We start from the raw sequence: 106718 nt of genomic DNA, 5'->3' as shown, positions 1-106718 counted from the left end.
TCAGCATTTAACACCATCATACCCATAAAACTTTCTACCAAACTCAGGGCTCTAGGTTTAGATACAACCCTCTGCAGCTGGATCCTAGACTTCCTCACCAGCAGACCCCAGACTGTCAGGATTGGCAACCTCACCTCCAACACACTCACCCTTAACACGGTGTTAACGGTGCCCCTCAGGGCTGTGTGCTCAGCCCACTGCTTTACTCCCTGTTCACCCACGACTGTACTGCTAAGTTCAGCACAAACACCATCACCAAGTATGCTGACGATACCACAGTCGTGGGCCTGATCACTGACAACGATGAGACTGCCTACAGGGAGGAGATAAAACAACTCGCAGACTGGTGTCGAACCAACAACCTATGTCTCAACATCAGCAAAACCAAAGAGCTGATTGTTGACTTCAGAAGACAAGGAAAAGTTCACTCCCCCGTCTACATAGAAGGGTCTGCGGTGGAGATGGTGAATAACTTCAAATTCCTAGGCATTCACATCTCTAAGGACCTTACATGGACACTGAACACCTCCAGTCTTATCAAGAAGGCACAACAGCGGCTGTACTTCCTGAGAAGGCTGAAGAAAATACACCTACACCCACTGATCCTCACCAACTTCTACAGATGTACGGTGGAGAGCATACTGACCAGCTGCATCACAGTCTGGTACGGCAACTGCACCGCATCTGACCGTAAAGCACTACAGCGGGTGGTCAAAACTGCCCAACACATCATCGGCAGTGCCTTACCATCCATCCAGGAAATATACAACACGAGGAGTCTGAAAAAAGCCACCAAAATTATGTCTGACCCCACTCACCCCAGTCATAACTTGTTTATTCCCCTACCATCTGGCAGAAGGTTCTGGTCACTCCAGTCGCACACAACTAGACTCCAAAATAGCTTCTTCCCCAGAGCTGTCAAGTTGGTGACGCCCCCACTCCCTTCCACCTTATTATGATCTCTACTAACATCCTCCTGTACCCACAACCACTGTACTCCTACACCACCACACACACATGTAAGCCAAAATTGTAATGTCCCCTCGATAGCCCAGTAAAATTGTAACAGGTATAATAATATTTAATATTTATTAATTAACCATACTACTTTTAACCATACTATTTTTTTGCACTGTTCCAAGAATTACCTTGCACTGTTTTTGTCCTGTTCAATTTTCTCTGTTTGCGGAATTTTGCACAGTTTTGATTACTTGATTACATGTTATTTATGTTATGTTATTACATGTTACTGTTATTGCTATTGTGTAACTGTCTATTGTCTTATCTTCTGTCCTATTTATATACTGCACCTGAGTGACTAATGAGAAACACCTTTCATTATACTATGAACCTGTGTAAGTTTAATGACAATAAAGTTGAATTGAATTGAATTGAATTGAATTCATCTGACAATCCGAGGCAGAACTGGTGAATCAGGGCATCATGATCCCAAGAGCCAGAAAACGGAATTCTGAAGCATAGTCCTGAAAAGAGCTAGATCCTTAAGTGAGGGAAGTGAGATGTGCAGCAATAAGGTGGCAAGGTCGAAATTGCTCAAAGACTAATTGTAGAGCCGTCTGAAAAAGGTTGATGTAAGCAGTCTCAGGAGCGTTTCAAGAGATGAGATGTGCGGCCCAATCCAGATCTTGTCCAGTGAGGTAAGATACCATGAAGGTAATTTTCTCTCTATACGTGGGGAAGCAGTCTGGGTGGATGTTGAAAGCCATCCAACATTGAGTCAGAAAGCCCTAACACTTGGAGGAGTCCCCATCAAACTTTCCGGGGGAGGAGGGGGTAGGTCCAGGCTCCAGGAGTGTTCTTGGAAAACAGAAAATTGATTCTGGTCTGCTGGATCCATTTTAATAGGGCTCATTATTCTGTCAGGAAACCAATTGGTAGAATAGGAGGATCCTTATGTGGAACCGTGAATCCCACAGAATGCACAAAAGAACAAGCACAATCCAAAAGACGAAATCCAGGGGCTTGGTCAATTAGAGAGGCAATGAGTCCGGTAACCAGGGAAATCAGAAAGACAATCCAAAGACAAAATCAAAAAGGCATGGTCAAAAGGCAGGAGCAAAGACTTGGTACCAGGAGATCAATCATAAGGCATAGAAACGCGCACAAGAGAATTCTGCAGGAGGCTTATCAATAGCGAGCATGGGTTGGTGGGTGAGGGAACTTAAAATACTGAAGGAAAAGGGATGTGGTTGGATAATTGGTCTAGGAGTGAGAATGTGGGAATGTGATGGGTTCAATTAGGAATGAGATTGTGAAACAGTGGGAATGCAAGGGCGTTTGCGAGGGAGACTTTGGGGCATGACACTGCGGTTCCATCCCCCTTCCAGGAAGAAGCTTCCATCGTCCAGGACCCCAGAGCTGTCCCTGTGCAGCCATTTTTCCCCACCAGATCTTTTTGTTTCTTCCTGGGGAGCCAGGTATCCTGTTCCCACCCCGATGCCTGGAGACATCACTGCGTTAGTGTTAGCAATTATGGTGAAAATAAGGACCCTGTGCAGGGCTCAAGTAGGCTTATTTCCCAAGTAGCAATAGGAAATCCAAATAGAAAAGGATACCAAAAAAGAAACATGTCCTAATATCCAAAATCCAAAGGGCAGGTGATAGTCAAAACCGGGAGGAGACAATACAGCGAGGCAACCAATCCAAAAACACAAAGGCAGAGACGTGGTCAGAATTGAGCGAGTGTCAGGAAGTAAGGTATAGAACAAGCAATAGAAGGAGGGTACACACTCTAGGGAGCTCCAGGGAGAATCCAAAATAGTGAACAATGCTCAGGGGAAAAAGGAGGGTTAAAGTAGTGACGGGAGTGAAAGGCGATAGGAAGATTAGTTGCGGCGTGAGCATGTGTTTGAGTGGGTGTGTTTGGGAATGCAACGGCATTTGTGAGAGTGTTTGGAGTTGCGTAACAGTTAGCCTGAGCTCCCTGGGGATTCCTAGTTGTCGGGCATTGGCTGGGACCAGGACTCCAAGAATTAAGAGGGGATCAATGATGGGTCCTTTCTGGAGAATTGGTGGTCAATTGTGCCCCCAAAGGTCCCAGATTCTGGTAGGTAGACCAGATGTGTAGTTAACTCGGGGCTGATGCCTTGAGTCTATCTTGTTAGTCACCAGTGATGCAGAGAGCTGGCATCTCCCAGACATTACACCTTACTTGTTCTCTTACTTACTTACTTGTTTTCTTTTCTAACTGACCAGGAAATCCATGCTCTGCCTGCCAGTTCTGCTTTAGTTTTTTTTTTGTAGTTTTCTTTTTTATTTCTAAGCCTGGGCTGATTAAGCCCCTCCAGCCAGTATTCAATTATTCTATTATCGCCTTCTTTTCTTGCTCACATTCACTCTCCCTCTGTCCCAGAATGCTCGAGCCCCAATCAGTCAGGTCTCTTTAAGTTTTCCACCACTACAGTACACAAATTACATTCTATAATTGGAAAAAAGATTGTCCCATAATGCTAAGCATTAAGCAGGTTTTGATCCCAGGCGTTTTGCATGATAGTCCAGAATACTCTGTGAGAATAATAATTTCAATGTACATGTCCACATGGTTATAAACTCCTCTACTCTACTTGCACATGCCATGTTAAGCATTCACTGTGCCACCTGAAGGTTTTACATAGTATTGCAATCCGGCATCAGATTATTTTCAAAAAACGTGCTGCAACAAGTTATGTCTGGAGCATTAAGTCTCATTATTCGTCACACATTCTGAAAGGCAGGATGTGTATCCAAAGTTCCTTTGCATGGCCCAATGTCCTCAATGTACCAGATCTACGTAATGTACCTAAAGTTATCAGATCAATATACCCAGGGTACTCAATTTGCCTGGTGTACTCAATGTAACCCAAGGTATCCAATGAACCCAGAGTTCATAATGTACAGTACCCATCATACGTAATTTATCTGGTTTACCCAATGGACCCAATATGCTAAATGTTGCCCATGTACTCAACATACCTATTGTACCCAAATTACCCAATGTACCCGGTGTAGTCAATGTACTATGAGCTCCATGAAGTTGGTTCCTCTACCAACAGTACAAACTGTCATGCCCTCCACATCTAGAGGGCCCTCCTGCTCTGTCCTGTTCCTAGTTTCCCTGTGCTTTACTTGTTCTTTCGGTGTGTCTTGTTGTCTGGGGCTTTATATTTCGGGGTCTTCCTCTCCTCCTCGTTTGGCACTGGGATTGGTTGTCGAGAGGCTCGCCTCACCAGGCCGCCACACGTCTGCTGCCTGAGGGCTTATGTCTCGTTCTGACTCCGCCCGATACCTTGAGCCCAGACCGAACCCTCTCGTTTGCTCCGTTCCTGTCGCCACACATAGGGTCCTCCTGCCTTGCCGGTCTCTCTCCACGGCCTCTCTTCCGTGACACAAACAATGAAACTGAACACACGCACAGTCTGGGCAGTTCAGGGACTGAATTAATGGATGGATTAGGCAATCAAAGAACATTTAAAGTTTCAACTCGTCTTTCAAGTAAACTATTTAAAAAGGCTAGAATGAGCAACTTTCTGCATTAGGAAAGACTATTGTTGAATTATCTATGTTATGCAAACCAAATATATAAACATGGACAAGTAGAAGGAAATTGGATTAAATGTTTTGTTACAGTCACTAAACTGATTTATTATAAGTAGTTAATATCAAATCTGTAAAACAGCACTGGAAATGCTACCAAATCTCACACACAGACATCAGTGATATTTTAAAATATTTTAATTTGTTAACTAAACAACATTTAAAGATTTCCATATTGTCTTTGGAATGTTTTTACAATTATGCATCTCCCAATCCACCCATAACAATCCATAAATCCATAAATCCATAAATAGTTTTATCCAGAACAGACTCGCAGGGGAGCCAGAGCCTATCCTGGGAAGCAATGGGCACAAGGATGGGATATCCATCACAGAACACATGCAGACACAAACACACACACCAGATCCAATTTTCCTAGAAGCCAATTAACATAACAAATGTTTTTTGAACTGCAAGGGGAAAATTGGAAGAAAACCTATGCATACCGGGGGAGAACATGCAGACACCACACAGATAGCAGCTAGTTTCAACGGCACAAACCAGCATAAATGCAGCACAAAGATATGAGACAGGTTTGGTACTTGTCACAGGGAGGGCAGGGGGGGTACACAAGTAAGTTCTTTTAAAATAAAATGATGTTTCAGCCACAATAACACTCAGGTGCAAAAAGTGGTGGTTTATTTGGACAGTGCTCCCTACAAACCAACAAAACAATTATAAATAGTGCAAAAAACAACAAAATAGAAAAAAAATACACAAACACTTCCTCTGAGGGTTATAAGCCAAGAGACCCACTACATTTAAGTCATATCAGCTAACTCTCCCCTGGGCTTGCTAAGGCGCTTCCTAAATAGACACAGCCCTGCCCCCTTGGAACCTACCATTGTCCCATTACAGTTATCGAGCTGCATTTCACATGATAAACTTATCATTTCCACCAATAACAATCCAATCTTAACAATCATATTTTTTTATAGGAACAAGTAATAGGTTTATTCCATGCTGAAAAAAAGAAGAGAGAAAACACAACGTTTCGGCCGTGGAGCCTTCTTCAGGTGTGAGAGAGACAGGGCAGTAGGCAAAGGTAAAGTAGCGGGAGAACAAAGGCTGGGAGGGAGGAGGAGTGAGAGGTGGGAGCAGGGGACAGAAAGAGAGGCCAATCAAGAGGTGTGAAGTCAGAATAATCCAAATTGCCCCTGGCCTTTATCAGTCATGGCCTCCTAAATGTCCCCATCTCTGAACTGGCTTCGTTACTCTGTTCTCTTTCCCACTAATATGCTGTGTGGGGAGGGTACTGGAGCACTATGGCTGCCATCTCATCATCCAGGTGGGGCTGCACACTGGTGGTGGTGGAGGGGATCCCCATTACCTGTAAAACGCTTGAGTGGAGTGTCCAGAAAAGCACTATATAAGTGTAAGCAATTATTATTATTTACTGTATTTGTAGAAATTGTACTTCCTACACTGGAAGATGTGCGCATGCACCACTCAGCGTTGATGCCACAAAGCTGAACCAAGAACAGGGTCAGGTTTGGACCCCTGAGGTCACTATACCCGGAAGTCACAGTGCCCGGGACGCACAGCGATAAACCACAACAGACAAACAGGGTCAATTTTTTTTTAATTAAATGTATAAAGAATGTACAAATATAACTACAACCAGAGGATCAAAAACAGGTACAAGAGAAAAAAACACAAACAGAAAAACACATTTAACTGCCAGATATAATGAAGTAAATTATGTGATCAAATTGTATTTTTTACTTATACAGTATCATGTTTTCCTTGCTTTATTATTTCTCAAATATTTTATAGAATTTAAATAGTTTCAGCCCCACCTCAAAAGTACTAAAAAGGGGAGCATTATTAGACCATTTTGAGTTATGAATTTAAAATTTACCCAGATCGACTAATACATTTACTACAAATAAATGCTCTTTTTCCAAATTTTCTATTAAACAGTACAATAAAATATCAAAATCCTTAAATCTAAAAAACACCTTTAACTGCCTGCAAACAGAACTTTGCATGTCTGTCCAAAACAACTTCACAAACATACAGTACACCTAACAAATAAATGCACCAAAGATTCTCTTACAGCCTGACAAAAAACACACAGATCACCCTGCTCATACTTAAATTTATAGAGCACAATTTAACTGGATAAAACTTTTGAACAATTTTAAACGATATCTCTTTAACTTTATTTGTAATACAATATCTATCAGGAGTTGTCCAAACTAACTTCCAGTTTATATCTTCAAACATTGCATTCCAAAAAGAAACAAAGAGGGATAAGATGGGGATTCCTTATATGAGTATTGTTACATTTCTTATCCTTTATTTCCACGCCATTCAAGAATAAATCAGTTGTAAGACCAGAAAGGAAGTCAGTCCTACTAGCACTTTGATTTGCTTTTAACAAGTTCGCTACACCTTCCGGAATGGCATCAAAAACTATTGCATATTCCTTAGGGGTAACAGGGAACTGAAAACTCTCTAGGAATTCAGGATAAGTAAACAATCTACTGTCTTCATTCAACAGTTGAGCCACTAAATATATTTTGCTGTTAAACCAAGTCTGTAAAAAAAACGTTAAAAAATGTTTTTTAAAACTTAATGTCGTTATTATTCCAAATATAATATGTATGTGGTGAAAAATTGTTTGTATAATAAAGTCCAGCATAATAATACTTGCTGACATGAAAATTACAGAAGATAACTTAATTGGGATTTTTTTATATCAAAGTTACATTTTAACAAAAAAATCAAGATCCCCAACATTCTGAAAAATTATGTTTGGGATAAAATTCCAAATATTATATTTATTATTAATATATTTCCTAATCCAATAAATTTTAAATGTTATATTTGACATATTAAAGTCTATAACATTCATGCCACCTTGGTTTTTTGGTTTACTCAGAAGGTGTTTTCTAATATAATGAGGTTTATTCTTCCAAATAAAGTTATATAATAGTTTGTCAAACTCATCAATAAGATGCATTCAATGAAAGGAAGGAACATTCAATGAAAGCAAGGCGTACACAAAGCGAGAGAGACCCTCTGCTTTCGACAGCAGAACCCGACCTGCCAACGATAGGTCCCTCATTAACCGACTGGATTCTTTTTTTAGTTTTATCTAAAATAGGTGTAAAGTTCAATTTACATCTTTCATCTTGGACTTTACAGACTATAATACCCAGATAATGAACCACTTCCTTCATAGGTATATTCTCTATTGCATCTGAATTAGAATCCTTAAGAGAAAACAGTTCACACTTGTCAATATTCAAAGACAATCCTGAGACTGATGAGAACACATTTAAAACCTCAATTGCTTTAGAGACCTCTTTACTATTCTTAAGAAAAATAGTAGTATCATCCGCTAGTTGACAAATCTTAATTTCTCTTCCCAAGATACTAATACCATCCATAATGCTATTATTAATATGAAAAGCCAAAGTCTGAGTTACTAATTAAAAAGAAAAGGAGATATTGGACATCCCTGCCTAATACCTCTGCCAATTTTAAATCTCAGAGATGTCCCATTATGCAATCTGACTGAGCTATTACACCCATTATAAAGAGTCTTAACAACATTCTGAAAACATTTGCCAAAACCAAAAAATTCTGAACACAAATGTATGTTCTACTCTATCAAAAGCTTTATAAAAGTCCACAAATACAATTTAACTATCATCTTCTATAATAATAATAATAATAATAATAATAATTGCTTACACTTATATAGCGCTTTTTCTGGACACTCCACTCAAAGCGCTTTACAGGTAATGGGGACTCCCCTCCGCCACCACCAATGTGCAGCATCCACCTGGATGATGCGACGGCAGCCATAGTGCGCCAGAACGCTCACCACACACCAGCTATCAGTGGGGAGGAGAGCAGAGTAATGAAGCCAATTCACAGAGGGGGATTGTTAGGAGGCCATGATTGATAACAGCCGATGGGGAAATTTGGCCAGGATGCCGGGGTTACACCCCTACTCTTTTTTCGAGAAACGCCCTGGGATTTTTAATGACCACAGAGAGTCAGGACCTCGGTTTTACGTCTCATCCGAAGGACGGCACCTGTTTACAGTATAGTGTCCCCGTCACTACACTGGGGCATTAGGACCCACATGAGCCGCAGGGTGAGCGCCCCCTGCTGGCCCCCCTAACGCCTCTTCCAGCAGCAACCTTAGTTTTTCCCAGGAGGTCTCCCATCCAGGTACTGACCAGGCTCACACCTGCTTAGCTTCAGTGGGTTGCCAGTTGTGAGTTGCAGGGTGATATGGCTGCTGGAAAAATCACTATAATCTATCAGATCCAGAATTAAACTTATTTTTCTTCCTGACTGTAATCCGTGATCTGTGTTAATTCAATTATATCTTTAATAAGAGAATCTTCTTTATTTCTTTTCAACATAACTAGGATTTTGCTCCTTTTAAAAACAAACAAACAAACAAACAGGGTCAATTGCAACGAACTTCCTGAGTTAATACGTGCAGAACAAATGTTCTTAATACAGTTCCCAGGGCTCGGCGTTGCTGTACTAATTAGCACAAACTGCAGGGGACTGCGTATCTGAACATTTCAATTAATTTGATTAGTGGGTTAATATGTAGGCCATGTTAATATTGTAACGCTTCGGGGTTCAGGTGGGCACCCTTGTCTGCTGCCTGTACAGGTCAGCCCCCCACCATAGGGGACGCGAACCAGGGCCTTCGGCGTCACTCAACAGGGACCCAGCCTGGTGAGCTGAAGAGAGATCACCCCTCAGCTCAGCGGCTGTGGTCCTGCTATTTCAGGGAAGGGCGGTGATGTCACCGCTCTGGTAAGCCGGCTCTTACACACTCACCGGTGGCCGTAAGCGTTACAATATACAATTATTACTTTGTCTGTTTCTTGTTTATATTTAAACTACATTTCTTGACAGATTATTGTTAGTTTTTAATTTAAGAACTGCATTTAGGCTACAGTTTACCAGATGAGGGTATGTAGCTATAAATGAGATACTTAATTGCTATTAGTCACGAAACAAAGAAGCGCAGCTGCGCGTTTGAAATGGTACTATTGCGGCTTTAATTTCCTTTGTTTAACAAGACAAGCGAACACATCGTTACAAAATGTTGTTTATTGCTAAATTGTTACAAAAGACACCAACTAATGACCAGTAAAGGTAACAGTTCTATTTTTAACAGAACTGGAAATTAAACTTTTTGTAATTATATAACCCTCTGCCTGGTTATTGGGATCTTCTGCACCCCTCTCCACTACACCGGCTTACATGAGTGTCCAGGCCAGGGGGACCTTCGCTGTCAGAGTCAGTCTCGTCTTGTGGCAGCAGAGAATGTCCTTTCTGTTGGGATATTATATCCGAAATGTTTTCTACGTTTGAGGCAGTCGATGATGTTGCAATATGTAAAGAGGAGGGATAATGTTCCGAAGAACTATATCATACTGTAACTAATCACTTTTAAGTTGAGTTCTTTTCTTTAACGTATGCTTGTATTTGCTTACAGATATTACTCTCGGTACCATCCATTTCCTCATTATCCCTGCTTTCCTCTGATAACCACAATAGTGACGATATTATTTCCACTAAATTCGGGAGCCTTCTAATGAGATCTAGCGTTACGCCAAGTATGGTACTAAGTTGCTTAAACCATATGAGGTGGTTTAAGATAGTCCACTACTTTAGTCGCATCTAGAGAGCAGCAGCTGTTACTTTGTGTTCGTTGCAATTGAGAACGGGTTTAGTATGGCGCTGTGGACTAAGTACGGTGGCAAAGGTGGTTGCAATTGGTCTTAAGGTGGAGCACAAGTTTAAACCGCAGCTGCATACAAAGCACGGGTTGAACTCCTGTTAGTACGCTATTTTCAGTTCGTTGCAATTGACCCACAGAGCGCTTTCTCCCACAGATAGAAATAAACAAAAAAATAACATTGTCCTTGAGTGTGTGTGTGATTTCTCTATGAATAACAGGAACTGATTTAGAATTGAAATATGCTTATGTTTTTGTGTGTATAAAATGGGAAACTGCTAGCCGAGCCCCAGGTGTGTGTGTGTACCTTCATACGCTAGCTAGCTGACAGATAAATAGAGGTATGGACGTGTTTTATTTATTTTATTAACTTTTAATTTAAGTGTTATAACGTTGTCATGGTATTTGGTGTAATGTATTATCAGTAGACGGCGACGGAGATCCGTCTGTCACAGTACTCCTCTGCCGTTGTTGGAGGGCTGAGTATTGTTAGCTAGCATCACGCTACTAATGTCACACCCCGAAACAAGACACTATATCATGTAAAGAAAGCTGCGCAAACATTACTTTCAACGGCACAGAGCACCGGAGAATGTGGAGGGATTTAGTGTTTGTGCCGTTTGTAGGGGGTGCAACTTCACGGAGCTCCTCTACCTGTTAAACCTGTTACATCTGATAAGTGGTGAAACACTTTAACATATACTTTTCTGCTACTCATTGCGTTGTATTCCTCTTCAGTAAAGACCTACATTAAATGATTATTTAGTGCATTTGCTGTTTTCCTTTCCTATATGTTGGCCCTTAAAATCAGCAATGCATTTTATTTTGTACTTTGCTATTGTAATACTACAGGACCTTGTACTAGCTTTTTTTGTAATGGTGCTTGAAATTTTAAATTAACTTGATTCTGTTTATATAAGTTCATTCAACATTTTGCTGGCCAAATTTGCTGGCTCATTTGTGCTAGTTTTGTTTTTTGCTAAATGCCAAAAAGTGCTTGATTGGATATATACCTGCTAAATATAGCAAAAAAAAAAGGAATCTTGGTTCAGTATTTTGAGGTTGCACTGCTGAAATGTTTTTTTTTCAAAACTAACCTCCAGAAATTTCAGATTAAGTGCCACACATAACATGCACCTCATGGTCAAATAGAAAATATATCCTTTTTTAACAGACATTAAGAGTGCCATTTTTGTCTGGAAGCTCATTCATTGGGTAGAAATCCAGAGGAAAGTGAAAAAAACTAACCTGCTAAACTCTAAACCTAACCCTCAACCCAAACACCTGTGACGTCCAATACCTAAACACTGGAAAATTAGTTTAAGCAGGCCAAGTAAAAACAATGGATTCTCCGGGCAAAATAAACATATCCCTTAAGGCTTCAGCGGAGCAGTGGTTCTGTGGCTAAGGATCTTTGCCTGTGGCTGGCAGGTTGATTGTTCGTATCCTGCAGCCAGCAGAGGAATCCTACTCTGCCGGGCCCCCGAGCAAGGCCCTTAACCCCAATTGCTCCAGGGCACTCTTCTCTTGTGTGTCTGTCTGTGTGTCTCATGGAGACCAAGCTGGGGTATGTGAAAAGATACATTCCTAAAACTAGAAATTGTATGTAGCCAATAAAGTGATCTGATCTTCTCAGCCTTTTGGGTAAGATCAAGTGTGTGTGAAGAGTGCTTGAGCTGGTATCGCTCTAGGTTTAGCCCAGGGGGTTAAGGCCAAGCAGCAGCTGATCTGGGTGGGAACTAGTGCTTTCCTTTCCTCTCTCCTCTCTTTCTGCCACCTTGGCCTCTAGGCTGGGAGTAGGTGTTCATGGGCTGCCTGCGGCACTTGCTTTCTCCTCGAGACTCGGAAGTGCTATCCACTCCCTCCTCTCTCTGCCTCTCCTGCTTCTTGGATGGGACTGTGTGTGTGGCTTGCCCACAGCACTCACATCCCTCCTCGACACCAGCAAAGGCTTCCTCCTGCGCCTGCACCTAGTTGGGTTTATCCCACAAGGACAAAGGCCAGGGCTCCCTTCCTGCTCTTTCAGCAACTAACACCTCTACCATCCCCCCACTTGGTTTGTCTTTGTTACCTCTCTTTGTTTCAGGTGCAGAGATGGTGGACAAAAGGAACCTTATCATGTTCCACTGGAGTAAGGCAGGAGAAAAAAAGGACAAATCACCGTCTTTTTTTTCATGACCTGCGTGGACTACTGCAGCTTGCAGCCGGGTTCATTTTTTGCATCCAGGAGAACTGGGGAGAAAAGCACACAGAGGTCTACATGGCCTAAGACACCTGCTACCACAAGGCAACGACGAAATGCAGAGAAATGAGTAACAAACCTGTTTTTTTTTATTTCAGGTCTGAACCGATAAGGAAGACGAACCAGAGGACCATCACGGTGCACATGTACAACCCATACATACCAGCGGGCTGGTAACTGCCTTCTTGGGGAGGTACGCGAACGTGGTGGCACAGCCCCGGGACATGAGGGATGAATTCGGCATCTGGATTGACAAGCACCAGTACCGAGTCCTCCTGAGAGGGGATCCAGATGCTGTCAAAGAATTCCAGCACCCACCGGCTCGTTTCACCATCGGAGCAAACAGGGGGTACCTCTACTACCCCAGAATGCCGGATTTCTGCAAGAAATCCGGGAACTCCTGCCATAAGGAGTAGAGCTGTGACATCGTAAGGTGTCACAACCGCGAAAAGGACGGACACATGGCTAACGACTGCAAGGCGGCCAAGAGGTGCGACAGATGTGGTGCTGAGGGACATCTGCTCCGTCAGTGTAAGGTAGATGTGTCCAAACTACGGCCCTTAGGCCAATCGCGAGTTAATTTAGAACTATAGTTAAATTTGGCCCGAGATTAAGTAAAAATGCAGTTCCTATTTTGAACACTAGGTGCCGCCATCACATAAAATTACATCTCGAAACTTAATAGCTCCTGTACCACTTCTCCTCCTCTTTATCCTCTTCAAAACTTTAATTCTGTACATTAACGTTAGCAAACTTTTCAAAATGGCAGAACTAAGGAAATTAAAAATTGACAGTGAATGCAGGAGATTCAAGCCAGGCTGGCAAAATGAATACTTTTTCACAGAGTTCAGAGGCAAGTATGTCTGTTTAATTTGCCAAGAATCAGTTGCTGTAATAAAGGAATATAATGTAAAGAGACATTATGAAACAAAACATCATGAGTCTTTGCTCCCACTGCCAGAGTTCTACAGGAGCTTAGAAAAATCCAGATTTCCACAGATGAGGCGCCATGCCAAAAGAAGGCAGAGTTTGTTCGGCATACATATGCGAGCAAACATTTCTCTTATGATGCTAAACGAGCCGAGTGAGCTCCAAGATAACAGACAGTCGGATGTGCTCTGAATCTTCACAACAACACTAATACTTGACTTGACAGTGATTCTTCAGTCCAAGGCACAGCATCACTGTTCCCATTAGTAGAGTCACTACTAGGTCATCACTAGAGAGTAAAATTTGTGAAATCTTACAGTAGGGCCAGGCGATATGACCTCAAATCGATATCATGATCATTTCACACATTTACCTCGATAACGGTAAATTAACTTTACTTTTTTTGAAACCCTTGAAATTATATGATTACATGATATGCTGAAATATCGTGTTTTAAATATGCAAAACTATTAAAGCGTTGTAAATGTCAGGCACCACAATTTGAGAAAAATATTTTCTTTCTCGAGGGCAGCACGTATCTCTTGTCAAGGGTTTGAACGAGTCTTTTGAAACTACTATGTTCCACTGTAGCAATGGGGACCATGACCTTCGCTATGTAATATGTAATGGCATTAGTTATTTCGTTCCATCTGTGTGAATCTTTTGCATATTGAGTGGCATTAGTAAATGCTTGTGTTAGAGACACCTTGTCAATCTCTCTCTTTTTTTGGCCATGCAGTCTTCGTATTCCACGACATGGTTGTGTTTCAAGTGATTAAACAAGTTGCTAGTGTTATGTTTGGGCACAGAAACAGTTTTTCTGACAGTCAGTTTACATCTGACTTCTCTTTGTTCAGCATCCTGTTTGCTGAAGCCAAAATATGACCAAACGATCGACACTGCATCTTTTTTTAGGTACCAGCTCCATCAGAAGGCCACAAGAAGAAACCTGTCATAGAGAATCGTTTCCAGGTACTCCTGGAAATGGAATCACCTTCTTCTGAGGCCCAGGAACAGCCAGAGGAGGCAGGTACTCCTGGAAACAGAAACGCCGTCCCCCGAAGCTCAGGAAGAGCCCGAAGGGGGCAGGTGAAGTGAAGAGAAGAGCCTTCCCAAGACGGTGGCAGAAAGCATCCTGACGAGGATGACTGCGGGGGCAAACTTTGGGGTATAGATAATAATAATTGCTTATGCTTGTATGCGCCTTTCTGGACACTCCACTCAAAGTGCTTTACAGGTAATGGGGATCCCCTCCACCACCACCAGTGCGCATCCCCACCTGGATGATGCGACGGCAGCCATAGTGCACCAGAACGCTCCCCACACACCAGCTATTAGTGGGGAGGAGAGCAGAGTAATGAAGCCAATTCATAGATGGGCATTATTAGGAGGGCATGATTGGTAAGGGCAAATGGGAAATTTGGCCAGGACGCCGGGGTTATACCCCTACTCTTTTCGAGAAATGCCCTGGGATTTTTAATGACCACAGAGAGTCAGGACCTTGGTTTTACGTCTCATCCGAAGGACGGCGCCTTTTTACAGTATAGTGTCCTCGTCACTATACTGGGGCATTAGGACCCACATAGACCACAGGGTGAGTGCCCCCTGCTGGCCCCACTAACACCTCTTCCAGCAGCAACCTTAGTTTTTCCCAGGAGGTCTCCTATCCAGGCTTAGCTTCAGTGGGTTGCCAGTTGTGAGTTGCAGGGTGATATGGCTGCTGGCATATGATGCAGGCAGAGATGATAAGAGGGCTGGACCTGAGTAGTGTCTTCACCTTTCAGTCCCTGGAAAAGACTCGGAGGGAGCCGGGTGTACTCCCTCCAGGCTCCAAGTAATAGGAGTTACATTTAGGCATGACAGTGCCATAGATGTACAATTCCTATCACGGTAAGTATAAAAAGAGGAAGTTTAAACTTTCACTCAATCCACCATGACAGTGAAGTTTACCTTTCTTACCACTAATGTCAGGGGGCTGAGGGACCCAGTGAAAAGACAGGCAGTCTTTCACTACTAAGCCTCCATATCCTTCTCAGTATGTTTCTTACTGGAAGTCCACTTGAGAGATGAAAGTGACAAACAGATGTTCTCCAGGCAATGGACCAAAGGGGTATCATGCTGCAGCATAGGAGGGGTCCACTCTTCTGGGGTGTAAATCTCAGCGGAGACCAAGAGATGAAGCTGAGTGCCTCCTTCTCCATGGGGCAAGGCCGGATCCTGGCCGCAGATATCGACTGGAGAGAGCAGAAGCTGGGAGCGATCAACATCTACACTCCAACAGAACCGTTGGTCCGGAAGGAAGTGTTCACTGACCTGGTCAGCTACTGCACCACAAACAGACAGGTGGTACTCGGCGGGGACTTCAACATCGACCAGGAGAAGGGGAGCAACGCCAGTTCAGCGGAGCTGGAGTCGCTGCTCAAGCAATTCTCCCTGGTGGATGGCTTCAGACAGGGTTGCCCAAGTAACATGGGAATGACTTGGCAAAACTCCCAGGGAGTGTGCAGCCGTCTAGACTACATCTTCGTGCACACAAGCTGCTCCCTGGAGTCAGCAGCGGTGTCCCTGGTGTCCCGACCACGACTGTGTGATGGTGGTGGCTAACAGCAACCTGCCAGCATTCAGCCGTGGGTACTGGAAGCTGAACTGGGAGATACTGGAGGAAGACGGCTTCAGGGCACTGTTCCGGGAACTCTACGAGAGCTGGGCCGATATGAAGTGCGGCTACAGCTCTGTAGTGGAATGGTGGGAAGCCATGAAGAAGAGGATCAGAACCCTTACACAGACCTACTGCAGACGGAAGGTGGCCAGGGAGAGGAAGGAAGCTGCACAGCTCCAGAGACAACAGGAGAAGGAGTATAGCTCAGTGAACAGGGGAGGAGCCTTCAATTCAGCCCAGGCATGGGACCTGAAGGAGAGGCTCTGCAACCTGTACACCGAGAAAGCCAAGGCTTTCCTGTTCAAGGGACAAAGGGAGCATTATGAAAATAATGAAACCTGTTCCTCTTATTTCTTTAATCAGGTCCATGGAGTCCAGAAGAAGAGGGTCATCCACAGCTTCAGACAGGGAGATGGTGAGGAAGTGCTGGAGGAGGGCAACAAAGTAGAAGTGGCGACCGCTTTCTACAGAGAGCTCTTTTCAGATAGAGGTGGAAGCAGGCGATGCTTTTCTGAAGGTGCTGAAGGCAAGAGTATCGGAGGTGAGGGAGGACTTGGAGGGTCTGATTACAGCGGAGGAGCTGAGGGCGGCACTTTGGTCCATGGAGAATGGCAGGATGCCAGGGCCGGACAGACTCCCTAAAGAATTCTACACCTGATTCTGGGACACCCTGGCCGCAGATCTGGTGGAGGTGGAGCAGGAGGTCATCCGCCAGGGGAAACTTGGAAATACCCTGAGGGAAGGCTTCGGAAGGCTTCGGGAGGCTGGAACGCTTCGGTTTCGGAGAGACAGATTCATTAGCTGGATAAAAATACTGTACTCTGACGTGGGGAGCAGGGTCAATGTAAATGGAAACCTGGGGGATTTTATTCTCCAGGAGTCCAGAGTTAGATAATGGTAGGCCCTGCGGGTCATGGAGCAATACTCCAGGGCATCTGGGTCAAAGCTTAACTGCCCAAAGAGCAAACTGAAGTTCTTCGGACCCTGGAAGGACAGGACGACGACACCAGAAGTTCTAGAGTTCTGCATGGGGCCCCTCAAGATTTTGGGGGTTTCGTTCCATAGCCAGGACAGCGAGACCCTCAACTGGACTGAGAGGCCAGCATGAACGCAAAGCTGGGTCTGTGAGAAACATGGTCGCTGTCCCTAAAGGGGAAAATGATGGTGTTGAAAGCAAACATCCTGCCGGCTTTGGTTTACCTGGCGGTAGTGTTCCTGCTGCCAGCCAGACTGAAACAAGCGCTGCAAAGGATTATCTTCAAGTTCTTCTGAAGCGGCAGGTACGAGTACATCATGAGGAAACTGATGTGCCAGCCAGTCGAGGAAGGCGGGAGACGTGCTGCATTTCCCCCCTCAAACTCGATTGCATCTTCTTCTGCAACCTCTGTCAGGCGCTGCGGGAGCCCATCAGCCACAAGTACCAGTACTTTGTCAGGCTGTGGATCTCCACCCCGATGAGGCACCTGGTCCAGCGGACAAACATTGGGCCCAAAGCAGAGAGGCGACTGGAGTTCTACACCCACGCTGTCAAGTGGAGCAGGAGGTACAAGGCCACAAAACAGCCAGAGCTCTGCACCAACCACAGAGCTTGGCGGAGGTTGAAGGAGGTGAGGGGACAACTGGTCACCAATGAAAGGCTGTGGGTTCCCAGACAAGACTGGGAAAGGACGCAGCCAAAGGAATTGGACAATAACCTAAAAGACCTCAATTGGATGGCCGTGCACGAAAGGCTCGCAATCAGAGAGGTTCTTTACAGACAATTGCTCACCAGGAATCCGCATCGCCCTTGGGACACGTGTTTCATTGAGGAGACTCTGGAGCTGCCCCTTCGCCAAAGCGGTGTGGGGCAGAGGGGACAAAATTATGCAACTCCTGGGAGCGTGAGCAGTGCTCGGTTACCAGAGCCTCCTGCTGGGACTGACACCCACCGGATTGGACAAGAGGACACTGTTCCTGCTGTGGCTGCTGTTGTCCCTAACAAAACAAGGACTGTGGAAAGTCGAGGATCTGGCACAACACAGAGCTGGGGAACGAGGGAGCTGGAGGAGAGGATACTTGCAGACTTTAGGAGGATGAAGCGCGACTTCACCAAATGGGGTTTCCCCACGGTGAGGGAGCACTGGAAAGGACGTTGGGCCCTGTACAGTGACTAATGGACAAAAGCAACTGGTAGGGCTTGGAGGGACTCTTTAATTGTGCACATCTGGCCCAGTCATCCACTTGCAATGATTGGACAATCACCTCGCTTGGAAAGTTTTTTTGTTGCAATGATAGTTTGAAAATGTGTTCGAATGTTTATTAATTGTGAGAATGTTTCCTGGAGTGAGATGTTGTTTTGGAAATAAAGTTTATTTTGATTTTAAAAATCCCTTAGTGCAACATGGTAAATTAATGTAAGTGAATGTCCAAAATGCTTAGTTGTGAGAGCATCTTTCTCTTCTCTGGAAGATCATTAGATAGAAATTAAGAGATTTGAAACCCTCACCTTTCACAATACTTTAAGTTACATAACAAAAGTTTAAATTATTTTGTTCAATATTTGTTTATTTTAAAAATATATGGCAGCATTTTTATTCACCCTGAATTGATATATTCAGTATATTGATATATACCTTGTATATCTTGTTACATCTAGTTTAACAAAATATGCTTCTGTAAAAAATATTGCCAATAAACCAATGAGAGATTGAAAACATTAGCTTTGGTCTCATTATAGAATATTGGAATCTTATGGCATATTCATAAAAAGTTGTCACCATTGTGTTTGTTTACTTGTAATATCCTTATACTTGCAGTATATAGCGGTTTTCTAGTGGGGATCCCCTCCACTACCACTAGCGTGCAGCCTCACCTCCCACCTGAATGATGCGCCAGTACTCTCCCCACACACCAGCTCTCAGTGGGGAGCAGAGCAAAGTGATTAAGCCAATTTAGAGATGGGGATTATTAGGAGGCCATGACTGGTAAAGGCCAGTGGGAAATTTTGCCAGGACACTGTGGTAACACCCCTTCTCTTTTTAAAGAAATACCCTGGGATTTTTAATAACCACAGAGAGTTCGGACCTCAGTTTTGCTTCTCATCCAAAGTGAGGCTCCTTTTTACAGTATAGTGTCCCCCGTCACTATACTGGGGCATTAGGACCCACACAAGCAGCAGGGTGAGCGCCCCGTACTTATCCCTCTAATACCTCTTCCAGCACCCACCTTAGTTTTTCCCAGGAGTCCCATCCAGGTACTGACCAGGCTCACACCTGCTGAGCTCCAGTGGTTTGTGACAGAAGCATAAGACCTAGATGACAGAGTGACTAGACCTGTGAGGCCCATAACAACAACAAAAGCCGAATATGAGGCTGTCTTCTAAAAATTGACGTTAACATGCAAATCTATATTTTCCTGGAGTCCAGGCTAAACTTGTAGTCACTACCCTGCAATTACCGAACATGAATGCGATGTTACGAAATTGTTTTCTTGTGCAATGTTTGCGGATGTCATTTTTTAATCTCACCACAAGATGGAGACAAAGCCCATTAAATATCACTTGCGTTTCCAACGTAATAATCCAGTTTATCCAAAAGGATATTAAATAGCTATACAGAAAAGAAATTACACATTTCTATAAATGCAGCAAACACATGGGTGACGCACAATAGCCGTGTAGCCCTACTACACAAGTTCAGATAATGAAGTAAAAAATTCCTTTTAAAATAAGGTAGGTATGTCTATTTTAAAAGTCCACAGTGGAATTTAGCCATGGCCACAACCCTAACTCCCTATTCTTCTAAATTATACCATGTGATATTAAAATATTGATTTAAATACCTCAGCTTAATGTTTTATCTGAAAGACAAAGCACTGTAGCACAGTCCCTGATTACCATCTTGATGCATTTGTAGTTTATATAATTTCTTTGTGATTATTTTTTATTAAAAGTAATTTGAAATAAGATTTTAGTAAGGGTGGGGTTGTGTAAACTCCATATATGCATGACAAGACAAGGATAATGTTTCTGTCACATACAAAAACCAATCTAAGTCACCACTGTGCTCCAAACCTGGCTCAAATGCTTTCTTGAAAAGCTGTCACAATATATAAGATCATTTTATAAGCCATATACAATTTCTTGCATAAGGAATTTGTCTTTTGATATACCCCAGCTTGCTCTCCATGAGACACACAGGTGGGGAGAGAGAAGCTTGGGGTCAGAGCGCAGGGTCAGTCATTAATACAGCACCCCCAGAGCAGCTGGGGTTAAGGGCCCCGCTCAGGGGCGCAACGGAGTAGGATTCCTCTGCCAGCCACAGGATTCAAACCAGCAACCTTCTAGCCACAGGCATAGATCCTTAGCCACAGAGTCACTGCTCATATTGCTGAATGTCTTATATCTAATCTGTTTTAGATTTTTTTCTCATTTTTATATTAAATTCTACACTTTTTGTATTATAAAAATCTATCAATGTGTCAAGGCCTAACGGGGCGGTGGGTGACTCTGTGGGTCAGGATCTGTGCCTGTGGCTGGAAGGTTGCCGGTTCGTATCCCGCGGCCGGCAGAGGAATCCTACTCCATTGGGCCCCTGAGTGGGGCCCTTAACCCCAACTGCTCCAGGGGCGCCGTATAATTGGCTGACCATGTGCTCTGACCCCCAGCTTCTCTCTTTATCTGTGTGTCTCCTGGAGAGCAAGCTGGGGTATGCGAAAAGACAAATTCCTAATAAAAGAAATTGTATATGGTCAATAAAGTGATCTTCTCTGATCTTTTATTTTTAATCACAGCCAAAGAAACAATATCCATTTTTTTCTGTGCCACAGATTACAACATGTCTGCTGCTTAAACAAACAGGTAAATGAATGCCCATCCATCAGAGTGAATTGAAAATCATTTTCTTCATTCACAAAAAAAAAATGGTGTTGTTCTGAAATTAATTCCAGAGCAGACTGATGATTCATTCCTGGATTTAAACATCCTAGACAGACCCACAAACTGTCTTTTTTAATCTTAAAGAGAGATTGCCACAAAGGGTAAGATTTCTTGAATTCTTATTTTTACTGGAAAGCTAGAAAAACAAATTAAAGTTAATAATACCCAGAAATATTTTCAGGCACAAATATCTCAACAAATATTGTTTATTTTTGCATATTTTTCAAACTTACTGTATCTTTAAAATGCAAGATGATGCACTTCAGTAAGCATCAGATAGTTTACCATTTCCTCTATTGCTACTAGGCACAGTAATATATTGATGCAGTTTCAATTTTGACTTTTTTATTTTCCTTTTTTGTTGTTTTATTTATTAATCAGACTCTTTTTGTTAAATAGAACAGAGAGTCAGCAGCACCTATGCTAAAAATAATATATGCTAAAAATCTATTTCGACTCCCTGGAAAAGGATCAGGAACCATGTCTTCAAAGTGCCAAGTTCTAGTGGTTGCAGACATAATAATATAAGAAATGTTACAAGTGAGGCCTTTTGAGCCCTCTATCTACTTGCATTGCTGATAGCAAATCTAAGGATCTAATCCAGCCATTTCTACAAAATAGCAAGGGCAATTTGTCCAGACTCCCATAATCCTTTGCATTGGGAGGTGCTCCTGCTCTCACTTTTAACAGCACTGCCCCGTAGTTCCCACTCGTGTCCTTTGGCTCTTTTTCCAACGTTGATTCTGAAGATATTCACAGGGTTGTTTTTGTCAGTGACTTTGAAGATTTTGAATCAGGGCCCCTTGTGGTCTTCTCTGTTTCAAAGTAGTTAAAAAGATCCAGTTCGTTTAGCCTCCCAGTGTACGTCATGCCTTTAAACCCAGAATGTATCTGGTTGTTTTGATTCCAATATCTTTATTAACTATTGAATAGAATTCTATTCAACAGTGCACAATATTCTCAATCTAAATCTTTATAGTGCATTATATAATTTCATAATCACATTAAATATTGTAAATTATACACTTTTAACTATATTTCCCAACCTCTGGTTGCCTTTTGTCCCCCCATATTTTCCAGACAATGTAAATGTTGTGTCTTTTTCATTAATAGTCTCTTCAAGTCTCATATTTACAATTGATAGTTTATATTTATGCTTCCTGTATTCAGTACTGTGCTTTTGTCTACACTACATTTTTCTACATCATCTGTCATGTGTTTTTCTAGTCTTGAATTTTATGTCATGTTTTTTAATTTCATTTGCTGCTTCTACAATATTTGCCAATCCACCTAATTTGGTTTAGTTTGTAAACCTGTCTAGTTTAATAACTGTACCAGAATCATGGATGGGAAGGAAGAGCAGTGGTCCTTGTACTGATACTTGTGGTACTTCACTAATTACATCACCACAATCTGTGCATTCTCATCTCAACAGTATCCTCACACTATCCTTACAGCATTCCCATTTGTATCCTCTCTTTTCTATCCCTTAATCAGGTTTCAAACACAAATTTCCACTAAAATTTCCACTGACACTGTATTTCCCTCTGTTGCATGGGTGACATACTGTATGAAGATGTATTTGAAGGCAACACTAAACCTTTAAAATACGTTTGTGTCTTGTGGTCGTTTAAGGATAGAGAATACACACTACAACAGTCTGACAAAAAAAGGCTACACATAAAATCTATTGTATACAAGTGCAGACACACGGGAGCAATGGGGCATAACTTCATGAGAAATTAATTCATGAAAACGTAAGCTGTAACCATGTATATTTTGTAGGTTAGAAATTGGCTTGTCACCAGAATCTAATCTAAACCACACAATTATTGTGCGTCTTTGAATAGCATAGTGGATGTTTTCAGACTGTAACATAAATCGAGCAATATTCATAAATATGGCACAGCAAGGATTCACGGATTCTGGGCCTGTAACCGAAGGGCTGGAGGTTTGAGTCCTGGGAGACACACAGTACAGTCCACAGCTGCATACAGTACATCGACGCAAATCTAAGCTACTCTGTGTAAAAGTATCAGTCAAAATAAAAAGTAAATACTATCATATTGAGATTATGCTTGATCCACCTTAAAAAGAAAAAAACGTAAGGTCTTACATAGGAAACTATTTGAGAACCAATACACACATCATCATAAACTGTACACTTTGTAGCTGCTGGGAAATGTATGAATAACATTCATGCCTTCACAACTCAAGGATGTAAGAGTATCGTGCTTCTATAGTTTAATGTGCTGTAGTATGTCTTTACTATTCAGGTTGAAGAAAAGGTCCGTCCCTTGCCCCAGCTTGGCTGTGGCAGACGGGCGCTTGCGGCTGAGGGAGGGACCGGGGAGGCGCCGGGCGTACGGAGACGTTACGTCCTGACGGAGCTGCGCACGCATTGCTTGTTTCTGTTGAGCCGAGAAAGCCACGGCTGTAATTCTCTTTTTTTATATGCTGTTGGGTCTGGGCCGTCGGGTTCTGGTGTCGTCTGTGAAAGTCTTAGTCCCTGAAACACAGGTTTCGCTTTCCACCCTCATTTTCGTGCGCTCTGCAGCCCGGGTGCCAGTCAGTCCGAGTCACCGCGCCGTCTCCGCCAGCAGCCTCAGCCGAGCTCCAGCCGCAGACACCATGCCCGAGAGGAGGCCCTTCGAGCGGCTGCCCACTGACGTCTACCCCGTCAATTACGGGCTCTGCCTGAAGCCCGACCTCATCGACTTCACCTTCGAGGGCAAGCTGGAGGCCATCGTGCAGGTAAGGGGTTCGCACGCAGCAGACAGCCAGGACGCCGAGCGGGGTACCGGGGGTCCATTACGTAATGTCATTGACTGTATCCAGTGAGTGATATCGTAGCGTGTATCCCGACAGGCTTAATGTTGCTGCTTCGCTGTGCTGTAAAGATAGGTGCAACTGTTACATAATGTTACCTGGTTAGATGGGCAGTGAATTCGGCAGTACCGGCACTCGCGGAGCCTCACCATCACCGCCGGCAGCGAGAGCCTAGTCTGCAGACAGTTGCAGCTTCCGCTTCGCCAGGACCCGTCATCGCTTTGCAGCTCGGTGTGGTTTGGATAGGGGCGCCCAGCTCCTCGCCGTGCTCCTGGGGCTGTTCAATTTTAAATTTTAACGACCACAAGCCGTAGTTATATCTGAGCTATACACCGAATTTCCCCAAAGGTATACGTGTAAGATGCGTTGTCTTTATTTCGTACGTCTTGTAAAAGATGCCTTTTGCGATCATGTTTTGAATGGTTAAATATGCTGCTTAGAAATTAAATTTCACTGAGGTCTGTTAAAGATGTTTTAGTTTTTAAATATTATAAAACGCACTGATATGATTTAGTCGATAAAGTACTCTAGAAATCCTGTTCTCTGTATGTTCCTGAATAGGAATATAAGAAGATTTATTACGTTATCAAGATTTCACATGCATGCACATTTCAGACGGTATTTACCTGTAGTGTTGAAGTACATTTCCCCAGTTGAAGCCTGTAAATTTTGTTGAAATTAAATGACCTTTTGTAACCCTGCTATAATATGTAGGATTCAATGTAGAAAACAATAATTAAAATAATATGGCAGCAAAGGTTTCATGTTATTGGTACAAACATAATCTATACAGAGAAGTGTCAGACAGGAAGCTGTACTGTTATTTAATCCCATTGAACATGTTTTTTGCTTATTAAACGCAAAGGAATCTATAAAGCAAACTATGAGTTCCAATATGTTTTTGATTTTGATTGTCAATCTATGTAGTACCAGTAAATGAAAGGGAAGATTCATCTGAATTAGATAACTTCATAAACCTGCAGTCCACATGGGTCCTAATGCCCCAGTATAGTGACGGGGACACTATAATGTAAACAGGTGCCGTCCTTCGGATGAGACGTAAAATTGAGGTCCTGACTCTTTGTGGTCATTAAAAATCCCAGGGCGTTTCTCGAAAAGAGTAGGGGTGTAACCCTGGTGTCCTGGCCAAATTTCCCATTGGCCCTTACCAGTCATGGCCTCCTAATAATCCCCATCTATGAATTGGCCCCATTACTCTGCTCTCCTCCCCACTGATAGCTGGTGTGTGGCGAGTGTTCTGGTGCACTATGGCTGCCGTCGCATCATTCAGGTGGGGCTGCACACTGGTGGTGGTGGAGGGGAGTCCCCATTACCTGTAAAGCGCTTTGAGTGGAGTGTCCAGAAAAGCGCTATATAACTGTAAGCAATTATTATTATTATTATTATTATTATTATTATTATTATTATTATTATTATTATAAACATTCGGCTGATTTATCTGATCTTGTATGGGATTAATTGTGTTGAGGGTTGAGTTTCCGATTTCATAAAAAATGCTGAATGTTCATTATATTGGCATTTCGCACCTGAGTTTGAGTTGAAAGGAGCAGACTGGCTCTCTGGAGATGTAGCGGCAGGAGACAGCAGGGCTGACTGATGAGAGCACGTTCCACAGCAACACCAGTCACACACGAGAGGACTCCCTTTGGCACACTTCTCCCATCTGGCTCATAGCAGCTTATCGATTCAAGGGGCTCATCCAGTTGTTTCATGAAAGAAAACTTTAGAAACAATTATTAGTGTCGATTCATGAGACATGATTGGTTTGATGGGATGTGGGTGGTTTTCCCAAGTGAAAAACAATTTATTTTTAAATGCGGAACTGGGATTTGAACTGTAGATCTTGTAAACTTAGAGACCTTACAGGAAATGGGAATTTCATTCATTCATTTCCAAGACCAGTTATAGTACAGGGTAATGACAACATTGTGACTGGTCTGATGAAGGTTAACCTCTTTCTTCTTAGTACTGGACTACATACTGCTCATTTTGTCCTGGGAGCTTGACCTTATTTTCACAGTTCACTCAATATACAGTACATTGCTCTTCTATGAGTCCTGCGTTACATCTTAATCACACTCAACTACAGCACTTTCTTATCTTCAGGCCTTCTGAGAAGGTGCATGATTTTGACACTTTTTCAGTAATGGCAACTATTGGAATACTAGTAGAATTTGTAATGATGATATAGGAATCAAATATAATTAACTGATGACGGATGATTAAATGCTGTGTTTAGTAGTTAATGTTCCATGTGTGCCGATGAGGCTGTGATTCCTGACAGCTCCAGTGGAAGATTATATTGATAGCTTATCACACTGACCCATTACCGGGCCTCCAAGCTGTGACACAACCAGCTCTCTGCTGCCAGTTTACATCAGTCAGCACTTCTCAGCAAGGGTCTCGCAGATTTGGCATTGTAGCAGAATTCCCTGTTGGACTGAGCTCGTGGACCAATCCAGCATTCTCTCATTTATTTTCTGAATGTTTGCATTCTTAAATTATCATTTTGTAATTATGAAATCACAAAGTCTTCTGTGGTACATTAAATTTTTGAGGTTATTGAAGCATTTTCTCAATAGGTCTCCAGGGAGCTATAGTGTTTTTGCTCTTCGTGTTGTGTGGATTTATTGTTAAAGCACTCCTTTTTGCAAACTGTTTTCAGACAGAGATGGACTGGTGTTTGAAGTCAGTGCTATATCAGCTCCAAGCAGACTGGTAAAAAAAGAAAGCAAAGGAGACTGATATCATTATTATTACCAATGCAATGCAGTAAATAGTTTTTGGGAGAGAACCTGCTAAGTTGTGGCAGTAATAATACTATTGGTTCCCTATCAATATCAATAATTGACACTCATATAAGTAAAAAAATGTTCCCTTTTTAACACAAAGGACAAATTACATTGTGTAGACTGTATTAATCAAGAAAAGTATTATTGCTTTATCCACTTAATCCTGACTTAGACAGGACTTGAATAGCCACCTCTTTTCCAGTTTGGAGTGGAGCTGAAAACAGTGCACAGAATCCAGCAGGTTTACACCACTCAGCCTGTGCTTCAGGTAGCAATGCAAAGTATATTTAATACTCCTATTGCCATGCAGTTTGCTAGAAAAGAAAATGAGAAGAAAATGTTTTAATAATCAAAATAACCTCCTAAGAGGTGTGATCTTTCATGGCCTACTTAGTAGGGTTTGCATTGGGGTTAAATACAGCGCCCTCAAAAAGTATTGGGAGAGCAAAGTCAAAACTGTCTGTTTTCTGTTTTAGTCAAGCAATCTGAGGTTTCACTCATATCCTACGATTTCGCCTTGAACAACATGACTAGGTCACTTTTGTAGTGTAGACAAGTGCCTCCTGATCTTGCATGCACTCGTCCCTAATTTGCACTCGCCTTCTCATTAGTGTTTCACAGCTTTGCTCAGCATACTGGTTCAAAAATATATTGTATTCTTTTGCCTTATAAAGTTATTTTTCACTATTTGTGAATCGATCATAGTTTGAGGAGTTTGGGAGAGTAAAGGTAGTCAAGGAATTTGGTTGAGGGAGCTGCGAAAGGTTCCAGTTCTACCCCAAACTCCTTTCCCTGACCAGGTGTGCAGAAAGTTACAGTACCTGTCAGAACAGCAGATGTATGATTAGCTTGAGTGAAAGTGACCTGTTTCGATGTACGTTATACATTGCGAGCAGTGCTGTGATTGGGAATCCATGTTATTAACTCCATTTGTGTTTTTTCCATTTGTAGGTGACACAGGCGACAAATCAGATTGTAATGAACTGTGCTGATATTGACATAATCACAGCATCATTCGTGCCCGAGGGAGGAGAAGGTGAGTTATCTACATATAAGTCAGGGGGCACTGGGGCACTGAAGCCCTGCCAGCACCTTGCTGTCTGCACTCGGACAGATAGGAGTAACCACCTGAGCATGTTTCCTCTAGACCATTGGGGCAGATTAACAGTGAAATAGTGCTTTACTTTGCATGCCTGTAGGGGTTTTCCAGAAATGCCTTCAAAACACGAGTAAAGGATTTCAACAGCATGCAACATCATGTAGTTCCTCTTCCCCACACAGAAGAAGCTGAGCAGCACAGACTGAAAGGGTTAGACTGGAGGTACTGCATTTATAGTGTTTCTTTCTGCCTTTGTAAATTCTCTATAAATGTAATAAAAAAACAGTTTTATTGACTTATTTGCACAATTCACGACATGTGAAAAGGCAATGCGGACCCATGATGTAGGAAGGCCAGTCATTTCATTTCACCGTTGCTTGTTTCCGAACGTGGTAGGCAACCTTTGACTGTTGTTATAGTGACCGTGGCAGGCAGTGTGATTGTACCTGGTGTTTCCCAGATCATGACTGATATGTCAACTAAACTGTCCCTTTTTTGTAACCGGTATTTTTTTCCTTTAATTTTCTTAGATTAATTTCAAATAAAGACATGGAAAATTTTTTTTTGTTGTTTAATTAACAGCCACCAACAAGTTAGATTTAGTTTTCATCCTGTGATTTTCTCATAGTTTTCTCAAGTAGCTATTATCGTATTAAATGTACGTTTTACAGAGCTTATGTTATCTGTGCAAAGCATTTTAACTACCATTAATGTTAATGTCTCATGAAAATACATAATGTTTTAAACCCGACAAAAAAAACAGTCCACAAAACACCGCTTTGGGGCTGCTATTATTAGTAAATCTTCATGTACTGTAGTTTCTGTGCTGCTATAGACTTTGAGTTATCCTGCCAAGGGTTTAGTCACTTAGGATCTCTGCACTTTTTCTATTTTCATTGAAGTAATACAGAAATTCCTCTTCAGTAGCTAACTACTGACTTTATCTCAGCCTTACACGCTAAATGAAGTGCAGTGTTTTGCATTTTTGTAACAGTGCATCCTGACTTTGTTCATGTGAGCAGAAACCGTTTGCTTGCGAAAGCATTTCCAGCAAGTAACAACGTGCCACAGTGAACAGCACCACAGACAGGGAGCACAGGCCATGTGTTTCTAAATATAGCAGCTTTTGTATTTTGAGGGTCTGATAATACTGGGGGAAAAAGTTCTTGGTGGCCTTTTCGCAAGTTGCTGACTGAATGCTGCTGGTCCAATATCAATCTTAATTCTTCAGCATTCACACAGCTTCGTGCTCAGTATTTTCTTTAGTCATTTAGGCTTTAGTCAGCTGTGCATTCCTTTCCATGGGCATTAGTCATGGCTTCACTTGTAGATATATTTAAATATATGTTAAGAGAATATTTCCATCATGAAGAAAACCTAGAGGCAGTATATAATCTGAACGTTTGTAAGTAATGCTATATAAATTTGGATTCTTTCTGGTTGTTAAAGAAGAATTTAGCATTATGGTACACGTGTAGCTTGTGTAAGAATAAAATGTATCCAGGCTTTTTGATTGAATCTTAGTAGTTAAGCTGTTTTTTCTCAGACAGGAGATTGGATTCTATTTACAGTTTACCATCAGACCAAATCATGGAGAATTCAGCGCACATTAGATCCTCATCTGAGGATTCCTGTCTGGGGTCCTTTGCACATGAAAACGCTGATATGGTGATGAAAAAAAAAAATTCCTTACTGGTGTCTGACTTTATTAATTTTGAAAGATAAACTTCTCCAGTCAAAACACTGCAATAACTAAACTTGTGAACAGTGTGGCTACCACCATATGGTCCTGTACCATGCTTACTCTAAGAAATCCTAATAACTTTTAAAAAAAAGGAGAAAAGACCTTTCAATACAAGTGAACTCCATGTGACAGTCCTCTTTCTGTGCAGTTGAATTAGAACATTATTGAACTGTTTACATCAGGCATCACTGTCTTCTCTTACCTGAGTCCACTTCACAGAAGCAAATGACAGCTATCTAAAGGGTGTCTGGGACAGGGCTTTTTGCCTCTCTTAAGTGTAGTTCTTTGGGGAGGTGTGTAAGACCTTGTCTTCTGGTTTCAGCTTATAATGCCTTGCTTAAGTATTTAACACGCCCCTTTTCTTCTACTGTTGTTTCTTCATGATGGTGCTTCTTTAACAAACACCAGGGGGTGCTTTCCCTCCCTAACACCATATATGGAAATCCTCCACCTTGCTCCCATTCCAGTTTCACCTTTGGTTAAGTCTCCTGGCACACACTGGCACTCCCATTGTCTCTGCACCCCCCATTCACATCCTCACTGGCAGCTACTGTGTTTCTTCAATGGTTCTGGGAGGGTTTAGTACACCTATTAGTAGAAGAACTGATGGGAAAGAGGAGTGACTGTTATTGTTGTTGTTGGAAAGATCAGTACGGTTGCCTTCTATCGTGTCAGCCAGTCACTGCTCTTTATTAATGCCTCCCTTCTGGGACAGAGTGAATGGTACAATCGCATACCCACCCACACATTCTCACAAGCACAGCGGTAGCTCTGAAAATAAGTCTTCAGCTCTTCTGGTCTCATTGACAGAGACCACAAAAAGGGAATAGTTTTCAAAAGAAGTGAAATTGTTATTTAGGTTATAAACAATAGAAGCTGTGCCATTTAACTGATTCCTATATAGAATTTTAAAGTGTCGAAAAAGTGTATTTTCTGTTTTAAAAGGATATTTTTTAAAAAGCAAGTGCTTTAAAGGCATAGGTTATTTAGTTTCAGCTTTTATTGCTGTCTTAAATGAGTTCAGATGAAAGATTGGGGTGAATCAGAATTCATGCACAAGTCCCAAAGAGAGTGCAACTATGTCAGTCATTTTGTCTTTGTGTAAATTGTTTTATAGAAATATTTACAAAATCTCAATGTCCTGGGAATATTAACTATCCACTATATCTTTTTTTCTCTCAGAGGTTGGATGTCATCGCTGGTTCACTGTTTCCTCTGGCATATAAACTTTAATTATTTCCTTTTTCTGTTAGAAATAAATGCTACAGGATTCAACTATCAAAATGAGGATGAAAAAGTTACTTTGTCATTCCCCAGTGTTTTAAAAAGAGGTATGTTGTGTATATGATGTTTTACACTGATTACACAGCCAGTTTAGTTCCATAATTCATGTTGAAAACACTTTGCTAACTGTTAACATTTTATATAATTAAAACCTTTACTAATTAAAACCTTTACTAAATGTATTCTTCACCTTTGTACAGGAAAAATGTAGCTGAAGTATGTTTGTTTAAGTGTATGCATTGGAAGTGCCATTCTCCCCACAACAAAGCCTTCAGTTACTATAATGTAAAAACCAGACAGCAGAAGTAATTAGAGGCCTTCTGCATTTTTGAATTGCATTCAGTCCATTAATAGGACTGCAGGCATTCATTTAATACACTATGTTTTGTTGAATAATGAAAGTAATTCTGTAAAAGTATAGTATTTCCTCAGCAGGTATGAGCCAAATTGAACTTTTTTTTATTACAGCAGTGGAATTTAACTTTTCTTTGAAGTACATGTTGCCCCAATTTACAGTTTGGGTCTATAGCGTTCTAAGCACTGTAGGTTTGTAACATTGCTTTGGTCAGCACTGTGAAATGGCTCCGTGCAATGGAGACAGATAAACACCAATGTTTGTTTATGTAAGCATTTTTTAACCCTTGAGTTATATTGTCAGCTAAATCTTCTTGCTGGGTTCAGGGTTTTCCTACAATGCACATAATACTGGCTTTTTCAATGTTTGTTGTCTCTCTACATTAAACACAATGCCTTATACTCAAGTACTTTTTCTTGCAATCCTGTGTTTTTATACTGTTTCATAGAAAAATATGGTCACTTAAGGATGTTGTTGCACTTGTTCACCTTTGTGTTGGTGTTAAACAGGGAATCAGGTATTTTACACACTTGGGCAGCAATCAGGTAGACAGCACTGTCCTTACCCCCTGTTCAAACATCCTTTGTTAACAGTTTCAAACTTTCTGCATGTAATGCAGACAGCAGGCAATTTCCCACTGTGAATGCACTGTTAAACTCAGCACGCTGCTGCAGTTCCAGCTGGAGAAAAGCAGCCCCACATAGGCCAGTGCCAGAGCCTCTGTTCTCTGACTGCCTTGCGTCAAGAGCTGCCTTCTGCTTTGTTAGTACAGTAACAATTACTTTTACTCCTTTACTCCTGAGGCTACAGCAGGTGAAAGTGAGGACTGGAATGTTGTAACTTTTAGACCAGGTTATCATAGTAAATGTCAGTTTCCGTAGCTCTTTTAATAATAAGTAATGATCTAATTTAATGTGACAGTCATATGGATAAGAATCCAGTGTACTACATTGTAGACGTGCATTACTGTATATACTGTACTTTGATCAAAGAGCAGCTTTCAGACACGTCTGAAACACCTTGGCTTGTTTGTGATGCTGTGAAAGAAATGTGCTTTTGGTGAGGAAAGTTTAATTTCCAGCAAAAGTATTGGTTTGATATTCAATTCAATTTATTTTTATATAGCGCCTTTCACGACAAGGTTGCCCCAAGGCATTTAACAAAGCAAGTGACCACACATGTTGTGAATACAGAACAGAAAATCTTTCTTTTTTTATATCAAAAAACTGTTTTTTTATAAAAATATAAAACAGTGGGATTGGTTCAGGTTTGTTTTATATGCACATTAAAATGTAAGATTTAGATTAGAGATTTCTGAAGACCTTATGAAATGAAAAAAAGATATTTGTTATGTTGACTGTAGAAAGTTTCTTACGATCTTTTTACCATCTGTTGCAGGTTCTGGTACTCTAAAGATAGATTTTGTTGGAGAACTCAATGACAAAATGAAAGGTTTTTACAGAAGTAAATATGCAATTCCTTCAGGAGAAATACGCTATGCTGCTGTCACACAATTTGAGGTAAATGCTTTTTAAAGTACAGACACAATAAACATTATATCTGCTTTTCTAGAGGGATCAGTATTACTGCAACCATTTTCAAGAAAGTTTTTGTTTTTTTGTCATAGATTTGGAGTGTTTATATAAATTGACTTTGAAAAAATCGGAGAAGATGTTGGTATCTCCCCAACCCATTCTGATTTTTTTACATAATATCTTAATGGTTTTCCTACCAGTTCCAGCAAAAATTTTAATTTGACAGCCTATTGTAATTAATTCAGACTTTTGACTTTTTTGTAATGCCATGTGTAGGCATTGGCGGATTAACTGTAGTGCCTCAGGCTGTGCAGAATGAATCACTGCAATGGCATGTGACAGACTTGCCCGGCACAGGGCTGTAACTCTTGAAAACCTTTGCTTCAGCCTAACATGGTCGCAATTACCAATGAGTAAATCGCTGATTTTTCACTGTATAATGTGATTGTGTTTCAGGCTACCGATGCTCGCAGAGCTTTCCCATGCTGGGATGAGCCAGCGATCAAAGCCACGTTTGACATCATACTGATTGTTCCAAAGGACAGGGTAGCTTTGTCAAATATGGTGAGAAACTGAGCACAGCAGTGGATTCTCCTATAGTAGTTAGAAAATATGTTTTTAAGATATTTTTATATTGTTTTGGCATTTCAAGCTTTTCTATTTCTGTGTCAGAATCATGCTAGAACTTGTGTCCAGTAGTTTTTATTTGCTTAGTAAATGTGCTTAATATGGCACAACCTAGAAACTGTACAATAATATCTCAAGTCCTTACAAAATAAATAATTGGGAAAAGAAGAAAAAAACAGTGAGGCAGGCGCGTGTCAGCAATTCCATAGCATAGCGCAGAGCAGAGTGAAACAGTGAGCAAGTTAAGGCTAATTCCCTGCTGAATATGAAGAAGAAACACAGTGCTTCAGCTGAGCCTTCTTCAGGTGTCAAACAAATTTCCACAGAGGAGTGAACAGTACAGGAATGCAGCCTTAGTTGGTGGTGAAAGTTCTTGTCAGTGTGAGAGACATCAGAAATGCTGTCTAAGCAGATGCGTCTCAATGCAGAGCTGCTGACCAGTGTGTAAGGACTGGGCAATTCCTGTTTCATTGCAGCACCGCGGAGTCGGGGATGGGAAAGAAATGGGCTTGGGGGTGGGGGAACGACCTGGCAGAGGTAGTGGAGGGAGAATGGCAGGGAGTTTTGAGCTCAGAATGGGCGAGAGGGGTTCAGGAAGTGGGAGGCAAGAACAAGTGTTTTGAAACAGTTGTCTACAGCTACAGGGTGCCAGAGGTGGGACGAGAGTAGCTGTGTGACATGAGAGAAACAAGGCAGAGAAAAGATACACAAGTAGTTCTGAATGAATTGGAGAGGACATATGGCACTGGCCTGGAGCTCAGCAGTCATCCAGGCAGGACAGCACCAGGAACTGGACTGGAAATCGTGTAGACAAGTTAGTGAGAAAGGGGTGGGCCCTGTAGACTTCACAGGAAAAAGCAGCTCTTGTACCAACACATTGTTCTGATTCTAGTAATAGAAATTCTTGGAACATTTTCTATCAGGTTTTACACTGAAAGTCCTGGCTGTGCATTTTTTAAGTTTTTTTAAGCAATTGTTTTGTGTAACAAAAGCAGTTTTTCAGTGTTAAACTTCCCTTTTCTCTCTCTTCACTGCAGAATGTTATTGAACGAAAGCCATATCCTGAAGATGATAACCTTTTAGAAATAAAGTTTGCTAGAACACCGATAATGTCCACGTATTTAGTAGCATTTGTTGTAGGGGAGTATGACTTTGTTGAAAGCAAGTCATCTGATGGTGTGATAGTTCGTGTTTATACACCAGTTGGGAAAGCGGAACAAGGGAAATTTGCTTTAGAGGTGAGTTTTTCCTTCAAGTTGGTCTTGATTTATTTGATTTTCAATTTTCTTTACAGTGCTAGAAATATTTTTTTAAACAATTAAATTATTTGTCCCCATCAGTCTTAGAACCTGTTTAAATTGTTTTCACAGTTTAAATGTTTAATATACTTGTGTACTTCCATCTTAATCTTACAATTTCAATTCTAGCTTAGGGCTGTTACCTACTTCTGAACAAAGTGGCGTGACAATCATATTGTCACTTCAATTCTGAGTTTAGCTAGGTGCTTTTTATAATTCATTACATTAACTACTTGCAGCTGGCAAATAGAATAGGCAGTTTATCTATTCCTGGACTGTAGGAGCCTTTCAGACAGAGTAGCATTATTTAAGGATTCCAGCCTCAAGTGCCAGCTTTGTGGTATTAGGAGTCTTACTCCAGGCAGCTAACCAGGCAGAGGTTAATTATTCTGTATTGATAACAGAATCAGGAAATCACTGTTCATCTTTTGTTGGTATATCTGAATTTAATGATGAGAACCGATGTGTCGAGGTAGCTTAATGAGGGGTCATTTGTGCACACAAAACAGTTTTTCGATTTATTTTTTTACATCTTGGTTTCTTTTTTTCTAGGTAGCAACCAAGACCTTACCTTTCTACAAAGATTATTTCAATGTTCCATACCCTCTGCCTAAAATTGATCTTATAGCTATTGCCGATTTTGCTGCTGGTTAGTACACTAATCTTTATTTTTATTTTTTTCTAAATGGAAAAAGACTTTCCATTAATGTGTTTTTGAACTGTTAATAGGTGCCATGGAGAACTGGGGCCTAGTTACATACAGGTATGTACTTGGTATGTCTTGTATTGATACCTGATATGTGTTGATAATTGCAATTCCAGCAGGAACCATCTTTTTGTCCTGTTGCGACTTGTATCTGTATAAATCTGTGTAGTGTTTTGTTTGTTGTGAGTTTGGTTGTTATAATTTTCCAGAGGATTTTGTTTTCCCACAGAGAGACAGCGCTGCTCATTGACCCTAAGAATTCCTGCTCCTCCTCGCGACAGTGGGTGGCCTTAGTGGTTGGCCATGAGCTGGCTCACCAGTGGTTTGGAAACCTGGTCACTATGGTAATCTCTTATTACAAGTTGTCCAGATTCTGTGCTCACATTGCGAGTACCATTTTGGGACATTGATCCAGTATTCTCTGTTTACATCTTTTGTGTTCACTTCCAAATTTATTGCATTATTCATTTGTTTCTTTAAGGATATTGTCTGTTGACATCAGTAACAATTGTTTTTAGTCATGTGAGGCTCAGGGACAAGTCTGGTTCTTGCTTGTGTTCCCATGACTGCTGATGTATAGGAATGGTGGACCCATCTTTGGTTAAATGAAGGCTTTGCCTCCTGGATTGAGTACCTGTGTGTTGACCACTGCTTCCCGGAGTACGACATCTGGACACAGTTTGTCTCGGCTGACTACACACGAGCGCTAGACCTTGATGCCTTGGACAACAGCCATCCCATTGAGGTACACAGTGACCAACAGGAGCTGGAATAACCTGGGGCAAGCTCTCCAGACCCATCTCTCCAAAGCATGAAAGAAACTTATCACATACAACCAAACAAATTCATAAAGTTACTGTCAAGAAATGGTCTTTATCTTTATAACAAGTCCACTGACATTGTAGTTAATAGACATGGCATTATTACTTTTGTAATGCTGATGTACAACAGATGGTCTAGTGTTAATATGACAAACTAGTAGTGTCTGTGGCCACCATTACAGCAATACAGTCTGTACATCTGTGACAGATGCAGTTTATGGATACTTTCTTCATGCGGTTCTGTCTCATGTGCCTGTTCGCTCGGCTCTGAGCCCCACCTATCCCACATATATTCAGTGGGGTTCAGATCTGGTGTGTTGGGCAACCATACAGTTGTCAAATTTTCATCTCGCAGGAAAGCCACTGTTACAGAATGAGACTGGACCTTATCCTGTTGGATGTGGCCCTGTTAGGATGAGTCTATCTGATAAAGTACTGAGTGAGGTCTTAGGACTTAATTTATGTAGCACCATACAAGTACTGCAAGTGGAGTTCTGTTGGGACACTCCTCCCCAGACCATCACACTTTGATCTGCCATTGAGCTTGGCAAGGTATCATGACTTGTGGACTCCCAGATTGTGGCTTGTTGCAGACATATTTTATTTGGCTCCAATATCTTGCCAAGTTTGCAATTGCTGGCTACAAACACCCGGATGAAGAGTGAAAGTGCTCTAACTTTGCTCAGCCTCTGACATACCATGGGATGAAGGTGTTGTTCTCTTGATAAGCAGGCTATAGTTATTTATTTCTGGGTTTCCTTCCTTGATTGTCACCAGGATTGTCATTCAGTAGGGCACCTCCCTCAGCAGCTGTACTAGTCACTAATGTTGTGATTTAGTGCTCATTCAACAAGACATTGTCAAGTCAAGGGCATCAGTAAAGAATAATCATTGTCATCAAAATGACATCAAACACATTTAAGTACTACAAATAAATCCATGTATGTTTTCAAAAACATACATGTATAAAAATACAAGTTATAGGTTTATTCCATGCTGAAACGAGAAGAGAGAAAACACAATGTTTTGGCCGTGGAGCCTTCTTTGGATGTGAATGTATAAAGATGGAGATAATTTTTGTAACTTAATACTATGTGTGAAACTAAAAACATGTCATATTCACAAGCTACAGACATCTTTCTGAAAATAGATTTTGTCTAAAATTAGTTTTGTCTTGCTTTTAGAGTAGGACTTAATTTCTGTATTGCAAATTAACCATGAAAGGATGCTTTATAACATTTAGGCAACTTAAACGTAGACCCTTCTTTGACAATCTTAAATTCCTCATCATACATTTCCACAAGTCTTTTGAGAAAAGTGTATTTTACCTGGAAGAAGCTGTAATTAACAAGAGAAAGGTGCATACTTTCACAAGCTTAAGAGGTAAAATAGCTTTGGTAAAACTAGTTAAGAGTCTTGTGGATGCACTGAATATACAGTACATAATGTTACAGTGGAAGAGACTTGTATTGTTATCTCATGCATTACTTCCTTTCCTCTTTTAATTCTTCATCAATTTAGTTATATATAACTTAAGTACATATCTCTGTTCTGTTTTTTCAGGTCAGTGTAGGACACCCATCGGAGGTTGATGAGATCTTTGATGCAATTTCCTACAGTAAAGGAGCATCTGTAATCCGTATGCTTCATAACTACATAGGGGATGAGGTGAGGAATTGGGGGCATTTCAAAGAAATGGTTATTTTAATCCAATTAAGATTTTATATGAAGTGTAATAGGTTTGCATCTATAACCTTTACCACAGTACATAATTGGTGTTTAAGTTTAAATCAGTGTATAAGAAATGTTACAAATGAAAGGAGCCAGTATTTCATCCAGCTGTTTCCAGAAGTGAGGGTATTGGCTGGGCTGTTTATTCTGTTCTCCCACAAACCTAACTGCACTTCAGTGTCTTTTCCACTTGTGTCTTCCAGTCCCTGCTTCACTATTCATTTTTAAATACGTCCTCTGGGTGGGCTTTATCGGTTCCTTTAAGGATCCCCTCATAATCATCTCTGTTCAAGACTAAAAGATTCAGTTCCTTCTAGCTTGTCAGTGTTGTTCAGTCCCCTCAGCCCCAGAATTTAAATGTTTTTTTTCTCTGGACTGTTTCCGGAGGAATATATTTTCTATGATATAGAGACCAATATTGCACAGTGTTCTCAAAGAGGCCTCATAAGTATATTACAGGAGACAGGTGTAACATCCTTTTGTATACGTTCTACACTTAAAACCAAAATGGGGCAGCAGTATGGAGCAACATTTAGGGTTCTCTGCTGGAGAAGGAACTGGAAGGTTATGGGTTCAAATCCCAAGTGACACACAACTGTTGTGTCCTTGTGCAAGATACTTCACCCAGATTGTTGCAGTAAAATACCCAGCTGCATATATTGGTGTGAAGTCACTTTGGATAAAAGCATCACCCAAATAAGTAAACATTTTGTTTACATATCCTAACATTTTGTTTCCTTTTTTTTGTTGTCTCGCATTGTCCAGAATGTATAAATGTGTAAATCTTTTTCATAAGCTTATTTTGCTAAAATTTCATTTGCACTTTCTAAAGAGTTTTCTTACCCTTCTACATTAATAATAATAATAATAATAATAATAATAATAATAATAATAATTAAAATTATTAATAATTGCTTACAGTTATATAGTGCTTTTCTGGACACTCCACTCAAAGCGCTTTACAGGTAATGGGGATCCCCTCCACCATCACCAATGTGCAGCATCCACCTGGATGATGCGACAGCAACCATAGTGCACCAGAACACTCACCACACATCAGCTATCAGTGGGGAGGAGAGCAGAGTAATGAGCCAGTTCAGAGATGGGGATTATTAGGAGGCCATGATTGGTAAGGGCCAATGGGAAATTTGGCCAGGATGCCAGGGTTACACACCTACATTGGTATCATATATAAAGTAGACAACTACATCAGTGATATGAATTGAGAAAAGCTGTGGCCCCAGTACAGATCCCTGTAGTACGTCAGTAATCACATTTGAGCATCTACCCATTATCTGTACTCTGGTTTCCTGTTCTCTGACCAACACACACATTTCCCTGAACATCTACAGCCTGTAATTTAAAGGTCACTTATTAAAAGCCTTTTGAAAATCTGAATATACCATATAATATGCCCTATCTGTATCTGTCACTGCTGATTCTTGTTCAAAGAACTCTTAACAAGTTGGTCAGGCAAGAGATGTTGTGGCAGACCTTGTGTTTAAGGTTATTAGGCTGATTTGATCAGTCTAGTGCCCTACTGGGATGAGTCAGAGCCAAGTTTTCTAGAGTCAGTTGGAGCCCCGTTGAATCTGCCTGGTTTCAGCTGAGCTCCTCCTCAATAGCACATGTTTCATACAGACCTTTTTTTGTTGAACTTTTTTCTTCCTCAGGACTTCAGGAAAGGAATGAATGCCTACCTTACAAAGTTTCAACACAGAAATGCATCAACAGGTAGTGAAGTTTTATTTGTGAGACTTGATGTGATGATTGTTCTGGATCTCTAGGTGAGATGGTTTTTGTGTAAAAACAGGAAAACTGTTACAGGCTTAATCTCCTTTTTTGCATTATTTACATTCTTGTGTGTGTTTGACCAGCCTGGTGGAATTAGACCTGTATGTAGTTGTACCTTGTTATCCTCAGATGTTCAGCCTCACTCAGTTCTGCCTGCATGTTAATCAGTATGATCTTCATGCTGCATTGTTCTTCACTGTTCCTGTTGTGTTTTATAGAGGACTTGTGGGAGTGCCTGGAACAATCCAGTGGAAAACCAATAGCTGCTGTTATGAGCACGTGGACCAAACAAATGGGATTTCCCATTATTGTTGTGGATCAAGAGCAGGTGCTTTGGCCTTCCCATACAAATGTGCTAGACATTTCAATATCAAACCTTACAGCTTGAAGAAAGAATTTGAATCCTACATTTGTCATTTTCATACGTGGTTTGTCATTTGTGTGTCATTATATGTGCGTTGCAGTTTGCTGTGCATTTACCCTGCATGTGCATTAATGTGCATACAGTGTATAGAATACATTTCTGTTTGCTGTTAAAGAAGTTTACACGTGCACAAGGAGTCATAAAATTTGCCGATTTTCCAGCAAGAAGAAGACAGGGTGCTGAAGTTGTCCCAGAAGAAGTTCTGTGCCAGTGGGCCATACAATGGTAAGCCAGACAGCGATTACAGTTGTGAATCTCACAGAGCAGCCGTGTCACATTCAGAGACCTCAGCCTCTGGCATGTTTTACCACTTGTGCATGATGTTGTGAGAAAGCCAGGATTGGGGGTCAGGGTGCCGGGAGAGGGCCATGGATTCTGCACAAGACCCGAGATCGGAAACTTATGAAACCCATTACCCATCCTCCAGGTGATGAGTGTCCAAGCTGGAAGGTGCCCATCAGTATCTGCTCCAGTGATGACCCCAGCTGCACCAAGCTGAGTGTGCTGCTGGACAGTCCTGAAACCACTGTCACTGTGAGAAATGTGGGGCCAGATCAGTGGGTTAAGGTGAGAAGAGTAGGCGGGAGGAAAGAGCATTCAGGTTCAGCAAATATTTACTTCTTTATTTGAACTTCCAGAAGCTTTGCAATTTATTTCTTGACTGTTATGTTCTTTGTAATCTCTGTGTAATAGTAAGAGGGATTTGCTGCATTCCAGTCAGAGGCCATGATCTGGGAATAATTGAAAAACAAATCTGAGTGATTACCCTGCAGCCATCAGTGCCCATAGTCTAGTCTAGGTCAGCACTTACACTAAAGTTAGCCTACCAGAGCTGCTGGCCACAGTGAGGCTGCTCCTGCTTATACATGTTGATTGATTTATTGACTTCATCACATGTATCACTTGTTGTCAGGATGTGAAAACCTTGCCCAGATATGGTGATGTTCATAACCTTAATTACCAATAAATAACATTGAAATAAACCCCAGCAATGTAGACACTGGTGTGTTATAAATGTTGGTTAATTGGTGGGTCTGCCTTGTTGTTCTGATGTCTCTGCTGTTTGAAGTGGAAAGAGTTGCAGTTGAAAACCCAATAGCTAGTAACCAGGGAGTATGAACAAAAAAAGCTTTGAAAGAGGATGCCTTTAGTAGCATTGACGCAGAAAATTAGAGATGTTAAATAAGGTTTCGTCACTGATCACTAAGACAATTATTTACCCTCTGTTCATGCTTGGCAGTATTTAAATTGAAGCCCTATTCATTCACCTCTTTGTTCAAATGTTTCTTTGTCTGCAGTTTTTAATTGGAAATGGAATTTTGTTTTACAAAATTATAGCCTGTGCTGGTTGTGGTTCTGTAAACCTACAGATGGAAAAATATCTTAAAAGTTGCAAACCTACTAAGTTAAGCACATCATTAGATTTTTATTTGAACTTTTCTTACTATATATTGGGGGGATTAAATTGTTTAGAACCAAATTATATATCAATCATGTTTTTTCTAAATCTTCATATTCTGATGATAGAAGATATTAGAGAGAATACATGATATTTTGAAATTGAAATTTTTGCATTTAATGCAAACCCCTGTGCTGTTGGTGAAAAAAAGTTTTTTTTCGGTTTATAGTCATAATTAGGCATAGAGAAATGTGGGACTAGAGTCACTATTTAAAAGCAAGCTTTCCATGTCAGTTTAGCTTTAAAAATGCAGCTCAAAATTTCCTGAGTGTGTTTTTATGTGGCTCTAAATGTGTGCATTGCTGTGCACTGTAAGGAGCAGGAGCAGGGCTCTTGGAGAATCTATTGTTCCTGGCTGTGCTCCTGGGTCTCTGAGCATTCAGTGTTCAACAGACTGTCAATGGGCTTACCCTTCCAGTCCCTTCCTGCCATGTTTCAGGAGGCTAGAAGTAGAAATTTAAGAAAACTGATACAAGGAATTTTTCATAGAGGGACATGCTTAAGCAGCAAATAACAGTATGCAAACCATACTATTTAATAAAAAGTAATACAATTAGCTTTTTCTTGAAGCATTTGAGAAATAGGCAGATAGTAAATTTACATTAAATGAGAAAATAGCCCAGTTTTCATTTTGCTGGATATTGGTTTCAGTCCTCGGACCTCTTTTTTTGTTATTTGTAAACTAAAGGCTTGTTGTCTATCTGCATTTCTGCATTCTTAAAATAATTTAAATAATGCATGCATTACAATTGTGCGAGTTTTCAAAATGCGTTGTCTTTAGAGAAAATGTTCTACGTGTTTAATTTCAGATCAACCCAGGGACGGTGGGATTCTTTCGCATCCAGTACAGTCCCGCCATGCTGCAGAACCTGCTGCCCGGCATCCGCGACCTCACGCTGCCACCTGTTGACAGGCTGGGCCTGCAGAATGACCTCTTCTCCCTGGTGAGTCACGCCCGGCAGCCTCAGGAATACAGGCCCGGCTGGAAAAGGCATTGGTGGTTTATACACAGCTTCCATCGATTTAGAATATTTTCACAGTCATTATTACACGGAGTATAAGAACATAAGAAAGGTTGAAAACTTCCTTTTTCTGGTCTCCGAGGTCCCCTGAACTTTCTGCAGACAAGAGAAGTCTGTCTGGCCTGGCTTGATTACTCATGGATCTGTGTCTCTTCTTCACCCATTCATTTGTTAAGCACCATGGATCCAGTGCAAGCTGGACTTTGCGTGGGACTGTTCCCATGGTTTATGTTCCTGGGATCAGCCAGGCTTGCAGACGTTTCTAAGGCTTCAGTTGCCTGACATCCGTGAACAGGAGTGGTTTTTAATCCTCTCAGCTACAGCTCAGACTGGACTTGTTACCTGTGAATTCTACCCATACATTTATACACAGTCATGTTGGAATAGTTTTTTTCACCCTTGTAATTCAAATAATGTTTTCTGTGTTTAACCAATCATTTAAAGCGATGGCTGTCAATGTGGCATGGCAAGGCATGGTATTTATGCAACGAGTTTGATCAGTATAATTCACAACTCAAATATCTCAGTTTTACTTTGATTTGAATGGTGAGCATTCCTTTTTTGGCTTGGTCTCCCCAGGCCAGGGCCGGTATGATCAGCACAGTGGAGGTATTGAAATTGATGGAGGCCTTTGTCAATGAGCCCAACTACACCGTGTGGAGTGACCTGAGCTGCAACCTGGGCGTCCTGTCCTCCCTTCTGTCACACACCGACTATCACGAGGAATTACAGGAGTTCATCCGTGACCTCTTCACCCCTATTGGGCAGAAGCTGGGCTGGGACACCAAGCAGGGGGAGGGTGAGCTGAGCACAGCCAGGCCTTTTCTCACTGCAGGCTGAACAGACGGGACGTACTACATACATCACTAACTGAAAAGTACATAAACAACAATGCAAAAACATTTGTTCACGTAGGAAACAGACAGACATTATTTAACCTGCTCTTTGGCTTGGTTTTGTTCTGTTTTTCTTTGTTATAAGGAAATGATATGCCAAGCACTTGAGCCATACAGCTTTGTACAAATCTAGTGTTCCCTCAAACTAGAGTGCTAGGTGACCGCAGACAAGTGACTGTCGAATACAGTTCTGCCTGCATCTGCATCAAGTGGTACAAGAGCTGGTTTAATATGGCATTTTTCCCTCTTTTAAGATTATTTTTTTTTATGTGAAAAGAAAGTTTTTGTATCGATTGCCAGGTCTCATTTCATCTATATCTGTATATTAAATATCTTTGATATTTAGTGGTAATAGAAGCAAACATGAAGTCTTGTTTTGACAAAACATACTTCTTCCATATAAGGGTATTAAAACTAACTTACATGATGAGAATTATATATCCATGCAGCTGTAGGCAGATTTTCATCTGCTATATAGTTGCTGCTCTGGCACGTTAGTTCAGAGACAGCTTATAAGAACAATTACACCCGACAGGAGGCTATTCAGCCCATGCAGCTCAGTTGGTAGTTATTGATCCAGGGATATCGGCTTCACAGACATGGCTTGTTCAAGTACCTTCTGTTTTCAGTTCCACTGAGCTTCCACATGTGCAATTAGTGGTTAGTTCGTTAGCTGCTGCACTTGTATTGCCGAGTCCTTACCTGCCTGTCTGCTCCAGGACACCTGGATGCTCTCCTCAGGGGCCTGGTGCTGGGCAAGCTGGGCAAAGCCGGACACAAGCCCACCCTGGACGAGGCACGCCGCCGCTTTAAGGATCATGTTGAGGGGAAACAGATGCTCTCTGCTGACCTCAGGAGCCCGGTACGGTTCGCTCACGAGCATGTTCTACTGCGGCTCCAGGGCTGTTGATTTTATTGTTTTTTAGTAGACTGTGGTTTCTTTGAAGTCGGCAAAGGCCACAGGAGACAGAAATCTCTGATCCTCAATCATACCCAAACTTGCAGTCTAGGACTCTCAAGGGAAACCTCCCTGGTCTTTTCATACGTCCTCTGGGACACTGCTGTTTCTATTGCAGATGAGACTATAGCCTGCATGTTTCTCATTTCAGGTCTATTTAACAGTATTGAAGCACGGAGACAGTACAACTTTGGACACTATGCTGAAGGTAAAAATATATACCATCTCTGTATTATGTGCACAAAATGCACTGCTGGAATGAACAGAAAGCTTGTTGGAAGATTAGAAGGGTTTGAACTATTGATGGTGTGGGGTGCTTCCAAGAACAGATGTGCCCAAGTGCCACCTTGTGGAATTCCAGCAGATTATTTTCAGGTAAACACATTACTGCATTGTAGCAATATCATTTGCTGTGCTGTGAAGTTATGTTTGTCACTCACTGATCAATTAATGGATTGTCTTGGAGATCATTTACAATGTTACTGACAATGTTGTGATCCTATATTTAAAAAACATCCATGCTTCGTGGCTTTATCAGGAGAACAAATTGATATATATTCAATTACTTGCATCTGTTTTTAAATCTTCTGGCTAATGTGAATTTTATTTAGTTCATGGTTCAGCTCTCTCAAACTGTAGTCAGCCAGTACGCAGGTAATTGCCCTGCCAGGCGGAGGCCTGTGGTGAATTGAATGGTGATTGGTAAGGAACTTTGACTCTCCCAACAGCTCCACAAACAAGCAGACATGCAGGAAGAGAAAAATCGCATTGAGAGAGTGCTGGGAGCCATTTCTGCCCCTGACCTCATCCAAAAAGTGCTGAACTTCGCTCTGTCGGTACGTGTTTTTTGGTTTGGAGTGTCGGTGTGTTCCGGTGTTCATTGAGTTTGTCCTCCAGTGTGCCACTGCCCGCGGGCACACGTCTCTCGCTGCTGCTGTCCCACCAGGCTGTTGTGCTTTCTGCAGGAGGAGGTGCGTCCCCAGGACACGGTGTCCGTCATAGGGGGCGTGGCAGGCAGCAGTAAACAGGGCCGGAAGGCAGCCTGGAAATTTGTGAAGGACAACTGGGAGGAGCTGCACAACCGCTACCAGGGAGGATTTCTGATATCCAGGCTGATCAAGGCACGTGTTAATCCCATTCTTGTCTGAGCTGTGGCAAGGGCAGTGGTTTTAGGGACCAGTAAGCAATTCCTAAAGATGTGCATTGTAAAAATCTAACCCCTGTATTATATTTTTAGACCTGCCTGTTTTCTGTGGCTGTATATTTGAACAGAAAAAAATGTTAGTTTTGTTGATATTTATTAATGGTTTGACCATAACATTGCTGCATTCTTTTAATGAAGCACTCATTTGATAGGCACAGCAGATACAAGATACAGTTATTGTGGCTTTATAAATTTAAGAGAATTTATTAATCTTTCTCCTTCCTCTTCCAGCTTACTGTAGATGGTTTTGCTGTAGATAAGATGGCTGCAGAAGTGAAGGTAAGTGTATGTCTGCTGACCAATTATTATAATCATATTCCTAGTGAATATTTGGTTGATCAAGAAGGTTGCTATAACTCAGTTGTCATTGTTTTACATTTTGTGCTGCTGTTTTCAAATAATTATGAAATCCAACCCCCCCCCCCCCCCCAGATGGAAACTCAGGAAATGTGGCAGGTGTGTAAAGGCAAGTGGGGTCCTGTCAGAGTGGATGTTACAGGTTTGCATGTGGTTTTCCATTTGGGATTTTTCCTAAATTGCCTTTAAAGGTGGTGAACCATTCTGTGATGCAGTGTTTTTCACAACACGTTTTTTGGTCACATGGTTTGACCGTCTTAGATTTAGTAAAAACACTTCAGTTACGTCAGGCAGTGGTGTCTGTCAAGATTTTGAATACTTCAATCGGGTCCATTTGTCATCTTTTCAGTTCAAGGCTAAAACAAGAAGCTGGTGAGGGGACTTGATGCCAGTATTTGAAATCCTCTGGGGCACTGAGAAAGTCAACCCTGCAGTAAGACATGAATCAGGGGAGACAGGTGTAAATTCTATAGAAGTGTATTTCTAACAGAGAATAGCACTTCTTTTCTCAAAGGATTGTGGGAGCATGGACTAACATTAGATGGTCGGGTAAAATAATGTGATCTGTTAGCTACTAACTATCACGCAGGCTAGATGAGTCAAATCCAAGTTACAATATGACTTTTCACTTCAGCCCAGGAATGTATTTGGTCATTTTTCTCTATCCTGATTCTGCCTTGTAAATGAGGCCTTACTGGTACATTGTACAGTTTTGGCATGAAATCTCTTTATTTAAGTTCTACATTTTACCTATTTATCGTGTACCTACTGTATTAAAAAATGAATTTGAACACATGGTCTATACATAAAACCTATTTCCAAGCATGACCTTATTTAAGGAAGCTATTAATACCCTGAGCTATTCATAGAGTGTATTCTGTCTTAGGTCCTGAAATGCCAGTGATACCAATGCATTAGTGCGCATTATCATGACCTTTAGTCCCGGAAAATCACTGTGGGGTTCACATTACAAAGTGTATTAAAAACAATGTAGATGAAGGCTATGTTTGTGCACAGTACTCCTTTTTTATAACCTTGCTCAGAGTTGTGTTGGATATTTTAGGTGCAACGTTATTGTTGGAAAAAGCATTTTTACCAAGTCCTGATAAGATCACTTTATTGGCCATATACAATTTCTTGTATTAGGAATTTGTTTTTCGCATACCCCAACTTGCTCTCCATGAGACACACACAGACAGGGAGAGAAGCTGGGGGTCAGAGCGCAGGGTCAGCCATTGTACAGCGCCCCTGGCACAGCTGGGGTCAAGGGCCTTGCTCAGGGGCCCAATGGAGTAGGATTCCTCTGCCGGCCGCGGGATACAAACTGGTAACCTTCCCGCTACAGGCTCAGATCCTGAGCCACAGAGCTACCGCACCCCCCCAAAATTAATTCATAAAACATTCAGATGAAGGCCATGTTTGTGCACAGTACTCCTTTTTTATAACCTTGCCCAGAGTTGTGGGCATTCATTCATGATTCATAAAACAGCACGTTTGGATTTACTTTAGAACTCCCTATTGTGCCACAACACACCTGCACTTTTTTTTTGAACTACTAAAAGAAACAAAGTAACGGGAGGCAAGGACTATGTTGCAGGCTGCTCTTCTCATTTACTGGACTGCATGGAACTTCTTTCCAATTACACATTACATATAATATAGCCTCCAAGGAGGTATACATCCGCCAAAGGAAATAGATCCAGCGAGTAAATCTACGTATATTACACTTCCTCCCCTCTTAAATTAACCATACAAAAAAAGTGAACACGCAAGTTATATCAGATTAAACTTAAACTAACTTTTAAGAAAATTAAATAAACAGTGTATCAGAACAGTCTTTGTGGAGGTTTTCTACACCTCTCAAGGGACTTGGGGCCTCTGATTGGTTAACAGTCATATCAGGTGTGCTATCATGCTTCACAGTGTCCTCAGCACTGGCTGAGACTGGAGTAGTGATTTCAAGAGCATCCTTATCATGGCCACTTGAATCAGAGACAGATGATGGATTGGATTTCTCCTGATCGTCCACTATTTGGTCTGCATGACGCCTCCAAGTAGTTTGTCCAATGTCCACTGTGTATGTCAGAGGGCCTGTTCTGGTGGCTGTTCCTGATTGCCACTTGTCAGTCTGTGCAAGGACTTCCGTGAAAGCTTCTTGTAGGTTTATCATTCTTGTGTGCAAACTGTTTCTTTTCAACATCTCGCCTGACACCCGGTTTGATGGGGTCCATGTGTGATCTCAAGTTTCTCTTGAGGAACATCATCGCTGGAGTTTGGCTGGTGGTACCATGCACTGCATTCCTGTACACATATAAGAAGATGTCTGTTTTGTTCTGCAGTGATATTTCGTCATTGGCCATTGCTTTGATTGCTTTCTTGAAAGTCTGTATAAATCTCTGCTAAGCCATTGGTGGCATAATGGTATGGGGCAGAGGTAATGTGCTTGATACCATTTTTCTTCATGATCATCTGGAACTCATCTGATACAAACTGACGTCCGTTGTCAGTGCAGATTTGTTCTGGTAACCCGTTCCTGGAGAATATAGTTCTCAATACAGAAACAGTCCTTTCAGACGTAATTGTTTTCATTGGAACAATTCAGGCCATTTAGAGTGATTGTAAGCTGCAATTAGGAACATTGAGTCTTTAAATGGTCCAGTGAAGTCAACGTGCTCTCTCTGCCATAGTGCCAAAGGCCACTCCCATGGGGGAAGGGGAGCTAAAGGCAGTGTGTTCTGAACCTTCTGACATCCAGGGCAAGCCTTTGTGAGATCCTCAATGTGCTTATCGATTCCTGGCCACCACATGTAACTATGGGCAAGGCTCTTCATCTTTACTTTGCCTAAGTGTCCCTCATGTAGTGTGTCTAACATTCTGCTGCGCAATTTAGAGGGCATGACCACTCTAGAGCCACACATCAGTGTTCCTTGGCACACAGACAGCTGGTCTCTCCTCGCTGAGAATGCCAGATACAACGAGTCTCCGTGTGCAGGCCATCCTCTCACAGTTATGTCATAGACATTAGGTAATGTTGGGTCATTACGGGTTTCTCTCTGAATGAGGGCGTTGGTGATGGGTAAGTGACTGATGATTGTGATGTGGAATACATCAGCTGGATCAACAACATTTGACTCCTCTGTAGTTTTCAGTGGCAAGCGCCACAAGCCTGCATTACCATGTAGTTTCATCCCTTTGTATTCAATGTCATACTGGTGGGCACCAGGGAAAAGTGACCATCGCTGTAGCCATGCCGACATCATCACTGAGACACCTTTCCTGAGGTTGAATATTGAGACCAGGAGCTGGTGGTCCGTAACCATGGTGAACTTTTGACCATATAGGTAGTGGTGGATTTTTTTTACACCTCATACAAGACTCAGGGCTTCCCGGTCTATTTGAGCATAGTTGCACTCGGCAGTCATCAGTGATCTGGAGGCGAAGGCTATTGGTCTAACTGAGCCATGTGGAAACTTGTGTGACAGCACAGCACCAATTCCATATGGCGATGCATCACACACCAGTCTGATGGGTAAGGATGGATTGAAGTGCACGAGCACTACATCAGAAGTTATGAGTCTTTGTCTTTTGAAAGGCTTGCTCACAGCTGTTTGTGCACTTCCAACAGTGCATTAAGAGGATGTAGCACAGAAGAAAGGTTGGGTAGGGATTTGTGGTAGTAGCTCACAAGTCCTAGGTATGAACGGAGTTGAGACACATTCTGTGGCTGTGTTGCCTTAAGTACAGCTTCAGTTTTATCTTGTGACCTGTGGAGACCATCCTTGTCTATCACATGTCCACAGTAAGAGATCTCCCTTTTGAAGAACTCACACTTGTCTTTATTGGGTCTGAGCCCATACTCATGCAGCCTAGCCAGGACCTGCTGTAAGTTATTTAGGTGGTCCTCATCGCTTATCCCTGTCACAATTATGTCGTCAAGGTAACACTGTGCTCCAGGAATGCTTTATAGCACTTAGTCCATTGCCCTCTGCCAGAGGGCAGGGGGCCGAGGCAATTCCGAAAACAAGACGGTTGTACTGGTAGAGCCTTTTATTTGTGTTTATGGTTAAGAACTTCTTGAGGTATTCTCCATTTCCATTTGAAGGTAAGCTTGGACTAAATCAATTTTTGTGAAACGTTCTCTACGTGACAATGTTGCAAATATATCTTCAATACGTGGCAAGAGATAAAGTATTGGATTTAAAGTCACTTTAAAGTCCCCGCAGATGTGCACGCTTCCCGTCTTTCCTTTCTTCATCACCGGGACTATGGGTGTGGCCCACTCACTCCACTCTACCTTAGATAGAAACCCTGACTTCTCCAAAGTCTCTAACTCTGCCTCCACTTTGGGGAGGATTGCATAAGGTACAGGTTGAGCCTTATGGAACTTGAGTAGTGTCCTCTTTCAGTTCAGTTTTTGCCTTTATTCCTTTAAATGTTCCTATCCCTTTCTCAAACACTTGTTCAGCGTCTGCTAGTATCTGAGCCAAACTCTTGCTGGTGTCCTTGTTAGTGCCATGTGGGAACACGTTCAGTGCTTTTATAGCATGCCAGTCCAGCGGTGTTTTTCGTAGCAACTCATGTCTGAGTAATGCAGGGCCTCCACTCTCCAGTACATACAGGTCTAACTGCTGCTGTTCGTCTTTGTATTTCACATTCGCTGCTATTTTGCCCTCTGGGGACACCTTTTCCCCCTGTATATGTCTCTAATATTACTGAAGTCTTTTGCAGCAGTATTTTTGAGGACAATCGTTTGTACTCGGCTGCAGAGATAACAGATAAAGTGGACCCAGTGTCTAACTCCATTTTGAGTTTAACTCCCGACACTTCTGGAGTTATCCAAATGACCCTGCGTTCTGCTTCGGTAATGCTATGCAGCTCGAGACGAGAGATCATCAGTATCTGAACTGGGTTCACTGTATTTGATTCATTTTCGGCCACCTGGTGCACATTAGTTGTTTACGCTCTATGTGAAGAATATGTATTCTGTCAGATATATGTATGTTCTTTTTCTCTGATTTACACACTCTCTCAATGTGGCCTTTCTTATGACACCTTCTACACACTTTGGCCTTAAACCAACAGTCATTTGCATCATGGGACCCTTTGCCACAGCGGTAACATTTTCCCTGTTTTAACTGACATTTTATTGTTTGCACATTCTGTTGCTCTTTGTTGCAACTCTAATGCGTCCTTTGCTGCTGTCCCCATAGATATTGCAATATTCAGAGCATGCTCCAGTGTAAAATCTTTCTCTGTTAACAGTATGTTTGTATGCTCTGACTATGCATCCCACATACAAGTCTGTGCCTTAATGCATCTGCCAGTCCAGCTCCAAACTGGCAGTGCTCTGAAAGTCTGTGCATCTCTGCCATATATTCTGAAATACTTTCACCTTTAGATTGGTTCCGTTTGTGGAATCTGAACCTTTCGGCTATTACCAGAGGTTTTGGGCTTAAATGTCCATGTACAGTGTCAATGATTTCCTTGAACGTTTTTTCTGCTGGTTTGTTAGGGGTTAACAAACTACGGAGCAACCTGTATGTCTTTGCTCCCATCACACTCCAAAAGACAGACACTCTCTTATTGTCTGCTACATCATTTGCTTCGCAGTACATTTCCACTCTTTCAATGTACGTTGCCCAGTCCTCAGTGCTAGTATCAAATGCGGTAATAGTTCCAATCATCTGCATTTTTGTTCGTTTCAAAGCCCGTTTTCCTCACACATTAATTAGCTCACAACAACCACTATAAATTCACAATATGTACTGTATTTGAATGAACTCGCACGCTCCCTTTTTGCTAACGGTTAGCGTGTTTCATCAGTGTTTCTTCAGTGAATATTAAGGATTTAATATATGTGGGGGTGTATAGACTGTGTAGGTTCGTGAGGGAGCTCTGTCTCCATCTAACAACACACATCTAAACCTCACACCTCTGGGCCCTGGGGCTGCACAGAGCACATAGAGGAAACTATACTGGACACAGAAAGTAAAGAGCCTGCAGGTTCCCTTGGGAAATTTAATACAACATCATCCCCTGTATCAGCCATAGTTAGTGTGCACTAAAATGTGTTAATTACCCCATCAGAGTGTAGTTTTGGAAATTGCCAGGGGGAGTTTTGTGTTTCACGCTGACCAGAACTGTCTGCCCTCCCCCCCCCAGAGCTTCTTCGAGAGCCACCACGCCCCCGCAGCTGAGCGGACGGTGCAGCAGTGCTGCGAGAACATCCTCCTGAACACCGCCTGGCTGAAGCGTGACGCCGAGGACATCCACCAGTATATCCTGCAGCGCCGAGCCCCACCCAGCGCCGCCGTCTGACGCCCTGCGGCCCGCGCCGTCCCGCAACCGGGCCAGGGGCCGAGGGAGGAGTCAGCCACGCTCTCCTGACTCCACTTCTCCACATCAAGTAGACAGGACTGGTTGGAAAATGAATGTAGTTAACCCCATTCTGCCCACGCCAGATTGTTTTCCCCAGACGGAACCGTGCTTGCAAGTAACTAAGCAACATAACTTAAAACACACAACATAACTTGTTGGTGTGAAATGATTCTGGCCAATTTTGTTTCATATTGACATAAGTGGAAATGTTGCATTGTTGAGCGTACTGTGAAATGATGAATTTGCTTTTCTGGAAACAAAGCGTCAAGCGACCACGAGGCAGCTCTGGCACCTCACTGGGGGTCAGGCGGTCAAGTGGAGCTGGGCAGGATGGGCTTAACTTCTCCTCGCGCGGAGAGCAGCCGTTAGCACACAGCAGCGCTGAAGGGTGATGCTGAGAATAGCTCAGTGGGAATGGCTGAAACTAGCATGGAACTTGATATGTATCTATCCAGTGTTTATTCACGCAAGACTTCTCACTCAAGAATGGTGATGTACATGATTTTCTTCCCTCCTCCGTTTCGTAGCCCTTTTCCAGAAGGACTCTTTTCTTTTCCATGGTCCCACACCTCCTTGACCCTGAGCTGCGTCCTCTGTAGAGCAGCACAGAGCCTCTGCCCTGGAAACACATCTGTGTATCAGCCACATTAAATAAAATTAGATACAGATATTTTAGTAGATTTAGCAATTGTTTTAAAGTTGTGAAACTCATGAAAAGTTCTTCAAAGCGATTTGGGCCTTTTAAATGACATTTACAGATAATGCTGCATATTAAATTAGTTTTAAAGAAATGAAACTTTCAGGCCCTGAGAACTTTGCCACAAAGTAACTAGGATTTCACGGCTATTGAATTAAGAAGCCTTAAATTGGTTAAACTGGTTTGCAATAATTATTACACTGTGAAGTGGTAATAGTTACTACACTGAAAATAAAGCAATGTTGTACTAACATTACAAATCTACGTGTAGACTTGTTGAAAGGATATATTTACATACAATTTGCTATTTAGTGTGGCTTTGAACCATACTGGAGAAGGTCATCAAACTAATTGTCAAATTGCTTCCCTGAAACATCTGTTGTGCTTTTGTTTAAAAAACGGTTGGTGTTCATAAAATAAAAAATCAACAAGAAGTGTCAATGTGAAATCGCTTTTTCTTTTTTACTCTCTTACAAACTTGTTAGGACCTGTCAGTCATAGGTTACTGGCAACTGAAACAAAATATTGCTATAAAGCAATGTAATAAAAGGAAAGAATGCCAACATCACTCCTTTCTTCAATGACAGTGTTGATGTGTATGTTTGCAAACCTGGAGCGGTTATCCTTCATGCCAAAGGAGATTGAGCTGAGAAGTGCATCTCCATATTACCCAGTTCCCTGGGGTGTGTCCAGTATTCGGACCGTGCTGCTGTGTTGAGCAGAGAATCGGGAACTGGCACAGCTGCTGTTCTGGCAGTGGTGCCACAAGAGCTGAAGCTGCTTCTCCACACTGGAGACTCGGGCCCACACATGGGCCGCAGAACTGCAGGCCAAGCAGTTGTGTTTCAGTTTTGAGTCGCTATTAAATACTTTTATGACGGAAAAACACAGATTTTTATTATTCTTATATATTAAAATCTGATTGCCGTGAACTTTGAACATAAAGCAAGCAACCAAACCAGGAGAGGATTGGCCCGTTTAGCACCAGTCTAGCTGTTCGGTAACCTCTTATTCAGAAAAGATTGACTTGCATCAGCCTTAGCCTGCAGAAGGCGGACACCAAAGCACACCATTTTAGTTTTACACAGTTTTTGCAATTTGAGGTCAAGCTAATTTGTGCTCTGCAGCCAGCTGTAAATGAGCTGTCTGTTATGGCGGCAATACCACTGAACTGCAATGTCTGCTTCTCTGTAGCATTTCAGGCCTCCTCTGGTGATGGCCTTATCCAGCAATGTTATGTAACAGAACAATCTTAAACTCTCTGACAAAATTTCTTCTTAATATTTGAGACTGTTGATTTGAATATTTTATACTAAACAGGGCTCGTGTAGCTGCTGTGCGTTATACCTGGAAGCAAATCGCACTGCCTTCCGCTGGGCAAACCTCGAGCTCTGCGCAGTCCACGCGCCCTGCCCTGTCTGTAAACCCAGCGCCCTCGGGCCGCGAGCTGCGCGAGCCGCACCGCCGGGCGGGAAGTACAAACTCTTCCAGCGCCTCATCGCGCCCTGCGGGCCGTGTATCCTTGCACAGACGGAGTCAAATAGTCCCCCGCACACACACGGACAAGGCACGGGAAAGTGCCGCGGAGTTGATGGTTATCAAGGAATCTGCCTTTTCGGATCTATTAAAATGCTCCTATCTGCTTCCTACATTTACTTTTCTGACTTTCGTTTTTGAATGTGGATTACGGAAGAAAAGGCGTGCTAAACGTCAACAGGGCGGATGTTGCCATGTTTGAGCAAACCTCGTTTTCCAGGTCTTAAGAAAAATACTGATATTCAGGGCTCTTTCATGAGGCTGGGGGGGGGAGGTTAAGTCACCCCACCGGGAAAGTGTATTTTGCATACTGTGATAGATATCGGTGACGGCTACAGTTCTTTCTGATAAAACATAAATTCAGCATACTGCATTGCTTACTTAAGAGGTACAAAGGAAAAAAATCAGACATACTAAAATGATTCACTGTGGCTCCGCTCCTCACATGCAAGACCCCCTAAGTAATTATTCCTGGAGCCGCAGAAGGAGCCAGCAGGATGATGTGAGACCACCCGTCGTGCCGGGGTCTGGGTGTGCCCGTGTCTACAGGCCAGGCCTGCGCTGCGCTCCGCCGGTCTCCTCAATCCCTGAGCCCACGTTTCGCCTGTCTGTTTCTCCCGATCACGTTACCTTGCTGCTCGTATTGCTGTTTTTTAAAGTACCTCACTCTGTACTACATCTGTTACTACACCATGTTGCAACATTAGCTGTGTTACCCCCACGCTAATAATGTGACTTGCAGTAAACTATAGATCTGTTATAGTTTACATACAGGCTTGTGGATGTAATCCTGCAGACAGGACGTCTCTATTATAATGAATATTCGGGTGAATACTGCTGTTATTAGGGACAGCCGCCCCCGCTCCGTCCGCAGGAGCGCGCACATCTGGCAGGGGGGACAGGCCGGCTCTCGCGGCGGCGCGGGCAGGAGCGGTCCTCGGGGGCGCGCCGGGGACGGGGGCGCGCCGGAGGGGAGGAGGCTCTGCCACTGCGGCGGCGCGTGATATCCTTCCGCGGGAGCGTGAAGCAGCTCCTTCCCCCCCAGACAGCAGCACTGCCGCTCGGAGAGCACTTACCGCCTCGCCGGGCGCTCGCTGGGGAAACGCGTTTCATCGTCCGCCCTCCTCCGTTTGGAAACTTTCATGTCATATCGCCTGAATACAGAAGGAGTCTGATCCGGTTTCTGTGGTGCGCTACCAGCTACTACTTGTGTGGAGCGGCTCGGGCAGAATGGAGCTCATCACCATCCTCGAAAAAACTGTCTCTCCAGGTGATTATACCCCCGGAGCCGCGGGACTTCTCTTTATGTCCTCACAACTGCTTTCAATCCGGTGCTTGTTCGGCTTGAAAGCCGTCGATCCCGGGAGAATCGGGCTCCGGACGGAAAGTTGTTTGTGAAAGGGAGGGAGGGGTGGACTCGGCCTGCAAGCCTGCCGGACCGGCTTTCTGGGGCCGATTCCCCGCGCACGTCGCCCGGCCTCCCGGCGCGGCCCCTGGGCTTCCGCTGGCCTCCCTGGGCCAGTCCAGGGGCGCCTCTGGGCACCGGCTGGCCCGGCGAGGTCTGTCTGGGAAAGCGGCCTAATCGGAACAGGAGGTGTAATTGTAGGGCTCGAAAGGCCGGGTCGTGGATCGGTGTAACTTCTGCATCTCACCGGTGGTTTCCTGTACAATTTATTTAAATCGTGGGTCTGTGGGCAGCTCGAAGTCGAATGATGGGGCTGCAGATTAGTGGTGTCACTAACTTGGGGATCTAAGTGCCGTTTTCCGGCGTGCCCGCCTGCGCGGTGAGCCCTGGCGGCCGGTCCGTGTGGTCCCGCATGAGCTGCCGGCCGCGGCCTGGGGCGCTCCGCCGCCTGCGAGCTCCGCCTGGGAGTGATTTTCTAGGAAAATGGAGATTTCTAGCTGTACGATTCTAGGCCTCCGTGTAGATGTCTAAATTGCTGATCTATAAGGGTATTTTCATTGAGTACCCGTTAGCGGATTTAAGCGACATTTTTGTTCATTTTATTTCAGATCGGAATGAGCTGGAGGCTGCGCAGAAGTTTCTGGAGCAGGCAGCTATTGAGAACTTGGTTTGTATTGGTTTTTTCACCCCCCCAGTCTGTGCTCTGCGTAGATTTCTTGCCCCCTGTCTGGTGCCCAAGTCCTCCATTACGCAGAAAAGATCCTGAATGAAAAAGCGCCATGCCCCCGCTGCCCACTCCATTGTAATCGGCTGTGAGTTTGATTGACGCGCTGCGTGGAGAATCGCGGGCCCGGATTTCCCGTGCAGCGTGTCCAATGGCGGCTCCCGTACAGGGCGTGGGGGCTCGGTAGAGGCAGGGGCCCAGTCCGGGGCCATGTGAGCGCCGATCCGCGGGGCCTGACCGCTTACCGACGGGCTTGGTGGTCTGTGCATCTGGCTTAGAAACCGAGAGTAATTTCTGCTTTCACCTCTGGTACAGAGTTATTTACGAATGACCATCGATGTCCTGAAGTTATTCCCCAGGCTCTGCAGATGTAGGCGTGGACAGAAAAGGTTACTTTTCAGCAAAGGAGAGTGTTCGGATTGGTGGTTATATGTGCAGTGTACAGCGTAGATAGTCATTTTTTAACTTATGCATAAGTTAAAGTGCAAATTTCAATACTACTATGAACGCTTTATAATCCGGTCTTTAAAGTATCTATCATTTTTACATATGTTCAAAGATAAAGATCTGAACTACGAAGCCACTCATGTTGTTCAGAGCCACCTTCATGAGAATACCCTTTTCAGTGCAGGCTGCTATTTGCAAGCTCTGTTCCAACCATGCAGTGGTGCATGCATGTGCAACAAAAACACTGGCATTTGAAGATTACCATGAATCTGCTTAACGTCTCATTTTACTTCTACCGTTGCCTTTTATTTTAAGTAATTGAAATCTTTTTAAGACATGTAATAAGGTTTAGCTCTTTGTCATTTAGTACTAACAGTATGGAAAAGTATGGCAACTGCCCTTTTTTAAACTAATAACTAATTAGTAGGACAAACTTGTGAAAGTCAAAAACAGAGGCCTAATAGTAACTAATAGTTGGCAGAGATTGATTGTGACGTCCAAAGGCATTCCCAGAGAACACACTGGATAAGTTGAGGAGTTGACCTTCCAGCGCTCGGCCTGGTTCGTGGTTTCGGCATGCCGTGCAGGCATCTGCATTCTAGGTCTCAGCCGAGCAGTTCGGTTAGAGCCATCCGTAATGGCAGAAGAGGCATTTATTAACAGAAAATGAACGGACACATTTTTGTGGTAAAGTACTGCTCTGGTGCCTGCTGTGGCTGAGAGTGTTAACTGAGGGTCTTGCAGAAGTGAACATAATAAACGCAGAAGTGGCTGTTTGTTCTAAAAGGGAAGGGGTTACCGCTTGGAATGCTGCTCTTGTAGTGTGGATTCGGGTCAGGGGTCAGCTCCTGCCTTGGCTGCGATGGCTCATATCTGTGGCTTGTTCATCTCCCAGCCTACCTTCCTGGTGGAACTGTCGAAAGTGCTAGCGAACCCGGGGAACAGTCAGGTGGCACGGGTGGCGGCTGGCCTCCAGGTGAAGAATTCCCTAACCTCCAAAGACCCTGATGTGAAGACGCAGTATCAGCAGAGGTGGCTCGCGATAGATGCCAACGCACGGAGAGAAATAAAGAACTATGTAAGTCTGGCACAGCTGCTGCATTCAGAACTGATCAGTTACCAGCTGAAGTTTTTCGGTTCTTTATATGAGACGAAGTAGGTTCATTCACCATGCTTCATAGCAGACACAAGTGTGTCAAGCCAGTATGGTGGTGTTGTTGGGGAGCTTGTTGTGTTCTTTTGAACTATTACATCATAGTGCTCTATAATACTTCTAGCTTCCATATTTATTATTTTTGACACTGGTGTTAAATGGACAGTTCTTTTATTATTAAACTGGAGTTAAAGGAATTGTGTATCACTGCAGACATAAGCAGACCTTTTTTAATAACCCAATACTGACAACTTTCCTTGTTACAGGTGCTGCAGACTCTGGGTACAGAAACATACAGGCCCAGTTCAGCCTCTCAGTGTGTGGCTGGGATAGCATGTGCTGAGATCCCAGTGAACCAGTGGCCCGAGCTCATTCCCCAACTTGTAGCAAATGTCACAGATCCCAACAGCACTGAACACATGAAGGAGTCAACACTGGAGGCCATTGGGTACATATGTCAGGACATAGTAAGTATTTCTGTTTATAAGGGGTTATATTAAGGATTGATATTCCTCTATCTGTCGGTTTGATTGCAAAAGCACTAAATTTTATACGTTTTCAGATGAAGGGTTCATTACAGTCGGACACCCGTGACACAGGTTCAAGTCAAGCTGAGTTTTGTGAACATGCTTTATAGAATGAGCGATGTTCAGACTCACCCGATGCCCTGCTCCATGCAGGAGATTGGTGAACTCTTGTATCCTCTCACTTGTTCCATCTTTCATGGTTAATTGATTCCTTCATTTTCAGTAGACTTTACACCTTGAGTTACATGATTTCAGCATCCCTGTGTAACCTGGGGTCTGACCTGATAGGGTTTTTTCATTTAGCTAAATCTCTCTGCTTCTCATGTTTTTACCATGATAAAATGTTGACATGGATTCTTAACACTGGAAGTACAAAGTTTTTTCTCACGGTTCCTTAGTTGTCTGTGCAGTTTTCATTAGAGTAAATGCACTTCTCTGATACTGGAAGGAAATGGCATTTGATGAGGTGAATTTAAGATTTCAGGACCCAACAGGTCTGATCTGGTGGTGGAGACATGATAAGCAGAGCACAGGAATTATGTCAGAGTAAGGAGCTACTTCTCTCCTGTGCATGCTACAGGGAAATGTGTAAAAATAGTCCAGCCATACAGGTCAATGATGAGAAACCATGCACCACTCTGACGACTGATGCACCACTGGTTTCTACACTGAGACTGAAACTGGCCACTTTGAGAAATTGTCGCTGTTTTGATTAAACAACCAGTGCTTTGCTGGTGATGTATTTAAAATACACAGAAGCATTTAACAGCTTGTTAATTTTGTGCAGCTTTATTTAATGCAAGCTCTGGGTTTTCCCACATTATTGTTAGATTACGTAAATGGAGCAGGCACCTCTTCACAAAGGGTTGTGGGTATCTGGCACAATTCACTCAGCCATTTTGTCTGAGTGGATGTTTCCTCTGAGATGTGGCTACATGAGGTCCGGGAGTTTGTCTCCGGGAAACAAAGCTGTCTGCATAGCACCATGTCATCCTCTCACTTGTAGTCTTTGTTCCTAATGGCAGGGAAGGGAAATCTACCAAATTAGGGTGCAGCTTCTCAAGAGTGAGTTGATTTACATATTCAACAGTCACTAGGCAATGTGTTCAGTTTTTGTGCTCGGACTTGTAGCCCTCAATGTTTATGCACCATTTAATTGCACTTAACTGTGCAAATGAGAATAACCCAGACTTGGGATAAATCTAAACCGGTGCATTTTCCAGTCTTTGCTAGTTCAGTGTTTAAAAGCAGGTTTTGCTGGGGTGAAAGGAAGTGGCCTTTTGGGGAAGAAAAATTGCAATCAAGCTCGCAGATCGTAATCTGCTGCCAATGAGTAATGGCCCATTATTTTGATGTTGTCTGGGTGTGAGGGAGCTTCATTATGCAGAATGAAGAAAAACAATTTGATCTTTGAAGTTTGGAATAAGAAATGCAGTCATGAAAAGACAACCTGCATTGTGTTAAAGATCTGGAAAAGGTTCAGTTCTTGTTCAATCTGTTATTATTCTTGCTATTAAGGGTTCAGTTCTGTAACAAAGCTCAGCCTGAGCAAAAACGAGCAGGAGGAAAGCATTTATGTACAAACTTTGTCGCATTACAATTTGTAGTTTGATTTTACAAGAGCAGGAATTATTCCTTAACGTATTGACTTGAGGGTGATTCTCTCTTCTTGAGAGCCTCAGTACCCACTAATGAAAGAATTCTCCCAGCACGCACAGCAAGCTCTCTTGTTTTTAACTGTCGCCTGCGTGGTGATGTGCTGTCCAGCCCTGTGCATGAGGGTGTGTGCTCTGTTCACAGGACCCTGAGCAGCTGCAGGATAATGCCAATCAGATACTTACAGCCATCATCCAGGGCATGCGCAAAGAGGAGCCGAGCAACAACGTCAAACTGGCAGCTACGAATGCCCTGCTCAACTCCTTGGAGTTTACCAAGGGTAACTTCGACAAAGAGGTGTGTTCAGCGCAACCGATGTATCCTTACAGTGATATTGGTAAAGGGATGTGCATTCAGTTAACATATGGTATCGTTTTGATAGTTTGATTTAAAGACATGATACAGCCCAAAATGAAATGTTACCTGCAATCTGTGGTGTAAATCAAGTTTTTGTTTATAAAAAAATATTGCTGTGGACCACAGATTCAAGAAAGCTTTATTAAATCAGCTTTACCAAAAAGTTCTTGCCTAAATTACTGTGCTGGAATGTGACATCAAGTAGCCTAAGTTTCTTACATTCAGACTATGCAGGTTGTTTATCATTGTTTGTGTAGTTTAAGTACAGAAATTGTACACTTGGTATATAGGGATAAATTGTTTTTTTTCACCAGTTACAGCCACCTTTTGAATTTAAATGCCAGTGTGCAGTATTTGCATAATTTGTGTCAAATTGTAGTGATAGATTACAAACTAACAAAACTAATGTGGTTGAGGTGACATATTGGTGTTGTTTAACACAACTGTCTTCTGTGCCCATGAAAAGATACTTTTTGGACAACCTTCATAGTTTGTCATTGATCGTAGACCATTTTTTAAAGTTCTTCCTTTTCGTGTTCTTATAAATGTTTAGTAGTAGCGTTTCCTTTTTAACCACAATTTATTTTTACAGTCAAAATAAAGTTTTAACCACAGTTGTATCCAGTCTATGATGAAAGATCATGCACCACGCTGAAGTATTAGTGTGATGTACATCTTAACCACTAAATCTGAGACTGTATGAATTACCTTAGGCTTTTCAGTATGATTTTATGAGAATGATCTAATCTGACTCCTTTGTTTTACAGACTGAAAGACATTTCATTATGCAGGTAGTCTGTGAAGCAACTCAGTGCCCAGACACCAGAGTGAGTATCTTTATTGAATAGTGAATTATCTTAAATAGTGAACACAGAGCAGACCTTAAATTATAAGTGAGTTTACAATTTTTCATACTACTAGAGCCTGCTATTGCATTGGTCACCTTTCTGAATTCAGATATTACTGTTGACTGAATACAGAACTCGATAACAGTAAAATCTCCTTTCTAATGCATTTGGCTAATTTGAGTAGATTCATATTTAATGTACTATTTTGCAAGAATATAAAATTGAGAAGCTTATTCACCTTGTTTGAGTTTGTATCAGTGCTAATAACTGATCTGGGTTTTGTCCCTTACTAGCAACCTGGCCAGAGTGTCTCTTATTCTGTTTTTTCATGCTTCCTTTCCTTATAATGGGAAGGACAGCTGTAGATGTGTGACAGACTTGATCTAACAGTATTTTTCTCTCTGCAGGTACGAGTAGCTGCTTTACAGAACCTTGTGAAGATAATGTCCCTGTATTACCAATATATGGAAACATACATGGGTCCGGCTCTATTTGCAGTATGTATGCACTTTTATAAGCTCACGGAATAGCAGAAATTGTGTGTTTTGTATATTGCCAGTATTTGCCATTACAAGAAATCATGCATTACACTGAATTGTAGCAATGATTGCTTGATTTAAAAAGTGTCTACTTTTATTTTTTTTTCTGATTGGTGCCTTTTTGGAAATTTCCTAGATAACAATAGAAGCCATGAAAAGTGATATTGATGAAGTTGCCCTGCAAGGAATTGAGTTCTGGTCAAACGTGTGTGATGAGGAGATGGACCTGGCTATTGAGGCATCTGAGGTGAGTCCTTGTCTCTTGCGAAAGTTGAGCCTGTTCCCAGTCCCTCTTGCTGCTGTATCAATGATCTTTTTCAAATCGATCACTGTTTGATTGGCTTGTTGATTAGCTCTTTCTACATTCTAGTAGAATTTTGTTTCAAAGCCGCCTGTACTCCAGTGTTAGTGTGATTGAAGATCTGCTGCTCACTGCATGGTCTGATATGCTTGTAGCCTCCCAGTCAGACAGCTAGAGATCTGTGTGGTAGTTGGAAAGGTCTCACTAATCAAAATACAGATTACCAATAAGATTTGAAGGAGCATCTCTTTTGGTACTATTAGTAACATGGATTCATAACCTTCATAAACATTAAGAATTTATCAGCTTTATGGATTTTGAAATAAAACTAGACTTTGTAATTAGAGGCAAAAAAGTCCGATTTTAGCAAATTAAGAAATGTTGATTGAGTTTGACTCATTTTCACAAATGGAGATTTTTAAAACAAAACACACACTTTTAAATCTTGTACGATTTTGATCAGAATTTTTCTTTTAGGCATCTGAGCAGGGAAGACCTCCAGAGCACACCAGCAAGTTCTATGCCAAAGGAGCCCTGCAGTACCTGGTGCCCATTCTTACACAAACACTGACCAAGCAGGTAAGAGAAACTACCTTCTAACCATCTTGTGAAAAGGGAGATTTCCAGTGTAGTTTTTGCAGGGTGGGGCACAGATTAAATTTAAATTAATTTATAATCCTTCACATTCACCCTTAAGGTTAGTTCTTGGTGTCTGTGATGAAACATGGTTCAGTCCCAGCCCCTGGTCCTTGATGAGAAATCATGCACCACTCTGATGCAAGTAGTGATGCAGAACTATGTTGCAAATCTGAGACTGACGGGGCTGTCACCTGCAACTGTGATCCATGTGGAAGGTGTAAGACGGCAGCTGGGGTGTGACACAGGTGCTCTGCAGAGCTGGGTAATAACTCCTGGCCTGTGTCTTGCAGGATGAGAACGACGATGATGATGACTGGAACCCCTGCAAAGCTGCGGGTGTGTGCCTGATGCTGCTGGCCACCTGCTGCGAGGATGATGTGGTGCCGCACGTGCTGCCCTTCATCAAGGAGCACATCAAGCACCAGGACTGGCGCTACCGGGATGCCTCTGTTATGGCCTTTGGGTCCATTCTGGAGGGCCCCGAGCTCAACCAGCTCAAGCCCCTCGTCATCCAGGTCAGCAAAGAGCTCCAACTTCCCCAGTCAGTGTTACAGCTGTTTTTTAAAAGATCAGTGATCACCACTACAAACTCCAGAACTGGAAGAAAGCCAATAAAATTCTAGCAAAAATTGAAGTTATGTTTATAGAACAAACCTTCTGTCTATAACTTGTTTATGGTGCTTAGTTAAAAAAAAATACATTTTAGTATAGTACCAAGTGTTCATAAAGAGTGCTTAACTGACGGATACTGATATTATCTTGTTCAAGCAATCATAAGTATGTGATTGTTGTCTCTTATGCTAAGGTAATACGTAAACAGCACTAGTTGAGGCTCCTAATACCTCAGTCTGTAGTGGTGAAATTGCCTGAAGTAAAGACTTGCCATCTTGTTCACAGGCGATGCCCACACTTATTGATCTGATGAAGGACCCCAGTGTGGTGGTGAGAGACACCACAGCCTGGACTGTGGGGAGAATCTGTGAGCTGCTCCCTGAAGCCGCCATCAATGAGGTTTACCTGGTGCCCCTCCTTCAGTGTCTGATTGAGGGCCTAGGGGCTGAGCCCAGAGTAGCTTCAAATGTCTGCTGGGTGAGTTCCCATATCCCTACACTACTAGACTAGAATTATTGATTTGCAGGATCACTGGTCATTCATCACAGTATTGACTCTAGAACATGACAGTGGTAAAGCTCCAGTCTGCTGCAGTCCTGTGAGTAGTTTGAGGCCAATTCCACTCACTACATCTGCTTAGATTTGGACCCTTGTGCTGACTGAAGAATCTCTACCTTCTCCTCTGTTAGGGGTACGTGTTCAAGTTCAGAGTGTCAGGAGTTTACCTCAGTGTATTAAAGCCGCACAGTAAAATAGTTTCTTTGAGTAAAATGGCACTTTTCATTAAAACCTAACTGCTGTTATAAGTCAGCAGTTGCTTATGTTCATTTTTCAACTTTATTATGTTAATGTTCTGTTTTTAAATTATCTTCATTATAATATAAACTATAATGATTGGCAATGTGTGTAAACTTCATGTTTAGAGTTGGACACGTTTTATGTTCAAGGCAATTTGAAGTTGTGTTCAGGTCAACCTGTTACTGCAGTGAACTGTTAAAGAATTAGTCGTTAATAATTTAATTGAGAGAAACTGTGCACCTCCATTTCTAACTGGGGTGTTTTTTGCTGTGTTTTAGGCTTTCTCCAGCTTGGCTGAAGCTGCATATGAAGCTGCAGATGCAGCTGATGATCAGGAGGAGCCAGAGACCTACTGCTTGTCCTCTTCCTTTGAGCTGATTGTGCAGAAGCTCCTAGAGACAACAGACAGGTGTGTGAGCACATGGGCAAGATGATGAGCAGATAATTTCACATGTAGAGTTTTTAGCCATTTGTGAACAGCTTTATACATTGTCTAGGGCTTCCCAGGTGACACCTTGATCTGTAAATATCCAGAACATTGTGTAAATGTATTTTTAAATAACTCCTTACACTTATATTGTGCTTTTCTGGACAGTCCTTTCAAAGCGCTTTACAAGTAATCGTCCACCACCAGTGTGCAGCCCCACCTAGATGAAGTGACGGCACCCATAGTGTGCCAAAACGCTCACCACACACACCAGCTATCAGTGGGGAGGAGAGCAGAGTGATGAAGCCAGTTCAGAGATGAGGATTGTTAGGAGGCCATGATTGGTATTTTTGGTATTTTTTCATTTGGCCGAGGGACCTGGGATTTTTAATGACCACAGAGAGTCAGAACCTTAGTTTTACGTCTTATCTGAAGGAAGGTGCCTGTTTACAGTTTAGTGTCCCCGTCACTATACTGGGGCATTAGGACCCACATGGACCACAGGGTGAGCGCCCCCTGCTGGCCCCACTAACACCTCTTCCAGCAGCAACCTTAGCTTTTCCCAGAAGGTCTCCCATCCAGGTACTGACCAGGCTCACACCTGCTGAGCTTTAGTGGGTTGCCAGTTTTGAATTGCAGGGTGATATGGCTGTTGGCTGTTTTAACATTTTTCTCATCAAAGGCTGTCAAGATGTTGGTCATTTTCTTACTTCTGATATTCTGTCAAGAGTATGAACAGAACAAACAAGGATTTGGTTGACTAACCAAACTAATTACAACGTTTTTATGATTTCAGGCCTGATGGACATCAGAATAACTTAAGGAGTGCAGCGTATGAAGCCTTAATGGAAATTGTAAAGAACAGTGCGAAAGATTGTTACCCAGCTGTGCAGAAAACCACACTGGTCATCATGGAAAGGCTGCAGCAAGTGTTACAGATGGAGGTACGTTGAAGTATTGAGGAAGGATATGGAGACGTAACCACTATACATGACATTAAATATCATTTGTGATATTTACAGTAGAGTTTGAAACATCCAGTTTGTAATCAGTCTGCTTTGTTAGTGCTTTCACTTTGTTCAAAGGGCAAACAGAATAACCAAAAAAACAGTGTAAAACTTTATCATGGAGATACTGTATAAAGTCTCGTGTTTCTTGTTTTAGAATGATGCTTTCATATTTGATAAAGTTACAGATGTGTTAAACAGGTTTGGCTTTTTATAATTGTTTTTTGTATTGTGTATGATTCAATCATAACTTAATGGATTCTGACCTTTGATTAAGGTAGCTAACAAATCTTATCTTCTCCCTAAAGTCTCACATACAGAGCACATCGGACAGAATCCAGTTTAATGACCTGCAGTCACTGCTGTGTGCTACCCTTCAGGTGAGAGGTTTTTCTATATGTCCCTGAACCTCAGATGGCCCCCAGTCATACCCCAGAACATAAACTGAACTTAGCCTTCCCAGCCATATCTCTAAAGCTAGCAGTGTAGTGGATATCGGTGTGACTTTCAGGTTCAGGTAAAAACTTGTGAATTCTCCATCTTTTTTTTTTTTACTTTCCTAATCTGTACTTATAGCTAAAGGAGAAGCACTAGCTTTTTTTACCCCCTATGGCTATTTAGTCTATAGTGGTATTGGCACATGACATCCCTTTAAACTTGCTTGAGGCCAGTTAGTTTCCAATTGAAGAACTTCTTCATTCCGAAAACTCGCATTAATAAATTCCATTTTAGTCCCAATAATTTAGATGTGTATATGGTTACACATTTTCAGCAGTCATGGAAAGAGACGAACAGTTCTTTTCAAAAGATCACATGAAGTGTACATGGATTGCCAATGTAACATATTAAGTTGTCATTGATAATTCTCTTATACTTAGGGCAGTGAATGCATTTTGCTAAATGTATAACTAGTGAACACCATGACTGCTAATTGCATAGACAAAAGGAAGTAGTCATAACATAAATATAAAAGGTTAACGATGTAACAGCCTTTAAACAAAATGTCCCACTGTTTCCTGCTGATATGATGCGTGCCAGTCACTTGTGGGAAGTAGCTGGGACTGGTGTCCGTGTCTGTCAAGTTAGACATTTAGAAGCAGCTAGTGGGATCGGGCTGACGTGCGCTTGTCTCCTCTCGGCGCCCCTGCAGAATGTGCTGCGGAAGGTGCAGCACCAGGACGCCCTGCAGATCTCCGATGTGGTCATGGCGTCCCTGCTGCGGATGTTCCAGAGCACCGCCGGCTCTGGGGGCGTGCAGGAGGACGCGCTCATGGCCGTCAGCACCTTGGTGGAAGGTGAGAGCTGGGCCACGCTCCGGACCGGCTGCTCTGCGCACCGAGCCCTTCATCTCTGGCGCTCCTTCACCGAAAAATCTTGTGTGTTTTCCAGTGCTGGGGAGTGATTTCCTGAAGTATATGGATGCCTTTAAACCTTTTCTGGCTATAGGGCTGAAAAATTATGCAGAGTATCAGGTATGTCCGTGTCCCTTTTTACCCTGTTTACCTTTCTTTCGCTTTCCCCTATTTGCTCTACATCCCTTAAGCCTCTTATTCTGACGGCCTTCCTCCAGCTATTCTTGCTGCCTCACACCTTTCTGAAGCAACATTCTGGATCGTGAATTTCCAAATTCAAGTAAGGTTTGCTCAAGGTAGTCACTCTTGAAGAAGCGCACACTACAGTTGTTTGCTGCTTAGGTGAATGGTGAAGTCTGGTCTTTTGACCTGCCCAAACTACTTTCAGGAGTGAAAGTTCATTTGGGGTATAAGTGCTCTGACAAGCTTTTGTAAATGCAGTCCCTTCATGTGCTTATTCTCCCTATTTATTGCACACTCTGTCAGCCAGAATGCACTAATTTGTGTTTATTACACATCTGTTTCACCCTTTTTGTCGCTTTATGGGTCATGCCTTTAAAATTAAACTTTTTGGGTGGCTTAGTCTGTAATCCACATAATTTATTTTAGTAGCCTATAAACTATTTTTTTATGGAAATGTTCTTAATGTACACAGCAGTGCACTTAAGTGGTTAAAAACATTTTGCAAGATACCATTTCAATTTCTTTCAGGTTTGTCTGGCTGCTGTGGGGCTAGTGTGTGACCTGTGCAGAGCTCTCATGTCAAATATCCTGCCTTACTGTGACGAGATAATGCAACTGCTGCTGGAAAACCTGGGGGTACGACTGCTTTTGCATTTGGGTTTTATAAAATGGTTTGGTAATTAAAGTCCTGATGCATTTTGCACCACGTTAGGCATGAGTGACTTTACGTACATATTTAAATCCTATTTTTAGTGATTTGATTGTAGGAAAGATTTTCACCTAACCTTGAGGCCCCCCTTTTCCACTTTCATGATTTTTTTAATATTCATGAAGATTGTGTTTTCCTTCGTAGAATGAGAATGTGCACAGGTCTGTGAAGCCACAGATTCTCTCAGCTTTTGGGGACATTGCTCTGGCCATTGGAGGCGAGTTCAAAAAGTACCTGGACATTGTGCTGGATACACTGCAGCAGGCATCCCAGGCTCAGGTGGATAAGGTGAGTACTGGGAAGGCTGTGATCAGGATTGTCTCTCATGAAGAGCTTTGTTTCTGATGACCGTTCCTCCTGCTGCTCTGAGTCTTGGCAAACAGGATTTTAGGTCATCACAGAGTATACTGGATCTTCTTCACTCAGGGTACAAGAGGCAGTGGGGCTGCCTGTCTGTACACTGAAATTTGTGGGATCTGACAGGCATCTTTGAGTGTGACATTAACAATCGGCATTTATTGTTGTCCATAAAAATCTTATTTAAATTAACTGTGCAACATGCTGACTTGTCAAATGTTTTTGTTGCAGACAGACTATGACATGGTGGACTATCTCAATGAGCTGCGGGAAGGATGTCTGGAGGCCTACACTGGCATCATTCAAGGCCTTAAGGGTGACCAGGAAAATGTGCATCGTAAGTTTAGATTCCTACTTTGGTTTTCCTGATGACCGTTCCTCCTGCTGCTCTGAGTCTTGGCAAACAGGATTTTAGGTCATCACAGAGTATACTAGATCTTATTCACTCAGGGTATATGAGGCAGCGGGGCTGCCTGTACACTGAAATTTGCGGGATCTGACAGTTTCTGTGTGGATTTGGGCAATTAACTTTTTTTGATCTGTGTTTTCAAGAGTGGTTAAATGGTAACTGAGTTCTGGTTTCATTTTAACAATAAAGCATGTTTTACTTTGACTGTCACTGGACATGCGCTTGAGTATTCACTTCATTAATATTGACTTTATCATTCCTGGAATAGCGAGATGGTCCATGTAGGATATGAGCAGGTGGTGATAGTAAAAGTGCCTCTCCTGTGTTACCTTTCCTGTAGCGGACGTGATGCTTGTACAGCCGCGAGTTGAATTCATTCTGTCGTTCATTCACCACATCGCAGAGGACGAGGATCACTCTGACGGGGTGGTGGCTAATGCTGCTGGCCTTATAGGGTAAGAGCCAGTCTTTTTCCCTTCATGTATTTGATAAGAGTAACCTGTTTGCTGAACCAGACTAAGCGCAAAGATTTTCTGGTCACTATTCCTACAGTGATATCCTGGTTAATTCATACCACCAATGAAATAGGAACAGCAGGTGGCACATAACACAATGAGTTAAAGCTTGGCTACTGCCTTCTTTAAAAATTCTAATAATGATACTATAATCATAATTGCACAAAATCTTGTCATAAACCAAATTCCAGGTAACACAAGTGTCATGTTTTTTCACACGGGTAGAAAACGGAAGCCATTCAGTAAAAGCAGTGTTATGATTAAGGTCAGAGAGCACACCAGAGACTACATGCATCTCGTCACTGACCAGCACAAGCTGGGTGATGGCTGAGAAAATAAATGAAAGGGCTGCAACCACTTTCCACTATACTGTTCAATCTCAAGAAGGCTCCTAGTACAGCGGGAGCCCTGACAGGAACAGGGTGTAAACATACATTATATATGTATATAAATTAATAATTGCTAACACTTATATAGCGCTTTTCTGGATACTTCACTCAAAGCGCTTTACAGGTAATGGGGATCCCCTCCACCACCACCAGCGTGCAGCCCCACCTGGGTGATGCGACGGTAGCCGTAGTGCACAGAGTACGGCAGAGTAATGAAGCCGATCCATAGATCCAATTTATAGAATAAAAAATGATTATAAATCCTGTTGTGTTCTGTACATCCACAGAGACCTGTGCACAGCATTTGGCAAGGATGTCATGAAGTTAGTAGAAGTGAGGCCTGTAATTAACGAACTGCTAACTGAAGGAAGAAGATCAAAGACAAGCAAAACTAAGACCCTTGCCACATGGGCCACTAAAGAGCTGCGGAAGCTAAAGAACCAGGCTTGGTAAGTGCTGCCATCTCAGAGCTGGGGGTGTTTTTAAAATTTAGTGTGATTGTTTCTCGTTTTATACTACAGGAAAGCGCTTTGTCAGTTCTGTCCCATACTAAACAGTTTGATAGAATGAAGTAGTTCTGCGTGTCCTCACATTGTTAACGTAAACAAATACTCCTAAGACTGCTGTTCTTGGTCTGGATCCTACAGCAGGACTGAAGTTTGTGAAGCTGTCCTTATGGCTCAGACGTTGCCCTGTATTCTGTCTTTCAATAGCTGGATCTGTGGTACTCCTTTAGAACGGCAGTCTTTCCATCTGTAACGCTTAAATTTCTTTTCCTTCAGATTTCATGCCATTGGGAAAACATCTTGAGAAAAACCCACTGGAATTCTTCGATCTTTTGAAAAATAAATCTAAGCAGAAGTGAGGAGTGTGCTCGGATGAGTGTTTGGGAATGTGAGAATGAGTGAGTGAGGCTTGATATCACACCACCTTCTGAATACTATTCCAGCAGCAGCAGCCGCCGCCGCCTCCGCCTCCGCAGCGTCCACTCACTGAAGGCGGAACCGACTAGAAAACGACAACTGGACGGCTGTAGCCAGCTCGTTCACGAACTAAAGGGTATCTTTCTCCAAAAAGGATCACCAGGCTAGGAAGAAACCGCCAAACCTGGAGTTTGTTTTTTTTAAACGTTAATAAAAGGACTGAACTCTTTCTTTGGCTGGTCTGTGGATAATATTGAAGTACTTGAAGAATGACGGAGATCCAGGAATAGAAGAATGCATCAAACTGCATGGAAAGAGTTCTGAAATGGGTTTTGCTGCTGGAGTTGAAGAAAGCTTAAATGAAATGGAAGAAAACAATTGGACTCCCTTGCCCGTCTCCCTTAACCTTTCTCTAGACCATTGCTCTGTTTGTGCATGGGATTCCTGTGAGCGGGTTTGAAAGGGCAAGCTCCAGTTTAGCGTGCGTGTGTGTGAGTGAGGAGGTATCCACTTTCTTCACTTTCAAATATTAAATAGAAACAAAACTCATTGCAAATAAGTGAACGCATTTCTGAAACTATAAAAAGTCGATAATGGCAGCACATGAAAAATTGAGAAGATGTTGCTTTTTCTGTAGAAAAATCACTGACGAATGTTCAGACCTTCCTTTTAAGGTTTAAAGGGGTTTGTGGGATCTCGTTTTAAGGTGAGGCCTAATAAAAATAAACCCTTTCTGCCTGTCTCAGTTCCAGACTGTGAAATTACAATGTAAAGTCTAATGATGCACCAAGTTTTAAAGGAGAGAAAGCATTAGCAGCTGAACTTAAAAAAAAAACTTAATTTGGCAGGTAACACTTTGGAAACAGCCCCACTTGAATACATCAATCCAAACAATAGTAGTGTGCCAAAGAATTTATATTGAAACAAAGCAAATCAGGTAATATTTTGGATTGTTGTAATGAAAAAAATTAGTCAAAGGAGTTTGAGTAGACCTGTAAGAGCAAAATTGCCACTTTGAAACTGCTTTGGCCTTTTCTGCGCTTTTATTAAAATGGTTCCATTGTGATATTGGTTTCTTGCTGCACTTAGTTTAAAAGTCTACAAGCTTGTTAAAAGAAACAGAGGCACTTGTAAAAGGTTCTATTTTTCCACTGCAATGAAAAAGAATAAAATGGTATCAAACATTCCCCTAGCACTTTTTTGTACTTTGGTCTTTAAAAACCTTTTTTTTATGAGAGATTTGTGGTTTAAGAAGGCTGTGGGGCTGCTGGGGAGGAGAGGGGTGTTCTGGAGTCGGCGAAATGTTTGTCTCTTTCAGACTGGTAACTAGGTTCTATTTGAAGGGGAGAATGTTTTTATCCTCATTAAACCGGATACCTTTCAGCAATATATTTGTGGCATTTTTTTTATAATTGGTGTTAAATGCCTGATATCTAATGCACAAACACTGAAATGTCAAAGATGCTGATCCTTTTCCCTTCTGTTATTGTATTTGAAATTTTTATATATTTGGTGGTGATTGCTATGTTTACATACTCACCATAACCACACTTATGCAACGAGACAGTCCTGAGGGAAGAGAGGAAGATGGTGTGACTGTCTCAGTATGATCTTGTAACCAGTGGCAGGAATTTTAACTGGGTTTTAATGAGCCCTGTTTTGCATTTTGCAGGTCTTTGATCCTAACAGATAAGTCTGTATTTTTACATGACTTGAACTCCATGCATTGCAGTTTAGATACTTCTATGAACCTTCATATTTCATATTCCTTTTGTGCATTTTTTGTGCAAAATGTTTGTGCTGGTTTTTACATATCAAATGCAGTAAATGTAATATAGAAATATTTTTAGTGGCATGGTAAAAGGTCTGTTTTAAGATCTGAAGGGGACAAGTCCCGCTGTAAGTCTCCTGTTAAACTGATCAGGTGCTTCTCTTGTAGACAGGTTACATGTCCGGGAGGATTGGGTGGCATTTCTTACCTGTTACCAGTCTCAAGCAGGCAGTTCATGATCCTCGACTCTTCTGCCTGCCCCTTGTTGTTCGTACAGGGTATCGAACATGTGCCTTCCAGAGCTGGGCTGTCAGTATGCATGATGTGGGGTCTCAACCCTCTGCCGAGAGGGAAGCACTGGTGTGTTAGCACGCTGGCATGATAGGGGTTTTCCAGCTCCCTGAATTTGATTGCTCAAGGTTTTTTTTTTTTAATTGCTATTATTGCCTTTGTGGTTATTTTGTACTTATTGGGGACAATTGGAAAAATACTGTTCTGCAAATGGGGAATTCTGACCATTCCTCAGTGCTACCTGTTTCTGTCCTGTGTGTGCTTTCAGCTTTAGAGAACAGGAGAATAAAGTACACTGAGATACTGACTACCTTGTCTGTCTACTTATTTCCAAACTCTGCTGGGTGACCTGGGATCTAAGTGGTTTCTCCATGAATCTACACTAGCAGTAGGAGGCTACATTAGTTTTAGTCAGTATTTGAGCCAGCAGCCATATCACCCTGCAAATCACAGCTGGTAGCCCACTGAAACTAAGCAGGTGTGAGCCTGGTCAGTACCTGGATGCAAGACTCTTGGGAAAATAAGGTGTCTGCTGTAAGAGGTGTTAGTGGGGCCAGCAGGGGGCACTCATCCTGCGGTCTGTGTGGGTCCTAATGCCCTGGTGATGGGAACTAAAACTACACCGTCCTTCGGATGAGACATACAACTGAGGTCCTGACTCTTGGTGATAATTAAAAATCCCAAGAAATTTCTCGAAAAGAGTAGGGGTGTTATCCTACTGTCTTGGCCAAATTTCCCCTAGGCCTTTACCCATCATGGCCTCCTAATAGTCCCCATCTCTGAATTGCCTTCATCACTCTGCTCTCCTCCCCACTGGGAGCTGGTATGTGGGGAGCGTGCTGGTGTATCATCCAGGTGGGGCTGCAAACTGGTGGTGGTGGAGGGGATCTCCATTACCTATAAATTGCTTTGAGTAAAGTATTCAGAAAAGCGCTATAAGGAATTATTAAATGTATGTAGAAATGATAATTGAACCTGCTAGCTGTTATAGTGTAGAATCTGTTATGATAATCTAGCACTAAGATCTTATTCCTTTTTTATTACCATTATGCGAGATGTTTTCCTTCTGTGTAGCAAAAGGCAAAATATTAAGATTTAGAATGTGATGAATTTAACATTCTCCTTCGAAACGTTTTCCTTAATGTTGTACTGAATATGAACATCCAGTTTTCCCACAGTTTAGACAGAATTCAATGTTCCATTTCCGGTTAACCCTTGAGCTGGAGTTGACTGGGCTGTATTTCTTTCTTCGTTTGTCAAGGCTGATTTCTAAAATCTATACAATTTATTAATCTTGTGCAGGACAGTTCAGTTTAGTGGTTTTGTAAAGTATGGCCTTTTTAAATTACAACTTGTTCCAGAACAGCCACTATAAGATGATACAAATACCTGATGTTTTTTTTTTAAGTTCTGGCGGCAAAATACATTTCCATTGATTACACAAAGTACAAAAGAGACCAGGTAATTTGTTTTCTCTTTTTTTTTTATTTAAACACCAGAAATATAAAAAGGAGACAATATTAAAACAGGTACAGAAATAGACACACTTCATAGCCAGAGGAATTCACAATTATAAAAGCTGAAAATTATGCTTTTTACATATTTTCATTGTATGTCTTGCCTTTTGATTCTTTAAATTTCTAATAAAATTTAAATAAAAAGGGAATTCTACCTTAAAAGCATTAAAAGAGAGAGCAGTATTAGACCATTTACTTTGGTGGATGAAGTATTTTGCCAAAATAATTAACAGATTAATAATAAAAACATATCCTTTATCCAAATCAGGTCTAACAAAATATAAAATAATATCAAAATCTTTCAAATCTTTAAATGTTTAACAATAACATTTTGCAAATCTATCCAAAATAATTTTGTATAAATGCAATTAACAAACAAATGTAACAAAGATTCCTTCTCATTATTACAAAATACACATAAGTCATCTTGTTCATGTTTAAATCTAGAAAGTCTCAATTTAACAGGATAACATTTATGAACAATCTTTAATTAAATTTCTTTAACTTTATTTGTAAAATAGTATCTATCAACAATTCTCCAAACTAATTTCCAATATATATTCCTAAACATAGTATTCCAAAAAGAGACATAAGAATGTATAAAATATAAATTGCACAAGTCCTAATATAATCATTATTGCACTTCAGAGGGGTTGCTGCGTCAGCATGCGTAAGCTGCAAAGGAACAAGTAATAGGTTTATTCCATGCTGAAAAGAGAAGAAAGAAAGCCTTCTTCAGGTGTGAGAAAGAAATGGCAGACAGCAAAGATTAAATAGCATAGGAGAACGAAAGCTGAGAGAATGGAGGACGTCCTCCACTGGGAGCAGGGGGGGGGGCAGAGAGGCCACTCGGGTGGTGCGAAGTGGAGAGGAGTAAAGAGAGGTGTGCAGTCAAAACCTGCATGTGAATAGAGAAGATAACATGAAAACAAGACTGTCATTGAGAGAAAGGGGAAGGTGTGAACCAAGTTTCAGGATAATTTTTGGTTCTGATGTCTTTCTACCATGGAAATTGAGAAACCCTTCTTTGAGAAAGCAGATGGAGAGATCAGTGTGATCATGGCTGTCTGAGGTGAGAAACTATGGGCTTGGAGAAATCTTTCATCCTCACAGCCCTGACATGTTCTCTGAAGTGGTCTCCTAGTCTCCTTCCGGTTTCCCCAATGTAGATCGCTGGGCATTTCCTGCAAGAGAGACAGTAAATGAGGTTGCTGGAGGTCCAAAAGGTCGCCTTGGTGATCCGGAATTGTCCTGAGGGCCCGTAAATGAGTGTGGTGTTAGATATGTACTTGCAGGTGATACAGCGAGCTCTGTTGCAAGGGAAAGTGCCCGGTGTGGATGGTTGCTGAGGGCGGTCAGGGGAGCTGTGATTAGGTGGTCAGCGATATGAGATGATGGGGAGGTCAGGAAAGAGGGCCCCAGTGAAGGGATCAGCCTGTAGGATGGAAAAGTTGTCGTTAAGGGTCCTAGGGATAGAAAATGTGGAAGGGTGGAAGGGAAGCACCAAAGAAATGCAGTTATTAGGCCGGTTCCCGATCGAGTTGATGGTCTCGGGGCTGTTTTCGGCTCGGGTGAGGGCCCTGACAATGACATGGGTGGGGTATCCTCTGTTGATGAAAAAGGAGTGCTGGAAATCCATGTCATCACTGCAGATTATTTTTTCTTTTATATCCACTCCATCCAAAAATAAATTATCAGAGAAATCAGAAGAAACTTATATATTAAATTCCAACATCATAAAACTTGTTTATGAAAGTTAGATAATAGGGGAATTTAGATAATTTAAGGGGAATTCTATTAATATCAAAATCACATTTTAACAAAGATCACCTATATTGAAAAACCTACTTAGGAATCAAATTCCATATATTATTTTTGTTTGTAGTATAATTTCTAATCCAATTAATTTTAAAGATAATATCTGAGGTATAAAAATGTAAGATATTCAATCCACCTTGATTCCTAGGTTGAATTAGATAACCTTATATAATGGGGTTTGTTTTTCCAAATGAAGTTATAAAGTGCTTTATCAAAATCATTAATAACATATATAGGGTTAGTGACATCCAATGAAAGAGAAGCATATACAAAGCGGGAAAGGAAAAAAAGAGACCAAGTTACAGAAAGGTGTCGGCATGCTGCATTACGTTAAAAGTATATCCGTCCATCTCGTACAATCACAGTCGCTGGCTCCCCAGTAATGCCCGCCCACCCTCTCTTGCTTGTCGCTAATCCCACAATTCCACAGCGCTGTCAAGATGGCTGCCTCCTTGAGTCGGGTGCTGTTGTCTCTTCGGCGCCCGTTGGGTGGGAATGTGCAAGTAGGTGCCTTTCACACAGCAGGCAGTCTGTCGTAAAACCTGTTAGAAACTATAAACTAACTAAAGCAATGTTTAGTTAGCCGATATGTAGGGAGTTAGCGTTGTATTCCTCGGTTTATTAGACCGACCCGTTAAGAATCAGATTAAATTCAAGTTTTATTTGGAAGCAGGTTCCGACTATAGAGATGTTTTACTTGTACTCGCCGAGGGGTACATTTTTACCAATTTGCTAAATCGAAAATGGGCGCTTTGGGGGTGCTGAGTGAATAGCAGAGCAGTTACGTGTGGTTCCCGGTGCTTCGCATGTGTATTATAAATGGTTTTACTCTTTTGACATCCCTGCATGTCTCTCAACACGTTGAGTTAAAAGGGTGATTAAAGACCTGTATTTTGGATGTCGCTGCACATACAGGCCGCTTTCGGGGTCGGAGACATCTCTTTACTTTGATGTGATATTGAGGTGATGTGATGACATTCAGGAAGGGCAGTCACCCACATTGCAGCCCTGTCTTCCAGTGCTTGATCAGTTGTTGAAAAAGTCAAGGACTTGGGTCTAGCTGTCCTCGAGTGAAGGGAACAGTAATTGTTTTAGAACACAGATGTTTTATCTTGCATGTTTCCTCCTCTTCAGTGTGCGGAGGCACTGTTGGACCCAGTCAAGCACTGTCACCTTCCGACTCTGATCACAGTGCGCAACAAGAAGCGCTACTTCATCCCTCCTGCCGTGGGAGTCAAGAAGAGGACGCAGGAGGAGCAGGCCCGAGCAGCAGGGCTGGTGGTCAGACAGGAGTACATAGAGAGGTCCATCAACATCGCCTGCACAGGTGGGGCAGACGTGGCCAGCAGGCTGCTCCCTCCAGCAAGTCTTGTTCTTCCTTGATGTTAAGAGCGTGTGAATGCTTACAAACAAGGACACCGTTTGAGCTGTCTTGCTCTTGTGGTTGTTAGCATCTATTGGATTGAAGTGCCTTGTCCAGCTTCCACAATGCAGCAACAGTTCTAAATGATTCCATGTTGGACTGAGCCGTATGCCATACTAACATTTTAATGGATTGTATGAAAAATGTTCTTCTTCTAAATGGTTATGAATCAAACGCAGGTACTAAATCAGATTAATAATGGCTATTTCTCTGAAATTTGAGTCAACCAGTTTTGGTTAAACGTTTAACAGAATTTAGACTTAGTGGAATAAGAAAAGCTTTGACTCTGAAAATGTGTCTGTAACGCTAGAATAACACTAGAAACAGCCCTGTAAATCTGTTCACATCAGCTGTTTGTTCTTACTCAAGAAGTTCACATAATGTGCTCTGGAGCTTTAAGCAACAGCAGAGGATATTGCTGGCTGTTTCATAACCTTATGGATGTACTGTAACATGGCTGTCTCCCTCTCTTTCTAGCGGGGATATTTGACCCTTACATCCCTCCTGAGGGAGACGCTCGGCTGTCCTCTCTGTCCAGAGAGGGTTTGAAGCAGAGGACAGAACAGATCAAGCAGACCGCTGCCTCCCAGCTGGCGTAAGATTGATTTCTCCTCCATAGTCTCTGTCTCCTGCATTCTCCCATTACAGCTCCTAACAGATCGTGCTGAATAACATGGGATGTATTCATATTAGTACTTAAACATCAGACTGATAAATGTCCAAAAGGTTTATATTTTTAATACATTTAAAAAGTTTGTAAATATAAATAAAGTTACCTACAGGTAACTGTATTTTTAACCTCCTGAGAAGGAATGCAGCATTGATTGCTCAGCATTGAATCATGGGTCAGAATGTCATTTTTGTTCTTATTATAGTAAAGGAGCTCTTTGTAAGATCTCTTACTACAAGAAAAAAGGCTGTTTTATGGCTATTCACTTGGTTATGTAAGTCTGAAGTCTTTATTTTTATTATTTTTTCCTAAAGGATCCGTAAAGTCAAGGAACATGATCCTGATTTCAACACAAAGGATTTCCCAGCTAGAGCCCAAGAGATATTTATTGAAGCTCATGCCAGTCTTGTGAAGTAAGATCTCCTTTCTCCTCTTAGGCCTGCTGCTTGTACTAACTAAAGCCAAGTTTATAATTCTCCTCCAGACTAAATCCAGATTAAAAACAGCTGAGCCTTCTTCAACAGATGAGATGTTGTACATTTTCCTCTTCTCAGTGTGGTAATAGCCTCTGCTTGTTCCTTTGTGGCTTGCTCTCTGACACTCAATGTAAGTACAGATTAGTTTGGACAGTATTGAGGTTGGCACTACTATCTTAAAGCTCCACAGTCTATGATTTGAGCACTCATATCTAGTTTGAATGTTCTCCTGTGTTCAAGTGGGTTTTCATCAGGTGCTCCAGTCTGTATAGACACGTATATCTTTCCTGGGGATTTAAAGGGGATTCTGTATGTATTGGGAATGTTTCCCTCAACTAATACTATGTAAGGGATTAGAGACAAACTTAATGAGCATGGTGGGCTGAATGACCTATCATTTGTGGCTTTTCTGATGTTCATCAGAACAGCGTCCAATATACTCAAAACAGTAATAATAAAGAGAAACAAGAAAAAAAACTTAATAACAGATTTCTGAGAAGCTGCTGGTTTTTGCTATTGTGAAGCAGCACTTGTAAATCTTTTACTGTATTTTGTGGGAGATATAGAGATACAGGCTCCCCACTGCCTCCCCACTGTCCCCCAGCTCCCTAATCTGCTGTACTGCTGAACAGGTTATGTGAAAATCACAGTAAAGGAAAGACACACCAGAATACAATGCTGGATACAAAACCCTGTAGGGTGCAACAGTGTGTGAGATGTTACTTTGGAAGGTTGGAACTCTTAGGATAGAGTCTGCAGTCAAGGGGCATTAGAACAGGATTGATAGGCCTTGTCTGGTTAAAGAATGCAGCTTTGGGCTGATGTCAGTTTCCTTCTTTGTTTTAGTTTCAACAAGGAGAAGCTTCACAGCTTGGTCACAGAACGCTGCTACCCTGTGAGTTTTCTGCTTTCCTTCTGCACAATTTTAGTGAATATTACTAGACCCTTTACTGTACCATTGTTTTTCTTCTTGAAAGACCTGAGTGACTTAAGATTTCTTTCTTACACTAGCAGTGATAGTACAAGAATAATTGGAATGAACTAGTGATATATTTATAGTTTTTCTAGGCATTGTGTGGTATTAACATTTACAATGGTGCATTCTTCTATATACCTGTGTTAAATGTCAGTAAAAAGCTAATTTTACCCTCTGATGTGAGTATTGGGACTTGTTTGTACAGCTTTCGTGCACATGTAGAGTCACAGGAAAGACATCTTACACTGACAATTTGTTGATTTTATCTAAAAAGTAGCGTTAAAGTGATAGTCTGTGTATTCCTAATGTGAAGATAGAACACCTGCATGGTCTTGGTCTCAGAGTATGTGGGGATTATTGTGCCTAGTATGTGCTAAGAACAGGGTGCTGTGCTGCTGTGCCCCGTGGCATGCAGACCATGACACTGAGGCTGGCGCTGTGATCTCCGTTGTCTCTGCAGGAGATGGTTCGAGGCAATCGCTACAAAACGCTGCGGTGGAGTTTTGTAGAGTCCTTGGAGCCACCCAGAGTGGTGCACGTGCGCTGTCCACATATGGTCAGTAAGGGCAACCTGTACGGCCAGGTGACGCTACGGATGCACTCCAGGCAGGTGGGTAATAATAATAATAATTGCTTACACTTATATAGCGCTTTTCTGGACACTCCACTCAAAGAGCTTTAACAGGTAATGGGGATCCCCTCCACCACCACCAGTGTGCAGCCCCACCTGGATGATGCAACGGCAGCCATAGTGCGCCAGAACCCTCACCACACACCAGCTATCAGTGGGGAGGAGAGCAGAGTAATGATTATTAGGAGGCCATGATTGGTAAGGGCCAATGGGAAATTTGGGCAGGACGCTGGGATTACACCCCTACTCTTTTTGAGAGACGCCCTGGGATTTTTAATGACCAAAGAGAGTCAGGACCTTGGTTTTACGTCTCATCCAAAGGACGGCGCCTGTTTACAGTATAGTGCCCCCATCACTATACTGGGACATTAGGACTCACATGGACCGCAGGGTGAGCACCCCCTACTGGCCCCACTAACATCTCTTCCAGCAGCAACCTTAGTTTTTCCCAGGAGGTCTCCCATCCAGGTACTGACCAGGCTCACACCTGCTTAGCTTCAGTGGGCTGTCATTTATGAGTTGCAGGGTGATATGGCTGCTGGCTATAACTCTAACACAGTAACTCTGCGTGTTGTTGTGCAGAGCTCCAGTTTCAGTCTGGGAGTCAAAGTCTTTGCTGTTTTACTGCGAAGTCAGCAGTCTGTTCGCTCTGGAGCAGGGGTCTAATCCCGCTTCTAGAGGGTTGCAGTGTTCTACTTTTCAGTATAACCTAGATCTTCATTTCTGAAACGGTTATTTACTTATTTAGTTGAAATTAGTCATGTTTAACAATTAACTGAAGACATTTATAAACAAAGGAACATGGACTTCAGAAAATGGTACTTCCTCTCTGCCCACAAAGGGACAACATTTTACACTTTTTTTTGTCTTTTTACTTTTTGTGCAACCTGCAGAAACTCATTAATTTGATTGCTGTATTTGTGATGCAGGGAGATTACTTAACTGAGCTTTGGACAGTATGGAGTCAATGTAATTGTTGTATTTTGAGCACTTCAAGCCCTTTTCTTCCTGTTCTTACTGTCTCTCCTTCCCTCTTCCCCGTCGATTCCTCACTCTGCATTAGACGCTGGCTATCTATGACCGTTTTGGGCGCTTGATGCTGGGCAGCGAGACAGATCCGCGTGATGTGCTCGAGTACCTGGTTTTTGAGCGCCACCTGGTTAATCCTTACAGCCGCTGGCGGATGCACGGCAAGATTGTCCCCGCCTGGGCGCCACCTAAAGAGCCCATTGTGAAGGTAACCTGCTGCCCGCCTCCAGAACCCACAGCACTGTGCAGCACCATGCCATTCATACTCTGTTTGCTGTATCGGTGCTCAGTCTCCGAAGTTCCCCTGCTCTCTTACAGAACATCTGTTTTCTGGTAGTATCGTTGTTTTCGCTTCCTCTGATTTCTTGGAGAGGTCATCAGCACTCAAAATGATCTGGTTCCTATGACCGACTGGTTCTGGTTCCTATCATATAGGGAGAGCGGGAAACTGTGGGGGCTGTTTTTTCCAGTGTTGCTCCTCTCATGCTACTGACATTTTAGTGTACTGTTGGAAATTCTTAAAAAAAACTTTAATACTGTTGCATGGTTTAGGTTCTGGGTCACACTGTTCTGATAAGGTGCTCTACAGCTTTTCTTGCAGTCTGACAAATTCGGTTTTCAGCAAGACTGGTTGACTGTGTGTCACTGGTTTATTTTGTTTTTCAGACCGTTATAATTCCAGGCCCTGAGCTGAAGCCTTGGCAGGAGTTTGAAGAGATGCATTATGAAGTCCCCAAGCCCAAACAAGTCCAGTGGCACAAATAGCTCTCACACACAACTCTTTGTTGAAACAATGCACACCCTCAAAAGGGGTACGTAAGTCTCAGGACCTTACATCAAGTAAGTGTTCTGGATACAGAGACTGAATTAAAAGAGGCATCACAAATACTGTCTGTTTCTTTACATGCCTGTGTGGTCTTCATGCCTCGTGACTTGAAGCTCCCTCTAGTAAACAATGTACAGGACAAACCATGTTTTTGTTATGATTGTGTGTCCATTGGTAAAATAAATACTCTTATTGCCTAGAAATTTAGAGTACATTTACTTGTTACACTTGGAAGAATTTTTACATTTTTATTAATTTTTTTACAAATATACCCCAATTCTTTTACAGTATGAAACCAGACATACAGTATAAGAGGAGCTGGAGCACAGTACAGGATAGATGGGAAGCTGTGTGCACAAAGGAGGTGTCATTCTCTCTGTGGTCAAGCACGCTGTCAGTGCTGCGCCCACAAGCTTGGTAGTGAGGATAAACAATTTCAGAAGAAGTAATGCGAGAAAAGACCTTTCCTACTCACACCTGCCTTTTCTGGCTGGAGACTGACAGTATGATTGAGATGGTTTAGGTTATCTGATTTGCATGCAAGTACTAAAATGATTTGATGCCACACCACAGAGTCGTTAAACAAAAAAACGCCAGTTACATCCAGAAACCTCACAAAAACAATCATGTTAATGAACGAGGAGATGGTTACGCTTCTACAGGCCATGAAGGGTTTTTTGTGAGTGTTTCTGCACTCCCCTGGCCATCTGCTTTATTATGGTCACTTCCAGCCTTACACTTGGTCGGACAGCTTCACAGTAATGAGAACTTAAAACACAAGGGCCGATGTCACAATGCTTGTTGGACTCTTATCTGAGGAGTTACTATATAAATGCCTTGGAGATACACGAGAGCTAGCCTTTGACTGCTGTGTCTACCCTGACCTACAGGAGGCACTGTACTGTAAAGGCTCATGTATTCACCCTGTATTCAGCATGTATCCCTTCGGGAAGAATCTTGGCTCAGTATACTGGAACCATGATGTATATTGGTGGATAGAGCACATTTCTACCTGCACCTGCTTAGAAAACAGGCTTTCTTAACTTCACTTCATTGCTTGCTCACAAAGGCAGCCCTGTTGTAGTGTTTATGAATATCCAATACAATTGCAATTGCATACGATAATTTTGCATTATATTGTTTGACTTTAGTCCATGTGCTGACATTCTTTTATTAAATATCTGGTGGTGTTTGTTAATGCACTGTAATAAGGAGAAAGTTACATTGCTAATAGTGAAAGTTACAATGGAGTCATGTGATTGAGTTCTTCACATGAGGCCATCTGGCTAGTTATCACCCTACTATGGCCTATCGGAGTCACCCAAGCGCAGTACCGGCTGGGTAGGACAGTTGCTGTAAGTTCCAAGATAGTCCCATCCATAGTCGTAGTGAGAGGTGCTATGGTTGCTTTAATGAATGGAAAGAATTTGGTCACAGTCGTCCATGAGTATGTACACCATTTCTCTGGAGTCTATTAGCTTTCCACCTTAGAGCCTTGCAGTCAGAAATGCATAATTACATTATTACAGAAAACCATGTTTAATGGGCATTTCTAATGTCTAAGCTAGATATAAAAATGAAAAACATTCAGAATAAGAGCAGAACTGTGGCAAGCACAGTTCTGTGGAATGCTTCTGGTTGAGAACGTAAACATTATAAGACTTGACAATACTGATCTGGTGTCCGAGCAGATCTCTGTCCGATGAAATCAGGCGGCAGCTTCTGTCTTTCACGGCGCAGATTCCTGCAACAGTTTCTTACGCAGGACTGTCAGGAATTTATTTTCTTACAGGCCTGCCTTTCACTGCTAACCCCATAGATTCTTCTTCCTCAAGCAGAGCTCTATTAGCTCCTGATGTGTCATTAGGAACATTTTAATACACTTATCTAGTTTGTTACTTTTTGGTGCATTTAGTTGGGGAAAAAGGTGTATTTCTGATATTCTGTCTCAATCAGAACATAAAGCTATATCTCCCAAAGTTATTGGAAGCTGGGGCTTCATTCAGCTTCTATAGCAGCAGGCAGAGGAATGTGACAAAAAAAAAGATTGGCAGTGGAGGTAAGGACACTTTAATACATACAGAAGCGCACTGCAGCAATGTGCTTCCTTAGATTCAAATTATCACATTAAAAGCTTCTCAGTTGTTGCCTTATTTTTCATAAATTAATTTGCCCTTTTTATATGGCTCAGTGATCTTGTCTTTTTAAGACATTTGTTAGATTACACTGATGGAATAATATACTCTAATTAATATCCTAAATGTTAATCCTTGCCTTGGTAAATATTGCTGCATTTGTTACTATTCTTAACTGCATTCTTTTTACCATGTTTTCCTCTACAGGTAATATGAGCAATAGTGCTTGACTATATTACTGCTGAAAGTTTTTACAGTAGGGTATGATATTACTGTACATATGTCTGAAGGCAGACTGAAATAAGAGAGAACATCCAGACCTTTAGAAGAGTTAGCTGTGATGAGAATCCATGTGTTCAGAATAGACAGAATCTCTTTTTTTCCATCTGAGGGGGGAGAAACAGAAGCACCCTAGTGGGCAGTGACAATAGATCCAGTCTGCAGTCCATTGGTATTGCATATAGAGCAGAACCCGGGTTGTTTGTTCCACAAATTAAGTGCATTTCGTATGAATCCAGAGCTCTGTTCAAACTTATTACTATCTAGACCCAGGCCTGGCAGGCAAGGTTAATTTTTACTCCAGTTCCCTCGGACTGACATCAGCCTTTTTCGGTATAACGGGATCTGTGTCTATAGGCTCATCTGTCTCTGACGTCCCAGATCCACATGGGCAGTCTTCAGCAGCTCTTTCCACATGGCCAGTCTGTTCCTCAGGAGTGTCCATGGCCTCACTAGGCAGGATGTCTGATATGTCGTCATCCTCGGGCAGCCTCATCTCCCAGGGACACAGCGCATCTCTGCGGCACAGAGCCAAGTCTGTCTCTCTGGACCTGCCAGGGGCCTTGCCATTGGACTGAGGTTTCCGGACATCTTCACATTTGCTGCCTTGCCTGGCCGGCACAGGGAGTTCCTTTTGTTTGACAGCCCCAGTGCTTTTATTTCTGTCTTCTGCCATTTCCTCTGGTTCCTCCACATCCAGGGAAGACACATCCTCTACAATGCTTTTTAGTGCCACTGCTGTTTTCTCACACTGTTTTTTGGTGTTGGTCACTGGTTCAGGAATGTCTAACGGACAGACCTTGGAGGTCTTGCTGCTGTCAAGATTTGTCCTTGCTTCCTCGATCTCCCAAGGACAAACCTCTGACAATGAACTCTTTGTACTGCTTCCTGGGCCCTCGGCTCTCTCCCTCACTCTATTAGAGGCTTTGAGGTTTACCTGGCTCTGGAGTGCTGGCTTCTCATCTTGCACATCCCATGGACAGATGTCAGCCCATGTGCTCTCTTGACCCTTGCTCATCAGTGCTGGTACATGCTGTCCAGCCAGATTCCTCAATTCTGAAACTTCTCTCTCTTGATTTTGAAGACTTGGTTTCTCTTCCTCAGTCTCCCAGGGACAGACTTCTCCCAGTTTGCTCTTGTGTCTCATTGTTGTCATGCTGGCAGGCTCAACTCGCTCCCAGGGACACACAACTTCTGACAATTTGATAGCCTCTTGCTTAACCACAAAGGATTTGTTTTCATCAACATCCCATGGGCAAACATCTTTCACTGAACTCTCCTGCCTTTCAAATTGGCTTTTGTTCTTGACACCGGTTTCCTGCTTATTCAGATTGGAAGGGTCTGCACTGGTATCTTGTCTGCAGACCTCTGCGTTTGTGGTACCATGGCTGCTTGTTCCAGGCTCTTCAGACTCCCAAGAGCACACTGCGTCCTGGGATTCACCTGGTTTTCCTATCATATTCTGGACTCCAGCTTCAGTGTCACTGGGAGAGACTTTGTGCACTGGGGCAGCTGGCCTGGCAGTTTGAGTGTCTCCTGGGTGTGCAATTACTGTTTTGCTGTTTGTCTGCAGTCGTCCCTCAGACTCCCCACCAGGTGGAGTCCTTTGCCTACATTTATTAGCCTGAGGATCAGTTTTGGGAGCTGCAGGGGAATCAGCTCCTTTTTCCTTGCTCTTCCCAGCCTCCTCCTTTTTCTCCTTTTTCTTTTCTGTGCTTTTCTTTGCCTTCGCCTTTATGCTTCCTTTCCCTGGCCCCACCAGGCCTTTCATGGAAAGTCCAAACCCTCTGGGAGGTCCCCTGTAGGAAAAGCCCCTGGATTCCTTGTTCCTTCCCTGGCCAGTAACAGGAGAGCCTGGGGCGCTGGACGAAATCGGGGCCCTGGCTTTCACATCATCCATTTCGGAATCCCAAGGACAGATCTCTCCAGTTGTGTGACCTTCTTTGACACCCTCTAGATTCTCTTTCTTCTGGCTTCTGCTTGAGAAGCCCTCACCCTCCCTGGCACAGACATCTCCAGTGGACTGAGGCTGAAAGGAGTCCCAGGGGCAGATCTCGTTCTTATCTACTGTGCTTCGCTGCCTGCCTGTTTCTCCGTTGGTATCGTTCTTTGAAAGAGCATAGGTGACGTGCTTCTGGGTTTTGCCCTCAGGATGCTGGTCTTCTACCTCCCAGGGGCAGACCTCTGCCTTGTCAAACTTCTCCTTGAGGAGAGCATTAACTGTCCTTGGCAGAATCTCTTCTGACCGTAGCAACTGCGATGTCTCCAGTGCTGAGCCTGAGTCGGAAAGACTCCTTCCCTGTGTGTTGCTACCCTCCAGGTCCTGTGAGGTGTCCTCCAGGCTGCAGGTCTTGCTAGGCAGGAGGTGGGTCCTGTCTCTGCTGCCTGTGATGACACTTAGGGACTTCTGCAGCTTGGTAGGCTTTGGCTGGAGCAGCTTTTTATCTGCTGTCAAGTTGTGAGCGCTGGCGGACTTGCAGACAAGAGGAGCAGCATCCACAGACTCGGAGTCAGAGCGCTCAGAAGCCTTCTTGGCCAGCTTCTTCCTCATGAGAGAGTCTAGCAGTGAGGGGTCCTTGGTGTCGACGGAGCGTGGGTGGTGGTCCCTGTGGTCCCGGACGTGGTCATAGGTGCTGTGGGACTTGCGCAGGGAGAACACGCGGTGCTTGATGGAGTCCTCCTTCACCTTCATGCTGGAGCTGCTCGACTCAAAGGCCTTCTTCTTGCAGGACCCTGGGTGGCTGCCCCCACCTCCGCCCCACGAGCCCTCCTTGTCCTCGCGGCTGCACTGCCGACTCATGGACTCCGGGATCTCGGTGATGCGCTTCATGATGGAGCGTCCCAGACCCCTGCGGGAGCTACGCTTCTTCTGCAGGTGGGGGTTATTTGCTGTCATCTTTTTGGTCTTATGGACTTCCAGCTGGGCATACAGCTTCTTCAGCTCATCCTGAAGGAGAGGGAACAGACATCACACAGCCATCAGTCTGCTGTCTGGAGTATCAACAGTATCAGAGCTCTTCCTTACTACTTATTTTAAAGGAATGTTTGATAATAATAAGTGCTTATTCTGAACCCCCCATCAGATAACCTTGGGACAACCTTGTTTTGAAAGGTGCTATATCAAATTAAATTGAATTGAAATAACGTTGGACCTCTGCAAGTAGCAGGGAGACCTTAAACAGGCTGTGGCTTGTGTTTCCCAAAGATCTGATGTATTTACAGTCTTGTTCCATCTCATACATTTCCTAGAATCAGCTGAAGTGTGAAGAAGGAAACAGTGTGTGGACTGGACAGACTGAACCAGTTTTCAAAAGACTACGATCTAGAGATTGTTCTGGCCAGGGAAGGTGATAGAAATTAGTCTAATGCTCCTCAAGTCAACCATGCATTGCCCAGTGGTCAGATGGACTTCAGGGATTGTATATAAAAACATTACATACACAGTCTATGTACTCTATAGTAGTTCAGATGGATAGCTATGTCAGCATGCGTAGTCTGCAAAGGAACAAGTAATAGGTTTATTCCATGCTGAAAAGAGAAGAGAGAAAACAACGTTTTGGCCGTGAAGCCAAATAACTTTTTCTCTTCTTTTTTCAGCATGGAATAAACCTATTACTTCTTCCTTTATATACTCTATATACAGTCTGTACAATATATGTAATCAAACAAGCTATATGAACCAAATGGTTCTGTAACATTAAGTTTGAAAGAAAGTATATGTAATAAGTATTTGATAAAAAAAGAAATGCAATGTATATTTTACATGAAGAGGTGGAGGTGATTGTGATTGCTGAGTTTAGGTAAGATGTCTGCATCCCTTGTATATAGATAGCCTCAGTCCTTTAGGATTTATATGTTCCTTAAATAATCATTGAGTAACAGTTAAGCCTGAGAAGCAGGTTAACATTCACTAGTTTACACGTAATTCAGTGATGTGATTCAGAGCTCAGCTGGAATGAAACCCAGGTGTCATTGTGGCTCCCTGTGCGCAGGTTAGCAGACACCTGGCCTGCCATCCTGCTAGAGCAGCAGAAGGAAGTGTTACCCGGATGTCGTCTGGGTCCAGGCTGTGCTCACTCCAGGCGGACGTGATGCTGCTGTTCAAGTAGGAGCCGGAGCGCCGCAGGTCCAGCTCATCCTCATACACTTCCGCTGCGATCTCTTCCCTCAGTGGCCGCCTTGCATGCAGGAACTGGCCCACACAGAGAAACACGCAGGCTTGTGCATTACACCAATACTTCATGGTACTGATTTTTTCATTAGAATAAGAGTTCCAAGACTTGTTCTAAGATTTTTGTGAAGCATGAAGTAAGCATATATAAAGATTTTATGAGACACGTAACCTCAATTTTGCAGAGGTACTAATGGGCATTAGAAAAGTGCAGCAGTAGATAGGATAGCAGGCGTTCAGTGGAGCAGAGAGGACAGGTGGCGGACAGACCCTTACCTTTGGGATGAAGAGCAGACCCAGAGTGACAGTGATGGTGACGTGAGTGTGTGTAAAAAACAGCAGCAGCGTCCAGTCGGGGTGCAACGAGGGCATTATGAACCTGCATGGAAGAGAGACCTCCTGTCACTCATCACAATGAAATCAGCAACAACACCGAAGCCTTGGGGTCCCACATGACCGAAAACCATTACAGGAGAGCAGAAATTACTGCTCTCATTGTCAGGACAGTATGGTTACCCTGCGCCTGTGGAGACTTGGAATGAAAGTATAAAAAATTAACAGGAATTTGCCCCAGCTACAAGGCTGCCTCAGCCATCGTAAGTTCTGTTATTTCAATTAAAATCATTTTCACTGTTAAGTGAAAATGAATTGAGGTTGTGTTTGGAACCGTTTGTATTAACAAGCAAAAATTGAATTTTTGCTCTTTTAGTATTTGTCTAGAAGGCTTTCTGAGGTCAGAAAGCCCATTACTTTGCCAGCAGTCATATCATCCTGAAACTCACAACTGGCAGCCCAGTGAAGCTAAGCAATACCTGGATGGGAGACTCCTGGGAAAGCTGAGGCTGCTGCTGGAAGAGCTGTTAGAGAGGCCAGCAGGGGGCGCTCACCCTGCAGTCTGTGCCTAATGCCCCAGTATAGTGACAGGGAAACTATACTGTAAAATGGCGCTGTCCTTCGGATGAGACAAAAATCAGGGGTCCTGACTCTCTGTTGTCATTAAAATCCCAAGGTGTTTCTCAAAAAGAGTAGGGGTGTTACCCCTGGTGTCCTGGACAAATTTCCCCCTGGCCTTTACCCATCATGGCCTCCTAATAACCCCCATCTCTGAACTGGCTTCATTACTCTGTTCTCTTCCCCACTGAGAGCTGGTGCACCATCCAGGTGGGGCTGCACACTGGTGGTGGTGAAGGGGATCAACATTACCTGTACAGCGCTTCGAGTGGAGTGTCCAGGAAAGAGCTATATAAGTGTGAGCAATTATTATTAAGTCTTGTATGGTCCCTTTACACCCCTCCCCCCTCCAGCCATGGCCGCAGCAGGGTGTTACCGGAGCAGGTGGAAAGCAGCAGACAGCAGCATCTCATTGTGAATGGCGATGCCCATGTAGCGTGGCTCGTGGAAGGCCGAGGGCACTGTGTGCACTGCGTAACACAAGAAACTGCCCCAGCAGAGGAACAGCAGCTCCGCTGGGAGAGAGGAAGAGGCAAAGGCAGGTCGTTACAGTTGCGAACTGCATTCCTGAATACTGCTTACAGTGACAAAGAGAAAGAGAAGGAGAGAGAGAGGAGTTGCCTTCTTTTAAATAAAAGCCTCACACCCACACTCACACGCACATTCAGTGAGAGACTGAGTCTGACAGAGCCGCATCTTTGACATTGAATTAAGAAGAGAAGGAAAGACGTAAGCCATTGAACCCAAATGCCAGCAATCCTTGCTCTCCTCACGGACTCCTGGCTTCACTCACCCACAGCCATCATGTAGTCCCAGCGGTCGAGGTCACACACACTGAAGCTCAGCCCCTCCTGGGTCCGCGAGTTCACCAGCATGGGCACATTGCGGTCCATATTCTGCAGAGCGCTGGCTGTCCAGGCGGCCAGGAACCAGGTAACTGGTAACACAATGACTCCCAGCATCCTCAGCACACGCACGCTGGTCATGTAGGGGACGCGTTGAGCAGTGCGCGACAGGAACACCTTGAGAACCCTGCTGACACACAGACTGTCACACAAGTACAACCCTTCTCTGCTTCCTACATCAGACAACAGGGGAAGGGTGTGATCAGCTGATCACAGACAGGCAAACCAGTACTGACAGAGCACTGACACCCAGCACTGCTGTGCCTAGTCAAGGATATGAAGCAGAGGCCTTATCATTCAGTTGATTCAATCAATCAACAGACAGAGGTCATGACAGCAGTGTGCGCTTTATGAAAACAGTTTTGAAACATTGGAAAGAAGATATATTCTTTCACTACAAATGATCCTGAAGTCGCCAATATGGTGAGCACATTTGATGGCAATAGTCTAGCAGGATCTAACATGCTGAATAAACATTCTTCAGTCTAGGAGCAACAGGATAAAAGAACAGTCCACCAGACTTGGCCACCTCATATTGGGGATAGAATAAGGCCAGAGTCTAGGAAATGCTGGAAGCTGGAGATGTAGAAGGAGATTGCAAGTAATCAGGAGCTCATCCAGTCAAGCGCTTAAAAGCAACAATATTTTAAAATTCACTGCATATTCCAAATGACACCAATGAAGGAGTTACATTGCTTGTAATCTTTAGCAATGATATTATAGAATCAAACCTCACTGCCATGACAACCTTTATTCTTTTAATGCTATGGCCAGCAGCCATATCACCCTGCAACTCACAACTGGAAACCCACTGAAGTTAAGCAGGTGTGAGCCTGGTTAGTACCTTGATGGGAGACCTCCTGGGAAACACTAAGGTTGCTGCTGGAAGAGGTGTTAGTGGGGCCAGCAGGGGCCACTCACCCTGTGGTCCAGTTGGGTCCTAATGCCCCAGTATAGTGCCAGGGACACTATACTGTAAACAGGCACCGTCTGTCGGCTGAGACGTAAAACTGAGGTCCTGACTCTATGTGGTCATTAAAAATCCCAGGGTGTCTCTCGAAAAAGAGTAGGGGTGTAACCCCAGTGTCCGGGCCAAATTTCCCATTGGCCCTTACCAATCATGGCCTCCTAATAATCCCCATCTATGAACTGGCTTCATTACTCTGCTCTCCTCCCCACTGATAGCTGATGTGGGGTGAGTGTTCTGGCGCACTATGGCTGCCGTCGCATCATCCAGGTGGGGCTGCACACTGGTGGGGGTGGAGGGGATCCCCGTTACCTGTAAAGCGCTTTGAGTGGAGTGTCCAGAAAAGCACTATATAAGTGTAAGCAATTATTATTATTATTATTATTCTGAACTGTTTTGTTCAGAAGCATGGTCTCTTCTCACAGGCACCACTGGCAATGACATGAGCTACAGTGCTTAGCCCAGCCAGTACACAGTATCGCCCCCCCCCCGCCTCCCAGCACAGAAGGGTCCAGACCTGTACATCTTGAGCGTGACTGTTCCATAGACGATCGCAAAGCCCAGCAGTCGGACCCAGCGCATCAGGATACAGCGGAAAGTACTGGGCTTGAAATACAGGATAAACACCTGCAGATGAAGGCACAGAAGGAGGTGAGGTCATTGAGGTCAGGTCCAGAACCCAGCTGTTACATGCTTCAATCAGAACAGCCAAGCATGTATTCTTCCAAGATACAAAAAGCTTATTTCTGAAAACCAGGGATCTGAAACTCTAGATCTGCTACATTTTATAGGTCCAAGGGTAGTACTCTGGCACTTCTATTTCATGCCATGACACTGAATTAATCCTCGCTTAATTAACCCTGGTGCTGAAGATAATATCTTGTTTATTGTAAAGCTGCTTAAAAACCTAGGAAAGAAGGGCTTTGTGACAAATTAATTAAATTGAATGGAATAATTAAATCAAGTAACTAAAGGCCCTAATTGCATAGGAGTTGTGACAGTGCACTGCTCACTGCTATGCTCAGAGGCAAGTCCAGTCTGCAAACGAATCACAGATGTTCCTGTTTTCATTATGTCATCTGCAGTGGAGAAAATGTAGTTTTGCAATGCATGAGGTTTAATCTCAGTTTAGCGAGCATTTCAGGATGTAGCCATCTTATTCCTACACACATCCCTTATAATAATAACAATAATAATTATAATAAAACAGGATTTCTGATCTCTCGGAGATGACTGTGCAGCTGCTCTGCGTGCTCTGGATTCTGCACTGTGTGAGAGAGCGTTTGTGCTTCTGTCTCAGGTGGCACAGCAAGAGCGACAGTGTGTCTCCTCTGTCTGTCTTGCTCCTCTGTTTGTGTTTCCAGGAGGGTGGCACCAAGAGGAAAATAGACGGGATCAAAGGGCTGAAAAAGAGGAAGCTGCTCTCCCTGGAGCTGCTCCTGCAGGGATCTGAGGAAATGTCACGTCTCTGTCTTTTTATCCAGGTGCCTCTGTGAGCCTGGGAGGAGCAGTGCAAAGGCCAGGTGGTCCAGTACAAAGAGAGGCTGTTGGCAGGCTAGCAGCAGGGAGCCCACTGGTCCAGCTGCAGCTCGGGCTCCTGCTTGGTGCAGACTCATCAGTTCTCTCTGACGTGATCGTTTTGTTTTGTTACCATTTCTTTGATTGTTCACTTAAGTGTTGCATGAGCCCAAATAACTACATGTTGGCGGGTGATATGAAACATCTTCCATTCTAGCTACCTATACATTATAGATGTTACACAGCAAATCTTTGTTTAAATTCAATAAACTCAGACTGTTTGGATTCTAGCTATTCATCTAAGTTGTTTTGTGCTTATTATTTAAATATTGTTTTCTGAAATCCAGTCACTTGATATTCTTTACTTCTCAATTGATTGCTAAGTTGTTCTCTGTCTTCTTCGTGCTGTGAGGACACGACTACCTGTTTGCTCAGTCTCTCTGTTGCTGTTTCTGAGCTTCTTCTTTTTGAAGAGCAGCAATGACTGTAGTGAGAACCAGTACTGGATCAGGTGTATTCGTGCTTTACTAGGTGAATTTTTCTCTCCTGGACTTGTGGAGAGGGATCCTGCACTCTGCCCAGAGTGGACACTCCTGGACACTCAGCCCAGAAGCCCTCTCTCTACAGCCCCTCACAGCGTGCGACTTGCTCACAACAGGAGCCCTCCGAGGGTGCTGCTGCTTTATTAGAGATGCTTAGTTCATCTCAGACACTGCCAGCCTTTTAATTCCTCTGTGCAGAGTGTGACACCAGGGGAAATCAAGAGAGTGAATCTGGCCCAGTGCTCTTGACTGTGGCTCCTGCTCGCTATCACAGAGCCCTGACAGCAGCTCCTGCCCACACAGCACCATCTCTTGCTGTCTGCTCGTGTTCCAGATCTGCTCTCTCCTCTAGGCAACTTGGCAGCAGTGCAGAGCAGCAGAGGCCTGATAAGAGCTGCCCCAGAGGAGTGAGCCCAGACTCACGGGGAAGTAGAGGAGCAGTGAGCCAAACAGGATGGTCTCCAGCAGCAGCAGGCCTGAGGCACGAATCCTCTGTGGGTGGAAGGAGATAGAGACAGAGAGAGGAGAGCTGTTAGTCACTGTACATACAAGGCTCCCTCTTACCATCAGCCTCAGACGAGGCAGAACAGTGTTTAACAGCAGTACCGTATTTTAGCATGTCTGCTTTCATCCACCTCCTCTGCAGAGAAATTTCAGGTCTGATCTCACCTCTCTGCTGCCTCCCACTATGCAGGTAGTGCAGTGATGATCTTACTTACAGCACACAGCGTCCGCAAGCATCCCACACAACAGCTGGGCAATCCATAAAATGACTAAATAAACAATCAAACTGTGCTACATATTTTCAGTCAGTTTTGTATTTTATAACACCATGTTGTCAGCAGCCATATCACTCTGCAACTCACAACTGGCAACCCACTGAAGCTGGTCAGTACCTGGATGGGAGACCTCATGGGAAACACTAAGGTTGCTGCTGGAAGAGGTGTTAGTGGGGCCAGCAGGGGGCACTCACCCTGTGGTCTGTGTGGGTCCTAATGCCCCAGTTTACACTATACTGTAAACAGGTTCCGTCCTTCGGATGAGACATAAAACCAAGGTCCTGACTCTCTGTGGTCATTAAAAATCCCAGGGCATTTCTCAAAAAGAGTAACCCCGGCATCCTGGCCTAATTTCCCATTAGCCTTTACTAATCATGGCCTCCTAATAATCACCATCTATGAACTGGCTTCATCACTCTGCTCTCCTCCCCATTGAGAGCTAATGTGTGGTGAGCGTTCTGGCGCACTATGGCTGCCGTCGCATCATCCAGGTGGGGCTGCACACTGGTGGTGGTGGAGGGGATCCCCATTACCTGTAAAGCGCTTTGAGTGGAGTGTCCAGAAAAGCACTATATAAGTGTAAGCAATTATTATTATGATTATGAGAATAAAAGTACATGTAGCTGAGTTTTCAGAACTGAAGGGTCAACATCAAAAAATTTGCTCTGTAACTGCTAGCATGTAAAATATTACATTTTTCCTTACACTGTCTATTTAAGTTATTAAGTAAAATAACTTTTTTAAATAACTTTTACTTAACACATAACATCATTTCTAATCCAGAAGAATCTCAGTACGTAAGTTAAAACATAAAAGCATCCGGATGAATTCGGGGTTCAGTCCAGCTCCTTCTGGAGGGAAGCCATCGTGTGTGTGCTGGGTACATTTCTCTACAAACCCTCAGCTTGTTCTGTTCTCAGACAGCTAGATCTCAGTTTTGGTTTTCAGACAATGTCATGTATCCTTCACAATGAGAGCTGGTCAGAATAACACTCATATTTCTGGCAAAAGACATACTGCACAATTTCCTGCACTTGTCATAGTCTGTCTGAATGAAAGGCCAGTCACGCCTTAAACACAGACCCGAAATGCCACTGGTGACTGCTGCTGCTGAAATCAGACCCCCCCCCCGTCCACTCTGTGCAGTGGGAGAATGGCTTTTGATGCAGAAGAGCGGGGATACAGGGATAAGTGGAGACAGGAGTAGGAATACTGGAATAAGTGGAGGCAGAGGAGCAGGGATACAAGGATAAGCGGAGACAGGAGCATGGATACAGGGATACAGGGATACAAGATGTTTACTTTGCTATGGCGGAACTCGTACGCCACCAGCATGCTGATGAAGATGAGGAGCATGAAGAAGGCCTGCACTGCCAGCACTGCGGCCCTCAGGAGCCAGTCCTCTTGCACACTGCAGGGGGAGCCGTCCTCACAGCGCAGGCAGCCTGGCCAGCAGGGCAGGCACACAGGTATCTGGGGGCGCCCGTCCGCAGACACGCGGCTGCTGTTGCCTGGCTCCTCGCCACCTGTCTCACACCCAGGAGCAAGACACGGGCAGAAACAGAAAGAAACTTTAAGTGCTCTTCTCACACTATTTCACAAACATACAGAATCATTAAAGGCAGTAACGCTACTGCAGGTTTGGTACAAATATTGATTCTCTTTGTTTTATAAGATAATGCTATCAATGAAATATTGTCTCCTCTGTAACACTCTATCTTTTACCTTGAGTATATCTCACACATCCCACTCAACCTGCAGCTCTGTGGTCTGCGGCACCACTTGTCTGTGTTCCTGCGTAGGGTCTGGACCGGAAAGGCCTGTTAGGGGTGGGGGAGTCTTACGTGAGTCCTGTCCTGTGGAGCTGTAGTAGCCCTCTCTGCAGCGACACTGGTACTGCCCCAGACGGAACCCTTGTCCTGTCAGGGCCTGGCACTGTGGAGGAAGAGGAGACAGGCCTAAACCCAGCACTGTCTGATGTTCACGCTGTCCCATTCACAGGTAGCACAAATATCTTAAATTACTTTAGAATCAACTCCACACTGCTCCATATTAAAACTGAACAGCAGAGGCTCAATGTGTAAATCCATCCTAAAACCTAAATGGACATCTAATGCCCTGAAAAGAGCATTATGCCTTTCCCCAGGAAATCCACCATATAGATCAAGCAGTCAGGGTGGAGCTCTCACTGTTTAGAAACACTGCATTAAGAAGTGGTCAAAGACACACTTAGACTACATTTCTACTCTCTGGTTATCATTCAAAAATAACTCTTTTCCCACATAGCTGTTAGGAATCTTGCATCGAGTCTAATGTTTGTTTTATTTATCCATTTCCTACCTTTATCTTTTCTCCTGCTATGTGCTTGTGAATGTTTGACCTTTCAGAACAGTGTGAGAAATACCTGCCGCACTGAGAAGTACCTGTGCCAGCACCCAGCCTCACATCTGTCAGGCAGGGGCGGGCTGGCTGGCACACAGCTGCAGCAGCAGCACAGTTTTCTGGCAAACTATGTCACAACCACTGGATTATGAGCATAATCCCCCAGATTATCCCGTCCACCACGTAACCTTTAAATAGTAAGCTGCTCTGGTGCGGGCAGACCAGCACTATAGATGTCTGAGTCTGTCAGGTGTCCCCTGAATCCTGGTATAGCTTCCCAAAGTGTTGTTCTAAGAGAATGGAAAATTATTGATTTATTGATAGTGTGAGCCAAGGTATTGCATCTGGGCATTGCTTTTCGGTGGGAGTAAGAGTCAGGGTTAAGGTACAGGCCAGGAGAGGGTGAGGTTGTTATAGTCAGGTTATAGGGTTGGGTTTAGGGTAAAGGTTAGGATAACTAGTAGGTATCCCAAGGTGGCGTGATCTTGGTGACATAATAAAAGAGACTTTGACAGAGGCAAGAATCGTATAGCTAAAATGTCAGTGTATAGTATTTGCAGGCCTCAGAAACAGCTATACAGCAGGGCTGTAGTGAAGGAAATGTTTTACAACCCCACTTCAAGCAGAAAAGACCTGACCTCCATGCTGGTGCGATTGCACTGGTGTGTGTTGGAAAACCAGTCCTCGCCCACTGCACACTGGTCCACATCGAAGCTCTGCAGATTGACATCCACACGGATCACACCCCTGACATGGAAGACAGACTGGCATCAGTCAGGCCCTGCACAGCACTCTGCCCCCCTCCCCCTCAGTTCTCTAGACTTTGCATGTCCAGGTCAAATAGAAAAGAAAACACTAGGAACTACTACTGTGTTGCATTTGCTTTTAGATCATGTCAGACACTCTTAAACAGCTATACCACATTATTCTAAAGTAGTTTTTCTTCATTTGACATGTATTCTCTTGTAGGCAGACTATAGCAGATGCTTAAAATAATAATATGGATATCCTTATATCTATGGTGTGATGGTCTGACTCCAATGGATACTGATATTGGAAAATAATGTCACCACAGGGTATCAGATACCATTTGATACCAGACACCAGAGAACACAGAAATCAGAGAATAACAACCCAAGAAAATATCTTCTCCAGACAATTCTGATCCCAGAGTAGATTTAACTTGAGAAACCCGATGCCAGAGAATACTAACCAAAGCATATTTACCAAAGCCTGTTTGAAGTGGTGTCGCAGAGGACTTTACAGAAAAAATAAGAATTTGTCTAATCTCATATAGCATCACACAGATAAATATAGCAGAAAGGAGAGTGAGTACAAAACACAACCATCTTTCACAGTTCCTAACCTCCCACAGCCCTGTACAACCAGAGATCATTGTTCGCCCATCTGAAGTAATCAATGAATAAATTGACTTGAGTCAGCAGGTCTCTTGATCTAAGGCAGCTTTTTATGTAAAGGAAGCTGTACGGCCTGGTACACTGTGGCTCTGCTGGTCCAGGGGCTCCAGAGGGATCCCAGAGTCTGTGCGCAGGGGGTCATGTAGACACACACACATGCGAGTCAGCAGCAAAGGGGCTCTTGGTTGTAATTAGTGCCTGTGTGGAAGAGGAAGTGTGAACAGGATTGGATGCCAACTGTACTTGTGCAAACAATGAGAATCAGTGTTAAACACAACAGCAGTGAGGAAAAGTGGAGAGTCAAGATGTGTATGTGTTTCTAATGCCAGGTGACACTTTCCAGTTTCACCCTTGAATAAAGGTGTTTCAAACAGATTGTTCCAGTAAAATGCTCAGAAGTGTAAAGGGGTATAAGAGAATTTGCTCTGAATAAATGAGACAATTTAATAATAATTCTACCACCTTTCACATTGGAGTTTGCAGAATCGACCAAAGGCTACTCCAAAGGCAGCACTTGCAAAAATACCAACATAAACACTTTATTTTTATTAGATTTACACAGTAAATGTGGCAAAGGTGATACTACCTTCTATCCTGATCTCAGAAGCTCAGCAGAGCCAGGTTTGCTCAGTACAGGGATGGGAAACCTCTAGGGAAACAGTGGTGTTGGTGGACCGGTAGGTGGTGCTCTTTCCTCAGAATCTGAATTTCCAAAATGTTGGCCCAGTGTGGTGACTGTGGGTACTGGGGTTTCTGTACTGAAGGAGGCTCTTGACTGAGACATTCAATCAAGGCTCTGGCTGTTTGGTCATTACAGATCCCACAGCACATTTAGTATGTGCAGGGGGGTTATTTCCAGGGTCCTGGCTAAACTCCAGTCTGAGTCTCTCAGTCTGACCTACCCCTAATTCAACCGATGAAGTAATTTCTCACTTCTTTCTCAGACTCAGGCTGCTGGTGCAGAATGGCCTCTGCATGTCGTTCAGAAACAGCACTTCACTGGAGGATAAGGAAGCTCCCTTCACATGTGTTAAGCACTTTGGGATCGCTAGGGATGAAACTACTTAAATGCCAGGAGTTGTTCATTTTAAGTGTTAAAGATAAGTACTTCACTCAGAAATGTGCAAAGATACCAACCCCAGCCATATTAAACTCTTACAAAATAAACAATACAAAATGTGGCAGGCACAAACACTTCATCAGTTCATTTTTTGCTTTTTCTTGATGATTGTCACACAGAGATTATCTGTCTTATTCCTTCAGACAAGACTGCAAGATAATAAGATCTGACATTAGGACTCAGGATAATAAGTCTGAAATAGTTCACATCCTTGACGTCAGATTTTTTTTATATGAGATCCATTATACAACCAGGGCAGCAGGCAAGTCTCCTTCAGACTGTCTGGGTCTTCTCCTCCCTGTCTCTGCCTCCCAGACGTGCTGCACAAGACACTCTGTCAGCCATGCTGGCCTGCAAGCCCTGAGAAATCAATGGAGGAATAGGTGCTATTTCTGATGAAGTCATCCATCATGTCCAGGTGCTACATTATATTCCCTAGAGAAAGGAAACTCTGCAGGAGTTTTAGAAATTAATGGTTGCTGTTTAATTGAGATACATTCATGGTATTACTCTGGATTTTGTTCTCAAATGTACAATATCTGTCAATATCTGAGTTTTCACCCTTCTAATGTGTACTGTTGCAATTGTACACACTAATCTCTTGTAATACTAATCTCATCTTGCTGCTTAATGTAAGTTTATGCATACCGATTTTCTGTATTTTCACTGATACTTTCCCCTATGTAGTTTTATGTTCTTGTCTTCAACAATTGTGTTGTCATTTGTTGTGTCATTTGTCATGTGAGGAAACACGCAAGTAAGCATTTCATTGCACTCAAGTACATATAACAATAAACCAGAAACTTGAAAATGTTATGCATTTGCAGTTTTGATTTCAATGAGCAAATGCTGCAATATCAGAGGAGAAAGGTGGCTGTTCTTATCACATGCAGACTGACAGCACAAAACCACCTTCCAGCTGCACTAGGTCCCAAGATTCAGACTGGCTTTGATATCATTCTAAGAGTCAATTCACAAACAGCTCTCTGATACCCTGAGCAGTGCAGTATCTACATGTGCTTGGTGAGCTGTGACTGAATCACCTTGCTGTAAGCCCAGGGGCTGTCATCAGCCACATAATGAACTGCAAAGGAATTAAAAACATGAGCTGTTAAACAAGTGCCCATTTCATAAAATGTCCCACTTCAGAAAATATTTACAAAAGAAACAGAGAAGTCACAACAGAGGAAGAGGACTCACTGCTGAATTTATCAAATTGGGCTTTAAGAAAAATCAAGCTGTAAAAACAGCAAACATAAAAGGCTGAGTCACACTTAGAGACCAGATTAAGTTACATGACTAACTGCGACACCATGAGTGCCAGGTAGGTACGCCAAGCTCTACTCGTGCTCCCCTGATGGACAGGTAACAATCCATTGGAAACAAATAGTCAGGGTCTGTAACCCAACACAACAGAGTGAACTACAGAACAGACAGAGAACAGCTAACACAGCAATGGAGAACTATTGTGGATTTACAATAATTGGTAACAGACAATAAAAATAATGATGTATATGCATATGCAAAGAATAATGTTCTTTTCTTCAGTATCAAGAGCTCTGACATGATGGCTAACAATGCAGAAACTGGACATCAGTGAAATGGAACAGGTGAGTAGGTGTAAGTGTGAAAATGTAAAAGATTTACAGGAGCTCATTCATTAAACACAAACAACATACCCTTTGTTGAGCTACAAAATGTCAGATATACCCTGGGGTTACAGGGTAAGGTCATTTGCATACCTTGAGTCCATACTGTAGAGCTGTGATATTTCACTTCCAAGAGCAAGGCTGGCACTGTTCAGCAGTTTCTATGACACTGAGTAAAGTACCCTGAACAGCCAAGAGCAGGCAGCTCCAGAGGCTTAACTTGAGTGTGCTGCCCATTGCTAGCATTGCTTACATGATTTTCCATGTTCATTTTCAAAGAGTTTACAATTTTTCGCTTGTGAAATGAAGGAGTAGTCTTAAAATCTGTACTTTATGCTGTTCAGAACAATACTGTTCAGCACAATGATGTTCAGCATCCTGAAATGCATTAAAACAGAAAACCTATATCGATTAAAAATCCTTTAGCGTAAGTTCTGAATGAAGGTATCCTCACCATCTATGACAGACAGAATCAAGACATTCAACAACTCATTTAATTTAAAATCTCTGCACATTTTTTATTTTTATTTTGCAATTAGAGAACAATGAGTGGGAAGTGTGTGTGCGTTACGCATGCGTGTGAACTGAGTGTATGTTTGGGTGTATGTTTGTGTGTTTGGCCTTTACGTAATATGCACGGTGTGGTTGTATGTGTGTATGACGCGTGTGGTACATGCTTATGAAGAGCATGTATGTGTGTTGTATGTGTGAGGGGTATGTGATGTGCATAGTGTATGGTGAGTGCATTTGTGGTACGTGTGTGTTTCATACATATGTGGTGTTCTTGCGTGTAGTGTGTGTGGTGCACAGAAGCAGTCTGCATGGTGCATGTACAGGGGTATGTGGTGTGTGTAGTGAGCTGTGCATTTGTGTGGTGTGTTTGTGGAAGACTTGAGAAATAAGAGCAACGTAGAGCTCGTCCACACCCTGCTGTGTTTTACATGGAGGCTTTATGGGAAGCATATTTTCTCCTGCGTGTACCTTACAGTGTGTTAGTATTACACACACATACAAGCTCCACCACCATTAGCGACTTTGTCTGAGGACATTTTTAAAAAGCTGATTGTATTTTTGCTACAGATATTGTCTAATTCTGTTTCACTATAAATACTGAGCTAAGATTTGCCAGTCCAGATATCAAGGAACCATTTGAGCAGAAAGAACAGGTCATAGTAGGAAGCTGAAATATCTAACCAAGGGTAGCCAGAGAAAAACCACAGAGAGAACAGACAGTAGAACCAGAAGAAGACCTTGTAGTGTTTCTGCTAATCTTTCCCAAGCCTGCGATGTGTGTGACTGGTTTAGTTTTATATTCTGGATGGAAAGCAGCTGTGGGAGAGGAAGCAACATGTGGTCTTTCCAATCCATCCCAGTGCAGCTCCTGCGCTATTTAACAAACTTGTGACAGTTACAGAGTGAAGCAGCGGCTCTGCTGCAGGAGTCAGGGTTTGTGGCCCCAGGGGAGAGAGCTGGGAGGGAGATGGAGGGATGCAGGAGGAGGCTAGGCTGTGAGAAGAGTCACTCACCTGAACTCGGGGCTCAGGTCAGGCTTCAGGCCGTAGAAGGAGGTTGACAGAGAGAGCATCCAGCCAGGAACAAACTTGCCTGCCTGGCACTCCAGGAAGGGGGCTTCTGCCCAGTGCACGTGGCGATGGTCCATGATGTAGCTGTCCCCCCGGTTCCACTTGGGCGTGTCCAGAGTGTGCAGGTCATTGCGGAGGATGCGCTTGTGCAGGAAGCTGGCAGGTGGGGGGCCCTCAGCAAATTTGAGCGCAGTGAACCAGTCCGAGCCATTGGCAAGGGTGTGCAGCTGCTCCCAGGCAGAGGACAGGTCCTGCAGGAGAATGTCCCCAGGGCCTGGCTCGCGAGTGGCTTGGAGGACCAGCTGGGGCCGTGATGAGGTGGGCTGAGCATCGAAAGTCAGCACAGCACGGTAGATCCTGGGGTCACCCTCCAGGAGGCTGCGCACCAGCGCGTGGTACCATTCGATGTCCTCGCGCACGCTGGACTCGCGGATGTCATTGGCCTGGAAGATCATGTTGAGGAAGTTTGCAGCATGGGTGAGGGTGTCCAGAGCACTGTGCAGGAAAGGCTGCAGACTGGCACTGGGGGAGCCCCTCAACCCCTGAAGGCGGTGTCGTTGGGTGCAGTTGGCCAAGGCCAGCCGGCTGGAGTCTCCGCTGTACAGGAAGGTCTCTGCTGCTTCCCAGCTGTCCGTGTCCCACCTCTCTGACTCTCTGGAGTGGGTGGGAACTGTGACCCCAGAAGATACTGTGGGGGTGCTGGCCAGGATGCTCCTGGCAGTGGGCTCTTCTGTCACTGACCAGGTCACACCTGGGAGTCCAGTGGTCTTTGAAGTTCCTTCCAGATCCCCATTCCCAGGTTGGCTGGTAGATTCTGCCCTCTGGTACATAGAAGTGCTGAATCCAGAGCCCAGTGGCACCTGAGTCAACAGAAGCAGCTGCAGTAGAAACATCTCCATCATTCCCAGGAGCATCTGGTCCCTCTGATTCCTCACGAGCCCCACCTCCAGCAAAGCTTTCTATTTTTGTTTTATTTATTTGTCCTCCCCTTCAGCCTAAAAGCCACCACATATCTTGCAGGCTGGAGTCTGTGAGGAGGTCCAGGGGGCTTGGGGATGCTGGCTGTAATCCTGTCCCCCCGTGCATGATGCTCCAACTCTTCCTGTAAATCCTTCTTAGTACAGAAATCCTTTTTTCTTTATGAAAAAAGTATTTTTTTATCCTGGATATTTTTTTTAAAGACAGGATCAGCGAGGAGCAGCAGTTATGTTTTAGTGTAGCTTCACGCTGGTGTCTGTTCAGCCTCCCACAGCATCCATGACTTCCACTGAGCAGCTAGAGATCCACAGCGCTGGAAGCCTGGTGCTCCGAAGAGTAATAATTACTGTAGTAATATGATAATTACAGTGGCTCTGACAAAATGTCAGCAATTACGAAGGAGAAAGACAGATCAGCACTTGTGAGATCGTGCAAGACAAGCACTGCGCTCTCTCCATTACCATCACACACTCTGCTTAGCTGCAGAGCATCTCTACGCCTTTCTGTGTCTCCCCCTCCCTCTCCCCCTCGCTCTCCCCTCTCCCTCTCGCTCTCTTTCTTTCTCTGCTGTTTTTTCTCTTTGCTTGGTGGCAGACGTCACATCGGCAGTACATGGTTAAGAGGCAGGCGGGCCTGGTGGCGTGTGTGTCCGGTAGTGTGGGGGAGAGGGGTGGGATAGGGGGGAGGTCATCAGGAGAGAGAGTGTAGGAGGATGAGCCAGTGAGATGAAGGTTAATCTCCTGTCTCCACCCAAGTATTAATTCCCGGAGCCGTTAAATGTCTGTCTATGCAACAAAAATGAATAATGTCAGACCTGTTAATGTGCAATTGTGTCATATGACAGTGTATACTATTTTATAAAATATACACGATAGATTTTGCATTGTGAGAATATTGTAAAGATGGTAATTGTTATTGGTTATTGATAATTGTGGGTGCCCATTTTAAGAACAAAAGAGTTTTTATAACATAGAGAGATGAGCAGTGAGCTAAAAAAAAACAGAAAAGATACAGACACCCAGTAGTTTGTACTTATGCACAGCTATCCCCAGCGATGCTCCCAGGCTGTGTGATTGAGAAGAAGGTAGTGCTAACCACTGCCAGTGATGCAGACAAATCCTGGATGTAGCTCCATGGCAACAGGAGCCAGAGAATTCTGTTCCATCCCTCTGTGCCCCACCCCCAGTCAGCAGGACTCCATCAGGACTGCAGAGCATCACTGAGGATGGGGGCGGGTTAATGCATGAAGACACTCGCGCGGAGAGTGTGCCGGGTGGCAGGTCCAGCCCATTTGTAGAGGACAGAGGTGAGGAGTGTGTGGGCTTCAAGTGAAAGCAGACAGGTGTGTGTGTTCGAAACAAAAACAGTCAGATTTTATATTTCCTTGTATATGAGTGCTGCTTATACATGTCAGAATGAATTTTCTGTGAGAGTCACCGCATGTCTATCTGTGAGTATCTATAACAGAGCAGCTCCTCTTTCTGGGTCTCTGGACAGAGCGTCAAGGTGCTCTTTTCTCAAGGCAGAGTCAGGAGGAGAATCACCCAGCATCTCCAGTATCTCCAGCCTTCAAGGCTCCAGGACAGCAGTGGCCGCACAGCAAAATACTCAAACCAGCTTCAGGATCGCTGGGAATATTGCAGCTATAACAGAGTGAAATAAGGAGCTGTAGCACAGTAGCTGAAATAAGACTGGAGGGCATAATCTAGATTGCATACATATTGTCCCTACCTGTATTGTCATTAATGAATATTTTACCCAAAAATGGATTGGCTTCTGGAGCTAGGCAGAGTCATGTGCTCCCACTCCTGCCTGTTCCCAAGTGCTTCATACATCCGGGACAGGCTAACCTGACCCTCACCTTGGTGAGGTAAATATCACTTAGAGGTATATATCCTCACTAGCACTATACACGTATGTCCAGGCTGTGTTTACCACACAGCACGAGCATGTCTTTGTGCATCTAAAGCTATGGAACATGAATCACATGAGCTATGGACTCTCAGTTTGAACGTCTTTGTCTGCAGTGACCCCCTCTGGAAAGAATGGGAAAGTGCAGCAGTAATAATTTCTGTTCTGTTTCTGCACAGATCACATAATTAATTGCTTACACTTACAGTGCCTTGCGAAAGTATTCGGCCCCCTTGAACTTTTCAACCTTTTGCCACATTTCAGGCTTCAAACATAAAGATATAATTTTTTTATTTTATGTGAAGAATCACCAACAAGTGGGACACAATTGTGAAGTGGAACGAAATCTATTGGATTTTTGAAACTTTTTTAACTAATAAAAAAATGAAAAGTGGGGCGTGCAAAATTATTCGGCCCCCTTGCGTTAATACTTTGTAGAGCCACCTTTTGCTGCGATTACAGCTGCAAGTCGCTTGGGGTATGTCTCTATCAGTTTTGCACATCGAGAGACTGAAATTCTTGCCCATTCTTCCTTGCAAAACAGCTCGAGCTCAGTGAGGTTGGATGGAGAGCGTTTGTGAACAGCAGTTTCCAGCTCTTTCCACAGATTCTCGATTGGATTCAGGTCTGGACTTTGACTTGGCCATTCAAACACCTGGATACGTTTATTTGTGAACCATTCCTTTGTAGATTTTGCTGTATGTTTGGGATCATTGTCTTGTTGGAAGATAAATCTCCGTCCCAGTTTCAGGTCTTTTGCAGACTCCAACAGGTTTTCATCCAGAATGGTCCTGTATTTGGCTGCATCCATCTTCCCCTCAATTTTAACCATCTTCCCCGTCCCTGCTGAAGAAAAGCAGGCCCAAACCATGATGCTGCCTCCACCATGTTTGACAGTGGGGATGGTGTGTTGAGGGTGATGAGGTGTGTTGCTTTTACGCCAAACAGATCGTTTTGCATTGTGGCCAAAAAGTTCGATTTTGGTTTCATCTGACCAGAGCACCTTCTTCCACATGTTTGGGGTGTCTCCCAGGTGGCTTGTGGCAAACTTTATACGAGACTTTTTATGGATATCTTTGAGAAATGGCTTT

At 43.0% G+C, this 106718-nt stretch overlaps 4 protein-coding genes, 1 long non-coding RNA gene and 3 other non-coding genes across 9 annotated transcripts; 6 read left to right on the top strand and 2 right to left on the bottom strand.

Annotated features, from left to right (window-relative positions):
• Positions 1-23303: 23303 nt before the first annotated feature.
• Positions 23304-53532, top strand: npepps (aminopeptidase puromycin sensitive). 2 transcript variants are annotated; one of them, XR_015930921.1, is made up of 23 exons: positions 23304-23821; positions 27661-27745; positions 30806-30883; positions 32590-32711; positions 33183-33290; positions 34391-34591; positions 35204-35300; positions 35381-35414; positions 35587-35701; positions 35938-36102; positions 37742-37846; positions 39583-39643; positions 39922-40031; positions 40289-40352; positions 40555-40694; positions 42396-42530; positions 43188-43407; positions 44224-44366; positions 44614-44670; positions 45191-45298; positions 45428-45641; positions 45898-45945; positions 52186-52264. XR_015930921.1 is itself a non-coding variant. In XM_088622676.1 (23 exons), the coding sequence occupies exons 1-23, from the start codon at positions 23522-23524 to the stop codon at positions 52339-52341; spliced, it is 2808 nt and encodes a 935-aa protein (XP_088478802.1). In that variant the 5' UTR covers positions 23309-23521; the 3' UTR covers positions 52342-53532. The 2 variants fall into 2 exon arrangements, 1 of the variants encoding a protein (XP_088478802.1); XM_088622676.1 differs by having other exon boundaries at positions 23309-23821; positions 45428-45583; positions 52186-53532.
• On the bottom strand, positions 23508-24162 carry LOC148638894 (uncharacterized). The gene is made up of 2 exons (XR_015930924.1): positions 24046-24162; positions 23508-23959 (listed from the first exon to the last, which is right to left on the bottom strand). It is a non-coding gene; the product is annotated as an uncharacterized LOC148638894 (long non-coding RNA).
• A 2103-nt stretch (positions 53533-55635) lies between the features above and the next one.
• kpnb1 (karyopherin (importin) beta 1) lies at positions 55636-73280 on the top strand. The gene is made up of 22 exons (XM_088622644.1): positions 55636-55904; positions 56648-56706; positions 58106-58288; positions 58630-58830; positions 60691-60843; positions 61671-61730; positions 62159-62248; positions 62427-62537; positions 63069-63170; positions 63521-63745; positions 64128-64319; positions 64919-65049; positions 65864-66011; positions 66383-66454; positions 67225-67369; positions 67464-67546; positions 68138-68245; positions 68463-68606; positions 68907-69012; positions 69425-69539; positions 70276-70437; positions 70771-73280. Coding segments are annotated over exons 1-22 (2631 nt in total). The 5' UTR covers positions 55636-55864; the 3' UTR covers positions 70772-73280.
• LOC148638892 (small nucleolar RNA SNORA79) lies at positions 68661-68803 on the top strand. Its single transcript, XR_015931030.1, has one exon. It is a non-coding gene; the product is annotated as a small nucleolar RNA SNORA79 (small nucleolar RNA).
• On the top strand, positions 69042-69180 carry LOC148638891 (small nucleolar RNA SNORA79). Its single transcript, XR_015931031.1, has one exon. It is a non-coding gene; the product is annotated as a small nucleolar RNA SNORA79 (small nucleolar RNA).
• Positions 73281-76697: 3417 nt separating the features above from the next.
• mrpl45 (mitochondrial ribosomal protein L45) lies at positions 76698-82542 on the top strand. The gene is made up of 8 exons (XM_088622646.1): positions 76698-76811; positions 77443-77635; positions 78209-78326; positions 78716-78814; positions 79724-79772; positions 80314-80463; positions 81548-81721; positions 82180-82542. Exons 1-8 carry the CDS (start codon positions 76749-76751, stop codon positions 82276-82278), a joined length of 945 nt encoding a protein of 314 aa, XP_088478772.1. The 5' UTR covers positions 76698-76748; the 3' UTR covers positions 82279-82542.
• A 31-nt stretch (positions 82543-82573) lies between these two features.
• Positions 82574-104226, bottom strand: gpr179 (G protein-coupled receptor 179). Its single transcript, XM_088622645.1, has 11 exons — positions 102682-104226; positions 97607-97715; positions 96431-96521; positions 95889-96112; positions 94231-94299; positions 92265-92374; positions 90669-90907; positions 90252-90390; positions 89201-89303; positions 88799-88945; positions 82574-87700 (listed from the first exon to the last, which is right to left on the bottom strand). The coding sequence occupies exons 1-11, from the start codon at positions 103650-103652 to the stop codon at positions 85049-85051; spliced, it is 4854 nt and encodes a 1617-aa protein (XP_088478771.1). The 5' UTR covers positions 103653-104226; the 3' UTR covers positions 82574-85048.
• Positions 89616-89671, top strand: LOC148638888 (U7 small nuclear RNA). Its single transcript, XR_015931029.1, has one exon. It is a non-coding gene; the product is annotated as a U7 small nuclear RNA (small nuclear RNA).
• Positions 104227-106718: the final 2492 nt, after the last annotated feature.

Source organism: Lepisosteus platostomus, chromosome 28 (assembly GCF_059453375.1).
Source record: "Lepisosteus platostomus isolate fLepPlt1 chromosome 28, fLepPlt1.hap1, whole genome shotgun sequence".
In the NCBI taxonomy this organism is placed as follows: domain Eukaryota; kingdom Metazoa; phylum Chordata; class Actinopteri; order Semionotiformes; family Lepisosteidae; genus Lepisosteus; species Lepisosteus platostomus.
This window is presented reverse-complemented; position numbering and strand designations above follow the sequence as displayed.

Coding starts and splice junctions, on each gene's coding strand:
- npepps (XM_088622676.1), top strand. CDS start 23,522: ATGCTGTTGGGTCTGGGCCGTCGGGTTCTGGTGTCGTCTGTGAAAGTC. Junction 36,103..37,741: donor ACAACAGCCATCCCATTGAG/GTACACAGTGAC, acceptor CTGTTTTTTCAG/GTCAGTGTAGGACACCCATC. Junction 43,408..44,223: donor GGACACCAAGCAGGGGGAGG/GTGAGCTGAGCA, acceptor TGTCTGCTCCAG/GACACCTGGATGCTCTCCTC.
- kpnb1 (XM_088622644.1), top strand. CDS start 55,865: ATGGAGCTCATCACCATCCTCGAAAAAACTGTCTCTCCAG. Junction 58,289..58,629: donor GGAGAGAAATAAAGAACTAT/GTAAGTCTGGCA, acceptor TCCTTGTTACAG/GTGCTGCAGACTCTGGGTAC. Junction 69,013..69,424: donor TGACCAGGAAAATGTGCATC/GTAAGTTTAGAT, acceptor CCTTTCCTGTAG/CGGACGTGATGCTTGTACAG.
- mrpl45 (XM_088622646.1), top strand. CDS start 76,749: ATGGCTGCCTCCTTGAGTCGGGTGCTGTTGTCTCTTCGGCGCCCGTTG. Junction 76,812..77,442: donor CGTTGGGTGGGAATGTGCAA/GTAGGTGCCTTT, acceptor CCTCCTCTTCAG/TGTGCGGAGGCACTGTTGGA. Junction 79,773..80,313: donor TCACAGAACGCTGCTACCCT/GTGAGTTTTCTG, acceptor TTGTCTCTGCAG/GAGATGGTTCGAGGCAATCG.
- gpr179 (XM_088622645.1), bottom strand. CDS start 103,652: ATGCTCCTGGGAATGATGGAGATGTTTCTACTGCAGCTGCTTCTGTTG. Junction 96,113..96,430: donor CTCCACAGGACAGGACTCAC/GTAAGACTCCCC, acceptor GGTGTGAGACAG/GTGGCGAGGAGCCAGGCAAC. Junction 90,908..92,264: donor GTCACGCTCAAGATGTACAG/GTCTGGACCCTT, acceptor GTGTGTCAGCAG/GGTTCTCAAGGTGTTCCTGT.